This window comes from Gorilla gorilla, chromosome 14 (genome assembly GCF_029281585.2).
Source record: "Gorilla gorilla gorilla isolate KB3781 chromosome 14, NHGRI_mGorGor1-v2.1_pri, whole genome shotgun sequence".
Taxonomy (NCBI): Eukaryota; Metazoa; Chordata; class Mammalia; order Primates; family Hominidae; genus Gorilla; species Gorilla gorilla.
The window spans coordinates 45,199,236-45,343,414 of NC_073238.2; the positions used below are offsets into that span (position 1 = coordinate 45,199,236).

The following is a 144,179-nucleotide window of genomic DNA, read 5'->3' on the forward strand; positions in this document are numbered from 1 at the left end:
CAAGAAGTGCTAAGAGGACCAAAACTCCAAACTGGGTGTTAAATGCTGAGGCAAGCCAGGAAAGACTGAGATTGTGCATCCTGAGAGGTCGAGGGAAGACCTGCAGAAAGGAGCTTCCTGGAAACCAACAGAGAAATAGAAGATAATGTTTCCATCTTCGACGGCTTTACAATCTGATGAAGGGGCCAAAACAGAAACACATGCAACAACCAAAGGACTTCTTCAAGACAAAATACCAGTGAGGACCAATTAAAGCAGCCCCAAATAGTGTGGATATGCCGGAGGACTTCAGCGAGGAGGAGACACGGGACGCAGGCAAGGTGCACCACGGGCTGTGGAGAAGACGTACTTGAGCTGGGTTTGCAGGAAGGAATGCATCTGGGCTGGCCAGAGGCAGGGGAAGGGCATCCAGGTCACGGCTGGGCTGGAGACCAAGGTTCTGCAGGGTGGAGTCCACTCCTCCACTGTAGGGTGGAGCAAGCCCTGTTCAGAAATATAGATGGTTTCAGGCAGAAATGTAGAGGCATTTTGCTCTGATGGAGCAAATATTTTCTTCTAAATAGGGACTTTCTTCTCTCGTGTCAATTTTCTTTTTAAAATTTTCCTTTATTATCGGGCTCCATTCCTCAGCTCCTTCTGTCACTCTAGAAGCTCGTTTCCTCCTGCCTCTTCCCTTTGGGTGATATGCACACTCGAATGTCCCCAGTCAGAGGCAGACACTTTCCAGGCTGATTTTAATTTCTTTAGGAGCCTGAAAGGTTGGAAAGAGCATGGAATCTGAGCCTAGGGCCCTGGTTGGAGCTGCTGCCAGTTACAAGCTGTGAAACTATAAGCAAATCATGGCATTCCACTGCGGTTGCCTCTGGAATGGAGAGGATGCTACTCTGCTCCTTCAGTTTGTGACGCATGCTATGTGAGGTCATCTAAGGGAAGCCATTAGGGAAACAGTGACAGCACAGGGGTGAGGAGCTCACATAACTCCTTGGCCTACACGGGATTGAGCTTCAGGGGCCACTGTGGGGTCGACGTCAGGGGTTCTGTGGGGTGGTCAGGGGCTCTGTCGGGTGGAGTCAGGAAGCCTGTGGGTGGAGTCAGGGGCTCTTTGGGGTGGAGTCAGTGCTGTGGGGTGGAGTCAGGGCTGTGGGTAGAGTCAGGGATCTGTTGGGTGGAGTCAGGAGCTCTGTGGGGTGGAGTCAGGGCTCTGTGGGGTGGAGTCTGGAGCTCTGTGGGGTGGAGTCAGGGCTCTGTGAGGTGAAGTCACGGCTCTGTTGGGTGGAGTCAGGGCTCTGGGTGGAGTCAGAGCTTTGTGGGTGGAGTCAGGGCTCTGTTGGGTGGAGTCAGGCATTCTGTGGGTGGAGACAGGGCTCTGTGGGTGGAGTCAGGGATTCTGTTGGGTGGAGTCAGGCATTCTGTGGGTGGAGACAGGGCTCTGTGGGTGGAGTCAGGGATTCTGTTGGGTGGAGTCAGGCATTCTGTGGGTGGAGACAGGGCTCTGTGGGTGGAGTCAGGGATTCTGTTGGGTGGAGTCAGGGATTCTGTTGGGTGGAGTCACGGATTCTGTTGGGTGGAGTCAAGGTTCTGTTGGGTGGAGTCAGGGTTCTGTTAAGTGGAGTCAGGGCTCTGTGGGATGTAGTCAGGGATCTCTGGGGTGAAGTCACGGCTCTGTGGAGTGGAGTCAGAGCTTTGTGGGTGGAGTCGGGGGTTCTGTTGGTTGGAGTCAGGGCTCTGTGAGGTGGACTCAGGGGCACGGAGCTTCTTATCGGAGGCTGTCTGGAGGGAGTCCGTGGTTCTGGCACGGCGATGGTTGCGGGGTAGTGAAGCTGCACTGGGGGCTGGTGCCTGCTTGCTGACTGATGAGCATTCTGGGGACTGACGTGGGGAGCAAAGGCTTACGTCTCTCTCTACCTGTTTAAGGCCCACGACATGGCTACAGAGTGGAGAAGGTGCGGAGGCCAACCTCCCTTCTGAGAGGACAGCGGGGGCCTGGGCATGTCGGCCCGGTGCTCCTTGAATCTCAGGAGAAAAGGCCTAGGACGCAGAGGGATGGTGGATGCTGGGTCCTGGCAGGTGGATAGAGGGAACCGAGACGGGTAGAAATTCCTGGAAAATGAAGAGAGCGCTATTTCAGAGGGGGAACATCCCTGCATCAGAGGAGGCAGCTGCTGACTTTTGCTGAAAGGGAAAGGAACCTGCAGGACAGCGGTGGTGGGATCAGCTGGGCCGCCTAGGGCAGGCGAGTGTGTGCTCCGCGGCCCTAAGCCTGCAACGGCCCTGTCCTTCCCTTGGGGCGACGGGACCTCCCCGCAGGGCCCTGCGCATGGGGACTGGGGCACGGGACAGGGCTCCGCAGAGAAGACCTGCCTGAGCCGGGCAGCTGGGCCCACCAAGGCCGCCAGACAGCCCAAACCCTTCCCAGGCTGCAGGGAGGCCCCAGCTGGTGTGGCCTCAAACCGGCATCTGTTTCTTCACTCCTGGGGCTCCCTTTGAACATGAACCTTGCAAAGCCCAAGTAACAATAAAAAAGCCAAGGAACAGGTGCTGCTGCAGAGGACGGAGGACAGGCCGGCTGGGAGCCTCAGGGGGTGTCGCCTTTGTTTCAGCGCCTTCAGTCTACCCGCTTCCGCATGAAACTGCTCGGGACCCACGTCAGCGCCAAGTTCCAACAAGGAAAATATAGCAGCGCACAATATGTTGTTTTGGCAGAAAGCTATGAATTTTAGTATGGAATGTCTGTCACAGGGCCCATCCAATTAACTCACTTGTCGAGAAATCAGAATAAATAGTTGAGAGGCGGCGACTGCAGCTTTGCTCAGACCTTTATTTCTCATTTGTTTTCATGGTTAAGCAGGTCTGCAGTCACCAGGATGTATATTTAGGGCAGGGAAGAAGAGAATACGCATCTTCACGGTGGTTCTCCCTTTGGAGGGAAAGAAGGGTATTTTCTATGCATTTTGGAGGAGGGAATTCTGGTGAGCTTCTGTTTTAGAAAAGTGTTATGGAGGCAACCCTGGCAAACTCCCTCGAGTTTTGGACTCAGTGCTGTTGAGTCTGAGACAAGGACTGGGCCCTACCAGAGAAGTTTCTCTTCCTCCTTAGGTTTTCCACGGTGGCTGGTGAGCATGGCTGTGCCGGGTGAGTGGGTGGGCAGCCCAACCTGACCCCACATCTGAGCCTGCGCCGAGCTTCCTGACGGGGAGGACACCGGGTGCTCTGGGTTAGCAATGGCAGCTGGCACTTGGGGGTGCTGGCATCCCTCCCAGGGTGCCTGCCATGCCCAGAAACTTAAACATTTGTGTGGACTCCCTGTAAGAAGCCCTGCTGCATAGTTGAGGCCCTTGGGAAAGAAGCACCTCAGCTATTCAGCAACGGGGCTTCTTTACAAGGGCACCGGCCATGCTTGTGCTTGTCCTGTGTGAATTCCCAGGGGCAGGAGCTCATTGCAGCCCCGGGCAGGGTGCTCTCCCTGTTCCACAAATTGCCAATTATGATTTACAGACATTCAGCGGATAAAACTCTGGGCAGAGAGTGACTCTTTTCTTTGAGGAGTCTTCTTGTGGCTCTCTGAATTTAGAGCCTTGCTACAGCAGAGATGAAACCCAAAGCCGGTTTATAACACCCTGCATTCCTGAGTTTTGAAGGAACCTAATGTGAGCCAGTTTTATGTAGCCAGAGGGACAGCCAGGGGAATACATTTCAGCTGCCCAAGAAAAAACTTGGCCTGTAGCTCCCCCACACCTTTTTCCAGCCCAGTGCTTCTGAAAACCACCCTCTCTCTAATCCCAAGGGCCCCAGCCTCCCCTTTTAAGTATTCACACTCTGGGGGTGGGGTGCAGGGGTTTATTTACATCAATATTTCTCCAATAGTGGGGCAAGAACCCAATCCAAGGCAAAAACATTTTTTGACCTTTGCTCTCATGAGCAAAGTGCCCCCAAGTAATGAGGATTTGGAAGAAGGGAAGGGCACGTTCTCTGTAGCCTGCCATCCACATCCCAGGCTGTCAGTCAGGAGGCAAAGGCATAGTCTTTAAGGGCTGCAGACTAAGTTCATCTTTGTGCTCCCATGCTGCTTCCATTTCAAAGGCTTCGCCAGCGAATCCCGTGAGTCATTCCTGGAACCTTCAGGAGTCTCCATGGTGATGGGGTTGAGTGGGCCTGGGGGAAGCCAGCATTCACTCCACTTCCTAACAAGTTCCTCTTTTCTGATTTTTTTTTCTTTTTTTTCAATAGAGACTGGGGCTGAGTCTTGAGCTTTTTTGTTTTTTTAAACAAATCACAAAATAAGAACTCCCTAAGCCTTCTTTCCCCATTTTTTTGGAAACCCATTCTAGATAAATATATAATCTATTCTTACTTGCCTCTGTTGAGACCACATAAAACAACAAAGCACAACAAAAACTGTGCATTTGCTTTCTTTTTTTTTTTTTTCTTTTCCTGCAAGTGTTTTCAGAAGGGATCTGGTTTTCTTGTTTTCCTCAGTGAAAAGATGAAAAGGCTCTGGGTAACTGATTGTAGTCTGAAGCAGAGATGCCTGCAGCATCAAGCCCAGAGGAAGGCAGGCCTGTCTAGCCTACTACTGCCCCTGTGGAGGTCTACCAGGAGCCTGAAAATGATGCCCAGTCATGGTTGGCAGAACTGTGCATATTCTTATAATCCCCACCTCTCCTTCATTCTGTAATGCTCTGGAAAAGCATAGTATCTGGGGTTTGTTAGGGAACGAGCATTAACGTTACCATTTTAGGTACAGGAAAACATAGCTAAATCTACAGGCATCTATGGGATTTTCCACATGGTACCAAAAATTAAAATTTGAAACCAATTTAATGTGAATTGATGAACATAAATAATCTTTGGGGGTATAAATTCTGTGTCAAATTCCATAATGGTGTGTGGCCCCAAAGTTCCCACACCTGAGGGTGAAAATGAGTTTTCAGTAACATTGAAAACTTGAATTCTGCTGACTTCGTTATCCCCTCAGGCTGAAGCAGGACGTGCAGCTTCCTGAGGTTCTGCCCCCAGATTTCTGGGGGTCTTGGGGGCATCTCGCGTGTGCTCCACTCTGGAGAGTGCAGCCAATCTCTGCTGGTAGCTTAGAGTGCCAAAGCCTTGCCCGGGGCTGGGGAGGAGGTGGGGAACGGCTTTCTCTGCTGTGTTAGTCACTGTGTGGGGCCCCACAGCAAGGCTGCTTGAGCCTTCATTGACCAGCTATCTAGTTTTTGCTTCCAGTCTGCTCTATCCTCCCTCAGCCCCAGCCTTGCCCCTCCAGGAGCACGCCAGGTAAAAGCCACGTCTTTGTATTTGGAATCCTACTTTGCTCTGACAACTGAGGCTTTTCTAACAGGTCAAGCTCACCGAATCTCATTCTGGGTTCTTACAGCGTGGTTTCTTAAGCTGTGAAACCTCTTCAAAAGATGATAAAAGCCCCAGAAATTCTCTCAGAAAAGTGAACATATAGGTAACATTTCACGGACAAGCTCAGGAGTTTCTGGGCCTTCGGGAGAGAATCCTTCCTCACAGGAATTTTCTCTCGAGCACTTTCTCAGCCCTTGCTCTGGATGTCAGTCCAGCCTGGCTCGCTACTGAGCCTGATACACTCAGTCACAGCAGAAGCCTCACGATGGGTGTGTCCCAGGCCACGCTGAGGCTGTCACAACACACACAGTGGTTTTCAAAGCCCATATTCCACATGTGCTGTCAACAAATAAGTGTGCAAAAAATGTGGCTTTCTACTCAAGCCTGTTCTTCCAGACCTCTCAAAAAGCTCTGCTTGGAAAAATGGAGTATCAAGGCCTGATTTCAAATCCCAGGAAGCCCAGGAGTCCAGTACGTGGAGTTGGAGGATCCAAAACGGAGTGGCCTGGGAAAAGATATGTGTGGGAGTCCTAATCTAACTTGGATTTTCGAAAATTCACACAAGTAAATTTTTCTGCCTATTGTTTTGCTGGTAGTGAAGTAGTTTTTGCTCTGTTGCCTAGGCTGGAGTGCAGTGGTGCCATCAGAAGTCACTGCAGACTCAAACTCCTGGGCTCAAGTGATCCTCCCACCTCAGCCTCCTGAGTATCTGAGACTACAGGCTCATGCCACCTTACCAGGCTAATTTTTTTGTTTTTATTTTTTTGTAGAGACAAGGTCTTGCTATGTTGCCCAGGCTGGTCTTGAACTCCTGGATGCAAGCAATCCCCCTGTCTTGGCCTCCCAAGGTGCTGGGATTACAGGTATGAGTTTCAGATAAGTAACTTACCTCTAACTTGTTGTCCTCTGCAACATGCCCTCTGCATGTTGTCCTTCAGCAACTAGATATCGGGATGCTATTTGTATTAGTTTCTCAGGACTGCTGTAACAAATTACCCCAAACTTGGTGACTTAAAACAACCAAAATTTATTCTCCCATAGTTCCGGAGGCCAGATGTTTGAAATAAATTTGTTGGCTGGGCTGTGTTCCTCTGAAGGTTCTAGCAGGGACCTTTACTGGCCTCGTCCAACTTCTGGTGGCTCCAGTTATTTGGTGGCTACGGCTGCATCACCCAGCCTCTGCCTCCATCTTCTCACAGCCTTCTCCTCCTCCCTGTGTGTGGCTCTTCCATTTGTCCCATAGAATGCTTGTCACTGGATTTAGGGTTCACCTGGCTAATCTAGGATGATTTCATCTAAAAATCCTTAGCTTACTTATATCCACAAAGACTTTTTTTTCCAAAGAAGGTTACATTCACAGCTTCCAGGGATTAGGGTGTGGGTATATATTTCAGGGGCCACCATTTAACCCACCACAGTATTGCTCATTTACATCTCTAGCATCTAATAGTGCCTGGCATGCAGAGTTTAACAGTCACTCATGTATTTGTTTTTGATGGTTTAGATTTAAACTTGGACCCAGGCACTCTATCTGCTCCATTCCCAGATCTGAATAAAGGATGGTATGTGTTTGCAATAAAATCAATATCTTTGACACTCCTTGACTATGAAATAAACCACTAGGCTAATTAGGGTAAATAGTTTCTTGCTTTCCTTAGGGATTTCTGTTAGAGTATTTTATGCTATGGTTTCAACTTATCACATGCTAAGTATGCAGGAATCACATAAGCATAAGGCAAATATGTTTGAAGGTCTTTTTTCTCCCTGAGACCCTCAATGTCTGATAATAAATCGGATTTTATTTATGAGATAAACTTTCACGTATGTATTTCATAATATTTATGAGGATACAAAGATAAGTATTTACAGGAGCACAACCATATATGTAGATGATTTTATTTCCATCATGTGGCATTTCATTGACACCTAATACTGACTTCCAAGTGTCCATTTAGACGATATGCATACAAAGGAAATGACATGCTGTTTCTTCCTTTAAAAATATAGCTGATGTGATGCCCCTAATAGAGAGTAAATGAATATAATCAAGTTTTCCCTACTTTGGAGTACAAATTTTAAGCTTTTATATTAAAACCTATTTATGCCTAGTGTTCCATTATTGGAACACTAAGCATGTGGGAGTTATTTATGTCCTACTGCTCAAGGTCATCACCAGGGTCTGATTTTTCACACTCAAAAAATTGCAACCTCAGACATAAATGGGTTAAAATGTACTATGACATATCTCCAACTTCATCCTGGAATGGTTTTATCTGACAGGGTTAAAAGTGGCCATGAGAATAAGTCTGGCTGGGCGCAGTGGCTCACGCCTGTAATCCCAGCGCTTTGGGAGGCCGAGGCGGGTGGATCACGAGGTCAGGAGATCGAGACCATCCTGGCTAAGATGGTGAAACCCCGTCTCTACTAAAAATACAAAAAATTAGCCGGGTGTGGTGGTGGGCACCTGTAGTCCCAGCTACTCGGGAGGCTGAGGCAGGAGAATGGCGTGAGCCCGGGAGGTGGAGCTTGCAGTGAGCAGAGATCATGCCACTGCCCTCCAGCCTGGGCGACAGAGTGAGACTCCGTCTCAAAAAAAAAAAAAAAAAAGGATAAGTCTGACTTTGCCAGCAGGAAATTTTAAAAACAACCTCTCCGTGTGTATGTAACTCACATGGTATATACCTTATAATTCATGCGGCTGGTCGTATTTTATTTATGAAATATTTGGAATCTGGAATCCAAAATCAGGGAAGGTGCAGATTCTTTGTTCCCTATTCGTAGTGGAAATTAGTTCAAATTGCTTTATTTTTAGCATTGCCATTCCACATTATTTTAAAGATAAGACTTTTGGGGTGACACTTTATTATTATTTTTATCAGTGTTTATTCATTTTTCCAGTAATCAAGAAACAGAAAAATCAGAATAAAGCCAGAGAAAAAGTGAGTTTCCTGTCTGCAGTGCTCAAAGCATACCACACACATTAGGAAATGATAGAAATACACAAGCTAGACATCCAGCCAATCAAAACACATTGCCCAGAACAGTCAAGTTTAAATGGGAGCATGCATTCCAAGTCTTGAAGTTTAAGACACATTAACATTAAGCCTTTCAACTTCACATAGTAATACAATCCAGCAACAACACAGCATCAATCAACAAAATCAGACTAAAAGAAAGAGCTTGTGCTTCCCCCAAGGGAGCCCTGTAGACAGATCGCACCTCAAAGTTGAAAGGACAGTTAAGCCTTCTCCTTGTTGCTTTCTCTGTTCTGGGACCACTTTGCAATTTTCCTTCTTTCTGAATATGTTTTATCTCAGGTACAAATAGGTTGGCTCTTCTGCAAAAGACTAGCCAACTAGTCTACCACAGAGTTAGTTAAGTCTCATTGTTTCAAATAAATTTGTGTTTTATTTTTAAACTCATTGACAGCTCTACGTGTTTTTAATTAACTTCTTTGACTTCAGTTGTTTGAAATCCAAAAGTGGGCTTGGATAAAAATTAGCTTTATCAGTTTATGCCAGTGTGTGTTTAACCAGGTTTTTTCTTTACTATACATTAACTCCAAACAGATGGGGACTATCTGTTCATCAAAGGCTGGCTTTTCCTGCATCTCTGTGGCAGACACTAGTTGGGTTACCTTTTGCAAAACGGTTCACACCAAATAGGGTTGGGGGAAGAACTGACACTTCCAAAACCAACTATGGTTGCAATTGTATACAAGTGTCAAAGAGCCCGCATTCTTTATAAAGCTTAGCTAGGCACTGAGATGTAGGCTTTTAAAATATGACTTATTTGTGGGTTTGTTTTGGCTTTTTGTTTGTTGGTTTTGAGACAGGTTCTCACTCTGTTGCCTGGGCTGGAGTGAAGTGGCACTATCACGGCTCACTCTAGCCTCAACCTGTTGGGCTGAAGTAATCCTCCCACTTCAGTCTCCTGAGTAGCTAGGAATTACAGTTGTGTGCCACCACACCCAGCTAATTATGTTTTGTTTTTTGTTTTTGTAGAGATGGGGTTTCTCCATGTTGCCCAGACTGTTCTGGAATTCCTGGGCTCAGGTGCTCCTCCTGCCTCAGCCTCCCAAAGTGTTGGGATTACAGGCGTCAGCCACCATGCCTGGCCACAATATGACTTCTTAAGCACCTTTAATACACCTAAGTGTTGGGCCCTGTCTTTCAATTTGCCAGATACAGGGTGGTCATATAATTTATTGTCCATGCAAGGATCTTGAGAATGGTTGGGGTTGCTAACCCGATGGGTTGCCAGGACATCTGGTGTAAACCTGGACATCCATATATATGGGACTCTTCTGCCCCATGTGCCACTACCAAGTGTTTTTGAAGGCCACGTGTGTGTTGGAAATATTGCTAAATTTCACCTGCTAATTGTTCTGATGAATCTATGATTTTTTTTTCATCCTGGAATCATCCATGACTTCCTACTTGATCCATCAGATATCAGTATCTCACTATTTCTGGACCCCAGGACATTTTTCCACCACGAAGTTCTTTTCCTGCTTACAGTGCTACTGTCTGTGTTTCCCATCTCTGTTCGTGGAGATCCTAGTGATTCTTTGGGACCTAACTCAGCAGGATCTCTTCCATCACTTTAGCTTCCACAGGGCTGTATTTGTATCCTCCTTAGGGCACTCACCTCTTTCGGTTTTGTTATATTTTTATGTGTTGTATCATTTTCCATTACTTAATTGAAAGAAGGAACCAACCACAAAGCTGCACCTCTACATTACACATTGAATGTGAGCCCCTTGTTTTAGCTACTTCTTATGTGTTTGGTGAATTGTTTTTAAAAGTGTGGTAGGAAATAAACATCCAAGAAGGTAGAAAGCCTTGTTGTATTTGGCAAGGAACAGGCCGATGCTACTGCTGGATTTGAATGCCAGCTTCTCCAATTAAGAGCTGTGCAATCTTGTGCAAGTTACTTAACCTCTTGGCGGCCTGTAAAATGGGGATGATAATAGTACCTACCTCCTAAGATACTGAGTATTTAATGTTGCCAGGCACTGTCCTCACAGAACAGTGCTTGGCAAACAGTGCCTGGCAGCACTAAATACTCAATATCTCAGCTATTTTTATTGTTCAGACTTCATTTCCCTATTTTTCAAGGTTTTAGTCACATTTTTGAATTGTATTGCAAATAAAAGAAAACCAAGAGCTATCGGCATGTGTAATGGAGGGAGGCCTAATGGCCACCTCCGTCAGGCACACCAGCAATATCCACTGAGAACTAATGCCTTGGTGACCCAAAGAGCACTTGATGGGACAGAATAAAAAGTCCTCTTGACTTGAAGAGCCAACCAGGCCAACCCCAACCTCTCAACTTGAAATCAGAGAGTTGAGGTGCTGGTTCTCTGCACATCTGTAGAATAGGGACCATAAGAGTACCTACCTCATGGGGTTACAGTAAAGATGTAATGAGATCATCTATGTAAAGCACTGAGCATAGTTTCTAGTACCTGCTCTACATTTGCTGTTGTTCACAGCATCTGTCCTGGAACACGAGTTGATTGTTGAGAGAGGTGTGGTGGGTGTTTCGGGGAAGATATCCTCATATTTCCTCCAGCCATCAGGAACCTCATGGCTAGCTCCATCAGGAGAAGCTCAGCAAGAGAGTGAGAATGCAAGCCTCTTGTTTTTTTTATTAGAAATGGTGATTAGGAGACCGCCTTCCCCTCTCTGTGAGCATCCAGTGCAGGAGGGCCAATATCTACAGCTGCAAGAATGATCAGCTTGATGCTGAGGCAAGAGTTATGATTAGCAACAGAAGTGGCAAATTAAGTTCACTGACTAGCAGGCTGGGAAGAGCCAAGAAATCTGTATTAATCACCAAGGACAGAACATGAGCTCTTTGAGACTCTGCAGGGAGAAAAGAGGCTGAAAGTACCCACAGTACTTCTGGAAGGGGGCTCAGAACCAATGAGTTTTCATTAGCATGGCTATTGCATCCTATAACCCTGGAGTCACTCACCCAGACTATAGTGACCTAAAGAACTCAGGGTTACACACAGCACAGAGCCACTGTCCCAGGGAAAGAAGTTTATTTGCTTCCAGGCGCCTCTGTACCTAACTGTTACTGTTCTTTTCCCAGGGTCCCCAAAGAAGAGAATTCCACCAACTTTTCTTGGCATTCTCTGCCAATAATTAGCAATTTTTTCTTTATGTTTGTCCTTATTAATGCCTATTCCTGTTCAGCTGTGCTCATGGAAAGATAGCCAGCGTGTTTTGCACTCTCCCAGGCAAGCACATCTCAGAGTCCAAATGGCACAGTTGCCTTCAGTTAATTTTCACTTAGATCTTAACCTTCTGAGTTTATTTCCACTTGAACTCTGGGTATTAAAGTAGAAATAATGCTTTGTGACCTTTAAGCGGGACACCAGCTGCTTCTCCACCCTTTCCCCTGTGGTTTAGTGACCCACACAGTCCAGTTCTGCAATAGCCTTGTTTCTGGAGTTCTAACCTCCTTCCCAGCAGGGAATGACTAATGCTTAAAGCCACGCATTACACCAAGGTTTACCAGGCAGAGCAAATAAATGGTCATCTGAGACATGCTTTCAAACAGAGATCTCTGTTCTTGGCATGAAGGTTAAGGTTAGTGAAAAAAGTCCCACCTCTGCCCCTTTCTGTTCAGTTCCACCCCTTTATCTTCCCAAGGACATGATGAGAAAGATTTTAAAAGTGATCACAGTGGTTTATCTTCACGACATGGGCAGAGTTCCATGAGTCCTGTGACTCAGTGACACTCTGAGGAACCCATGACTGTGGGGTGGGCTTGGAACAAACTCACTGTTGGCAGAAGCTGTCCACTTCCCCCATTTTTTGCTCTGGCAAAAATAGATTTCAATGGCAGCTTAGGAAGGGGCCGCGGTGGGGAAGAGGTTGTGGTAAAAGAACATTCTTTCCCATTCTCCAAATCTTCCAAACCAAGCTTTGCTCCATGGGACCACTTCACCCAGAAGTCTGGGCAGGAGCTCAGGCCCTGACACTGTAATGGCTCCCAGCCTGATGGATGGGAGGAGGCGGGGAGCTGGGTTTCCAGCCAGGAACTAAGGGAACTCTACGCTCCTACAGTCCCTTTACTTACTGGGATGGTGTTCACGGCCTCTGCCCACTGAGCCTGCCAAAACAATCTGTCACAGCCAAGCCCAATCACTCCCCATTCCCTGCTCCAAAAAAGAAGAAACCTTGCTGCAGCTTCATAGACATTTGGTCAATCTGCAATAATAAAAAATGGAGGCAGTGGGGCATGGGGAGAGGGAAAGAAGAGAGGCTGGGGGCTGGTGATGGGACAAGTTGAGTTTGGAGCTGCAGAGTGGGAAACTATGGGATGGGCTGGGAATATGCAGGGGAGGATGCCTCCTTAAAGTAAGCTTCGGACTATGTATATGGATCCCCTTTGGGCTTTGGGATAATTAGTGAAAGATCAGAGTTATCTTGAAATTCCTTTTGTTTGCAGGACTGCATGTTTGGCTGCTCTATGGGGGTCCTGGCTGTGTAAAGGTCACACGTGTAAGTGGATTATGGGCTCATTCATCTCCACAGGGCAAGCTGGAGAAGTTTTTCTTGACTCACTGGAAACAGAAGTAAAAGGCTGAGGAAGGCATTGCGGGGTGGGTGTATCACACAGGCGATGGTGAAAAGTGGAGGTGATGTGGTAGGGAGGAAGACATCCGTGTTTGCTATTGACTTTCTATTTCTTCTGCCAGGGAGCCTGGCATCCGGGTCGCCTGTTGCCCAGCAGTGGAGCAGTCACTTCATTTCACTGTGTCTCACAGTTGTCTCTGCTGTTGGCAACTGGATGTGGGAGGGAACAGTGAAGAGACTACTAAAGTTTAATGTCCTTTTTATGACCAACTTTTGTTGCTGGCACCTTCCTCTTGGAAAAAAGACACTGATTTATGACTGAACCATCCCTACACACGGAAATCAAATCATTCTTTCTGTCTCTTAGCTTATTTTTGTTTAGAGGAGCGGATGGCTTCCATAGGCTGTTCAGAAAATGGCTGGGACAAATCGGAGTAAAAAAACTTAAAAGTTTTTATTTCTGTCTCTTTCTCCCTACAGAGGAGTTTGAAATTCTTGCTTCAGGCCATATGGAGTGGATATTCCTTCCAGAAGGAAATTACAGACCACTCTCTGTTTCTACTCAACTGCTTTTCACTCCGTAAGTGGACTCTTTGAAGCAGCCTTTTATTTACCTCAGATTCTGACATGAATAATTGTTTAATTGCCTTTCGGCCTACACAAGATAAGGAACCATGTCTCAAAAATTGTATAATTCTCTTAACTAAACAATAGCCAAGCCATCTGGAGTAGTTTTCAAAGGAAAAAAGAATTCCTCACATATGTTAAGCATTTTATTCTTTTCAAAATGCATTGCTCTGTATTATTTCGCTAAATTGGATAACGTATACGAAAGCACTGTGTAAATTACATCACATAACAAAAAAGTGAAATGTTATAACAATGATTGATTTGATTTTCCATGTGGGAAACTGAGGCTTTATGGGGGTAAGTTACAATCCCAAATCACAGCAGTTAAACGGAGCCCATACAGTGGTCTGTCTTCTACCTCCGGATGTGCTCTCTCCTCTGCAGAGGATGCTTCACCTCTTGGGGCCTTCCCCAACAGAGGCCCAGGATCACCTGCAAAAGGCTTCCCCAAGGGTGGGGCCAGAAGCAGGGCTGCAGATATGTGTCCTGAACCTCCCATGGACCCTGCTGGCTCCCTTCAAAGGCTTCGGGCATAGCGACTTGCCTTTCCGTCTTGTTCAGTCGTCACCAGTCAGCCGTCTGCAGACTTCTCTCCCTCACGTTGTGGCAGAGGAGTTGTACATTCTCTAGATTTTAAAAATATATAAGTTACTTTTTCTTTAAAAAAAAAATTGTCTCTGAAATAAGCTCCCAATACATTTGCATATTTTTAAAACGTGTTAGCAAATTCTCATAATAGGATTTGCGTTTGTTAGAAGAGGACTGGGGCAGAAATCACAGAGGAATGAAGCACCTGCCACTCCCTGACCCCTCAGTGGGTGCAGCCCACCCAGGGAGGCGGCAGGATACAAGGTGGAGGAGTACCCCAATACCCAAGAACCCCATGCAAAGGGCAGAGCAGCCTGAGAGCAGGGGCAGGATACCAGAGGGAAGGGCTCAGGAGGGTTTCAAATGCATCAAAGGACACAATCAACAGAGTGAAGGGGCAACCCAAGGAGAATCAAAGAAAATATTTGCAAATCATATAGCTGATAAGGGATTGATATCCAGAATATATGAAGAACTCCTGGCCAAGCACAGTGGCTCATGCTTGTAATTCCAACACTTTGGGAGGCAGAGATGGGAGGATTGCTTGAAGCAAGGAGTTCAAGACCAGCCTGGGAAACAAAGTAGGACTCCATCTCTACAAAAAGAAAAAAAAAAATTAGCTGGATGTGGTAGTGCACACCTGTAGTCCCCACTACTTGGGAGGCTGAGGTCCGGATTGCTTGAGACCAGGAGTTCAGAGGCTGCGGTGAGCTCTGATCTCACCACTGTACTCCAGCTGAGCTGATACAGTGAGAGCCCGTCTCTAAAAAAAAAAATTAAATATTTAAAAATAAGAACTCCTGCAACTCAACAACAACAAAGTCAGTCCAAATAAAAAATGGGCAAAGTACTTGAATAGACATTTATCCAAAGATGATATGTATACAAATGGTCAATAAGCATATGAAAAGATGCTCAGCATCACTAATCAATCATCAGGAAAATGCAAATCAAAATCACAATGAGATACCACTTCACACTCATTAGGAAGGCTACTAATGAAAAAAAAAAATAGAAAATATCAAGTGTTGGATACTGAGAAACTGGAAGCCGGATGCATTGGGAATGGGCAGGAATGTAAAATGGTGCAGCCACTATGGAAAACAATATGGTGGTGCCTCAACAAATTAAACACAGAATTACCATATGTTTCAGCAATTCCGAAGAAACATCATTCTCTGGGGTAAATACCTGAGGTTCGCCATCTCATGCCAAGGATATCGAGTATGCAGACACACAGGAAGTGTGTTTAGGAGCAGAGGTTTAATAGAAAGAGAAAAGAAAACAGCTCTCTCTTCTGCGAGAGAGAGAAGGGCACCTGAGTGGGAGTTCCGGCTGGTCGTGGAGTGCACAGGGTTTTATAGAAAGGCTTGAGGAGGCGGTGTCTGATTTACATAGGGCCCAAAGATTGGTTGGACCTAGTGTGATGTTTACATAGCTTGAGGGAAGCTGGCTGCCCCACCCTAATCTTATGCAAATGGGCTATTTGCCTGACGAGCTCCATGTTGTCTGCCCCCTGCTGCACATGTGGTTGGCAAGGAAAAGGGAAGATGAAGCTGCCATTTTGAACATGCCTATTTCCCAGGTAACCCCTTTCCTATTGGCACAACTGCCAGCATTCACCTGTGCAAACTTCTAGCCTGCCTTTCTATGTCTGCAGCTTGATTTTACTGGCCACCCTTTGTTAGAAAAGAAAATGATTTGGGGGCTGCTTTTCATTAAAAGGAAAACCTTACTGAGGACTTCCTTACCCTCACTATCTGCCTAAATAATGTCTTTTTAACTCCTACATCATTTCCACTTCTGGGTATATACCCAGAAAAGTGAAAGCAATGACTCAGACAGATAGTTATACATCCATGTTCATAGCAACATTATTCACAGTAGTCAAAGGGTGGAAGCAACCCAAATGTCCATTAGCAGATAAATAGATAAGTAAAATGGGGTCCATATAATGGAAAATATTCAGCCTTAAAAAGGAAGGAAGATCTGACACATGCTGTCACATGGATTAACCTTGAAGACATTATGCTAAGTGAAATAAGCCAGACACAAAGGAACAAATATTGTATTGTAGACCAAAAATAAAATTATAAGGCCCCCCAGTCATCTGAAAGAACCCCTCCTCTCAGCCAAGGGCACTCCAGAGTTAACCTGAAGAACTTGTTCAGGTCATCACGGGAAGGTGGGGTGAGACATTCCTCATTATACCCTCCTCCCATTTGGAATTCAGAAACAGCCAGCCAGCATTAACATCAACACAGACCTTAAGTCTGATAAGAAACATTTACAACCTATTCTCTTTGGAGCCTGCTACTTGGAGGCTTCATCTGCATGATAAAACCCTGGTCTCCACAAGGACATTTACCCAGACGTTCCTCTTTTTTTTTTTTTTTTTGAGATGAAGTCTTGCTCTATTGCCCAGGCTGGAGTGCAGTGGCATTATCTTAGCCCACTGCAGCTTCTGCCTCCTGTGTTCAAGCGATCCTCCCACCTCAGCCTCCCAGGTAGCTGGGATTACAAGCATACGCCACCATGCCTGGCTAATTTTTGAATTTTTAGTAGAGATGGGGTTTCACCATTTGTCCAGGCTGGTCTCAAATTCCTGGTCTCAAGTGATCCACCCCTCTCCACCACCCAAAGTGCTGGGTTTACAGGCGTGAGCCACCGCACCCCACCAGACATTCCTTTTTATGATAATAACTCTTTCAACCAATTGCCAATCAAAAAATCTTTAAATCTACCTATGACTTAGAAGCTCCCCCACCAACCCCAACCTTCCACCCTCACCTTGCTTTGACTTGTCCTGCCCTTCTAGATGGAACCAAAGTAAATTTTACATATACTGATTGATGTATTATGTCTCCCAAAAATGTATAAAAACAAGCTGTATCTCGACCACCTAGGATGCAAGCCATCAGGATCTCCTGAGGCTGTGTCATGGGCATGTCTTCAAATACTTTTTTTTTTTTTGAGACAGAGTCTTGCTTGCTCTGTCACTCAGGCTGGATGCAGTGATGTGATCTCGGCTCACTGCAACCTCTACCTCCTGGGTTCAAGCGATTCTTCTGCCTCAGCTTCCCGAGTAGCTGGGATTACAGGCACGCACGACCACACTTGGCTAGTTTTTTGTATTTTTTTGTAGAGATGGGGTTTCACCATGTTGGCCAGGCTGGTCTTGAACTCCTGGTCTCAGGTGATCTGCCCACCTCGGCTTCCCAAACTGCTGGGATTACAGGCGTGAGAGAACTTCCCAGAAAAATGTGAAGGTCTGAGGAGAGAGGGAGGCATTGAAGTCCATCGAAGCCCTCTCCAGGGAGGACACCTTCTGGAGGCTGCTCCACTGGGGCTGATGCTACTTAGAAGAGGAACCCATGCCCCTCCTCACCTCTGCAGTGTGTGATGATCCCGCAAAGGCCCTTTCCCAGTGGGTACATGGCCTGGGAAGGATGCAGGACGAGGTGTCCAGCTCCTCCCTTAGGGTCATCTATCTGAGAGTTCATCTCTCCTGTCCCATCCAGATGGCAGAGAAGACAGACTGTGCCCATCAGGGAGCATAAAGGAAACTCCCCTGATTCACTTGGCTCCTCCAGAGGGTAAGAGAAGAAACACCCTGTGTATACAGAATTAATCCAGAGGGTGATATGAGACAGAAGTTTGACCTCATCCCTTTTTCCATTGGTTTTTAAGCTTTTATTTAAGCCAAAACAAGGGGTTCCAAATCGTCACACTCACACACACACACACATATATGTTTTATACTCAATAGTTATTAAGACCAACTATACATTTTGCTAATTTCTTTGCTTCTTCCTGGACTCCACCTTCCAGCAATTCTTTCAGGACAGTTGATGGGTGGGACACTTTCTCAGGTCTTGTATGTCCAAAAACATCAAATTTTACCCCTCACACTTGAATGATAATTTGATTAGGTAGATAATTCTATAACAAGGTCACTTTTCCTCAGCATTTCAGAAAGTGACTACTCCACTGTCTTCTTCCACTGGGTGCTGCTAGTGAAGTGTGCTGTTAGACTGATTTACATGCCGTAGTGGGTGACCTGCTTTTTCTGTCTCAAATATTTTAGTTTTTCTTTATCCTTGATATTCTGACAGCTTACTCTAATCTATAGGGGGTGATTTGTTTCATTTAAAAAAAATGTATCTTGCTTTGTCCTCCAGGGAACTTTCAATTTGCGGACTACAGTTTTAGGAAATTCTTCTCTGTAATTTCTTTGTTAGCTCTGCTCCTTCTTCTCAATTTTTTTCCTACTGGAACCCTTAAAAGAGGGCTTTTTAACCTACTGTGTCTGAAGTCCATATTTCTTACTTTTCGTTCTTCCATTCTATTTCTTTATCCCTGCATCCTGTTGGGAGATTCCCCCGTGCACTTGGACTTATTTGAATATTTGGCCATCCTGCTTAGGTGTCTTTCTTTCTTTCTTTGAGACAGAGACTTGCTCTTGTCGCCCAGGCTGGAGCACAGTGGCACAATCTTGGCTCACTGCAATCTCTGCCTCCCGGATTCAAGGGATTCTCCTGCCTCAGCCTCCCAAATAGCTGGGATTATAGGTGCCCATCACCACACTCAGCTAATTTTTTTGGATTTTTAGTAGAGATGGGGTTTCACCATGTTGGCCAGGCTGGTCTTGAACTCCTGATCTCAGGTGATCCACCTGCCTCAGCCTCCCAAAGTGCTGGGATTACAGGCGTGAGCCACCGCGCCCAGCCAGGTTTCTTTATTAACAGTGACATAGACTAATTCAATTTGCACTGACTGCTGATAGGAGAGGTGGATGCAGCTGTCTTCTTCTGTGCTCCACTCTATTCACAGTGACACCAGGGGGAATGAGTCTACCAGGGTGACTCTGTTCTTCCCTTCCCAAATAAGCACCCTGCCTCTCGTACCTCAGCCACCCAGCTCCTCGATTCCAACCACCAGGTGGGGCAAATGTTTGGTGGCACCTGTCCCTTCTGCAGCAGGACTGTGTTGCACACACCTTAGACTATTTTTTTTTTCTTCCTCTGATCCTTTTGGTCTTTTAGGGATTTTCAGTTTCTGAAAACCCCCTTCTCTAAAAGTCTCCCTTTTCTGAGTATTGTTACTTTTTAAAATTTATTATTATTATTATTATTATTATTTGACTCACTCTGTTGCCCAGGCTGGAGTACAGTGGTGCAGTCTCGGCTCACAGCAACCTCTGTCTCCTGGGTTCAGCGATTCTCCTGTCTCAGCCTCTCCAGTAGCTGGGATTACAGATGAGTGCCAACATGGCTGGCTAACTTCTGTATTTTCAGTAGTGATGGGGTTTCACCATGTTAGCTAGGCTGGTCTCCAACTCCTAACCTCAAATGATCCCCTCATCTCGACCACCCCAAAGTGCTTGGATTACAGGCGTGAGCCACCACGCCCGGCCTGTTACATATTTTTTCTGTTGTGTCTGAAAACCTAGTGCTGAAGGGAAGGCAGCAGTATGTGTTTGGGCCACCATTTTGAAAACGGAAATCTTCAAATAAAATCTTGGAAGTTCAAGATGTAAGAGATACAGTGCAGCACTTTAGTTGAAGCAGAGGTGGAGGCCCCAGAGGTCTGCTTCCCTTCTCCCTCACAATGGCCTGTGAGGAGACTGCAAGGAACACCCAAGGCTCTGTGGAGCCTGGCATGAAAACCACCCACCCATGTTATTATTGTGGCTTTATGTCAGCATCACAATCGATTTGATAGTTGGCACCACGATCCTGGTTGCCTGATCCCTCCAATAGTGACAGACTACTTTTTTAAATTTAGAAACTTGGGACCCTTTTAGGACTTCCGTTGAAATTTCCATTTTTTGATCTGACAGTTCACTTGCAAAGAACTGTAATAAGTAGGAGGCCATTGGCTTGAGGCTGTGCAGGTACTTTGAGTTCCTACACAATGAACTGCAACTTAACTTGGTATATAAATAAACGAGAACCTAACTTAGGAGTGTACTTTTTTGTAACAGCCAGTCTCAGCCAATCACAAGCAGCCAAGCTTCAGCCATTCACAGGTGGTCAGCTGATCAGACCATGTCCAAATAAGGCAAATTCCTAGCCATAACCAATCAAGTTATGTCTGCACTTTACCTCTGCATTCAGCCTATAAAAGCCACAGCTCATGCTGCTAACTTGGAGTTCTATGAACCTCTTGTGCTTCTGAGTGCTGCCTGATTCATGAATCACGTTTTGTTCAAGTCAATTCTGTTGAATTTACTTTCTATAAAGTTTTTCTTTTAACAGAACTAACATTGTTTGAGCTCCATAAATTATCATGCCATTGCAGTCTCTACTTCCTCAAGTGCTCTCTGATGACTTAGTAAGGTGGATCTTCATACCACCCCAAACCATAATCTTTCAATATGTAGTGAATATACTGGCTATGAGTTCCACCTATGTAAGAGGTGTTTTTAAATTACTTTATATGGAACTCTCCAGCTGTGGATATGAGGTAACAAGCCCATTTGTCTCATGCACACGGTGGGGGATGGTTGAGTGCAAAGATTGTTGATGTTTTGCTGTGTGTTCCTCTGTGTAAGGCCTTCCTCGGGGCCATTGAGATAACTTCAGTGATTTATATCACCTCAAAACTTTTAAGGATTTAGACTTTCTTCTGTCTTGGTTGTATTCCTGTCTAAGGCTGGCCTATGTATGACCCAACATTATTCAGGTAACTTATTCAGAGGTAGAAGACATTTTATTTATTTAGAGAAATAAGAAATCATCATACCAGACTAGTGACTTGAGTAAGAGACTTAAACAGAAATTTTTTTTTTAATGCTTGAAAGTATCTGTTATTGGACAGGCAAAATTTTAATGTGTCAAAAATTTATTTAAACTATGTGGTCATTATCTGGAGTAGAATAGTGAATTATGTCAATTATTTTGTTAATTATCTTATATTTCAGAGTCCTATTTACATACATAATTTCCATATACACCATAGAAAGTCTACTCAAGCCTCCATTTTTTCCAAATATTTAGTTGTCCTTAGTTACCTGTGATCATAAAATGGATTTTAGGCAGTATTATTTGGTTGACTTTTGCTTCAACTCCAGCAAATCAAGCAGTTTGTTGGTTTGTCACATATTCATCATCTATTCTCTTATCTGTGTTCTTTTCTAAGCAGCCTACCACTTTCCACTGGGGGGGGATCCATGAGATTCCAGGGAAGCTGACTTTATTGACAGGAGTGAGGCATGAGGTCTAGGCTAAGCCAATCCATGCCTTCCATTTCTTGGAACACAGATATGGGCTGCAGAGGGGGCATGTGTCTTAAGGGGGTCCAATCAGAATGAATTTTCAGATTTTCCTTGGAAACATTAGGCAGGAATGCTCTCCTGCTTCCCTGCTACCCTTCTGGATTAGAATGAGGAAGCAACAGCCCTAAGAGCTCCTGGAAGCCATAGGGGATCTCAAAGAGAGTCAGCCTTAGAATTTGGCCCCAAAAAGGGCAATGTGAAGAGCTAGGAAGAAATAAGGTTCTTGGTGACATTGTTGAGCTCCTGGATCAAGCCTTATCTGGAGCCAATATTACCTCTGGCATTTTCAGTTGCTTGAGCCAACAAATTCCCTCAATTGTTTAAGCTATTTTGAATGAAGCTGTTTGTTGGTTGCATTCTAACTTGTATACTTTGTAGATGACCTATTAGTATACAACTTCACAGTTTAGAAATTGTATTATCTTACTTCATTGTCACAACATCTCCATAGAGGTATTTAGAAAAGCTGTTACTCCTCTTGTTTTATATGAAGAAAGGGACTGTGAAAGCATTGCCCTAGGTTAAACAGATGGTTAAGTAGAAGAGGAAAGTTATATGAGGACAGGAAGAATGTATTCATTTTTAAAGTTGTATTCTCAGCATCTTTTATGGTGTTTGCCAATTCAATGTAATAAAAAATTTGTTGAACAAATAAATAAATCAAATAATAGAGCTGTAATAGTAAAAAGAATAATGGGCTTAGCTGTAATTGATCACTCATTTCTTCCAACAAATATTTACCAAATGCCTATGTAGAGGTATGAGGCTCAGTTGTGCCAGTATGTCTAGTGAAAAAGACAAAGAAAATTGATATTTCTAATGTTCTGATACTCTTTTAAAGTTTCACAGAGTTAAACGATTATAGTATTTACATGTCAAGTCCTGCCATGACTTGTTAGGGAGGGTCCTTGTGTTTCAAATCTCTCTCTCTCTCTCTCTCTTTTTTTTTTTTTTTGAGATGGAGTCTCACTCTTGTCACCCAGGCTGGAGAACAGTGGCGCAATCTTGGCTCACTGCAACCTCTGCCTCCCGGGTTCAAGTGATTCTCCTGCCTCAGCTTCCTGAGTAGCTGGGATTACAGGCGCCGGCCACCACACCTGGCTAATTTTTGTATTTTTAGTAGAGACGGGGTTTCACCATGTTGGCCAGGCTGGTCTTGAACTCCTGGACCTCAGGTTATCCACCTGCCTCAGCCTCCCAAACTGCTGGGATTACAGGCATAAGTCACTACACCTGGCTGTTTCAAATCCCTTTTCTATTGCATATATCCACAGTTTCTGCTGTATTCGCCTTGAGAATGGGGACTTCTGAGGTAGAAAGTCATGCCAATTGTTTCATGTTGTGATAAGTACTCAGTACCATCTGAATACCTCACAAATACTGAATTATATTCTTCTCAATGTCTAAGTCTCTCTCTGGCCATATGTTAGAATGTCCTTTCATTCAAATCTTTTGGGGACCATTAAGAGTTGAATTTTACTATTTTAGCATGTATTATAGTAGATCAAAAATCTATACTTCATGAGTGAGGCAATATATAGATTTGAGATTCTATCAGATTGCAAAGTAACAAGAAAGTAGAAGGAGGATCACCCTGTGGGAATGAGGGACCAGCTAACCAAGCAGTCAGAGAAAGAGCCTGAATTGTAGTTCCCCAGGGATGGAATGAAAGAAGACACAACCAAGAAATTTAGCTCTTTAGATCTAATAGAAACCTCAAAGAATTAGATTCCAAGAATTGATGGATGAAAATTGTTTCAGGATTTAAAAAACTCGGCAAGGTTCCATTTCCTCTTTTCATCCTTGAGTACTGGAAAGAGCAAAAGCTTTTGAGTGAGACAGAGCAGGGTTCAAATCCTAACTCCAACAATTTAGGCAAGTAACCTGCTCTCTCTAAGAGTCATTTTTCTTATCTAGAAAATGGATAGTATTTACCTTAATAGGGCCAGGCATATAGGAAATGATAGCTGTTATTCCGTACTTTTTATATAAGTAGGACAAACTTAGAGTCATGAAAAAAAGTGTTGTCACACTTATATTTTTTTTTGCTTTTCTTAGAAGAAAAAAAGGCTATATCTTCAAAGTGTTCAATAGCACAGAAAGAAAAAAGAAAATGAAGGGCACATTTTGTAGAATCAAGATTTTTTCCTCAAATTCAATCATAGCCCCATAATGAGCTAATGAGGGTGGAACATTGCTCTCTTGTATCTCTCATTGCTACATTTACTAGCTTTCATCTGAGAGAATGAGGGAAGCTTTAGTTCACATACTTGAATACTGTTCCAAATGTCTCACGTTTCTGATAATGTCCTTCAGGACCCTGAGCAAACTAACTATAAAAAAGATGAATGACTGTGGATTATTCAGTAGATTCTTGGTATCCTTTCAGAAACGTTAAGAACAGCTCCTTAACTCTTCACTCATAAACTTGGTGTTGTTTCCCCTTGGGTAATTTCTCTCATCTTTGAAGGTGAGTCCCATCAGTTGTCAATGGCATGATTTATTCACGTCCAGGGCCAATAGAAGCAGCACAAGGGTGGGAGGCTGTTAGCTCTCGCCAGCGCCCCCTCTGGCCACTCCGGCAAAGGCCGCCAAGCGACAGCACACTGAATTCCTGTGCAAGGCTCTGGTGTGGGTGGAGGCGGCTCTGAGCAGAGCCCAGAATGTTGGAACAAGAGTGGGGTGGCCTGGCTTGCTGCTTCTGAACCTATCTCATCCTCACTACTCTGATTAGAGAGAAAAAAAAAGGGAGAAGGCTTGCAAGTACTGTGCAATAGAGGTGGTAGTTTTACATAAATCTAAAAAATTTGGCCTGAGGTTTATGGAGAATCAAAACAACTTGAGGAATGCAATTTTTTTCATATAAAATACCTGATAATTAACCTCTTCTTACTTTTTAAGTTATTAAACTTGAATCTTGGTCGGTCTTTTTTTTTTGACAGTATTAAGTCAAATCTGTGATATGTGTAAAGTATCACTGACATGCTCAGAAAATACCTTTATCCTACACCACCCCCAATGGCTCCCAAGTGTGTGACTTAGTGAGTTCATCAGTTCAAATCAAGGAAACTTATTGCCGAGTATTCTCCCTTCTTGGAAGAACTCAAATGTTTCACTCCTGTGTCTCACTTCTTTCTCATCCTGAAGCTGAATTTAGTCATAATTGTTATACTGCTATAGCATTTGACACTTTTTGAAACATGTTTATTCACAATATTACAAGCAGAGGAGATTTCACTGTTTTTTGCTTTTTAGAGGAGAACATTGGTATTCAAAGAAATAGACAAATTTTGGGGGCCGGGTGCGGTGGCTCACGCCTGTAATCCCAGCACTTTGGGAGGCCAAGACGGGCGGATCACGAGGTCAGGAGATCGAGACCATCGTGGCTAACACGGTGAAACCCCGTCTCTACTAAAAATACAAAAAATTAGCTGGGTGTGGTGGCAGGCGCCTGTAATCCCAGCTACTTAGGAGGCTGAGGCAGGACAATGACCTGAACCCAGTAGGCGGAGCTTGCAGTGAGCTGAGATCGCACCACTGCACTCCAGCCTGGGCAACAGAGCAAGACTCTGTCTCAAAAAAAAAAAAAAAGAAATAGGCAAATTTTTGTTTAATCTATCTATTACAGTCTTGGATACTGATCAATTTATAGAATCACTGAGTCTAGAGAAGAAACCACACATATCAGCTTTTAGTTGCAAGTTAAGTTTGAGATAAGTTCAATCTTAAAAAATCAAATTATAAATGCATTGGAAGAAAATTTTTAAAAATATTGTTATGATTTGGGGGAAAGTAGAGAAAAACTTTATAACTGGGGATCCCAGGACAAAGTCATAGTGAAAAATATTGCTAGACTTAAGGGCTTAAAACACACACACACATACACACAGATTCAAAATTTCTGAATGGTAAAAAATATATTCTGATATATTTTGGAATTGATCAAGCAGAAAGGCAAATGATAAAAATTTTAAAAGGTAACATGTTTAATATATAAAGAGTTCTTGCAAACAAATAAGGAAAAGATGTCTCCATATGTTAACAATGGATCTAAATTGCAAATTCACAGTAGAAAAAATAAAAATGGCCAGTAAACATAAAAAGTTTTAACCTTCCTGGTAACAAATTTAAAAAATTAAAACAATAAAATTCTCCAACATGGTGGGGAAAAATAAAATAGAATAATAATACACAGTTTTGGCTGGGACTTTGGGAAATAGGTAACTTCCTGCTATGGTTTTGGAAATTTCAGTTTGGAGAGCAGTTTGACATTATGTATCAAAATCCTTGAAAAAGAGCATAATATCTGATCCAGGTTAGGGATGAATTATCAGCCAGTAATTGGACAAGTTGCCAAAGATACAAGTGCAAAAATGTAAATGGCGGTATTTTTATTTTAATCATGAAAAATGAGAAACAACTTAAATTATTGGTAATATGGGGTCATAGATGTCATAATTAAGCCATAAAAAGAAAGGCTACCAAATACAGTACCATGAATAGTTTGATGTAATTTTATTTAGGAAAAATGCACACATATTAGTAAATGCACACATATTAATAAATACACACATATATAAATATATGTCATAGAGTACATACAAATTATATATATTTCTATGTGTGCATGCATATGTGTGTATATATATGGAGAGAGAGAGACAGTGCCAGTCTTGGTTCTCAGTGCTTTACATATAACAATTCATTTAATCCTCTCTACAACCCCAAGAGGTGAGTGCTGTAATAAACTCCATTTCACAAATGAGGAAACTGAGGCAGAAAGAGGGAAGCACTTGCCTAAAGTCACACAGCTAATGAATGGCAAAGCCAGGATTCGAATCCAGATATTGAGGCTCCTAAGTCTTCCGTCCTAAGCACCAACCCAGCTGCCCTGGGTGACATAGGGAGCTCTATGCCCTCTGCTCTAAACAGATAGACAAAGGCTTGGGGGACGCACAGTAACTGGCATTCAGTGCTTACCTCTGGGTGGTGGGATGACAGAGGGGACTTCTGTTTATTATTTGAAAAAATTAAATCAATACTTTCTGATTTTTCTGCACTTACAAATCACTTAGTGGTGAAGCAAAACAAGTGTTTTTGTTTTGTTTAGTTTTTGAACTACAAAGTTTAGAAAACATGGATTTCTGCCCTTGTCCTGGTAACTTACAGGCCAAAATAGGATTAAGGGAGGGCTGTCCTAGCTTTCCCCACTCCATCTCTCTGCTAAGCCCTTGATTGTGAAGCCTCACAAAGACACAAAATGTGTGTGTGGGGTTTGCTTTTTTGTTTTCATTTTATTTCTTTCTGAACATTCTATGTCTGTCAATTTTTTTTAGTAAAGGGACTATTGGCGTTAGGCCCAGCATTCCAAAGACCTGACATGCAGGCCGGGAGTTCAGGCTGCTCATGTGAGGGGGCCTCTCCCTCTGGCTGTTGTCAGCCAGGCATTGCCAGGTTTCTTGTTATTTCTGCTCAGTGTTTTGTTTTTTTTTTTTCCAAAATCACAGAGGATTTTAATGTGAGGAAAATTCTCTCTCTATTTTTTTTTTTTTGGTGACTCAAAAAGTTTTGGCTTTTATGATTGTGACAAATACCTAGGGGACTAGAAATAGTACAGTGTTTCCTGGTATTAAATAAATAGAAGTTTTTAAAAGAGAACACAGATTTCTGAAATCTGTGTCAACTTGATCGACTCTGAGGTGGACGTGTTTAGACTCTTCAGGACCATGGTGGTGGTGACGGTCATAATGACGGTCACAATTTTCTGGGGGCTGGCCCTGTGCTCTGCCTTGTGCAAAGTGCTGTCCGCACATTCTTTTTATTGACCGCTCCTAGCATACATGGGAAGGAGTTAAGGGTATCCCCCCTTTTTGCAGGGCCCAGTGGTTTCCTGGCTGCCATGGAGTCACAGACCTCCGAAGTGGAAGTGCTGGGATCTTAACTCAGGTCTGTCCAAGTTCGAAGTGTGTGCCTGACCATGCAGTTCGGGTCTAAGACCAGAGGTAACTAATGACTTTGTGGAGAGTGAGTGCCCACTTCCTATTCTCTCATCCACCCTGGAAAGCACCGAGACAAAGGGGCTCAATCAACGTTTATGGAATGAATGAATGACTGGGTGAATGAATGCATGAACACAGCCCCCACCAACATGCCAAAGGATGTGAACAATAGAAAAAAGGCCACTGTGTAAAGTTCCTTTTAAAGCTTTAAGACAAGGACTTGAGGGATGAGGAGTCTGGGTTTTGGGTGGCTTTATTCTCTTTTGGTCTGGATTCTTTTAAATGTGGAGGGGGAATACTTTAAGTTCTGGAGACAGAGAAGGGTGCTGAGGGTTGCCTAGAGAAGACAGAATAACTTACTCTAAATTCCAGTTTGGTCTCTAGAGCAGGGAGTGGCAAACCTTCTTTGGAAAAGGGTAAGCAGTAAACATTTTAGGCTTTAAGGACCAGAGAGTCTCTGTTGCAACTGTTTAGCTCTGCTTATGTAGCATGGAAGCAGCCATATGTAAACAAATGGATGTGGCTGTGTTTCAATAAAACTTTATTTAAAGACTTTGAAATGTGAGCTTACTTTGTATTATTTTTGCATGTCACAAAATTATTACTCTTCTTTTGTTTTTTTTTCAACTGTTTAACAATACTACCCAAAATGAGCTACAGATTCAGTGCAATCTCTATACAAATGAAAAAACATTCTTAATCATGGTCATACAAAAATAAGCAGCAGGCTGGACTTGGCTGGTGGACCATACTTTTCCCACTCCTGTTCTATAGTCCAGACAGATGTGAAGAGTGAAGCTTTTCATCTTTTCCATCTTGTCAGCTCAGCTGCCTTGGGTAGGAAGGGGTTTATAAAAAGTGCTTCTTCACTGCATCAGCTGTATGGCTGGGCAAGTTACAAGTTACTGGCACTCTGTGTGCCTCTTTTTCCCCTTCTATAAAATGGGAATATAAATATTTCATAGTTTGGAGGAGTAGATAAAATCATCCATTGAAGGCACTTAGAACAGTGTCTGACGTGGGGAAATCTTCACTAAATATCAGCCGTTCTCATTATGGTTGTTGTGGTTGATGCTGTTTGTCAATGGGGTGGAGAAAGACATGAAATCCAAGGAACAATTTGGCCCTTTGTTCCAGGAGCAGCAATAATTTTGACAATACTATGGGATTCCCTGGGTTCATCCCTTGACTTTCCGAATCTGCCCATTTTAGGGTATGAATCTTTAGAGTTGGATGGGTCTTCTAGTGAAACCCCCTTTCTAAAGCCAATCTTATCTGTAGACACCATTACTAAGAGCCATCCCTCGGTTTTTTATTCTTTTATAAGATAGTCAGGTGCAACCACAAGAGGAGATGCAGGAGAGGCTCCGGGAAAAAAGAAGCTGATTATACTCACAGGTCCCAGGGACAAGGGGCACACACACTGTGTTGGTCCATATGAGAAAGACACCAGGGTGGAGCTCGCAGAAGATAGGATGAGGGGGAGATTTAAGCCATAAACTTTGTTGGGGTTTCCGGGGAGAGGCAAGGCAGGGCGGGGTGAATGCTTTTGGATGGGCTAGACTGAATAATTCTGGGAGGCTTTGGGTTACAAAGAGGGGTCTCTGTTGCTGGCACCTGGTCCTGGGATGATGTAGGCAGAGGAATACTGCCTCCTGGGATGCACTGGCCAGATACAGGAGGTCTGGCACTGCACTGGTTAGTTTGCATATCGAAGGCATGCTTCAGTCTGAGTCCTTTCTCTAAGAATTGGCCAGATCCAGGAGGGGCCATCTCTCACCATCCAGAAAGGTTTTTTAAAATGCCAAAACATCACAGTATACAGAAAATTTTAAAGTCTTTGCAACATACCCTCTCAAATGTGATTTCAACTGCATCCAACCCCATTAAAAGTTCTAGGTGAGCCCTCAGTTGTGTCCTGTACCTAACCAACACTCCTGTTCTTAGGCTTAGAGACCCTCCATCCTTACTTTTTCCTACATAACTGGCTGTGCTCGTGTCCCCCTCCTAGGTCCTCCATCTCCTCCTCCAACACTTATTGACCACTAGTAGTTGGCTTGACTTGAGGCCCCTGGAGACAGGGAACAGGTCTTAGGCATCTTGGAGTCCCACACTCCTAGCCCATGCCAGCATTCCATCAGTGTTTGTAGAATTGAGTGGTACCCTGGTTCCCACACATGGTTCACATCAACAGACTCACTCTTCTCCAAAGTCACTTGCGCCTCCTCCAGACGCTCCATGTACCGGATGGTCCCAGCTGCTGCAATGTCCTAACCTACATTTGCCCCAGTGCCCCACAGCACTGAGCACCCTACCAGCAATTAAAGAGGTTTAACCAAAGTGCAAAAGCACATATGTAACCAGGATCAACTGACTGGCCTGGGAAAGCTTCTGTGTGAACTCTGCCACCAGAAGTGAGTGTTTGTTTGGGCAGACAGGAAGCAGTGAACTCAGAGAATAACACAGGCAGAGCCCAATGAGGTAAGCAGAGGGAAGGAAGTAAAATTTTCCGTTCTAGTTTAGCCATGACTAAAGTTGTCAGGAATCAATGCAATAACTTCGAATTTGAACGTATTTGCATGAGTGGATCTCTGCAAATCTGGGCTTTTATTTTCCCATATGTTCCTACTTTAGCTTTCACAAGACTTTTTACAGTTACAATTGTGGAAGAAATGATCTGAGACATGTTCAGATATATTTTGTTCATTTATTTAACAAACACTCAATAGTGCTTATTTATGCCAGGCACTGTTCTCAGAACTTTATATATAACCATGACTCAATGCTGCTTTCCATTCATTTATTCATTCATTCAATAAAAATAAATATGATATCTTCTGTGAAACCACATTGTACCAGGAATAAAAAGGCATAAGATGCTGTTTTCTTTTCTCTTGGGCTTAGAGGGTGAGACAGACAAGTAAATCAATAACACAATGCTTATAGTACAGGATGTGGTAAGGGGACACACAACATGTATCATTTGTCCTATGGGACAAGGAGGAAGGACACCAAAATTAGCCTTGAGTAGGTGATGTTGAAACTGGGTCTTAAAAGATGAGTGAGGCGCTGTGAAGACAGTAGGAAGCTGTGTGGCAGGAACAGCTTGTCCACAGCATCAAGGGAAAGCCAGCTTCACCCTCAGGGAGCTGCAAGCCGTCTTCCACAGCCTTAAGCAAAGGCTGTGTATCTGAGCATGAGGAAGGGGCTTAGACAGCTTGGGCGGCCATCACAAAGTGCCACCAACTTTGTATCTTAGTCTGTTTATGCTGTGATAACAGAATACCACCAACTGGGTAACTTATAAAGAACAGAAATGTATTTGCCTCACAGTTCCAGAGGCTGAGAAGTCCAAGATCAAGGTGCCAGCATCTGGGAGAGGCTTCTTGCTATGTCCTCCCATGGCAAAAGGTGAAAGGATCAGAGAGAACCAGACTCACTTTTATAACCCACTGTCCATAACAAACCAGCTCCTGAGATAATGACATTAATCCCTGCATGAGGCAGTGCCCTCAGGACCTAATCACCTCTTATTAGACCTCACCTCCCAACACTGTTGCCTTGGGGATTAAGTCTCCAATCCATGGACTTTGCTTTGAATTGGTTTGACACATTCAAACCAGACCAAGATGCAAGTTCAGTTTCTGATGAGGGCTCTCTCCCTGGTTTGTAGATGGCTGCCACCTGCTGTATCCTCATGTGGTCTTTCCTCTGTATGCCCACAAACTCTGGAGCCGTTCTCTTCTTACATGGGTGCCAGTCCTATGGGATTACAGTCCCACCCTTATGACCTCATTTGACCTGAATGACTTTTCTAAACTATCTCCAAATACAGTCACATCCTATGGTGCTGGGTGTTAGGACTTCAGTATATGAATTGCTAGGGGGACGTGGGGAGGAGGGATTGGGAGAGAGGAGACTGGTATGAAGGCTACTGAGATAGTCCTGAGAAAAAGTGGCAGAAGGCTAAGCAAAATCAATGGCAGTAGGGGTGAGAAGGAACCAAGAGATTCCTGAGATTTGTAGAAGGCAGAGTCAGTGGGTGGAGGCACCCAGTTGGCTAGGAGGACTGGGGTGGAGGAACAGCAGAAGAGCGTAGGGGTGGAGGGAGGAAGTGAGAGGGTGCAGTCTAGGATGCCCTCACAGCGCTGGATGGAGGGATGGTGATGCCTCCCTGGGATGAGAAACACAGGAGAAACAGCACATCGGGCAGGAGGAAGACGATGAGTTGCAGGTGCCAGGGGGAAATCACGTGGAGAGGTTAGCAGGAAGTTGTGTGGATTGGTCTGAGAGCCTGACAAGAGATCTGGCCTGGAGCTAGAGATTCAGACATCATCAGCTTGTAAGTGGTCATCAGAGCCAAAGATTTGGACAAAGTCATCCAAGAAAGGTGGACAAGGACAGAACTCTGTAGTTCAGGAAAATGAGTGGCCTGAAATGAGGGACAAAGAGTGGGAGAAGACAGGGAGATGACACTGTTACTCGAGAACCAGGCACTGAGCTAGATGCTGTGAGTGGGCGGTCACCTCATTGTACTCTTACAGAAGTCCCCTGATGTAGGCATCAAGCAACCACTTACATTGCACTTACTATGTGCCAGACAATTCTTTGCCATAACACATCAAATCCTTACAAACCTCACTCTTCACATATGAGGAAACTGAAACACATAGGAGTAATGTGTTCAAGACTGCAGGCTAGACTCAAGATTCCAACCCAGGTGACAAGGTACCAAAGTCTGAGCTCTTAACGGTGTTGCTATCCTGCCTCTCCCTCTATTACCCTAATTGTAAAAATGAGAAAATGAAGGACAGGAGAGTTTAGGAAACTTGCTCAAGATGACATGGTTAGCAAATGTTAGAGTTAGATTTTTCAACTCTAAACACTTTGCACCTTTCACTACATTGTGCAAGTTCTTCACAAGCTAAGGGAAGAGAGAACTGCAGGGACAAGTGTAGTCTAGTGAGATCAAAACAGAAAGTGTTTATGAGGTTTAGTAACAACGAGGTCATTGGAGACTTGGTCAGTTTCAGGAGGTGTGATGGGCAGAAGTCAAGGTATAAAGTCTTGAGGAGTAAATGTCAGGCAAGGAATTTACAGAATTTTTTCAGGGAGTTTGACCATAGAGTGAAGAAGAGAGATGGAAATGTACTAAAAGGGAAAGTGAGATGTTAAAATGTTTAAAAAGTTATTTTTTTTAAGACAAAAGAAACCTGTAGATGTTTGTATGCTGACAGAAAATCCAAAAATGGTGGCAGTGGTGGTGCCTAATTGATTTTTAATCTTTTGCGAATTTGGTAAGGTTGAATCAAAGTTTCTGAATATGAACTTTGGACCCCCAAAGCTGAGAAACTGAGCCTGTGAGCTGCTGATGACCCCATAGCACAGTTACCTTAATGGGGACACATAAGGATGGCAAAATCTTTATCTTGTCTTTTACCTGTGAGCATAGCCACAGACTCACCAATGGGTGATTGCCTTGCTATAAAGTCTCTAAATTTGAGTGGTAACATTATAGCTAAACTGTTAATCTCACCTGTAGCGTAAATAGCTATGAGGTACCCTACCCCAACTGCAAAGATTTAAAACCATGAGAAATCACTGCTGGTGAGAAGACAAATTGGTGCCAGCCTTTAGGAGAATAATGACACACGTTTCCAGAGCAATACACATTCTCATATCACTTGTCCCAGTAATTCCATCTCTGAGAGCTTGGATACAGAAAAACGAAATCAAAGTCTGAAGATGTTTATTGCAGCATTGTTTATAAGGAAAAACAAGAAACAATCTGAGTGTTCAAGAGTAAAGAAATGTCTAGACAAACGATAGAATATACACTTGATGGAAAATAGCATAGTGATTTAAAATACTATTCACAAAGAAAATGAAATTTTCACAACATAGTATACATATAATGTTAAATGCACAAAGCCAAATAAAAATTCTACGATAGGAACACAACTATGTAAGCAAACCGAAAAAAGATTGAAAAGGTCGTCACCAGGAGTGATTGTTTGCCTGGCTGGTACTTGGGTAATGAAAAAGACATTAAACGTGAAAAGATCTCTCTAGCTCTCTACTTATTAGCAATGGCTTACATTACATTGAATACTATTTTTTTTCTGTTCACTTTTTCATATCTTTCTCTGGCATTTTGGTAATGCATAAATTACCCATAAAGAAATGCAGGTGTTTTGCTGAAAACGCATCAAATGAAACCTCTAGACAACATACCAAGAAAGCATCTTTAAAATATTTTTATTATGCTCAACATCATTTTTCTGTATAAAACAATACACATTTATTTGGAAAATACATGAAAATTGTAAAATCACACAACTGTGGTGAGGTAAAGAAAAATTTCGTTTAATTCTACTCAGATCTAAGTGTTGATACCTTACTATGAAGGAAACGGATTTTTTTTTTTTTTTTTTTTGAGATGGAGTTTGACTCTTGTCACCCAGGCTGGAGTGCAATGGCGCGATCTTGGCTCATTGCAACCTCTGCCTCCCAGGTTCAAGCGATTCTCCTGCCTCAGCCTCCCAAATAGCTAGGATTACAGGCATTCAACACCATACCCAGCTAATTTTTGTATTTTTAGTAGAGATGGGATTTCACCATGTTGGCCAGGCTGGTCTGGAACTCCTGACCTCAGGCGATCCACATGCCTTGGCCTCCCAGAATACTGGAATTATAGGTGTGAGCCACCGTGCCTGGCCAGGAAATGGTTTTTTGATGGGAAGGACTAGTATATTTATCTTAAACAAATGCATATAATTCTGATATAAAACCCCGATGTAACATTTTACCCTTTAAGAAAGCCAAATCATTCGTAGACAGTGTGGTGTAGGTTTAAGGGCAATCAAGAGTTGTTGAGCTTGATCTATGTGAAGCTCATAGGGTGAGTTGTTGAGTTCGATTTATGTGGAATGGGGAGGGTAGGGGCTGGTGAGGGCTCTGTAGTGGACCTGCCCTCCTTGACTTACTAATTGAAAGCAACTTTTGCAGCTGTTATTGTTGTTGAGGTTGTATTCCACCAGCAGGTTGGAGACACAGGCAAAATATAACTAGATTTCAGCCACATGTTTGGACATGGTGCCAGAAGACTAGTTCATGCTGATTCCTGCATTTCTCCCTGTTATTTGAGGACAGGGGCCACCCTCTATTCAACTGTGTATCTCCAGCAAAGCACTGAACATAGCAGATGCTCAATTAACATATGTTGAAGTAAACTAAAGGCCTGGGTTCAAATTCCTATCCTATCATGTATTAGCTAGATGCTCCCATCCACTTCTTTGGCTTCAACCCCGTCTTTGATCTAGAGACTTTCAAATCTCAATCATTGACCTTGTCTCTCCAAAACGCCAGACCCAACTAACTCCTTGCCTCCTGGACTTTTCTACCTTGATGTTCCATAAGTAGCTCAAAATCAGTATGTCCCCCCTGAACTCATCACTATCTCTCCTCAAACTCCTACTCTTCCTCCTGTGAACCCTAGCTTCATTAATGGTGTCACCATCTCTCTGGGTGCCCAAGCAAGAGACTAAGTGTGTCTCTCTGCTCTTTTTCATTTATTTACTCATAAGATCCTTCCTGCTGACTCTGACTCAAAAATGTTGAAACCTCATCTCCATTCCCACAGCTGCTTTTGTTCAGACCTCCATCATATGTTATCTGGATTATTACATCAATCTCCTAACTAGTTTCTCTGCCTCTGATCTTCCTGTTTCAAAACATCTTCTTTGGTCATAACCAAAGGTGTCTATCTGAACTGAGTCATAATTATATCACTTCCTTTCTTTAAAACATCCCAAGCCTCCTCATTGTCTTAAGAATCCAAATTCCTGACAACTCAGAGGGTCTGTCACAATCTGGCTCCAACAGCCCTTTCTGGTCTCATCTCATATAAAACTGACCCCTCTTATCCCAAATAGGATGGTCTGCCCTAGCTATTTAAAAATTTCCCCCCTCCCCCAGATGGAACCATAGCATCTCTCTTTGCATAGAATGGTACAGAGTCTTCTCTCCCATCTCCTTATTGCTGCTGCTCCTTCCCCTGGGAGCTTCCCCTGTGTATTGGAAGTCTAGCCATGTGTCACCTCCTTTGAGCACCCTTCTTGGGGCAGAACCACTTATTTCTCATAGTGCTTAGTCCATACATCTATGGTAGCACTTATTGGATCCTTGTGTGTGTGTGTGTGTGTGTGTGTGACCTCAGAGCTTAAGATGGTCCCTGGTGCATAGTGATGACTCTGTCAATGTTTGGGACAAGAGTGAAGTTCTAAATAGGGCACAATGGATTTAACTGCTGGCACCAAATCCCACCCCTGTGAAAACAGCCCCAGCCTCTGAGTCCTATCTACAATCTCAGCCCACCCCAGACCCATTCTCTATGCAGGGATCCTCAAACCTCCCTTTGCAAGAAGATCTTCTGGATGCTTTTTTCACAGGTAGAGCATCCTTCCTGCTCCACAAAAGGTTGAGTGGGTAGTGATCAGTTCATGCTCAGTGAATTAGATTTGTTCAGAGAGGCCCAGAGATGGGGTAATGATCCCATGGGTAAAAGATCCATGTCTGGAGAAAGGATAGGTGTGCACCTAGAAGAAGAGAAGAGAGTGGGGCTCATTTATATTCTGAGATTTAAATGAGATATGGCGGGAGGACTCTTCATCCCATCTGATTAAACCTACGCAAGAGTTCATGTGGGGGCACACAAAGACTAACTAAGGATATTCTCTACGTTCTACTCAACTTTTGGGATGTAGCTTAGAATCCTAAATCACAGTACTACAGAAAGCCTCGAAACTAGGCTAGATTCTCCTCCCATCCCATCCAGGCTTCTCCGCAGCAGAAATAGGTGTTTAATTAAATGGAATAATATAGTTCTCCTTTCATACCTCAGGAGATCAATGAGCCCATAGCTAGCACTCACATATTTATGTACTGAAGAAATGAACATATTCTGGGGCTCAAGGAGATCACCACCTACTGGGGAGGCAGGGGAGAAGGGAGGATGCTAGGACCCTGCTATCCCCACTACACTGCACATTGCAGTCTAGGGTTCACCGTGCAGTAGAAAGAAGCAAAGCGATGAAACCCTCGTGGGATTCGTGAAGGCTTTATGGAAAAGCGATGTGATGATCAGTGGGATTTCTAGGGGGAAGGGATCCAGGGCCAGGAACCAGCTGAAGGAAAGGCTGAAAGGAGGGAAATGCAGGGTACGATCTGGATGGAGTTAAAATGGCAGAAAACTGAGGCTGAGTGAGAGGTCTGGTACTGAGGTGGGGATCGGAGTTCCAGCACTGGCCTTTGACAACCTCTGGGTCCCAGGTGGAATGGGTGGGGCGAGAGCCCTTGCCTTCTTCTCCAATCAACACAAGGGGTGTGGTGTCTTAGGCAAGGGTGGGTGCTGTGCGCCCTGCCGCCCACCATAGGCACGGCCTGGGAACCCGGGGAGGACTCTCCCCACCTCCAGCCTCCGGCAGTGTCCGCCAGGCAGGGCGGGGGCCAGCGCTGGTGTTGAGTAGCGGACCCCAGGGGGATGACTAAGCCTTGGCTGCGAGCAGACTCGAGCATGCCAAGTTATGAGACGATGATAACTCTGCCCCGAGCCTCTGGGGTCGTGGCCGTGGGCCGGCAGGGGCGAGGCGGGCGTCCGGAGGGCGGATAAAAGGGGCCGCGCTGCGCCGGGGCCGCTTTCTCCGCGCGGTGCCTGCAGGGCTCCCAGCGAGTGGCAGCTTGGGAGGGGCCGCCCGGGCGGTCAGACTGGCACCTGAGCGGCCACCGCGTCCCGGCCAGGCAGGCAGACCGACCCCCTCCTCACCTTGCGCGCGTCTGACGCAGGCAGGGCGCCCGGCCCCTCCTGGGGACCATCAGGTGCCGGCTGGGGGCTGTAGGCACCGGACGGAAGCAGGCGGTGTGAGGACCGACGACGCGGGCATGGCGGGGGCGGCCTGCGAGCCGGTGGCCAGGCCGAGCCTGACCTCCATCTCGTCTGGGGAGCTTCGCAGCCTGTGGACCTGCGACTGCGAGCTGGCCCTGCTGCCGTTGGCTCAGCTGCTGCGCCTGCAGCCCGGTGCCTTCCAGCTGCGCGGCGACCAGCTCGTGGTGGCCGGGCCCGGGGAGCCGGCGGCGGCGCGGGGGGGCTTCAACGTCTTCGGTGACGGCCTCGTGCGCCTCGACGGGCAGCTCTACCGCCTCAGCAGCTACATCAAGAGGTGGGTGGCCTCGCCGTGCGCCCCGGCCCGTCCCCTGGTACCCGCAGACTCCTCCACCCGGCTGCGGTCTCTGGGAGCCTGGGCTGTCCTCGCTGCCTTCGACACCGCGTGGCCCCTTGCTCCGTGCGCTTCTAAACTTTCCTTCTGCTTCTATCACCCGGAGCCTGCACGCACGCCCTGGTTCTTCTGCCTCTTGCACTGACATTTTGCAGCTGCTGCTTGAAACCGCCCAGAAGGGCATCAGGACTGGGCGCGAGGGGGAGGGCAGGGGCCCCCAGCCAGAGCTCATGACTGGCGGATGCTTCTCCCATTCTGGCTCCTTAACTGGGTCAGATGAGCTCAAATTGGGAGCACACCCTTTAGGGGCTGTCTGCAGCTCTGCAAGACTCACATCGTGGCTTTGGAGCATGGGTGGCGGTGAGGAGCAGGGGGCATGCACCATTCTGATCACTGCCAGCCCTTTCCAGTGAGGAGACCGAGTGGAGAAGCATGCAAAAGCTCAAAGTTTCCCATCTCTGGCCTCCCTTCGTGTTTCAAAAGTAAACAAATAAACCTCAGCTGAGAAGGGAACAAAGCCCCTGGAAGTCCAGCCCGGGGCCACGTGGGCTGTGGAAGGCACAGATAAGTTCTGGGGAAATAAGTGCGAAACCTGAGGGCCTTAATGGGAAGGAGGCCCCCAGGATGCTTGGCTGTTGTGGCCAGAGTGCCCCCAAGCTCTTCTTGGCAGACCGGCAGGATGTGGCCCAGCCATCTGAAGCAGGCTTTGGTGCCACGGGGTAAAGGAGGACACTTCAGGCCTGATTCCACATGGCCTCAGGCCTCCAGAGTTCACTCTTGGCAAGGGCCTGGAGTGCAAAGCCCTGTTATATTTGTGCTGAGAGGGCCAAGTGCCTGAAGAGGCAAGCATGGTCTAGAGTTTGACTCAGAAATGAATAAGATAGCCAGCTTTTGAGACACAGCGCCTTTGCTACTGGGAAAGACAGCGTGCTGTGGCACCCTGTGGGTAGGAGGGAGCCAAGAGAGGCAAGCAAACAAAATGAGATATTGAACGTGCAGTCTTCAAAACTCCTGGAGAAAAAACCTTGCTTTTCCAAAGATAGTGAGGGCTCTGAATGCCTGAAGAACCATTCCCCAGCAAGAATTTCTCCCTTTCTTAGTGAAATGAAAATTCCAATTCCAAACCATAAGCGGAGGACTGTGGGAGGAACTGAGTCAGATGTGTGCAGATTTAAAAAGAAGATACCCATTGTATTTGAGAGCAGGGTATGAAAAATAAAAATGTCCAGAATGAACTGAAGCCTTAAGTTAGGCTTTTGACAGAACCAGTTCTCCTAATTGTAGCAAACAGTGCTGCAGAATCTGAATGATTTTGAAGTCTGTCATCTAACTTTTGCTTTGAACACCTCCTACACAAAAGAAAATTAAACAACAGTGATTCCCCTGACAGCTTTGAATCTAGAATAAACAACTGGGCCACATTGACCAGGTAACACAGACCAGGGTGCAAATACAAACCAACAAATAATAGGCTATCATTGTATAAGCAATACTGTGAGGGCTTTTGTACCTGGGAAATAGCAAGGAGCCTCCGAAAATAATTTGGGTGATGGAAGGAGCTATCTATTGTCCTCAGGCAGGGAAGGAGGCTTTTATAACTGAGTGTGCAGTCCTGAAGGATGGCCAGGAGGGAATCTGGTCTAAATGGAGACAGCCTTCCAGGCAGAGGGGGAGGACTGGATCGTGGGCAGCAGTGAGAGGTTCTGCCCTCGTGAATCAGGAGGTGGGAGGTATGCCGAAGCCAGAACTCAGATATCTAAAGCTTCGCTCCTCTGAGCTGCCAAATTTGCCCAGTTGTTTTTGGCTTTAGAGATAGCATACAACCTCCCTCCCTCCCCTCCCTCCCTCCCCACTTCCTTCCCTCTCTCCCTCCCTCCCTCCCTTCCTTCCTTCCTTCTTTTTGAAAAATAAGCTCTGGCCAGTTTTATTAAAGATTTGCATGATTTACTTTCACCAGTCTGTTCTGGCATGCTTCCAAAGATCTCAGGGCTGGGTGCAGTGCCTCATGCCTGTAATCCCAGCACTTTGGGAGGCTGAGGTGGGCGGATTGCTTGAGTCCAGGACTTTGAGGCCATCTTGGGCAACATAGTGAGACCTCCTGTCTACAAAAATTAGCTGGGCATAGTGACATGCACCTGTGGTCCCAGCTGCTCAGGAGGCCGAGGTGGGAGGTGGATGGCTTGAATCTTGGAGGTGGAGCTCGCAGTGAGCTGAGATGGTGCCACTGCACGCCAGCCTAGGCAACAGAGTGAGACCCTGTCTCAAAAAAAAAAAAAAAAAAAAAAACACCAAAAAAAAACCTCAGCATTCCCTGGATCAGTGACACCAGGGCGCACTTGCTATGGTATTTTCCACATGCTGTGCCCAATTTAATGTTATTACTGCTGGAGTGGTAGATGGCAGTTTTGAGAGTATGCGGCTTAGTTCTGTATTTCAGATTTCCTCGAGGCCAGGCAGTTGGTGGGGATGACCAGTTTCACTTTGCCTTGTCTATCATCTTCAGAGCCAGATTGCCCCAGCTTGTATTTTCCACCCTTCTTAATGGGTTGGAGCCTAGAGTGGATGGACTCCAGTGACTTTTCATCTTCTTTGCGGCCACCATATTCCGGCCTTGGATGTGGGATGGCCTCTAACCGAAAGCAGCCACCAAGATGGCTAGGGATCCCAAAAGGCACAATGGTTCTTAATCATTTTGGACCATAGAACTTTTGAGAATTCTATGTAGATTCCCCAGAAATGTAAATATATACCCAATTTTTGCTGACCATCCAGGATGTTCATGAGATACTTGGACCCAGGTTAAGAATCCTTGCTCTATTAATTAATTAGTTCTTTTTAACTCAACAAATATTTTTGGCATATGGGATAAGCCCCTGGTGTAATTAGAATTTCTTTCTGGGACCTCATAAGTATGTACTGTGGCTTTCATGAGGCCCTTTTCCAAGGAACCCCGAAAGGCTAAGAGCCACCGACCTTGACTTTCAGGTTATTCACTCGCTAAGAGAGCAACAGGAAGATTTTAGCAGCCCTACTTAGGTTCATTTTCTAATTCTTTAACATTGTTTCTAAGTACATACCTACTAAGTAAACTAAAGAAATCCAGCGTAGTGGGAAGGTTTAGTGATGACCACCAGCTCTAAAGCTCCTTCAAAAACCTACTTTAAAAATATTTGTCCTATTTTGTAGGATTTATGGCAAGATCTTTATTTTTATTTTTTTCTTTCAAGATCAGGATTTTCGCCCATGTTGTAAACACAATGTGCTCAGGACACGAGATGTGGGTAATGGTCATTCAGGGAGCCATTCATTCAATACTTAAAAGTCAAAATTACCATTAACTATGACACACACACACACACACACACACACACACACACACACACACACACACACGTTTTTTCCTATAAAGCAGACTCTTGGTGAAGTATAATGGCAAACGTTTGGCAAAGAAGACCTGGAGTCCCTTCTTTTTGGTGCTCCCCTAGCATGAAAGAGGCTGCCTGGGGAATAAAAATAAATACAATAGAAATGGTGGCTACTAACATTTACTCGAATGATGCAAAGTATTTCACAGCTACTATCACATAAAAGTTTACAAAGTTCGCATTACTGCTGTTTCTCCTTTTTACAGATGTAAGCATTAGGACTCAGAGCTTAAGTAATTTACCTAGGTAAGATGCTGCTAAGTGGGAGAACCAGGAGAATCTATGCTTTCAGCAAATTACTTTGAACCTGAAATAATCTTGCTTTCTCACTCATTTCCTGAATCTACAAATAAATAACTGGAATTATGTCAGCTAGTGCACATTTTGTACAATCAGCCTACGAAAGGAAGTAAGTGCAGTGATTTTAAAGAAGCCACTAAAAGCAGAGCTGTGACCTGCTCCTGGATGGGTGACAGTCACACCTACTCAGGGCGGAGAATGCAGGTGAGGTGAAGTGGCACTCATAGGGGTAAAATGAGGACAGTCTGGCTGGAACACACTTGGAAGTTTACTGGGGGAAGCCTCACCTCCATCCCGCAGTGGGAAGTGCTGGACTCTGTCTGCTGGCCCAGGCCCAGTTCTCAGAAGAGTTTCCAACTTGAGGCTGGGAGGTTGGAAGATGTGGTCTTAGATGTAGCAACCTGCTTAGGACAGCAGCCCCTTAGCAGGACACATAGTGATGTTGGTGGAATAATAACCATCCATGCATTGAGCTGTGAGATTTTTAGGAGAGTCAGTCTAGAGGAAGGGCTCTGCTCTTTGCGAGCTGAATGACCTTGGGAAATTTACTTACTGTCCATGGGACTCCATTTCCTCAACTATAAAGTGGGAATAGTAATAATACCATTAAGCAGCACCAGAAGCCAAGAGCTTTACACACATTATTTAATCTCTTAGCCACTCATGGGGTGCCTTTTTTTAGCCAGATTCTACAGGTGAGGAAAATGAATGTCTGCAAGGTTAAAACACTAGCTGAGGTCACAGAGACAGAAATCACACTCAGATCTGATGAGTCTACAGCAATGTGCCACCTGGCCATCTTTCCTGCTTGCCTTCTTCAGAGCCAGGCTCTGGACTTGCAGCCACACTTGGGTCTCCTTTCTACTCTCAGCCCCCCTGGTCCTTGCCACCTACCTGCCTGCCTGCCTGCGTGCAGCCACCCCATAGTCCCCATGGATGGGCTAGGCTGTGACTCTTCCTGGGGTGCTCCCTGCCCCTGCTCTTGTCCAACCCTTGTGGGCTGTTTGGCGTGACAGGACAATATCTCTCCTACTACCCATCTCACCCCAGTACGTGGCTCTAACCCCAGGCCCCTCCTGACTTGCTCCCCTTGGCTTAACTGACTAGGAGAGAACCTAGTGGAGCCTGGACACATGAATACAGAGAACTATGCATTTCTCTGGCATTGGTATGTTTGAATGATTTACCAGTTTGCAAGCCTATGAATAGCAGGGACCATGTCTTAGACCAGTGCTTCTCAAACTTTAAATAAGCATGCAAGTCTCCTGGAGACCTTGTTAAAACACATTCTGATTTATTATGGGGGGAGCCCCGGATTTTTCATCATGCCAGGTGATTCCAGTGCTGTTAGTCCAAGGATCACACTTTGAGCAAGAAGGTTACACATTCATCATTTCATACCAAAATGGTGTATTTTCTCATCTGTCTCCCTAGGAGACTATATGCTTCTTAAAAGCAAGGCTGTTTCCTTTCTCATCTCTGTGTCCCCAGTGCCCAGCACACAGTAGGTACTCAGTAATCGTTCCTTTCATGCATAAATGAATGAATCATTCTCTGCCCCATCAGAGTTTCACACACACTAAGTGTCAATAATTCCTTAAGGAATGAATGCATGAACATGTGTACCCTTGAATAATGTCTGTGTGAGCCACACACATTAGAGTGAGAAGTGTAAAAATTTTGCTTTATTTCAGTAGAACTAGGGCAGAAGGCAGAGGGAAGAAGGGAAAAGAGATTAGGGCGAGACTCTGTGTAAGGCGATCAAGCTAACACTGGAAAGTCATGGCAGGGGCAGCCTGCTTCCCCCAAGAGTAAAATGGCTCTGCAAGCTTTTGCTTAGTGTCACAGCAAAGAATTATGATGGTGGCAAGCAGTTCCTGGGCCTCCTACACAGACTATTGCACTGTGTGTTCTTTTTCTCTGCTCAACTGTCCATATTTTTTTTAATGAACACACACACACACACACACACACACACACACACACACACACCCCACCCTTTGATGGAGGCCATGGAGGATTTGAATTCCTATTTGTCATTGAGCAGAAATTGTTAGAGCCAAGGGAAATTTGGGGCAGCTTTGAAAGTTGGGTGTCTTAGAGGTGGGCCATCTTTCAGTGGCTCCTGATTTGCTAGAAGCAAAACACAATGCTCTTTTTTGGTCCTCCTTTTCAGATGTTGCTGTCATTAAGCTGTTCCCTTTAGCCTCCTAAACTGAAAAAATGAGGAAAGAAATTGGAACAAGGAAGGAGCAACTCTTGCTCATTTATCAGATGCTGATATTTTCCTCATTTCCTGGAAACTCAAATGAACACAGCCCTGGTTGGGAGTCAGAAGTTTACAGAACTCCATCCTATGGGTTTGCCAAGTTGGCCGGGATTAGAGATACTCATGATGTTTATCAAGCATCTACTATGGGTTCAAATTCATATGTTTACATTGCACGTACTGCATTTACTCATCATGAGGGAAAAAATACTGTTATGCCCTTTCCACAGATGAGCGAACAGGTGCAGACAGGTTAAAGAAGTCCCTCAAGGTCATAGTGAGTTGTGGCTCTGGAATTGAGTTCACATAGCCAGCAAATCAGGACATGAATTAGATCTTATTTTGAAATACTGTGTTTCCCATTACATTGTCCTGCTGGGGTTTTTTGTTTGGCTGGTTGCTTTGGGTTGTTTGTTGAGATAGGGTCTTGCTCTGTCGCCCAGGCTGGAGTGCAGTGGTGCAGTCATAACTCACTGCAGCCTGGAATTCCTGGACTCCAGCAATCCTCCCGCCTCAGCCTCCTGAGTTGCTAGGAGTATAGGCATGCACCACCACACCTGGCTAATTTTAAAAATTTGTTGTAGAGGCAAGGTTTTCCTAGGCTGGTCTGGAACTGTGTTGCCCAGGCTGGTCTACAACTCCTTGCCTCAAGCAGTCCTCCTGTCTTGACCTCCCAAAGTGCTGGGATTACAGATGTGAGTCACCACGCCCGGCCTTGTCCTGCCTTTTAATCTTTGGATTGAAGCCAAGCTTAGAAACTTTCACCCCAGAAGCATTTTGGGGCCAGGGTAAAGCAATGAAGAAATGAGATTTTAAAGAAACTGTCTATCTTAAAGTGTTTGCTTTTCATTCCTAATGATAATAATTTCATCAACTATGATAAATATTCAATATGTAGAAGCAATATTTGCATTAGTAATTCTGAAATATCTATGATTAAAGGCCGGGTGTGATGGCTCACACCTGTAATCCCAGCACTTTGGGAGGCTGAGGCAGGCAGATCATTTGAGGTCAGGAGTTCGAGACCAGCCTGGCCAATGTGGTGAAACCCTTGTCTCTACTAAAAATACAAAAATTAGCTGGGCATGGTGGTGCAAGCATGTAATCCCAGCTACTTGGGAAGCTAAGGCAGTAGAATTGCTTGAACATGGGAGACAGAGGTTGCAGTGAGCCAAGACTGTGCCAGTGCATTACAGCCTGGATGAAAGAGTGAGACTCCATCTCAAAAAACAAACAAACGAACACACAAACAAAGAAGATCAAATAACTAGTCCGTAATATAATCTAGTAAGGATAGTCTTAAACTAAAACCAGTGATTACATGTCAGAAACTTAAATATCTGTGTACCTTAACAACTAAATTCTCCGATCTTATCGTGTTTTAGTGAATGCTCACATTTATTTATTTCAATGGAATTTCAAGGTGTTTAACAATTGGACCATAACTGGGAGGCTGGGGATGGAGGAATTAATGAGGTATTTCTTATCTGTGGCCTGGTTAGAGATAGGGAGCTTATTAAGTAGGGATCTCGGCACAATCTCTTTTCTGTAAGTTCTGGCATCAGAGGTCTTCTATAAGCAGTGTTTTTACACATCTGTGGTACAGTGATAACTGGCATGCACTGTGATGAGGTTTACAGCCTGTTAAGGAGCTGAAATTCAAGTACCCCTGAATCATCAAAGGCAGATTAAATTATGTTGCATGTAGTTTTATTATCCAAGGTGTTTTATGAAATTCAGGCTCGAAAATGGATAGCTTATGTGTAGGTCATACATTACGCTCAACATGTGGCTATCCAGCAGGCTTCCTTCTGTGACCATGCCAAATACCTGCTCTTTGAGCCCAGTAGCATTCAAAAAAGCCTTCCACCAAATTCCAGGGAAAACTGATTATTCTCTGAACCAGAGATCATTTGTAAGTTGAGATTTTTATCTGTGGGATCACTGACCCATTGGATGTCAATCAATTTTGTACACAGAGGGACATACTGCACTAGCATTTGTGTCATCAGAAAAGGCATCAAAACTTTAGATTTCTGGGTGCATTGTACACAAATGCCATGCGCTTTCCATTAAGAATGACAATCAGACTCCAGATATTGAAAGAATAGAGGAATCTCCCCGAGGAATATAGTAAAGGAGCTGAAATGACCATGACTGAACTCCATGTAAACAGGGTGGTAGGATAACGGGAAACCTGCCTCGAATGGGTCATAGGTGGAGCCTGCCCCCCGACTCCCCCCACATCACTCATCTATTTTTTTATGTTTATGTTAACCAGACTTGCCGTTTCCTTCCTCTTTTGCTACAGGAGGTTTCTTTCTCTTTTCTCCCTCTGTATCCTCACCCCCCATGTAACCACAGACTTCACCTTCTCTTCACCCCCTTCCCAAGCCACTCTTACCTGCCTAATGATGATTTCAGCAACTATGATAAATATTCAATATGTAGAAGCAATATTTGCATAGTAATTCTGAAATATCTATGATATTTGTGCTGGGTGTTTGGCCGCTGAATAGATGGATGGCAAGAGGGATGGGCGAGCACAGGGGCACCCTGCACTGCCTCCGTCCACTGTCCCCTTTCTAGACTCTGAGCCCCTCCAGCACAAGAAGGCAATGAGACACATGTAAATGCTCACCTGGTGCCCGGCTCATCAGCAGGACTCAATGAAGTTACTGAGTGAATGAATGAATGAGCCCAGCAAATGGTGGTTTTCTTTTTCCTGCCTTCTCCTTTGCTTTCTTTCTCTAGTAACTTTTGGCAGTTGGTCAACTGGGATAAAAAAGGGCAGGAAAATTCTCTCCCAGCTGATGTGCAACACCAGCACCACTCCCCTCAGTCTCCTGAGGTTCCCCCATCTCACCCCCTTTCTCCTGTTCTGCCCAGGTGAGGATGAGGGCAGGGGAGGGGTGAAGGAAGAACCATACCAAAGCCACGTGTGGGTCTGCATTCTCTTACCTGGCCATCCATTCCCTTGTAACACCCCAGCGCCCCACCCCAGCGCCCCTCCTCCATTCCCATCGTCCTCTCCTCTACTCCTGCCATCCTCACCCACTCCATGAGCATCAACATCCACACCCACCTTTTTCTTCTCTGGAACACTGCAGCCCCATGTTCCCCTCCCTACCCCAGGAACAGCTCCCAAGCAGCCCCCACTACAGATGTGGTGGGAGGTGGAGACTGCTTTAAAAGCTTGGTGAAATAGAAGACAGGAAGCATTTTAGAGGCTCCATCAGGGGTCAGGTTTTAAATGCTCTCAAAATCAGGTCTGACAATCCCAGCAGAAAGATAATGACATAGATTTCTAAGAAACCAAGCTGGGAGACAGCCGAGCAGAAGCCGTGTTTTCCTGCCTCAGGGTAGATATTCTCTCGCAGGCTCTTGACACATGCCCCGGTCACTGTCTTGTGTGCTGGCCCCTCCGAGGGGTGGTGGGAAGTGGACGCAGGCGAGGGATGCCTAGAGTACTGTGGCCACCACTCCCTGCAGCGGCTGTTTTCTCGCCAAGGCTGTGATTTTCATGTCAGGCACTGGAAGGACAATCAGCCAGAAAGAATTGCTTGGAGCTGTCTCTGCTGATGACTAGATATAAGAAACAAACATGCTGTGGTGTAGCAAAAGGCAGCCCGCGCGCTCAGCTCAGCCAGCCATTCGCTCCGTGCAGATGCTCGCAGCTGTGTCAATGGGGAACCAGCTCTGTGTTTCAGAGAGACTGCGGCAGACGCATCCTTCAGTCTGCTGGGGGCCATTCAGCCTGCCTATGTCCACATGGCATCTGAGCTTGGGTTTAGTTAGAAAATTAACTAGCTTCTTGAAGGAAGCTAATCTGCACTTGGACCTTTTTATGAACAATGCAGACAGGGATGTAGCTAGGCTGCTTGGAAGATGTGAAGGGCAGGGAAGAAAGCTAACATGCTGGATGACAGAGTCAGGATTCAGAAAGATCTTCCTAAATGAGAATAATGAAAACCAAAAAGGCTAAATTTAACAAGGATGTAGCGAAAAGTCCAACATCAGTTGTTTTAGTTTTTTAATTACACAAGTTCAGCGTAGGGGAGATGTGAACTAGTAATAGTTCATATGAATATTGGTTGATTCTGTAATCTATGGAGGGGGCTGGTTTATCTTGGGATTAGTGGGGAAGTGGGGAGAAGGAAAGGAAAATTCAAGACCCACAAGTTAAACAGGATGACTCCACTGGAGAAAATTCAGCTAATTCTACTATTATGTTGAATTCATTATCAGTTCAGAGGGACTTAGAACTCTTATAGCTTCAAATGAACGCTTTTAGCCCAAATGACAGATGATACTGGTGATCATCTGGTAAAGTCTGAGAGCCAAGTGTTGATGCCAGGACACCCCCAGGGCCAAGGCTGCCTGTGGGCTGCACGCTAATCCTTCAGCCAATCAGCCATGACCAGAAAGATTCATTTATATGGTGACCTCTGTAAGGATGCATTTCAAGGAACTTCCCTCCAAGGTCTGTGGCTGTGGCAGATACCTGTCCAGTACATCCCCTTCCTAATTTAGATGAAAGGGTATGTTACATTTGCAATGATCTCTGCTTTTTCATAGGTATGTGGAACTGACCAACTACTGTGATTATAAAGACTACAGGGAAACTATATTGAGCAAACCAATGTTGTTCTTTATTAATATACAGACCAAAAAAGACACCTCAAAAGGTAAGTATCTATATTAGTCCATTCTCACACTGCTATAAAGAAATACCTAAAGCTGGGTAATTTATAAAGAAAAGAGGTTTAATTGGCTCGCGGTTCTGCAGGCTATACAGGCTTCTGCTTCTGGGGAGGCCTCAGGAAACTTAAACTTACAATCATGGTGAAAGGCGAAGGGAAAGCAGGCACGTCTTACATGGAGCAGGAGGAAGAGAGTGGAAGGGGAGGTGCTACACACTCTTAAACAATCAGATCCAGCAAGAACTCACCCACTATCATGAGAACAGCAAGGGGAAAATTCACCCCCATGATCCAGTCATCTCTCACCAGGCCCCTCCTCCAACATTGGGTATTACAGTTTGACATGAGATTTGGGCAGGGACACAAATCCAAACCATATCAGTATCTAAACAGTTTTGGTTTGGTCCTTGCTGGGACCAAACTGGGCTGAGGTGTGGACTGATGAGCAGGGCAGAAATCAGCTTGTGACAAGGTAGACAGCAAGGAGCCTGGTGTGTGAGGCCACCTGAAACACAGCACAGGCCTGCAGAACAAACCCCTCAATGATCCTAGGGCAGAAGCCACCTGTCTGGGAGCTTCTTTTCTACTTCCTGCCTAGGCGGGAAGTGATCTGACATTCTGAGCCTTTGGAGGTTGCAGAAATGACTAGAGTGATGAGGATGATATGTAACATGCTCTACCACGTATCAAACACCTACTACGTCTAAGAAGTGCTCTAATGTAATGGATCACCACAACAACTTTGTAGGGCTTATCAATTCAGGACGTTGTGAACGTGAACATCATTACTATCAATAATTATTCTGGGAAGAAGGTATAAACTGACCCAGGCAAACTAGGATGCGTAATTATCCCACTTAGGAGGTGCTTACACTATTCCCATTTTATAGATGAGGAAACTAAGAAAATAAATAGCAGTTGTGGATGCTTTTCTGTTTCATGCCATGATGTAGGAATGTCATGTTTAGACACATCTCTTTGTTGTTTCTTCCAAGAAATCAGATTAGCTGGTAGCAACTATATTAAACCAAATTTCAGTATGAAAATGTCTCCATTTTGCCTTCCTCCTCCTGCTCAGAATGATATGTGGGGGAAGTCATGGGCATAACGTTCTGTAATAGAAGTAGAATTTCTTAAACTTGCTTCTAACTAACATTCTTAAAATGAGTCCAAGGAAATAAGAAATGATCTACGAATTTCAAATAGATTTCCCCAAACATTCACTCTCATTCAGATTTGTGGAGCTCTCTCTGCTCATTTGACAATAAAAAGTCATGATGTTCTTTCTGCAGGAGAGGCCAGGAACAGAATGCCCAGTAACAAGAAGTGCTCGTTAGAACATCTGAAGCCCATGTGTTCTTTGGCTTGATTATAACCAGAAAGCCAGATAGTTCTTTAGGAATGTAATTCACAGCTGTATCAAGTACACCTCCTGCGTCGATCACTCAGGAGGAATCTAAAAAAAGAGTAAGAGTCCTCTTCATTTTAACATTTAAATGAAAGTATAGGTAGTGGTACGAGGAGGAATTTGTAGGTAGCCTACAGAGTGTATGAAGTTGTCGAACAACTATTATGGAAGGAGGCACGTGTCTGAGGCATGCTATAATGTGATGAATTGCCACAACAGAAATCCAGAAACCCAGTACTAGTTAATTGTGATAAAAGCCATAAAATGAAGAGGCTGTATGACACAAAGCTTAAGATGGTCAATTTTAAATTGCAAAATTATGATTAAGGCAATATGTCTAGTCTTGCTGTTATTCTAAACTGCACTTTTGTGCAAATCAGAAAAAGCCACCATTTCCTCAAGACGATTACTAATGCTTCCCACAAGTTTGTCATAATATAAAAATAATGTCTGTAAATGTGAATGACAGCCTCTAGAGTTAGGCAGTGTACAACCTGCCCCATCAGCACAACTGTGGAGTGTGGTGGCCATGAGTATATAATGAGCCCAGAGGTGTTGGTTTGGTTTACATGAGATTTAATTGAAGGTATCAAGGAGTTTGCTTGCTTTGTTTATCTATTGTCTTAAAGAGGATATAAGGCAGCTTATATCTAAAGTGCCCAAAAAATAATTTTGGAGAAAGAAAAACATGGGTAAGAAAAACAAGATGAATAAGGTTAGTTTAAAATGCCTTCCTCGAGGACGTAAACACTTGCTGTTGGTGGACCGAAGGTTTGTCTCTGAGATATCTCAAAGTCAGTGTAAAACACTGAGTTCTAAAAATCACACAGTGGCTGGTCCCTGGCTGTTAAATGGAGGAGAACACAGGTATCTATGTGTCTCCTTAGACCAAGGACTGAGTAATTAGGGCCGTGGAGCTTGATGCTGGGGACTGGAAAAGTTAAGAGGTTGCTGGTTAATACCATTTTTTATTTCCTAATGAGTAAACAACCTTCTTTTGGCTTAAATCATGCAGAATTGGACATGAGGGGTTACCAAACCAAACTAATCAATCAACACCAAAAAAATCTGTCTGCCAGGACAGACACGTGGTATTATTTAAACAATGAGAAGGAGATGTTTTCCCACTTGGGATTGTGTTAGAGGTAGCGGCAGGGAGAAGAATCAACCTCTGGTTGCCTTGGTCCATAGAACCCTAGACTAGCCATGTGTCAGAAGCATGTCTGGTCCCTGGAGAAGCTGGGGAGAGCTGGGCATGGGGTAGGGGTAGGGGTGGAGGTGGAAAGCATGGAGCAGCCCTGTTTCCTGATCTTTGCAGATTTTCTTTTGCAAATAAGAAAGTTTCTGTAAGATACAAGTTGTGATTTGAATACCCAGCAAGTCATGGTGGCTTATGCCTATAATCCCAGCACTTTGGGAGGCCGTGGCTGGCAGATTGCGTGAGTTCAGGAGTTCAAGACCACCCTGGGCAACATAATGAAACCCTGTCTCTGCAAAAAAAAAAAACAACAAAAATTAGCCAGGCATGGTGGCGAATGCCTGTGGTCCCAGCAACTTTGAAGGCTGAGGCAGGAGGATCACTTGAGCCCAGGAGGTTGAGGCTGCAGTGAGCTTTGATTACACCACTGTACTCCAGCCTGGGTGACAGAAACTCTGTCTTAAAAAAATAAAAAAAAAAAAAAGAAGAAAAAATCCAGCACTGCAGGAACATGAAAACCGGCTATCTTGATCTTCCACTTTCCTTCCCCATACTAGATACATGCTGTGGAGGCACAGTTCTCATCTGTGATAATTATAGAGTGGAATTTTTGATTTCTGAGACTCCAGTTACAAACTGCAGCCTTGTGGGAGCCGATTGTCTAGCCTGCCTTTACAGCGACCCAGAACCTCCTTCAAATCTGCAAAATTCTCAGAAACACTTCTAGAAATCTGGCGAGGCTTTGTAGTGAGGTTGTGAGGGAGCAGAGAGGAAGGTTATAAATGAATAAAATCTTCAAAGGAGGTGGGAACCACTGCTATAGCAAATTATAAGAAGCATGCTTATGTCACATGGACACACTCGTTTCTGAATTCTGCTTGCTAATTTCTAGAAAGGACGTATGCGTTTCTTGTAAACACAAGGCACCCCAAGATAAGAAGACAGATAGAGCAAGGGATGGACATGGTCATCTCCTCAGTGATTGGAGAAAGTTACCGGCTTCAGGTAAGCCTAGCCTGTCTGAATCCGGGGCTGTCAACCACATGGAAGGAGCTTGTGCGTTTCATGCAGGAACTGAGGCCCTATTGCCCTGGCTTAGGCCAAGAGAATGGCCCTTAGAAAACAAAGTGCATTCAGACACTTTGTTCTCAAAGGTGGCATTATTGCTACCAATAAAATGAGTTTAGTTCTTAGCAACCTATTAGAAATGGGTAAGAATAAATGTAATTTTGGCCAAGCAGTTCAGAATTTTTAGATGGAATATGATGCAAATGCAAAGTTTTGTTAGAAAAAATAAAGACAACAGTTTAAAAATATGTGTGAGAGTGAAAGGGAAATAAGAGGTGTGATGTTTTGGATATTTAGGCGGTTGTTAGTTCTACAATGTCAACAGGATACTTATGTCCATTAAGTCAATGCAATGTTCCTCTCTCTTTCAGTTTGATTTTCAAGAGGCAGTGAAGAATTTCTTCCCCCCAGGAAATGAAGTGGTTAATGGAGAAAATTTAAGCTTTGCATATGAATTCAAAGCTGATGCATTATTTGATTTCTTCTATTGGTTTGGGCTCAGTAATTCCGTTGTAAAAGTAAATGGAAAAGTTCTGAATTTGTCAAGTACAAGTCCAGAAAAGAAGGAGACGATTAAGTTATTTCTGGAAAAAATGAGTGAGCCTTTAATCCGAAGGAGCAGTTTCTCTGACCGAAAGTTCAGTGTAACTTCCAGAGGTATGTTAAAAATTCCGAAGGATATGTGGAAGGTAGTTAAATAAAAGGGTAGAGTAAAATAATGGAAGAGAGTCAATTGATTCAAAAGGCAAGACCTATTAATGAAAGGGAAATAGATCACAAAATTCAGAAAGTAAGAAGTGGGGCATGTTTATTACCAAAAACAAATGCAGTGACTTTTCCTTTTGAGCCCCTTTAAGTCTTCTGACATGAGGATTACATTATGCAGTACACCCCAAAATAACTTTAAATATTATTATTAATTTAAATGAGTATTAATGATCATTTAAATATTATTGGCAATCATTTAAATCTTAGGAAAGACTGCTGCCTTCCAAATGTTCATATTCTGTACAACAGAATGTGAACAAAAATGATCAGTTGGGAGGAGTCTCTATATGGTCAAGATATCAGTCTTTTTTTTTTTTTTTTGAAACGGAGTTTCACTCCTGTTGCCCAGGCTGGAGTTCAGTGGTGTGATCTTGGCTCACTGCAACCTCAGCCTTTCGGGTTCAAGTGATTCTCCTGCCTCAGCCTCCCAAGTAGCTGGAATTCCAGGCGCACACCACCACGCCTGGCTAATTTTTGTAGTTTTAGTAGAGATGGGGTTTCACCATGTTGGCCAGGCTGGTCTGGAACTCCTGACCTTGTGATCTGCCTGCCTCAGCCTCCCAAAGTGCTGGGATTACAGGTGTGAGCCACCGGGCCCGGCCAAGATATCAATCTTTATAGTATTTGGAAGGGTTCTCCAGATTTGGACAGAGCACAAAAGAATAACTCTTGAGAAGGTTTCACTTAACACACTCTTGATGACATATGGCAAGTTCTTGATATTGACACCCGTGTGGCTGCAGGTGGCATGAATCATGCATGGCTTGTCTGGATCTGTCTTCTGCAGAGCCCATTGTCTCCGTCTTTTGCTAGTCTGGACTGGAGAGCAACTTCCCTGAGTCAGGACTCTTGCTGCTAATTGCAGAAAACCAGCAGTCTCTGTGAAGTTGTGGTGTTCTCAGAGTTCAGCTGTAAAATATAGAATCCTCATTAATTGTATTTACAGCCTGTGTTTTTTGCTTTGTTTTTTGTGTTTTTCATTTTTTGAGACGGACTCTCGCTCTGTCTCTCAGGCTGGAGTGCAATGGTGCCATCTCGGCTCACTGCAACCTCCTCCTCCTGGGCATAAACAATTCTCGTGTCTCAGCCTCCCAAGTAGCTGGGACTACAGGTGTGTGCCACCATACCCAGCTAATTTTTGTGTTTTTAGTAGAGACGGGTTTTCACCCTGTTGGCCAGGCTGGTCTCGAACTCCTGACCTCAAGTGATCCAACTGCCTCAGCCTCCCAAAATGCTGGAATTATGGGTGTGAGCCACCACGCCTGGCCACAGCCTGTGTTTCTTTCTTCAAATGTTTACAACAAAAATGCTTGCTACTAGCTATTTCTTATCCTAGAAGTGGTCTCTTTCTCTCTTCCTCCCTCCTTCCCTCCTTCCTCCTCTCTCTCTCTATCTCTTTCTCTTTCTCTCTGTGTGTTTTTCTCTCCTGTTCTTTCTCCATCTCTGTCTTCATTTCAGTCTCCATCTCTTCCATCTCCATTTCTGTCTCTGTCTGTTTCTCTCTCTTTCCCCTCTCTTTCTCTGTCTCTCTGTCTTTCTGTTCATCTCTTCCCATGTTATTTCAGCTTTCTCTGCCTGGGAGTTCCTCACAAAGATGTGTTTGTGCTCTGCTCTGTTGCAATCATGTGGAGGATTATACTCTGATCCTTTTGGAGGGGATGATTAACTGGCCCCTTTGCTGCAGTGCCATATGTGCCTGGGCCTTTCTCTGACACCCCTGAGTTCACCTATCAGCCCCAGCAGCCTGGGCAGGATTTTCCGGTTTCACCATGGCTCACCCTCTGTCCTGTGGGCTGCCCAGAGTGTCCACCCCATCTTTGGGACACTGAGGAACATTTGAAGTTAGGCAGTGCTTCCTTGAAAGTTTACTCTAAGCCGGCTCTGGGGCCACTTCAACTTCAGAGGAGTGTGGCAGGGTCCTTCCTGGAAGCTGTCATCATGCACTGCAGGACAGCACAGCCAAGATGCACCTCCTGCTTGTCACGCAGTCCAAACCTGGCACCCACGACAGGCAGAGCACGGGGCCACTAGGGTGCTAACCTGGGCCCATTCCCTGCAAAAACTGTTCTCTGTCCTCAGTAACTATTCCCAAAATGTAAGCCTTTTGCCCTCAAGTGTGAAAGAGTATATTAAGCTCATTGCAAGTTTACTCCAGCCTGCAAAAAAGCAAGTGACAATCTTGTCCCACTAATAAAGAAAAAGCAACACATTATTTCTGTTTAGCCTTTTGAATTTTTCTGAGGAAGCCAGGATTCTCTATTAATTATTAAAATAGTTAGGTTGCATGAATTTGAAAGGCACTGTTGGGTTTTTTTTCTTTCAGTGATGGTAATAATGCATGCTTTGTTTACTGTTTTTTAGGTTCAATAGATGATGTTTTTAACTGCAATCTGTCACCCAGATCATCTCTGACAGAGCCTCTTTTGGCAGAATTACCATTTCCGAGTGTTCTGGAATCTGAAGAGACACCCAACCAATTTATCTGATTGGACTGAACATTGTAGCAGTTGCTCCCGCACTCCAGGCCTGTGCTAGACTATAGGCTGGGGGGAGGGTAGGAGGTGGGAGGCAGATACTTCCACCTGCGTGTCAATCTCCGGCTCCTCCATGGCTTCTATGGAGGACTCCTCTCTTCTGCTTCTGTGGATGTGATGCCCTGGCAGGCCCAGGGCAGCTGATTCCCCTAAAGGTTATGATTACCAGGATGGAAAGGCCTTGGTCCCATGGCACTGGGTGGGGCTGGGGGATATTCTCTACTTTGAACACTTCTCCAAAGAGGCAGAAGGGCCACAGAGTTCTGCCACCCTGAACATTTTTCTCAGTTCCCTGGGAGTTTTTGTGGCAGCCTTTGTGGGAGTGGTCTGACTGGCTATTGACCCAGCATGCTTCATAAATCAGGGTTTGGCCCTCTGCTTGGAGCATCCAACCCCTTGAACTCAAACCTATCGAGCAAGGGGTTAAGAGTTCTGTTCTCTTTCCAACCTGGCTGGGCAAAAGCCTGTGCCATCTTTCACTGGGAGGCAAATATGTTTTTCATCCTGCCATATGACACCTATGAGAAACGTCCACAGTGAGGAGTAGCCAGGTTGCTAGGACAGTAACCCTGCCACACACTGCCCAAAATCGGAACTCCCTTGGCCTCCCTCTTAACTAAGTGACCCATGTAGAAGGAAGCCAGGAGATATGGTACCGAACAATGACAGGGGAAGGGTATTGGACACGGCAGTGTCCTCCTTATTGAAAACACATTATGTCAGTGGGAATTTTAAATAAGCTTTTAGCAAACCTAACACTAAAAGCAAAATAGAAGAAAGCTATACCATTACCATAATACATTTTTCATCTCATGGCTACAATGGAATTCTTGAAAAGGAAAAAAAAATCCTATCTACATATAAAAACCTGCATGAATGAATCACTACATATGCTTATAATGAGGAAGAGTTATGGGTCCTGAGTGTAATTTTTTATCCTTTCTTAAAAGGTTTCTGTATTATGCATTTTGATAACACTACTGATGATCCTTCCACTTATATTTGAAATGTTATGTACCACATTTGCACAATTAAAACTTTTCTTAGCATTCAACCTAGAATTGATTAAATTTATGACTGAGGCTTCATGTGAGCTTTCCATTGTGGTTTGTGGGTGTTGTATTTGCCTTGTAACTTACTGAATTACAATAAGAATTGTGGGTTTTCATAGCCACTTTCTCAAGAAGCGCCTTTTGAAGAACAAGGCTATGAAGTATTTGAAGAAAGGAAATAAAATTTGATACTGATCTTTCAGAAAAGAGAAGGGGAATGCTACTTAATAACAGAAGATGTTAAGCATTTATTATTACACTCAGTAAAAAATGAAGAGTATTAACAATAAGTTTTACACCAGTGCAAACAAACCTTAGGTGGATATCAAATATGAAATGCTTCCCAAAGGAAACAGAAAATCTATTCATAAAACTGACAAAGAAGATTTTTTTTTTTAAGTAGCGGAATTGAGAAAAACCATCAGTATCACCCCAGGAATGGACTAAAGATCTGGAAGGGTTCTTTCACCATTAAAACTTCTTTTCAGTCAACTCTGAATGAAACGCATTCACCCATTCCATATTTACTCAGCAAAGTTTTATTGATTGCCTATAAGAAATATACACTGTGCTAGTGTATTTTATTAGTAAATATCACAAAGAAGTTATATTGGGCAATCTTTAAAATTGATGAAAAGCCTAGGAACAGATCTTCCTGGGTAAAAGAGGCCTCACACTGAGTATAAATGTGCCCCAATGCTGATATTTTAACAGTTTAAGATCAATACAATCGTAGGACAACAATGACCTAAGCAAGTCATTCATTCATTAATTCATTTCGTCTTCATTCATTCAACACACATGCTTGAGTGTCTACTAGGTGCCATAGGCACATACCAGGTAGATGCTGGCATACAAAGGTGCCTAAACATGGCCCTTGCCTTCAAGGAGCTTCCACTCTTGTAAAAGAAGACCCTTGTATAAGCTAATAAGACTAAAACAAGTGCTCTGAGAGAAATTCAAAAAGGAAAACATCTAAGATGCTTGTAATCCAGTTCTAGAGATAGAAACCAATGACATGTAATGTAAAATTTAGTTTTTATTTTATTTTATTTTATTTTGTTTTATTTTTGAGACAGAGTTTTGCTTTTGTTGCCCAGGTTGGAGTGCAGTGGCATGATCTCAGCTCACTGCAACCTCCGCCTCCTGGGTTCAAGTGATTCTCCTGCCTCAGCCTCCCAAGAAGCTGGGATTACAGGTGTGTACCACTATGCCCAGCTAATTTTTGTATTTTTAGTAGAAACAGAGTTTCACTATGTTGGCCAGGCTGGTCTCAAACTCCTGACCTCAGGTGATTCACCTGCCTCGGCCTCCCAAAGTGCTAGGATTACAGGCATGAGCCACCATGCCTGGCAAAATTTAGTTTTAAAACAAATATTTAAGGATTGATTGATCCAAGTGATTGATTTACCCAAACTCTCAGTGATCTTGGAGGCTAGTCACTTATTCCAACAAGAATGCAAGTCCAGAAATGATTTACAGAATGAGGGAGTTTTTTTTGTTTTGTTTTGTTTTGTTTTTGCCTGATGGTACTAGCTTGATTTTTGGCTAAAAGATAACATTGCTCAACTTGATCGCCTACCTTAATTATCAGCTTGAATGCTGTTTTACTGTTTCAAATATCCGATCTATCCTGAAAAAGCAAAGTTATGCCCCCATTGAAGAAATTCAAAAGAATGCGTGTGTCAGTTTTCAAAGGGAGTATCTAAAGAATTTCAAAAATGCTTCAAGTGATAGCAGCAGTAATATGGTTTGGCTATGTCCCCGCCAAAATCTCATCTTGAATTGTAGTTCCAATAATCCCCATGTATCATGGGAGGGACCAGGTGGAGATAACTGAATCATGAGGGTGGTTCCCTCATCCTGTTCTTGTGATCGTGAGTCAGTTCTCACGAGATCTGATGGTTTTATAAGGGGCTTCCCCATTCACTGGGCACTCATTCTCTCTCCTGCTGCCCTGTGGAAGAGGTGCTTTTCTCCATGATTGTAAGTTTCCTGAGGCCTCCCCAGCCATGTGGAACTGAGTCAATTAAACCTCTTTTCTTTATAAATTACCCAGTCTCGGGTATTTCTTCATAGCAGTGTGAGAACAAACTAATACAAGCAGCATTCAAATAAGTGATTACTTTGAAAAAGAGAACATTCATTTGGATGGATAAGTGCTGGTATAACAGATTTAAAATGACTGTTCACTTTTGCTGTTTGCTACTTGCATAAACCTGAGAGAAGAACTAACAATGGAAGGCATTGGTAATTACCCAATGGCTGCCACAGCCTGTGTGTTTCTTAAGTGTTCAGAGAAGAGGCTGGGTGCGGTGACTCACACCTATAATCCCAACACTTTGGTAGGCTGAGGTGGGTGGATTGATTGAGCCCAGAAGTTTGAGACCAGCCTGGGCAAAACGGTGCAACCCCATCTCTACAAAAAATACAAAAAAAAAAAAAAAAAAAAAAAGAGTTTAGAGAAGAATTAGGGAGAGAAGGGCTGGCCGAAGAGGGAGGTCACATATAAAAGGGATTGATGAGGTTTTGATAGAATCAATAGTCTAAACTTGCTGTTATGGTTTTATTTAGATGAAATGTAAGTAAATTTGGTAAGTACCAAGTTAGAAGCAGAGCTTAGAATTTACCCCACTAACTTAGACTATCCTAATAGAAAGTAACTATATAATTTTTTTCTGGAATTTCCGATAAGAGGACCAAAATCATTCTTGGACTACTTACCTACAACCCCTCTTAGTGGCAACTATGACCTAGATGACTCAACAAGATCTGAGTCTGTGATGGCTAATTTTACGTGTCAACTTGACTGGGCCACAGTGCCCAGATCTTTGGTCAACAGTCATTCTGAATATTTCTGTGAGGGTGTTTTTGGATGGGGTTAACATTTAGATCATGGACTTTGAATAAAGCAGATTGTCCTCTCTGATGTGGGTGGACCTCATGTAATCAGTTGAAGGATGAACTAGAACAACACATGGGCTTCCCCCAGCAAGAGTGAATTCTGCCAACACTCAGTCTTCAGACTCAAGCTGCAACATCAACTCTTCCCTGTGTCTCCAGCCTGCTGTCCTACCCCACAGATTTTGGACTTGTCACAATTGTGTGAGACAATTCCTTAAAAGAAATCTCTATTTTATTTTTTAAATAAGGATGCTTGAATCAAAGCATTGCATACTGCATAGTAATAGAAAGTCTTTTGTCCAAATGTAAGAGTGAAGGCAGAGAAGCTTCACTTCGTTATCTTTGTATCCAAAGTAATTGGCAACGTGGCAGATTGTCTGTGACCTCTTCTGGGCTTTTGGCAGTGGCCACATGTCAATTCTTTTACCCATTCTTCATTAGCTTGCTCTTTGAATTTTTGCCTTCAACTCTTTCCTCTCTCCCTCTCATTCGGGAGATGACCTTGCCTGTCATATGACCTGGAGCAGTGCTTCTCAAACTGGAATGTTCCTAGGAATCCTCTGGAGATCTTGATAGAGTACAGATCCTGATTTAGCAGCTTTGGGTGGGGCCTGAACTTCTGCATTTCTAACAAGGTGCTGCTGAGGTTACCGGAGCACAGCAAGGTTCTAGAGCTGTCCATCTCAAACTCTGTGAATCACCTGGGATCTTGTTAGAAATGCAGCAGCTCAGGCTCCGCCTGACTTCCTGAGTCTGAATCCATGTGCTCACACAAGCCCAGGGGCAGATATGCACACTCAGATTGGGGAGCGGCTCTCCAGCACACTCATCTTCTCAAGGCCTGGACCCCATCTGCTCTCTCCTGTAGCTTCAAGCTCTATCTTTCTGCTCCTGACCCTTGGCCTAGGAATTTGGTTACTCCTCCCCTGTTTTAAGTAATAACTCTCTCTACCTGAGCCCCTCCTCCTCCCCTGGCTAGAGGTTTTCTTCTCTGTTATAGTTCAAACTTGAGTGTTCTATATTTGCTGTCTCTTCACCCTTACCACCCATCCCAGTCTTTACTACTTCACATCATGTTCTCTATGTGTGTGTTTGTGTGTGTGTGCACGCACATGCATGGACATGCATGCACAGGTGCGTGTGTGCATGCAAAAAGAAATTGTCACAAATTTTTTTTTTTTTTTTTTTTGGAGATGGGGTTTTTCTCTTGTCACCCAGGCTGGAGTGCAGTGGCACCACTACAGCTCACTGCAGCCTCAAACTCATGGGCTTAATTGATCCTCCCACCTCAGCTTCCCAAGTAGCTGGGACTACACATATGCATCACCATGCCTAATTTTTTCATTTTTTGTAGAAACGGGGTCTCCCTGTGTTATCCAGACTTGTCTCAAACTTCTAGGCTCAAAGGATCCTCTTGCCTTGGACTCCCAAAGTATTGGGATTACAAGCATGAGCCACCAGGCTCGGCTGTAATCACTTCAACGGAAAACAACCAATTAACATTTAACCCATTCAATACAACTATTCTCAATTGTTTTGGATCAATTTGAAACTCTGCTAAAGACATATCAGTAACCTAAATTAGTAACCTAGATGCTTTAATTTCTGAATGATTAACTTACTCTGGCAGAATGATGTGGAATTTTGCCTCTCCTCCTTCTGGAATGAGAGGCCAGGATTTACTTAAACTTCCAACCTGGCCTCTTCACTGCATTGTTTAACCCAAGCATGCTCAGGTGAAGTCCAAGCTTCTCAGGATGGCCTGCAGGGCCTTCCACCCCAGCCGGCTCTCAGTTTCCCCTGACACACTTTACAATATGGCAATATTAAACTACTAAATGTCTTGGGACTACACACAGTGTTCCATGCCTCTGGGCCCTTGTGTTACTTTGTGTCACCTGTCACCTCCCCCCATTCACCTGGTTGACTCCAAGCATCCTTGAGGACCCAGCTCAGGCAACTCCTTTTTTAGGAAGTTGTTCACTATAACAATCAGGGTGTTGCCCCGATGCCATCATACAGCTCATATTCAGTGCACGGTCAGTATTTGTTGAGGGAGAGAAGAAAGCAGGGGGGAAATACTCTACTTAATCATTTAGAAGGGTTGCCTCAGGCAACCAGAATTCAAAGGCAGGAATAGTGCCATACCGCTAGCCATAAAATGGACCCACGCAAAAATACACTTTGAAGTAGAAAGACTATAAAAGGAATGAAGATCAGAATAGCAACAAGAGCAATATCTTAGATTTGTGTGATTTTACAATTTATAAACTATTGTTGGAACTCATCATGTTTACAGCACAGTGAGGTGGGTGCTGGTATTCTTACTTACAGATAAGGAGACCAGGGATCAGGGAAGGATTTGCTTACCCCTAAGGGCCTGCAGTGACGGAGAGATCCTTTGGCTCTCTATTTGGTTCCTACAGCACCATTTCACAGCTTGCCTAAAATGAGACAAATTGTAAGATATTAATAAGAATTCACTTTCAAAATTCTATATACTTGCTGCTCTATTTTAAAAATATATTTCTCTTAAATTATGCTATGCTAATTAGCTCTACCATTTCCAGACAGTAATCTGTTATTGGGTGCTACTTTTTAAATTTAGATGCCACTACTAAATCCTAATTTAGACTCATTCCTTTTAATAACATCTATGCCTTCTAATGTGTTCCACCCTCCATTGCTTCAAAACATGAGAATTTATAATGTGTTATATTCATTCCATTATATGGATAGAACTCTACCTTCAGAAAATTCTAGTTTAGCTCTTCATTTTAAAGACATTCCTTGCACATATATTTGGGATCCTTACCTTGATGCTTTTTCTGTCTCCTTTGATAAATTCCTCCTTTGTCACACTGCACTGTTTCTCTGAGGTCTTATATTAGAATAGCCCCTTAAGAATAAGGAACTGTTGTAAATCGCTTTGTAAACAGGTTGCCAGCCAACTCCAAAATGTATTTCCTGTCTTCTCTTTTCACCCAAGTAGGTAATAACTGTGTTGTAACCTGGAGACAGTCAGTAGTTACTAACCACCTAGTATGTCAAATTACCAGGTAGTGTTATCCAGCAAAAGGGGCTCACTGCACTAGAAGCCAACACTATGACACCAAGTGTATGAGAAAAGAAAAACTTCACATTGCAAGTTAACTTCTGAGGAAACAGAAGTCCAGTTCAATTCTGTCTTGTACTGGCTTTAGGGCAGTAATTTTATTACAAAAGGTTTAGGGTTGGATCCTGGGGTTAGCAGGTGATTGGTGGAAGCAAAGGGAACATCTGGGAAGTCTTCAGGCATGCATGGCTCTCTCTTCATGCTTCCTGGTAGGTCCCATGTGCAAATTTGGAGGGAGTTCGTATGAAACATGCAGTAGAAATTCGGCTGTGACATCAGCAAGCTTGCTGTGCGCAAACTGCATTTGGCCATATTGATTCCGGCTGATTTCAGTCAGTTTTGTTATAAGCAGAGGGAGTTTCAGCAAATTGTTTCTTTTCTTATCTGCCCCTGAAAACAAGAATTTCTGTTAGTTATTGGTGTCTTTGACTCTTTGAAACAGTTTCAGTAGTTCCCAAGATATGAAGATAAAAGACCCCCTTCATCAGTGAAAACTTACAAGGGGATGAAAGACACAGCTTCCTCTATCAGAGCACAAGAACAATTAAATTGACCCTCACAAACACTATGGTTGGTGCCAGGAACGTGGCCTGGTGAGGAGGACAGTGTCACATCCTCCCTGCCCACTCCTGTTTCCACGCGTGCATTTCCCCTTCTGCCCCTCTCCTAAGCCAGGATGACCCTTCTGACCGGGTGGAACTATCACAGAAACTGCTTCCATTTATACCAGATGACTTGGGATTCAGTCTTCTTGCTTGGTTTTTATTGACTGCAAAAATCCATGACAACTTTGCGCACATTTGCTTAAGCTGAAAGCTAATGGATGAAAGTTTGTAGCTGAAAATCTACTTTCTCTTCAACCTCTTCCCTTTTTGCTTTTCTTAGGAAACATACAAGACAGTGGTCCGGAAAGCTCACTGCAAGAACTGTACAAATAATGTAAAAGTAAGGCATCCATAAGATCAAAGCCACATTTCTTTGCTCTCTGCACCCCATTCCCGCGCCGGCCAGGTTAAGCCTCCTGCGTGGCCAGCACCCCTTGGCAGGGGCAGAACTCCCTGGAACCCGACCCTTGTCTCCATGGCGACGCGTCACAAAGCAGCCCGCGGCTCCCGCAAGCGCTGAGATAGCTGGAGCCAGGGCCCCGCGGCCGCCTCCTCGGGCAGAATGGAACAGCCTGGGCCCAGGGCTCCGGATGCCTCTCTCTGCCACCACAACCTCCAGCCAAGTAAGACAGCAGACTCTGCCGGTCTGCGGGGCGGGGCTGGGGTCTTTCCCGGGGAAAGGGTCCTGTTGAGAAAAAGGGGCCTTAGTATTTAAGGGTGTGGCATCGCTCTTAGGAGTATGCTCAACTGAGGAAAAGACGGGGAGTCAGGGAGAACGACAGGGCATTCATGACGCTGCCCCTTTTCAGGCCTTCGCATAACCTTTGCCAAATCCCCGCTCCCTAAAACGCGCAGGGTTTTTAAACACTCGAGGAAGTGCCTGGCTAAGAGGGGACAGGAAAAAAGGAAGAACTGGTGATTTTCCAAGGAAAACAGGGCCAAAGGCAAAGAAGAAAGAGAAGTCCTGGAAGCTGTGAAGAGAACAGGTCCTGCATGAGTCCCGATCCCCATATAGGATCTTGGAAACAGCAAGGAAAGTGGGGGAGGGGTTGGCTGCTGAATGCAGTCCCAGCTGTGTCTGCAGAGGCAGGGGCCCTCCCTGGGCTGTCGCACCAGGCTGGGAGCCATGGCCTTCAGCTGCCGCCTCTAACCCGAATTGATTTTTCTTCCACAGAGATTTTGTATTTCACAGAGGTAGTGCTTTTCATCCTAATTCTGCCCACAGATGCAGCAGGTTCACCAGTTCAGCATTTTGGGTCTGTGGAGGGAGAACCACTCTAGCTGTGACGCCAGTGGCATGATTACCGTGTAGTCAGCTCCATCATGGTCTCTTGTGGCAATAATTGGCCATTGCTGCTGTATAGTTGGGTAACTGTGATTCCACCGTGGCTATGGAGCAGCGAAGGATTGTTCAAGTACAAATTCCCTAGAATTGTGCTCCCAAAAGAGTGAATGAAATGCATATTTTCATTCCAATTCATTCCGTTGTAAATTAAGAATGGAAAATGAAAATACTTAATTAGTGCAGAAAATATCTAATACACTCAGTTTCTATATGATGGGAAGGCAAACAGGAAAGACAGAGGAGGGAGGATCCCCTCCTAGCATCCCGACAGCACCCCTTTGGACGCTTCTCTTCCCTTTCTAACCACCCTGTTTTCCCACTATCTCCCCATTTCATCCCCTTCTTGTCTGGGAACTGTTGGAGTCCCCCAGGATCGATCCTTCTAGGCTTACCTTCTCTTTGTGACCATATCCTGCACAGGGCTTCAAGTGCTGCATAAAGGTGCCAACAACTCTCTAACCTTTATCTCTGACTTGGACTTTCTTCCTACTTTTTCAGACCAGAATATCTAACTGTCTACCAGACAGTTCCATGTGGGTGTCACAGCAGGGCCTCCAACTTGACATGCGCAAAATCACACTCCTTGTCCTCCTCAAACCTTCCAGACTTTGAGAGTTCAGTTAAGAGGGTCCTAGCTGCTCAATTTAGAAGGGAAGGCAGCTTCCTTGAGACTGCAGTTTGATCACCAGGTCTCTTTGATTCTGCCTCCAAAGCTCTTTTTCCCCCGGGTGAATTCGCCCCTTTACCTCCAGGCTTGGGCTTCTAATGGCTACTCTGTGCCACTTCATCCCCCACTGCTGGGAGAGTCACCCTCCAAATGGTAGGCTTGATGTGTCCCCATTGCCCAGCTTTGGTCCGAAATAGGATGAGGTTGATGGTGACTGATGACTAACTGTTATTGAATAATTACTACAGATGGGGCTCTTAGGTGTTGTATTAGCTTCCTGTGGCTGCTATATGTTCCCACAGACTGGTGGATTCAAACAACAAAAATGTATTTGCTCACAGCTCTGAAGGTCGAGAGCCTGAAATCAAGGTCTGGACAAGTCTGCACTCCCTCTACAGGCCCTAGGGGAGAAGTGGTCCTTGCGTCTTCCAGCTTCAGGTAGCCATCGGCACTGCTAGTGATGGCAGTGGCTGCTGCCATCATGCTGGCTGCAGCAGGGAAGCACAGCTGGGGCTGCAACACTCCATGGAGCCCGTGGGAGCTGCCCCTTCTGAGTTGGGATGGGAGCTCCCTGTGCCGCTACAGCCGCCCAAACCGCAGCTGCAGACCCAGGCCTCCTGCTCTATGGAGCAAGCAGGAGCCCTGCAGTCCTGGGTGAGGCTACAGCCACCCAAACTGCGGCTGTGGGTCTGAGCCTCCCTGTGCCTCTGAGCCTCCCTGTGGAACCCACGGCTGCAGACCTGGGCCTTTCACTCCATGAAGCAGGCAGGAGCCAGGGACAAGTGGGAGCTTTGCCTCTTCCAAGTTGGTAGGGCAGGAGCTCTCTGGTGCAGCTGCGGCTGCCCCTCAGGCACAGGACCTGGGCATCTCTGCAGCCTGCACCCTTGGACTCCCCAGGAAGGACACCCTTCACCCATCCATCCCTGCAGGTTCAGGGGTATCTGGTCCCACTGCCAGGCAATACCCCACCCCCATCCCTTCAGGCTAAAGGCTATCTGCTCCCACTGCCTGGCCTCTCTCCACTGGCTCTGATCTCAGAGTGGGGTTGGGACCAAGCCCCAGGGCTGTGAATGGCAGCAGGAGGCAGACAGAGAGTCCTGGGTGGAAGGGGCTGGGGTCCCCAGCAAGGCCCCACCCTCCGACCAGGGAGGGCCTGAAGTCTGGGGACCAGGCTGCCAGTCAGGAATGTGAGTGGGGACTCATGCTGCCTCCTCCGGCCTGCCCATGGCCACCCATGGACCAATCAGCATGCACTTCCTTCCCTCTGAAGTCCATAAAAACCCTGGGCTCAGCCAGAGCAGGGAAGAGGACAGCCAGAGAATGAAGAGGGCAGGGAGAGACAAGGGAACCCCCAGCTGTAGAGGAGTATGCTCTCTGCTGATAGCTGGAGATGATGGGGCAACTAGCTGCAGAAAGGAAGGAGTACCCTCTCAACTGCCGACAGACAGGAGCTACGCTCTCTGCTGAGAGCTTCAGAAACCTGCACAGATCTCTGAATGACTTGCCTATGGAGAGGAGCTACGCTGTCTAGGGCCTCCTCTCTACTGACAGCTGAACACGTGACCAGATGACCTGCCTACAGAGAGAAGCTACCCACTCCTCCGAGCTGTTCTAACACTAAAACTCTTCTTCACTCTTCACTTGTCTGTGTACCTCAATGTGGGACAAAAACTCTGGCAAAGGCACTGCAGCCACAGAGTTTTCCAGCCAGAAAAATCAACACCCCAGAGATCCTGTAATGCTAGCTTGTGACCTCATTACTCCAGGTCTCTGTCTCTGTCTTATAAGCACACTTGTAATTGCATTTAGGGTACTCGAGGATAATCCAGGATGATTTCCTAATCTCAAGATCTTTAATTGCATGCGCAAAGACCCCTTTTCCCAATAAGGTAAGATTCACCGGTTTTGGGGATTAGGACATGGACATATCTTTTTTGTAGTGTCACCATGTGGCACACTACAAGCAACTTATATATATCAATACCTTGAATCCTCAAAACAAAGTGAGGGAATAAAATAATATATGTGAAAATATTTTGTAAAGTATAATAGAATATACATGTTACTATTTTATAATATTTTTAAATCTTTATATTTTCCTAATGGTGAACACATCCAGTGGATTGTCAAGATTAGCAGAATGAGGCTTTAGGATGCTTTGCTGACCTGTCATTAGCCATCTTTCCCTTTGCTCCATTCACATGGGGCTATTTGTTGTGTCTCATCTCAGACTCTCATACCTCATGCTACTTCCTCTGTAAATTGTTTTACTTCATGTCCTGTGCTTCTCTTTCAAACATCTACTAAATTAAATCACAGCTCAGATGCCACCTATGCTATGATGACCCCTGGGCCTGCCCTTGCTGCCGCATCTTCTCATCCAAGCAAAAAGAATTGCACCCTCTTCATGTTCCCTGTGACACATAGGACATCAGCACCACATTAAACTTGTGCTCGTAGGATACGTAGCTCATCTCTTGGCCTGTGAGTTCTCCAAGGCCAGGTCAAGACTCTGTGTCCCAGTGCTCCACAGGGCTGGGTCCACGGGAGGGCTTGGGGACTTGTTTGAAGGAGGAACAGAAAATGAGAGAAGAAAGAATTAGGAAGACATAATCACAGGAAAGATGGATATGAGCTACACAAAAGGACATTGAGATACTGAGAAGAAAGTAGTGACATGCAGAGAACATACTAGGAACAGATTTTCAGAATATTGTGATTACAGATTTCTCAATGAACATTTCTGTTAATGAAGAAAATTAATTCCAATGGCATACTGTATTTCAGAAGCTTTGTCAATGGAGGTAAAAAGCATAGAAATACAGCCCTTACAAAAAGAGTTGTAGTAAGGGAAATCATTAACATGAAATTAAAGGAAGACGTACCAAAGATCAAGTGTGCGTCCAAGCAGGTTAGGATTAGGGAGTGGAGGGAGTGCCTGATCTGTACAAAGGTAACAATGGAAGAGGGAGGCTCTCATGGCCTCAGTTCTTGGAAACAGTAAGGCATGCTGCTCTTGTCCGTCAGACTCCTGATCCAGGCACCTGGCAATTGGTGACCCCAGCTGCCAAACTATCTTCAGAAGGGATAGGACCCTAGACGGGCGGGAACACAGAGGGGCGTGTCGTGCTTGCCCACATGATTGATTGGGAGGTGCTGCCTGGAGTGCTGTTCTGCCAGGCTTTTTGAGGCATATCTGAGCCTAACAGAAATGTGATCTGGACTGTTAGAGTTGTCTGCCTTAGAAAAAAGAGGGAAAATTCATGTGTGGCTTTTGTGCAGAATATCCTTCCTGATCGTTCCGAAAGTCCAATGCCGAAGTTCAAATCAGGTTAGAGAAGGCTTCTTTTACGAGTGGCATGCCTCACAATTTCTTCCCTTTTACTTGTTCATACTTGTAATTCTTTTAACAAAGAACATTGAATTCTGCTATTGGGATAAAATGCTTTCAAGCATAAAGCGATGCCCACTAAAGAAGGAGTATTGGAGAATGATGTCATTTCTTGTAGAGCAGGATTAGAGAGCAGACACTAGGAGTGCATAGAAGCACAGTTACAGAATGGGGAATACAAGGGGCTAAGGCTTCAGTTAACTGACTAAGGGGCTCTTAAGTGGAGGTAGAACTTCAGCCAGGGTTAAGGGCACAGGTAATAGTTGCAGATGATCAGATCCTGATTGGAAATGAGAGTCTGTTAAATTATAAACAAGACTTGATTGGGATAGATGTGGAGATGAACATTAAGAGGTTCACAGATAACAGGAACCATAAATATTTGGCCAGAGCTCCCTATGCTAAGCAGTAGCATATAGCTTTTTAAAATATTGGGAAATTGAAGAAAAATACTTAATAGCAATTGTAATAGGACACATGAAGGGGAGCAAATACAGGCAATGAGGTGGCTACAGTATTCTAGGGATGAAGGGATACATCCTAGAGAATACTGTGTATTCAAAAAGTAGAGATGTTCAACCAAGGTTCTCATGACATATATAAAGCAGCAGGTAACCACCTAGATATGAAGAGTGAGAGAATGACTGAATTTTAAATTTAAAATGTATATTCCTGAGAAATTTGGTGGTACTTCATTGACAATGGGAGGTTGGGGCAAATAAACAGTGTTGTTGCTGGTATCTACCCGTCTTAGTCCATTTTCTGTTGCTGTAACAGAATACTACATACTGGGTAATTTATAAGGAAAAGAAAACTACTTTAGCTGATGGTTCTAGAGGATAGAAAGTCCAAGAGCATGGCACTGGCATTGGGTGAGGGCCTATTAGCTGCATTGTAACATGGTGGAGGGCATTGCATGGTGATAGGGCAAGAATGTGCTAGCCCAGGTCTCTCATCCTATTTTTATAAAGCCACCAGTCCCATCATGGGGACCCCTCTCTGATTACCTTATCTAATCTTAATTACCCCTCAAAGGCCCCACCTGCAAATGCTATCAACATATACACTTGGGGATTAAGTTCCCAATGCACAACATTTGGGGGACACATTCAAACAATAGCACTACCAGTGGTAAATTCTCAGCTGGCATCCTCCTGGAACCATCAGCAGTATTTGACTCCCTTCTCTGGGACACTTTTTTTGACTTTCAGGATGCCACTGGCTCCTGGTTTCTTCATCACCTCTCTAACAGTTCTTTTCAGCCCCTTCACTGGCTCCTCCTTCTCTCTCCAAATTCTTGATATTGGAGTGTTCCAGGTCTCAGCCTTGGAACTTCTGCTCCAAGTTTACTCCCTCCTTCATTGATCTCCCCACTCTCATAGCTTTAAATGGCATCTACACCACAGAATTTTGCACAACCATTACGAGACATAAATTAGAACTACGCCAGATGACTTGGGGGAGTTTTCTATCACACACTGTTAGTGACAGATATAAGAAAAAGACACTCTGTGTCATATGAGCCCACTTTTGTGAAACAAAATGTTGATAACTGAAACCCGATATGTCTATGTATAAATCAGCATGTGATTACCTCCACATGTATGCAAAGAAACAGGCGAAATTGTTAACATGTGCTGCCTGGGAGGAGGGATAGGAAGGAGAGTGGCAATGGCAGGGAAAGGAAGAAGTAAGGAGGTGTCCATTATAAAACTTGATGTGTGTGATATGATCCTGCGTGTGTAAAGTCATTCCGTGTGTCTATAGGTACATCTAATATGATGCATGTAAAGTTGGTGACTAAAACATAATAGTAGGTCTCTTAAAATGATAGAGTTTCAGATGAATTACTTTCCTCTTTATATTTTTATGACTGTCTTTAATTCTTTAAAATAGCATGCATGAATGCTCAGGAGAAACAGTAGAACTATCTTTTATTTTGGTGTGAAACACAGATAAGTCGAACTTCCTCATTCCTATTAGAGGCTGTATTTTGGCCTTTATTCCTTAGACTCTAAAGATAAACCATCCAAAATGTTTTTTTCTCTTGCAAAATTATCTTAATTGTTAAAACAACATTTCTTCAAAATATTCTGGTTTGCCATATTTAAAACTGCTTTATTGTACTTTTAGCAGGTGACCCCAACTGGGATTCCTATGCTACCACTATGAGGACTGCATTCATGCCTAAAACAGGAGCAGTGCCTGCCTTAATTCGGTAGATCATTATTTGAGTTGGATTGATATACATGTTTTAATTTGTTGACTTGTCTTTTATGACTCAGAATCCAAACACATAGACAGTAATTAGAGAAGCTTCGTAAAAATGCTCTTGGGTACGGGCTACTGTGTGCACACCTCTGCTCCAAGCATCCGTGATACCCCTTCCCCTCAAACAGTATCCAAACCTCCTATAGGGAAACCGAGAAAATGGCTACCAATTTTTCATAAAGTTCCTGTGTATTGTGGTTTACAGCAGACCCAACATATAGGTTAATAAGGTTGTGCTACCTAAACATTCACGTGACTTGAATCCATTCCCTAATATAGAGTAGTCAGGCAATGACAATTGAGTGAATAGATGAATGGATGAATAAATACTTGTTATCATAGCATCACCAAGACTAGTCTTGGAAGCTGGAAGAAGGCCGCTGTCCCCCTCTTCTTACCTCCACTCCTCCAGATACTGCAATATTGGCTTCAGCTTCTCCTCCAATTCAACCTGAGCTGAGGGTAGTGGGAGTTTCTGAACATCAGCTGCCTTTTTTTTTTTTTTTTTTTTTTTGAGACAGAGTCTCGCTCTGTTGCCCAGGCTGGAGTGCAGTGGTACGATCTCGGCTCACTGCAAGCTCCGCCCCGTGGGTTCACGCCATTCTCCTGCCTCAGCCTCCCGAGTAGCTGGGACTACAGGCGCCCGCCACCACGCTGGGCTAATTTTTTGTGTATTTAGTAGAGACGGGGTTTCACCCTGTTAGACAGGATGGTCTCGATCTCCTGACCTCGTGATCCACCCACCTCGGCCCCTCAAAGTGCTGGGATTACAGGCGTCAGCTGCCTTTCTAAGCTTCTAAGCTCATCAGTAGGTGCGTGAGAGCGGGATTAGGGGAGCTCCATCATCTTTTTTTTTTTTTTTTTTTTTTTTTTTTTGTGAAGGAGTCTCGCTGTCACCCAGGCTGGAGTGCAGTGGCGCCATCTCGGCTCATTGCAAGCCCTGCCTTCTGGGTTCACGCCATTCTCCTGCCTCAGCCTCCCGAGTAGCTGGGACTACAGGCGCCCACCACCACACCTGGCTAATTTTTTGTATTTTTAGTAGAGAGAGGGTTTCACTGTGTTAGCCAGGACGGTCTTGATCTCCTGACCTTGTGATCCACCTGCCTCGGCCTCCCCAAGTGTTGGGATTACAGGTGTGAGCCACCGCACCCGGCTGCCCCACCATCTTTTACTGTGTCACTGGTAGGTATGAAATCACCATAGAGAGCCTTCAATTATCATCTTCATTCTGTGAATTGTATCCAGTGAGAATCTTTTCACCCTAAGCCTGGCCAACATGGTGAAACCCCGTCTCTACCTAAAATACAAAAATTAGCTGGGTGTGGTGGCAGGCACTTGTAATCCCAGCTACTCGGGAGGCGGAGGCACGAGAATTGCTTGACCTCCGGAGGTGGAGGTTGCAGTGAGCCGAGATCACACCACTGCACTCCAGCCTGTGTGACACAGTGAGACTCTGTCTCAAAACAAACAAACAAACAAAAATTTCATCTTAAAAGTTCAAGATATTGAAAAGTGGAGTATTGGTAAGACCATGGCTATGGAGTTAGGCAGAAATGGCTTCTATTCTTAGCCCCCTGCTCTTACCCGTATTATCTCTGCTACCTTGCGCAAGTAACAAGCCATCTGGGGCTCAGTTTTGTCATTAGTGAAATGGTGACAATGATACCTGCCTAAAGTGGCTGTTCTGAGGACACAAAGCACTAGGACAGTGACTAACACAAATAAGTTAGTCATTTTCATTCATTTTTCCCACCATAGTATGTGATAGATTTCCAAAAAGTACAAGGCTACAAGATTCCAGATTTCTGAGTTACTAGCTATCCCAGTGAGTCCGTAACTGGGAAATTTTATCATCTGACTGTAATGAAAGTGCCAGCTATATAATTGTAACAGTAGCCTGAAGAAGAAATGTTTAGGATGAAAGCCAAAAACAAATAGATAACTTAGGGAATCTAGGTCAGTGATGTTTGAATTTATATATTTATAAACTTCTCACAAAAGTTTTCAGTATAAAAATTTTAACTTTTTATTTCAATAGCTTTTGTGGTACAAGTGGTTTTTGGTTACATGGGTGCATTGCATAACGGTGAGGTCTGAGATTTTAGGGTACCCATAACTAAAGTAGTGTACATTGTACCCAACATGTAATTTTTTATTCCTCACCCACTGCCACCTCCCTCTCTGCTTCTGAGTCTCCATAGTCCATTATGTCATTCTGTATGCCTTCGGGTACCCATAGCTTAGTTCCCACTTATCAGTGAGAACGTATGGTATTTGGTTTTCCATTCCTGAGTTACTTCACTTAGAATAATGGCCTCCAGCTCCATCCAAGTTGCTGCAAAAGACATTATTTCATCTTTCTTATGGCTGTGTAATATTCCATGGTATATATATATATATATATATATACCACTTTTTTTTAACCCACTCACTAATCAATGGGCCCTTAGGTTGGTTTTATATCTTTAAAATTGTGAATTGTGCTGTGGTAAACATACATGTACAGTTGTCTTTTTAATAAAATGACTCCTTTTCCTTTGGGTAGATACCTAGTGGTGGCATTGCTGGATCAAACGATAGATCTACTCTTAGTTCCTTAAGAAATATTCATACTGTTTTCCATAGAGGTTGTACTAATTTACATTCCCACCATCAGGGTATAAGTGTTCTGTTTTCACCACATCGTTGCCAGCATCTATTGGTTTTTTGACTTTTTAATAATTAAATTCAATAATACTTTTTGCAGGAGTGGGGTGGTATCTCACTGCAGTTTTCATTTGTATTTCCCTGATGATTAGCAACGTTGAGCATTGTTTTTCATATGTTTTTGGCCATTTGTATACCTTCTTTTGAGACATGGCTGTTCATGTCATTTACCAACATTTTGATAGGATTTTTTTCTTGGTGATTTCTTTGAGTTCCTTGTAGATTTGGGATGTAAGTCCTTTGTTAGCTGCACAGTTTGCAAATATTTTTCTCCCATTCTGTGGGTTGTCTGATTATTCTAATTATTCTTTTTGCTGTATAAAAGCATTTTAGTTAAATTAGGTCCCATTTATTTATTTATTTTTGTTGCATTTGCTTTTGGGGTCTTAATCATGAATTATTTGCCTAGGCCAATGTCCAGAAGAGTTTTTCCTAAGTTATCTCCTAGAATTTTTTTGGTTTCCGGTCTTATATTTAAGTCTTTTATCTGTCTTGAGTTGATTTTTATAAGGTGAGAGATGCTAGCCAATTTTCCCAGCACCATTTATTAAATATGGTGTCCTTTCCCAAATTTATGTTTTTGTATGCTTTGTCAAAGATCACTTCATTGTAAGTATTTGGCTTTATTTCTGGGTTCTCTATTCTGTTCCATTGGTCAATGTGCCTACTTTATTCTTTAAACCAGTACCATGCTCTTTTGGTAACTATAGCCTTGTAGTATAATTTAAAGTCTAGTAATGTGATGCCTTCAGATTTATTCTTTTTACTTAGGATTGTTTTGGCTATTTGGGCTCTCTTTTGCTTCCATATGAATTTTAGAATTGTTTTTTCTAATTCTGTGAAAAATGATGTTGGTATTTTGATAAGAATTGCATTGACTCTGTAGATTGCTTTGAGCAGTGTAGTCATTTTCATGATATTGATTCTTCTGATCCATGAAACACATCCATGGGATGTGTTTCCATTTGTTAGTGTCACCTATGATTTCTTTCAGTAGTGTTTTGTAGTTCTCCTTGTAGAGATATTTCACCTCCTCCTTGGTTAAGTATATTCCTGGGTATTTTATTTTTTGCAGCTGTTGTACAATGGATTGAGTTATTGATTTGATTCTCAGCTTGGTCATTGTTGTATATAGCAGTGCTACTGATTTGTGTACATTGATTTTGCAACTTGAGACTTAACAGAATTCATTTATCCAAACTCTAGGTATATGATCATATCATCAGCAAACAGCAATATTTTGACTTTCTCCTTTCAAATGTGGATACACTTTATTTCTTTCTCTTGCTTGATTGGTCTGGCTAGGACTTCCAGTACTATGTTGAATAGAAGTGGTGAAAGTGGGCATCCTTTTCTTGTTCCAGGCCTCAGAGGAAATGCTTTCAAGTTTTCCCCATTTGGTGTAATGAAAACTGTGGTTTTGTCATAGATGGCTCTAATTTTTTTTAAGGTATATTCCTTAGATGTCTAGTTTGTTGAAGGTTTTTATCATAATGGGATGCTGGATTTTATTGAATGCTTTTTCTGCATCTATTGAAATGATCATATGATTTTTGTTTTTTGATTCCGTTTATGTGATATATCATATTTGACATGCATATGTTAGAGCATGCCTGCATCCCTGGGATGAAACTCACTTGATTATTGCGTATTAACTTTTTGATGTGCTATTGAATTCAGTTAGTATTTTGTTGAGGATTTTTGTATCAATGTTCATCAGGGATATTGGTCTGTAGTTTTCTACAGACCAGTATTCCTGGTTTTGGGTATCAGAGTGATACCGGCTTCATAAAATGAGTCGGAGAGGATTCCCTCTTTCTCAATCTTTTGGAATAGTTTCAGTAGGATTGGCACCAATTCTTCTTTGAATGTCTGGTAGAATTCAGCTGTGAATCCATCTGGCCCTGGCTTTTTTTGAAGTCGACAGTTTTTTTTATTACTGACTCAATCTTACTGCGTGTTATTGGTCTGCTCAGGATTTCTATTTCTTCCTGATTTAATCTAGGAGGCTTGTATGTTTCCAAGAATTTATTCATTTCCTCTGGATTTTCTAGTTTGAGTGCATTGAGGTGCTCATAGTTGTCTTGAATGATCTTTCATAATTCTGTGGTGTCAGTTGAAGTGTCTCTAGTTCCATTTCAAATTGAGTTTATTTGAATATTCTCTCTTCTTTTCTTGGTTAATCTAGTTTATGGTCTATCAATTTTACCCTTTCAAAGAACAAGCTTTTTGTTTCATTGATCTTTTTTTTGCTGTTTAACTTCATTTTGTTCTTCTCTGATTGTATTTCTTTTCTTGTACTAGCTTTGGGTTTAGTTTGTTTTTGTTTCTCTAGTTCCTTGAAGTATGAAATTAGGTTGTCAGTTTGTGATCTTTCAGACTTTTTGCTGTAGGCATTTAGTGCTATAAACTTTCCTCTTAGCACTGCTTTTACTGTATCCCAGAAGTTTTGATAACTTGTGTTACTATTATCATTTATTTCAAAGGGTTTTTTAATTTCCATCTTGATTTCACTGTTAACCCAAAAATCATGCAGGAGCAGATTGTTTAATTTCTATGTATTTGTATCGTTTTGAGAGTTCCTTTCGGAGTTGATTTTTAGTTTCATTCCACTGCGATCTGAGAAGATACCTGATATGACTTTGATTGTTTAAAATTTATTGAGACTTGTTTTGTGGCCTATTGTATGGTCTATATTGAAGAATGTCCCATGTGCTGATGAGAAAAATGTATATTCTGCAATTCTTGGGTAGAACTTTTTGTAAATATTTGTTAGGTCCATTTGTTCTAGAGTGTAGTTTAAGTCGATTATTTCTTTGTTGACTTTCTGTCTCAATGATCTGTCTAGTGCTGTCAATGGAGTGTTGGAGTCCCCGACTATTATTGTGTTGCTGTCTATCTCATTTCTTGGGTCTAGTAGTAAATATTTTATGAATCTGGGAGCTCCAGTGTTAGATGCATACAAATTTAGGACTGTAATATCTTCTTGTTGGATTAATCCTTTTATCATTATATAATGACTTTCTTTGTCTTTTTTTTACTGTTGTTGCTTTAAAGTCTGTTTTATCTGATATAAGAATAGCTACTCCAGCTCGCTTTAGGTTTCTGTTTGCATGCAATATCTTTTTCCACCCTTTTTCCTTGGGTTTATATGAATCCTTATGTTTTAGATCAGTCTCCTGAAGACAGCAGATATTTTGTGGTTTGTGGATTTTTTTAATCCATTCTGCCAATCTATTAAGTGGAGTATTTAGGCCATTTATGTTCAATGTTCATAGTGAGATGTGAGGTACTGTTCTAATCATCATGTTAATTGCTACCTAGATACTTTGCTTTTTTCATTGTGTTATTGTTTTATAGGTCCTTTCAAGAGGTTCTATTCTGGTGTATATTGACCCTTTGTTTCAGGACTTAGAACTCCTTTTAGCATTTCTTGTAGGGCTGGTCTGGTAGTGACAAATTCCCTCAGCATTTGTTTGTCTGAAAATGACTTTATTTCTTCTTTGTTTATAAAACTTAGTTTTTCTGGATAATAAATTCTAGGTTGAGAGTTATTCCCTTTAAGGCGGCTAAAGATAGGACCCCAATCCCTTCTGGTTTGTAAGGTTTCTGCTGAAAAGGCTGCTGTTAGTCTGATAAGGTTTTTTGTTTTGTTTTGCTTTTTAATAGGTTACCTGATGCTTTTGTCTCACTTCTCTCAGAATTATTTCCTTCACATTGACTTTAGATAGCCTGATGACTATAGGTGTTGGTGAAGTCCTTTTTGTGATGAATCTCCCAGGAGTTCTTTGAGCTTCTTGTATTTGGATATCTAAATTTCTAGCAAGCTCAGGAAAGTTTTCCTCAATTATTCCCTCAAATAATTTTTCCAAACTTTTTACTTACTCTTCTCCCTCAGAACACCAATTATTCTTAGATTTGGCCATTCTACATAATCCCATATTTCTTGGAGACTTTACTCATTTCTTTTTATTCTTTCTTCTTTATTTTTGTCTGGATTAATTCAAAAGCCTTGTCTTCTAGCTCTAAAATTCTTTCTTCTACTTGTTCTAGTCTGTTAAAACTTTCCACTGCATTTCATCATTCCCTAAATGTGTCTTTCATTTCTAGAAGTTCTGATTTTTTTTTAAATCTATTTCTTTAGAAAATTTTTTATTCATATCCTGAGTTGTTTCTTAATTTCTTTATGTTGGTTTTCACCTTCTTCTGGTATCTCTCTAAGTAGCTTAATAATCAACCTTTTGAATTCTTTATCTGATACTTCAAAGATTTCATTTTAGTTTAGATCCATTGCTGGAGAGCTAGTGTGATCTTTTGGGGATGTTATAGAACCTTGTTTTGTCATATTGCCAGAATTATTTTTCTGGTTCCTTCTCATTAGGGTAGACTATTTATTCTAATTATTCTTGAATTTATTTTTTATTTGATTTTTTAAAATTTCTTTTTTCCCCCTTAAGGATGTGACCTTAATGTTTACAGTTTATTACAGCCTTATTTGGCTCTTGGTGCTTTCAGGGGTGAAGACTGTATAAGTTCTTTGGTTATGGAGAGTCTTTGTATGATGGCTTTGTCAAATGTCAACATAAATTTAAATAGCTGCAAAAGATTAAACTTCCTCCCCATCCTGCATATTGACATTTTAAAATAAAACTTTTCAATAAAACCAATGAATACTCTGAATGCTTTAGCAAATTAATATCTGCCATGATCTTTTAAATAAACACACAAATAAGCTCTTTTTGATCATTTATTTCATTTCTTTCTCTTCTTGAACTCTCATTCCCACTCCACTTCCTCCATAGACTTTTTCCCTGCTGTAATATATTTTATGTTTGGAAGCAATTTATTGATCATGCTATTATACTTCTTTGCAACTATTTTAGTATATTAATTGAAATTAATTTTTAAACATGTTATATGACCCTAAGTACTGAGTTATCAGAATTATTTTAGTACACAATCGCTCAAAGCAATAAATACATTATAAATGTTCATAATTATGAAATACAAAAAGAAAATTTTTTTGCAACTGCATCTTAATGAGATAAATGTGGCTGTTTAGTTTTCAATTAGCTCATATATCTAGTTTTGAGTGTTGTTATTTTCAGAATGAAACTGCACTCAGCATCAATTTTTTCTGCTTCTCTCTTTTTTCAATTTATAGATTTTAATGTTAAGAGACTTTGTTCATATATATATATAGAAATAAGTAAGTGCAAATGAAAGGAGTTTTAGTATAGCAGTGTCACTCAGCACTCTGAACTGTTTCTGAATTATGTCCCAGAAATCACAATGTGATTTTTAATGACTGATCAGCTGACAACTTGGTTTGGTACTCCTTAAATTTTATTGAAAGCTATTAATAAGATGATTTGTCCTCCAGTCATTGAGTTATTCCCTGTCTCAGTTTCTGAGAATATATTTAAAAGGCACGTCTTGACAAATGACTATTAAATTGCACCTGTTACTCTTTCACTTGGAAGCAACTTGTTTAATTTTCTATATTCAAAAAGGATTTGGAAAACGGAAACACTAATTTTAATAAATTTCTATAATACAAACTTTTTTTATTATTATACTTTAAGTTTTAGGGTACATGTGCACACCGTGCAGGTTTGCTACATATGTATACATGTGCCATGTTGGTGTGCTGCACCCATTAACTCGTCATTTAGCATTAGGTATATCTCCTAATACTATCCCTCCCCTCTCCCCCCACCCCACAACAGTCCCCGGTGTGTGATGTTCCTCTTCCTGTGTCCGTGTGTTCTCATTGTTCAATTCGCACCCACGAGTGAGAACATGCGGTGTTTGGTTTTTTGTCCCTGTGATAGTTTGCTGAGAATGATGGTTTCCAGCTTCATCCATGTCCCTACAAATGACATGAACTCATCATTTTTTATGGCTGCATAGTATTCCATGGTGTATATGTGCCACATGTTCTTAATCCAGTCTATCATTGTGGGACATTTGGGTTGGTTCCTAGTCTTTGCTATTGTGAATAGTGCCACAATAAACATACGTGTGCATGTGTCTTTATAGCAGCATGATTTATAATCCTTTGGGTATATACCTAGTAATGGGATGGCTGGATCAAATGGTATTTCTAGTTCTAGATCCCTGAGGAATCGCCACACCAACTTCCACAATGGTTGAACTAGTTTATAGTCCCACCAACAGTGTAAAATTGTTCCTATTTCTCCACATCCTCTCCAGCACCTGTTGTTTGCTGACTTTTTAATGATTGCCATTCTAACTGGTATGAGATGGTTTTTCATTGTGGTTTTGATTTGCATTTCTCTGATGGCCAGTGAAGGTGAGCATTTTTTCTTGTGTTTTTTGGTCGCATAAATCTCTTCTTTTGAGAAGAGTCTGTTCATATCCTTTGCCCACTTGTTGATAGGGTTGTTTGTTTTTTTCTTGTAAATTTGTTTGAGTTCATTGTAGATTCTGGATATTAGCCCTTTGTCAGATGAGTAGGTTGCAAAAATTTTCTCCTATTCTGTAGGTTGCCTGTTCACTCTGATGGTGGTTTCTTTTGCTGTACAGAAGCTCTTCAGTTTAATTAGATCCCATTTGTCAATTTTGGCTTTTGTTGCCATTGCTTTTGGTGTTTTAGACATGAAGTCCTTGGCCATGTCTATGTCCTGAATGGTATTGCGTAGGTTTTCTTCTAGGGTTTTTATGGTTTTAGGTCTAATATGTAAGTCTTTAATCCATCTTGAATTAATTTTTGTATAAGGTGTAAGGAAGGGATCCAGTTTCAGCTTTCTACATGTGGCTAGCCAGTTTTCCCAGCACCAATTTATTAAATAGGGAATCCTTTCCCCATTGCTTGTTTTTGTCAGGTTTGTCAAAGATCAGATAGCTGTAGATATGCAGCATTATTTCTGACGGCTCTGTTCTGTTCCATTGGTCTATATCTCTGTTTTGGTACCAGTACCATGCTGTTTTGGTTACTGTAGCCTTGTAGTATAGTTTGAAGTCAGGTAGCATGATGCCTCCAGCTTTGACTTTCTTCACAGAATTGGAAAAAACTACTTTAAAGTTCATATGGAACCAAAAAAGAGCCCACATTGCCAAGTCAATCCTAAGCCAAAATACAGACTTTTTTGATAAAGGCTTTTATCATATTTTGAATATATTTTTATCAAAATCTTGGAGCTGAACATTTAGCTTATACGGTTTATGCCATCTTTACCTAGTTGGTAAAATCAGTCCTTGTTGTTCTAATCAATAAGTAAAATCAGGTTTATTTCATGTCAAAATAAAATCTAGCTATACTTTCAATCCAAATAAATGTTAATATATGTTTTGAGAATATTATAAAAACCACTGAAAAATAAATTATGGAATGCATATTATAGAGAAGACTATTAAAAGTAGACAAGGAAGTGTTAAAAGATTTGGGTCTGATATGATTAATTATATCCAAGTAACTTATACATTTAGCTGCACATTTTATTGCATTATATCCAAAAATAATGCAATAAAATGTGTAGCTAAATGTATAAGTTGTTTGTGAAGTGAAGAGTATAATAAAAAGCATAATGTTTCCTAAATATATTCTCATGTATATAGAATTCTGCTGCTTTCCTTTTGGGAATGATTAAATACCAATCACATATAAAAACAGAAACAATTTTATTAATTTCATCAGCCATCAAATCAAATATTTACTAGTATTCAATGAAAGAAAGTTACATATAGTGAAAATTAATATTGGTCTGGCAGGTCAGCCTATACTTTCACTTATTGTTAAATATTTTACAACATAAAATAAAATGAAAATTGGCTGCATTGGAGTAAATATTTTGTAAAATGATTGGATTCAGAATAAAATTTAAATACTTTATTGAATGATTAATACAAAATCTGAAAAAAATACAAGATTCCTATTTCTCAGTTTTATCCAGTGAATCTTTAAAAATTTGCTGTCTCGGAAAAGATTCTGGGCATGGTGGCTCATGCCTGTAATCCCAACACTTTGGGAGGCCAAGGTGGGTAGGTCACCTGAGGTCAGGAGTTCAAGACCAGCCTGACCAATATGGTGAAACCCCGTCTCTACTAAAAATACAAAAATTAGACCAGTGTGGTGGCATGTGCCTGTTGTCCCAGCTACTCGGGAGGCTGAGACAGGAGAATTGCTTGAACCCAGGAAGTGGAGGTTGCTCCACCCTGGGTGACAGAGTCAGACTCTGTCAAATAAAAAAAAAAAAGGCAAGATTCTGGTTATATTTAAAGTAGTCAGCATGACCAATCTGTGCTGCTTCACCACCTCAGAGCTGCTTTTCTTTCCAGCTAATGGTATGTCCTAGAGATAAGATGATAAATGCCTATCTTTAAATGTGGGAGGAAAGGAGTCACTTTCAGCATTCTACATCCTCTCTTCTCTCAGAGGCCTCTCCCTAAAAAGAGGTGAACATTTTGTAATTGTTAGGAGATAGAAAACCCGACATTACTCTCAGCCATGCTCTATGACTTACCTAAATTCAGAGCCTCCCCACACATACCTAGTACCCTGGGTATAGCACAACCCTTCACTCTATAGAAATACACATGACAGGCCGGGCGCGGTGGCTCACGCCTGTAATCCCAGCACTTTGGGAGGCCGAGGCGGGCGGATCATGAGGTCAGGAGATCGAGACCATCCTGGCTAACATGGTGAAACCCCGTCTCTACTAAAAATACAAAAAAAAAATTAGCCGGGCGTGGTGGCGGGCGCCTGTAATCCCAGCTACTCGGGAGGCTGAGGCAGGAGAATGGCGTGAACCCAGGAGGCGGAGCTTGCAGTGAGCGGAGATCGCGCCACTGCACTCCAGGCTGGGTGACAGAGCGAGACTCCGTCTCAAAAAAAAAAAAAAAAAAAAAAAGGAAATACACATGACATTGAGAACCACAAGCCCAGACAAGTGGTTCCAAGTGGAACTTGGATTACAAGGAGGTGTCTGTGAAATCACTCCGACCATGTTTCCCTTCACTGGGGGACCCCCTCAGGATTGGAGGCTTATTCCTCGAGACAATGCACCATAGAAAAAGCCTGTGGTGAAATGGGGAAGGGAGAATCAGGCAAGGGGTATAGGAAGAAAGAACCCACATACATTTGCAGGTTTGTTCTCAGGTGGATATGTTCTAGGAAAGAGTATATTGAGAAATTGAGATCTGAAAATTGATTCTTTTAAAGATTTTTGTGACTAAGTGTGGTGGTTCACGCCTGTAATCCCAGCCTGTAGCATGCGCCTGTGGTCCCAGCTACTTGGGAGGTTGAGGTAGGAGGATCGCTTGAGGCTAGAGGTTCAAGACCAGCCTGGGCAACATAGTGAGACCTCATCTCAAAAAATAAAAATAAGAAATAAATCAGCTGGGCATGGTGGTACATGCCTGTAAGTCCTAACTACTTGGGAGGCTGAGGTGGGAGGATAGATTGAGCCCAGCAATTTGAGGCTGCAGTGAGCTATGATGGTACCACTGCACTCCAGCCTAGGCAACAGAGCAAGACTCTGTCTCAAAAAAAAAAAAAAGCTATTTGTGCTGTGTTCCGTCCCTTTGGAAACTCTCCAGTTTATATCTGAATGACAATAGAATGATCATACGGATGGATGTTTGTTTCTAACTTCCTAGGTATTTGCTTCTTACAGAGATAATCTGAATCTATTCAGCCCTTTTTAAAAAAATAAGTCAAAATGAAATATTTTAAACATACACAGAGGAACACACAACAAATCCCCCACTATGACCCAGCAACAGCAATCATCACTCGTTAGATACTGTTATCTGTACCCTCCACTAATCCTTCCCACTAGAGTATGTGGAAGCAAATCCCAGGCATTGTATCACTTCAATTCTAAAGATTTTGTATGTATCTCTAAAAGATAAGGATGTTTTAAAAAATATGTAACAATTCTATTATCTCACCTTTAAGAAAACCAATTCCTTAATATCAAATAGCCAATCAGCAATCAAATCTCTCCAATTGTCTCATAACTTTTTTTTAAAAGGCAGTGGTTTGAATCTAAAAAAGGTCCACACATTTCATTTGGTTATTGTCTCTTACCTCATTTAATCTTTAAAAAAAAAGAGAGAAAGAGAACCTTTTTTTTTCTGACAAATTCTTTGTTGAAGAAACAGAATCATTGTTCTGGGATTTTTTTTTTTTTTTTTTGGTCTCCATGATGCCATTTAAATGATTTCTCTTTTCATGTGTTTCCTGTAATCCAACATTGTGAAGACTTCATCTGATTCAAGTTTTGCACTTTGGCAAAGATATTTAATAAGTGATGATGCATGTATTCACTCAGAAGCTCATAGTGTCTGGTGGTCCTCTTTTGGAGCTATGAGTGGACATTGCTGGCCATTGCCTCGATTCATTATTTCATTACGGGCTTGAAACTAGTGATATTTCAATTCTTGTATTTCTTCCCTTTATCAAATGGGAGATTTCTATAGAGAGAAGCTTTTCTTCACCAGCTATTTGGTTACACTGAAGTGCCATTTGTATTGGAGAGTGTTCAGCTCTTTAAAAAAATTAATGAAATAAATTTCATATTGTTATGTTTTTAAATTTTATTTTAGGCATCTGTACTTTTGTTAAAAGCCATCCTAAAATACAGGGCTGTTTTCCTTCAAGGAAAACCTGAAATTAAATTATTTCTGGCACCAACTCTTATGCCAATCAACCTTTTTAAAAAATGTAATGAGTAAAATGATTTGACATGTGTACTTTTGTGAGATTTGGTATTTAACCTCTAACTCTAATTTCTGCTGGGTTTTTTTATAGCCAAAACGGTATCAGAAGATTAGGATATACATATTCACTTAGTGATCCTATTCTCAATCAGACACAATATAGTGATGAGTACACTTGGAAATCACACTCTAAAGAAGATTTGATCAAAACTGAGACTTCAAGAGGAATCAAGAGCCACAAATCTCATCTCAATGAAGTAAGATAATATCTACATATGTGTTGAATTTAATACTGTACTGTATCAACAACCCATAAGAATGAGAGTTTAAATATGTCACAAAGATCTTTCAGCTTCTACAGTCACAGGATACATGGTTCTTTTTAGACTATTTCCTGTCTACCTTCTCATATTTATTTCTAACCACTTATGTTCTATCCCCTGGAGTTTTTTTTAAAAAAGGACTTTTTAAAAATTGAAGTGAAATTTACATAATATAAAATTAACCTTTTAAAGTGAACAATTCACTGGCATTTAGTACATACATGCTGTTGGACAGCCATCACCTTTATTTTTGTTCCAAACCATTTTCATCATCCTAGAAGGAGACCTCATACCCATTAAGCAATTACCCCTGACTCCACTCCCCACCGTCCGCTTTCTACATCTGTGGATTACCTTTTGTGGATATTTTACATGTGGAATCAATAATAGGTGACCTTTTGTGTCTGGCTTCTTTTCACTTAGCATAATGTTTTCAAGGTTCATCATCTAAGAAATTATCTGACTAGAAAGATGACAGGAAAAGCACTATTATGAAGACTACCCATGTAGCATCCGTGTAGCAAATATCAGTACTTCCAGTCTTTGTCACAGTTGAATAATATTCTCTTCCGTGGGTAAACCACAATTTGTCTGTCCATGCATCCATTAATGCATCTTTGGATTGTTTCCACCTTTTGGCTATTGTGAATTGTGCAGCTATGAACAGCCATGTACAAGTACTTGTGCTTAGCCTTGTGTTTCATACGGTCTCAAACCTCCATTTTTTAAATCATTCTGTTGCCTCTATCTAGAATGCTCTTATCCTGTGCACGAAGGGAACTCCTATATTTCTTCAAGACTCACATTAAAGAAAGCCATCTCTAAGTCCCTTCTCCCCTGGATGGAAATAACTGATTCTCCCTGTGTGTTTTCTTGTCTTTCTATTCCCTTCTCCCATCACAAAAGGTAATGCTTTGTTGTAGTAAAGGGTTTCATTTGCTTGACTGCCACATGGGATGGGACAACCTGGGATGGAGCCATCTTGATGCATTCAATAGATGATAAGGTGGTAGAATGAACAGGATTTGATGACTAAAAGGATGCAAAGGATAAGGAAGAGGAAAGTATAATGTTCAACTTCTGACTTGGACAGCTGGCGTATGCAGATTCTGTTTACTCAGCTGGAACATGGTGGAGGACCAGGTTGGGTGGAGAAGGGCATTGGGGGAACATGTAGTTTCAGGTGAAGACATGTTGGTTGAAGATGTGTCCAATAGGCAGTTTAACAGACAGGTCTGGAGCTCTTAGGGGAGAGATGAGCTGGACATATGGACTTGGAAGTCATCAGAATGTATACATATAGCCGATTCAATTTGGTTCCTTGTGATATCCATTCATTGTAATGTATTCAACCCTGAAAAAATATATATATATTTACAGACCTATACACACACACACACACACACACACACACACACACACATATGTATGTATATATCTCTTGGAGATATATACATAAAACTCCTGTCTCTAAAAAATATATATATCTAAATTATATATTTAATATATAATTTATATATAATATAAAAATATGTCTCTAACATATGTATTATTATGTATAATTAGATATATTACAGACAAGATCTTGCTTTGTGGCCCAGGGTGAAGTGCAGTGGCACAATCAATCAGAGGTCACTACAGCCTCGAACTCTTGAACTCAAGTGATCCTCCCACCTCACCCTCCAGAGTAGCTTAAAGTACAGGTGCATATCACCATGCCCGGCTAATTTTTTATTTTTTGTAGAGATAGAATCTCACTCTGTTTCCCAGGCTGGTCTCAAACTCCTGGGTTCAAGCAATGCTTTCATCCTGGCCTTCCAAAGCCCTGGGATTACAGCCGTGAGACACTATGCTTGGTCATCCTTTATATTTTAAAATTAATGTAGAAGAGTTGATTACAATATTATACTGTATGTATACAGTATTATACTGTATTTACACATTCACAAACACACGACCATATAATTTTCCCTTCCTCTAAGTACTATTGAAGGCTCTCAACCAATGAGAGCTAGTGTGGCTGACTGTCCTGTGTGTTCTCAGCCAATGAGTGTTCACATGCCAGATGGCAGCTCCTATTAATCTAGGCATTGAATATCAACAACTGCTAACGTTACACAAGAAAAACAACCATGTATTATCTGCCTCCTACAGCCTTGTGAAACACCATTTATTCAGGGGTGTCTAATCTTTTGGCTTCCCTGGGCCACAGTGGAAGAAGAAGAATTGCTTTGGGCCACACATAAAAATACACTAACACTAATGATAGCTGATGAGCTTTAAAAAATGAAATTGCAAAAATATCTCATAATGTTTTAAGTAAGTTTATGAATTTGTGTTGGGCCACATTCAAAGCCATCCTGGGTGGGGCCACAGGTTGGACAAGCTTGACTTCTAGTTTAGTGAATTTGAGTCTCTGGATACACCTGCCAATTTGCAGGAAATACAGGGGACAGAGGAACTTGTTAAACAACAAATGCAGACGCAATCAACAAAATCCAGACTGTGGGGACCTCTGCACAGCAAATGGCTTCTTCAATAGATAAATCATAATTTTATGTATTGGTTTTTCCAGTTGATAGATTGTGAGGGAAAGAAGGGAATCGAGAGAACTTGAAAATTAAAAGAGGTTTAAAAGGCAAGTTTGGGACAGTGAGTATACCTAACTATTTTGCAGAATTTTGGTGCAAAGGGAAACTGAGGAATAGCTTAGTAACTAGAAGGGGAAGTACAGTGAAGAGAGTGCTTTCTTTTCAAGATAGGAGAAATAAACGCATGCTTGGATACTGATGGCAATGACCCAGCAGAGAGGAAGAGATTCAAGTTGCAAGAGAGAAGTGAGGACTGTTGGAGCGATTTGCTGGAGTAGACTCAGTAGAGAGGGATCTAGTGCTGCAGGCGGGGCTGGGCCTTGCTGAGGGCACCTGCGCGGCTCCCCTCCTGTCACAGCATGTGTGAGTGCAGGTGCGGTGGCTGGGACACGGTTGGTGGGCTGTGGAGGTTATTTTCTGGTGGCTTCAATTTTCTCAGGGAAATAGGAAGCAAGATCATGGGAAAGAGGGACGATGGCAAGACGGGGTGAAGATTTCAAGTTTTATCATCCTAAAATCTCTCTTTTTAAATTTTATTATTATTATACTTTAAGTTTTAGGGTACATGTGCACAACGTGCAAGTTTGTTACATATGTATACATGTGCCATGTTGGTGTGCTGCACCCATTAACTCATCATTTAGCATTAGGTATATATCCTAATGCTATCCCTCCCCCTTCCCCCCACCCCAAAACAGGCCCCAGTGTGTGATGTTCCACTTCCTGTGTTCATGTGTTCTCATTGTTCAATTCCCACCTATGAGTGAGAACGTGCGGTGTTTGGTTTTTTGTCCTTGCAATAGTTTGCTGAGAATGATGGTTTCCAGCTTCATCCATGTCCCTACAAAGGACATGAACTCATCATTTTCTATGGCTGCATAGTATTCCATGGTGTATATGTGCCACATTTTCTTAATCCAGTCTATCATTGTTGGACATTTGGAGGTGAGAAGAGAGTGCTGGCCATTCCTGTCCTTCAGGAAGTTGCTGAGGCCTCTGCATGTGAGGCAGAGTTTTCCTCCGGGGCTCCCAAGGGGAAAGCAGCCACTGCCTGTGCTCCTTGGGAATGGCCAGAACTAGAATTAACATGGGTTATTTCTTCCCTTAGTCTTATCTGTAGGAGACTTCTGGTTGGAAGCACAACTCTTCGAAGTTTTCAATCTCATTTTCTCATTTTCAATGTGAAAAGTCAAAGAAATGTACAGAGCCTGCGTTTCGGCTGGGTCAACCAATGGCTCCTGTTGACGGGCTCCCTGCATCCATGCACCTGCAGTGGCAGCTGGTTGTAAAGGATTCTGAAGAATATGTGCACACAGACACTCAGATTATTGATCCTATTGGGTGAACCCATATGGATTTTCTTGAAAATTATGTTTGCTTTGATAGGACATTTTCCTGTGGACACTACCTCACTGTCAACAAACGGGGACACTAAAGAACTGCCTCCGTTGGAAAATCCCTGCTTCAATGAAAGAAGTTAACAAGGCACTATCAAATCAGTTTATTTCCCTTACTAAGAGAGACTTTGTGGACGGATCAAAAGGTAAACACGTTTGTTTTTCTTTTTTTCCCGGGTCATGTGGTAGGCCCTGGAGTTGCAGTGGTCGGCAGCATGCGTGTGCTCTTCTCCTTCAAGGAACTCAAAGTCTAGGCATGGAAACAGGCAACTTTGCAAATAAAAACCATCAAGTATAAAAAGGTGCATCTTGTGGGAAATGCAGGTTGCTGTGGGCATACAGGAAGACATCCAGCCTAGTGTGGGATGGGGGGTCAGGAAAGGCTTCCCTGCCTGGCCCAAAGGATGAAGAGGAATTAGCCAGGCAAAGAGGTAGGGGAGAGTGTTGTTACAGGATTGAAGACCTGGAGGAACATTTCAGGAACTAAAAGAACTTCAGCAAGAGTAGAGCATCAAGGTCAAAGGGAGGGCTGAGGGAGGAGATCAACGTGGGCAGAGAGCACCCAGTCTGGAAGGGCCTTACAGGGCATACAAGAGTTTGGAGTTCATCCCAGAAGCAATTAAGAGGTTTTTATTAAGGTAGTGACACAATTCAGATGTCGACTTTTAGAAGCCTCACACTGGCTGCAGAGTGAAGAATGGAGATGGCCCTTCAGGAAGAAGGTGGACAGGAGGAGGCTGTTAGAGGAGCGCAGAGAGGAGTGAGGTGGCTTGACACAGGGCTGTGGCAGTGCGGATGGAGGCAGGATCTGCAAGGTGGTGGCATGGGCACTTCAGTCAGCAATAAGCCCCTTCCAAGGTAGGGGCTGTGGCTTTTGGCTCACATTGTCTCACCAGCACCCACCCCAGTGCCTGGCTTATCACAGGTGATGAAAATAAATATCGGTTGAACAAATAAATGAATGATAGGGATGAGTGACTGACAGATGTCAGTGATAAGGGAGTAATAGGAGTCTGCCTTGGAGTTCCTTGTGGGTGGGATGCTGGTGTCTTCTGTAGGTAAGTAGGAAACCATGAGAGGATGAAGTGAGGGCCATTTTATTCTCTCCCTTATTAGAGGTGAAAAGTCCAGCACGCTATTCATCCTGCTTCCTGGAAGAGCACATGTGTCCTGGGATGGGAACTCTGCTATGCAGATTCCCCTGTGAGAATCTAGATTCTCTCATGCTTCACCTGGCTCTGCCCTTAGGGCTCTGTGGCTGGGAACACCTTTGACTGGTTTTTTGTAGGGTAAGTAGAGATGACATCATAGCTTCCATGTCTCAGGGGGTCAAAAATGAGTTCCATCTATACCAACACATTTTCCAGAAATGACATATTTGGTGATTCAATGCAATTTTGTTCTTGCTTATCAGCAGGAAATTTACTTTATTGAGAATTCATGAAAATTGATTATATTTTTAAACGCACAGACAGAAATCTTTTCCTAAGTTACTGAGAAAGCCACACACGCTGGTGCATGGCTCTAAGCCCTGTGACACAATGGCAGTTGGAGTATTGGTGTTCTCCTGCTTTTTGGTGACAAAATAATGACACCCAGTGACTGCTGAGGAAGGCTGGCTGCCCTGTGGGCCCTGAACACAAGCCAGGGAGTACTAACGGCCCCTGTTCACCCGAGGACAGGAGAATGACACATCTCTCAAGGTCTGGGTGTCTCCGCCTTCATCCTACATCCCTTTTCCTGCCCCAACAGAACCATCAATCCCTGTGAGCTGTGGATCTGTCTCCCTGTCCCCTGAACAAGAACTTTATCTTTCCAGTTCTCTGGCCTTTTCTCCAACATCATCCCTCCATCTCTAAAGTATTAATCCCACCCCACCGGCATGCACATTGACTATAGTATATCCCATCTAGCATGTTCCAGATGAAAACAAAAACAGAGCTTTCCCTCAACCCCATCTCTTCTTTTAGCTACTGTTCATTTCTCTGCTTCCCTTCATAAACAGCCAACGTTTACTAAGCCCTTAGCTTTTCATAAATTAACACAGTTAATTTTCACAACCTGTGAAGTTATTACTGCCAATCAAAGAGGGGGATCTAAAACTCAGTGTGGTTAAGCAACATGCCCAGGGTTGCCCAGCTCGGGACTGGTGGAGTCTAGGATTTGAACCCAGGCAGTCTGGCTTCTCTTATTAGAACTACCTCCTTCCCAGCTAAAATTCCTTCAAGAGTCAGTTTATACATGGTATTCTGAATCCTAACTTCTTGTTTACAGTTTTTAAAAATTAAAATTTACTTTTATTAAACAAACGTATGCATATACTTAAATGATTACTTACAGGCATATAAAGAAACAACAGTAGTTCTTTGACCTACCCTGCCCCATCCCTACTCTTATTCCTCATTGGCAGTCAATTTCAATCTGGTTAACTATTTCTTCTTATGTGATTTTTAAATAATTTGCTTCTACTGCTCTTCTTCATTCATGAATTTTAGACATTATTGACTTCTGTTTTGGAAGCTGAGGATTTGGCTATCCTATAACTCGGTCTCACTGGCCCTCCATCCATCATGTCAATATACTTATATTACAGATTTCTTGTTAAATTCAATTGCTAGTGTATATATTATGATATGACATACTGTGATTACATGAGTACGTAAACGTTTGCTGCTGAGCCAAGTTGTATTTCATTATTTCCTTTGCTTGTTGTTTTCTCTTATTTTTACCAGAATTAATTGTTTTTCTCTATGTGTTTACTTTTCTACATGCCTGTCACTATTTTTTCCCATGCTTTGTTGTACACTTACCAAAATTTTTTTCAAACATAATGACAGAATAGAACAGAGAAAAGAGAGGAGAGAAAAATATTAAAGGAGTAATGCAGGAAAAAGTTCTCAGAGTTTCTAGATTGAAAGGGCCCCTGAATGCCTGACATAACGAATGACAAAAGACTGCCACTAATGCATGTAAGTGTGGAATTTCAGAATGTCAGGAATAAAGAGATCTTAAATGTTTCCAGGGGGTTGACATAAAAAAGATCAGAAATTAAAATGGCATCTGTCTTCTACATAGAAATCCTGGATGCTAGAAGACATTTGGAAAAATGTGTTGAAGGGAAGTGATTTCCAACCTAAAATTCTATATCCGGCCAAACTATCAAGTAAGTCTAATGAAGAAAAAAAGACATTTCCAGATTGACAAGAATATACTTTCGAAAGTTCCTCCAACACACCCTTTCTTAGGAAGCTACTGGATAGTTGGATCGAACCTTAAATTATCTTACCTTTTCTCTCCTAGCTTCTTTCTCTTTGTATTTTTGTTCTGTTTATTTGAAAACTTCTATACCTTTTTTGTTTTGTCTGTTTGTTTGTTTTTCATGGAGACAGAATCTCTACCAGGCTGGAGTGCAGTTGTGTGATCTTGGCTCACTGCAGCCTCTGCCTCCCAGATTCAAGCAATTCTCATGCCTTAGCCTCCTGAGTAGCTGAGACTGCAGGCATGCACCACCACGTCCGGCTAATTTGTCTGTATTTTTAGTAGAGTCGGGATTTCACCATGCTGCCCAGGCTGGTCTTGAACTCCTGAGGTCAGGCAATCCACCCACCTCGGCCTCCCAAAGTGCTAGGATTACAGATATGAGCCACCATGCCTGGCTGAAAACTTCTTTACTTTTTAATCTAGCTCTTCATTAAATTTTATTACAGGTCTCATATTTTTAATTTCTAAGCTCTCTTTCTTCCTCCCTCCAATTATTTTTTAAAAACAGCATTCTGTTCTTATTTTATAATGCAGTAATTCTCATGAATTTTAAGATATTTATGATATAATTAACTTTCAGCATTTTCATCTGTTTCTTGCATTGTTTCCATTTTTCTCTGAGTGTCTTAACGGTCTAATGAAAATTTGATTGTCCATATTTGCAAGGGAGCAGAGGCAGATTCATTATAAAGCTAATAAAACTCAAGTTTCACTTTTGTGGACTCTTCTTTTTCTTAAAGTGGGTGCACACAAAATATTAAACTCCAAGGCTCAAAAACCTACAAAGGAGGTATCAAATATAATTAAAAACTGTGTACAAAGAAGGGACTTGTTAGCTGGTACTTGACTTAGGTGATTAGAGGATGAGCTATCTTTCTTGGGGGAAATCCCTAAATGCCATTATTTGTGGATCAGTCTCTCCATAGAGGTAATTCTGACTACTGGCATTCTGAGAGCAGGAGTAGAGAAGCAAGGGGTTGGGATCTTCCTGGCTGGTATGCAGACTTTCACTGACCCCTCTTTTTTTCAATCAAGCATCTCACTCCACTCACCTTTTACCATGCCTGGTGTCCCTCAGTTCAGAGCTTCTTTGGTTCAGTTTTGCAGAGAATAAACTTCTAGTTAGGAAGGAATAGTCATATGACTATGCAGGGTTATGAAGGTGATCCGGGAAGCCACTTGGTATTCAAGCTTTCAGCCAAGCCTCTGTGTTCAGCCCTGAGCCTCGCTCCCTGCCTTCCACTGTACCTGTTACCTTTGAACCTGCAAGTGTTCTGTAGTGTGGGTTACCTAGTTCACTTCTTCGCTATTATTCCCCGCTGCAGTCATCTAGGCTTCAGCTTTCTCTACTTTGCTCAATCAGTTGCTACATCTACATTTGCTTTCCATTTTCTAAAAAATGTGTTAACATTTCTAATCTACGATCATTTTGCTGGAGTTTGGGGACAGAGGAGTCCTAACTGCAGGGATACAATCCACTGAGTTTAATGGGAAGCTTACCCTTTGACTTTTCAACCCCTTCCAACCTGGTGTCTGCCCCCACCGTTCACTGAACTGCTCCTTTCAAGGTCTGCAATGACCTTTAATGGAGATTTTTCCATTTGCGTCTTACCCAACTTTTGAGCATCATTTAACTGTGGATTCTGCTCTCTCTCTCAGACCACTGATCTTGCATTTCTGCGTTGCCACACACTCCCAGTTTCCCCTTACTTTTTTGACTTCTTCTCTCTGGTCGTTTTTCTGTTTGGCCTCTAACTATTAGAGTTTCTGATTCCTTTAAAGAACAACTATCCTGAGAACCTCCACATTTGTATCTCTTCCCAAACCTCTCCTTAGACCATCAGTTTCCTATATTGGGTGCTGAGTAAAAGCCTCATGAGCATTCCAACTCATCTCCTTCCCCCGGCAGCCGATCTTCCTGCATTATCCATAGGTTCCCTCCAATTGTTTCACCACCTGGCAGCTAGAGGAGCTTTCCCAGTGAGCTTTTCCAGTTTTGTGTCCTCTAACCCACTGTCCATAAGACAGCCATCATGAGTCTCCAGATGTGCAAACTGATGTCACTTTATGGATTAAAACCCTTCAGTGAATTTTCATTGTCCTCAGGATAAAAACTAAATGCCTTACATGAGTCCTGTACAATCTGGTCCTGGCCGCCATGCTGCCTCCTCTCTTGTCAGCCCCCACCCTCATGACCTTGCCAGCCGTCCCGACTCACAGCCTCCGCATACCTCCATGCCTCGTGGCCTTGTGCTGGTGGCACACATTGCTTCCTCCCTGTGGAGCAGGTCTCCCTTCCTTCTCAGCCTCTGTCTACCCATAATTTAAGTCTGGTTGTACGCCTCGCCTCTCTTCTGGAAGCCTTCTTTGATCCTCCACCTTTGGGCTGTTGGCCCTCCCATGTGTTTTAACAGCCCTGGTTCTTACTTCTTTTGTAGGACTTATGATATTGTAATAATCTAAGCTGCTGAAGCACAAGGGCCATGTCTTAACTTTTTATCCTCATTATGGAATTAAGGTAAACGACTGAGGAGCACTGAAAGGTGCCGCTTTTCACAGTCAGGCTTAGAGAACGTGGCTTTGATGAATCAGAGCAGCTGATAGACAGCGGAGCTAGTTCCCACTTGGCTATAGGTTATGTATCAATGGTCCTAATGGGTTGTTTTTTTTTTTGAGACGGAGTCTCACTCTGTCGCCCAGGCTGGAGTGCAGTGGCCTGATCTTGGCTCACTGGAAGCTCTGCCTCCCGGGTTCATGCCATTCTCCTGCCTGAGCCTCCCGAGTAGCTGGGACTACAGGCACCTGCCACCATGCCCAGCTAATTTTTTTTTTTTTTTTTTTTTTTGTATTTTTAGTAGAGACGGGGTTTCTCAGTGTTAGCCAGGATGGTCTCAATCTCCCGACCTTGTGATCCACCCGCCTCGGCCTCTCAAAGTGCTGTCATTGCAGGCATGAGCCACCGTGCCCAGCTGGTCCTAATAGTTTTGAATGGTCCTTGCTGAAGACTTACTTTTGGTTTGGGCCTTTCTGCAGATGCCATACCTAATCTTAAATGGGCCAGTTTCTCTCTTTGGGCTAAACCATTCCAGTTTTACTCCAGTGGAAAAGAAACCCAGGGGAGCTGAGCTCCTGAGGAACAGGAACCCTGGGGGGAGGCGTCATTGGGTCAGGTTAGCTCTAACTCATGGTTATTATTTTTGTCCATACTTCAGCACAAATATGGGGGTTTTAGGTGTCGCTTAGGTCCCTTTTTATCAGGAACCTGTCTTCCAAATAACGTGTGAAGCTCATTAACACAACATTTTATAAAGACAACAAAAGCCTCAATTTTAAAGAACTAAGCCCATGCTATGGAATGAACAATATATAGTTTACTAGGAGTTACCTTAAGCATAGCTTGATCACATAGGCAGTCACTAGAGTGTACTTCAGATATTAATTGCTAATCCATAGCAATTATGTTTCCAGGTTTTTTGGTGTGTGCGTTCACTCATTAACTTAGTAAATACTTAATGAGTTCTATCATTGTGATAAGTACTGAGGATCAATGAAGAGTGAGACTCTTTGTATTCTGCAAAACTCTTCCCAGGTGATTCTGATGTCTTATTTCCATGTGAGATCTACAGTCCCAAGTGTTATGGTTGTAAGGCTCACCACATTCCCTGTTCATTCTATAGATATTTAAGTCTAGGTCCTGGCTTTTGCCTTTTCTGGGTCTTCATCTCCCATGATTCCACCTCTATGCCGGTCCATCATTGTTCATGTGGAACGGACGTTCCAGACTCTTCACAGCCTGGCCCCAGCTTGCCTCTCCTATTTCACCCTCAGCTCCTCCTCCCTGCCCTGCATGCCTCACCCTTCTGTGAGCCAGGCCAAGTTTCACAAACACACTATGCAGTTTTTGCTTCTGTACTGACCCGTTGTCAAAGCTCCTTACTGTGACTGCCTTTTCGTCCCTGTCATCCTCCTCTTCCTCCAACACAGCCCCTCATACTCTCTCTGGGCTCCTGTAGCACCCTATTCAAAGCTCTGAGTCAGTAATTCTTAAGCACATGGGCGGTTTGTTTTCACAATCTAAGTGCCTGGGGCTCACTTCTGGAGGTTCTCAATGTCTGGAATGAGGGTCAGCAGATGTATTCTGAGAGACCCTTCCCAGGTGATTCTGATGTCATATTTCCACGTGAGATCCACAGTTCCAAATGTTATGGTTGCAAGACTTACCACACTCCCTACCTGTTTGTTCTGTAGATATCTTTGTATTCACACCAATTGTCTTAAGGTAGAACGATGACTTAATTATGTATAACCTTGGCAAATAGCACAGAACTGATATAGGAACTGAAAACATTTACTATTGAATGGTAGCTCTCGGGAAGAGATATAGATAAAAACATCAAGTATTTCAGTAGAAATTTGTTTTTGCTTATAAAGCTCCTAGGAAAAAGCCAAGTGTCTTAGTCTGTTTTGTACAGCTTTGACAAAATATGTGAGACTGGGTAATCTATAATGAAATAAATTTATTTGTTTGATGATTCTGGAGGCTGGGAAGCCAAGAGCATAGTGCTGGCACCTTGCAAGAGCCTTCTTGCAGCATCATCCCCTGGTGGAAAATGGAAGGACAAGAGCGTGAAAGTGAGAGAGAGAAAGGAAGCCAACCTCACCCTTTTGTCAGGAACCCACTCTTGCAATAATTAGCCCACTCCCACAATAACAGCATTAATCCACTCATGAGGGCAGAGTGCCCATGACCCAAACACCTCCCATTAGGCCCCACCTCCCAACACTGTTGCATTAGGGATTAAGTTTGCTTTTGCGGGGACACATTCAAATCATAGCACTAAGTTATAGATGGAAGTTACAGGAACAGTACCAGATGGTTTTCCAAAATATCTTAAGGGGTGCCCTGATTTTGAGCCCCACAAGTTCCTCCCCTCTATAACCTGTCTTCTGTATGGGCAGTTTATGAGGTCATTATGAGGGCTATTGAATACCCATGCCCTCTCCTCCTGAGTTATCTAAAGTAAGAGGCAACATGTACTGGAATCCTCTCCTCCTCTGCTGGTCTAGACAGAAATCATTTTTAAAAAATCAATATAAAAATGCTCTCAGGTGCCAGTAGATGCAATTATGTATCCTTTGATATAAAACGTATACCAGTAGGTACCATTATAAATCGTTTGATATACAATATATATTAGGATTTATTTTGAAAAGATCTACTGGAAAACTAATTTGGAAGAGAGTTGAGTTCAGTGTCAATAGTAATTTGCACTGTTTGGACATTGCTCATGAAACTCTTATTTTTGACATCTTTGTCTTTCTGAATAAAAATGGTGTTACATGATATGCCTCTGAACTAAGGCTTTGTAGCAAGAATCAGGAATGAACTAATTCTAAGTGAGATGGATTGTGACTCTTGCCTCTGTAATATGATAATGTTTGTAACACTGGCTTCAGTGCTTCATAGATATTGAATGAATATGTTTCAGCAGAGATATTTCAAAGAAATAACAGTGGTGCTATCCACTAGTGGAGTGATGCCTAACCCTCCATCAGTAAGGGATAAGCTTCGAGTGTTTTTTTTTCCAGGTAATAGGGATGATATACAGCACCCCATCTAAGCCTGCCAGATTACGCAAATAAAACTATGGGATGCCCAGTTAAATTTTAATAATGATATGCAGTAGATAGCAAGTATTTACACTAAAAAAGTCATTATTTATCTGAAATTCAAATTTCACTGGGCATCCCATGTTTTATATGGCGACCCTGGCCCTATCCAAAATCTCCCTGACACCCACCTCTGCCCCAGGGACCAGACAGACCCAGTGGAGTGATCAGTGTCTTCTGTGCCCACTGAGCAGACTCGTGACATAAAAATATATTCACTAGAGACCACTTCTGATCATTTGAGTATATACTTCCTGTGACTGACAAAGCAGAAAATTATTTCTCCATTGAAGTGTTCATACAGGGCACGTTGACCGTACCTCTAAACACAACAAGAGTGGGTTTAGCTACTTTGTTCACAAGGAGTAAGTATTGCCTTCCATTTCCATTCCACCCCAGCTCAGAAGATTAAGAAAAGTTCTCACTTGTCTCTGGAATGGAAAAAGTTACTTCCCCAACCTCCAGACACTGAATTCCGAAGGAATTACCAAATTCCAGCTAAAATTCCTGAGCTTCAAGATTTCAGTTTCAAATATGGATGCTACTCAAGCTTGCCTGTTGCTTCTCAGGGTCTAGGTGAGTACAGCTGCAGTTTCTTTTTCTTTTTCTCTTTTTTTTTTTTTTTTTTTGAAACGGAGTTTCCCTCTTGTTGCCCAGGCTGGAGTGTAGTGGCACAATCTTGGCCCACTGCGATCTCCGCCTCCTGGGTTCAAGCGATTCTCCTGCCTCAGCCTCCTGAGTAGCTAGGATTACAGGTGCACACCACCACGCCCAGCTAATTCTTTGTATTTTTAGTAGAGATGGGATTTTGCCATGTTGGCCAGGCTGGTCTCAAACTCCTGATGTCAGGTGATCCACCTGCCTCGGCCTCCCAAAGTGCTGGGGTTACAGGCTGGAGTTACAGGCATGAGCCCAGCCCAGCTGCGGTTTCTAAAACAACCTCATAGATCTTAACCCCTGGCTCCAAAACTTCTCAACACAGAGGGCGCTGGCAGCCCATTTTGGTAATAGTCATGAAGAAAGCCAGAGATCCTGGCATGAAATCAGAACCTTGTCGCTGAAGCTCCCAACCTGTAACCCAGGGAGCCAGTACATTTCAGAAGATGACTGACTGCTTAGGCCAAGAAATGAGTATCATCCCTGCTGGGGAGGGGCAATGGTTGGGATTAGGGGATACTTCCTTCTCCTAAAAAATGAGAGGGAAGGATGCAGTTGCTGTCAAGTGACAGAAAGCAATGAGGCGGGAATCCAGGTTAGTCTCAATTTTCTACTGGAAGTGTATCCACATGTGCATCCCTTGAAAGTTTTTAAAAATTCCGTGACCAAGCCACCTCCAAGCTACTAGTTAAGCAGAAAACTTGGTGTCAGTCTGAGACATGATTCATTCCTGGCATGGGTTTGGGATCAAGTAGCACTTGAGACAATAATCACAGAATTGATGCTTAGCACCTTGGGTTAGAAGGTGGCCTAGAAATTACCTCATCCAGAGCCTCATGTGTGTGACTCTTCCTGACTCCATCCTTGCCAAGGGGTGACAGTGCCCCTGCATATCCACTTCAGGGTAGCCCCATCCCCCTTCGTTGTCCGATGCTTCAACTGTTTAGAAGTTGTAGCAGCTGTAATATTCCTTGCTAAACTTCTAGCCACTGGTTCCACTTCTTCCCATGGATGTTAGTTAGTATAAATCTATTACTCTACAAAAACCTTGTCATATGCCTTCTAAGTCTTCTCTTTTCCAGTTAAAGCATTTCCAGGCCCTACAAACACTCTTCTCAGGGTGCAGTGTCAAATCCTGTCACCAGTTTGGTTCCTCCATTTGGCCAATGACCCCTTAAAGGGGATCCCTGGAGCTGGAAGGTGTTCTTAAGGTTTAAAAGGATTGGGTAGGTTGTGAAAATTTGGTTTTTACATCGTGATTCTATTTTTTTTTTCATGATAGTTTCTGGAATATCAGAACTCACATTAAATGAGCAATATTCATAATCAAATATAAGTGATTTGGGTGTTGCCTGCACCTCAGACCCCCATTAGTCCAAATGGACAATGAGCGATGACTGTAAACACCATCATTCTTCTAAAATCCTCATCCGAAGATGCCTAGGTCCCTGGAAGGAGGTCCCTTACTGTGCCATCCCAAATGTGCACAGGAGATGTCCTGAAAGAAGAAGCTTCTATGAGGACCTTTGTTTATTAAGCAGGCAGTGAATGTCACCATCATAGTGGCCAAGGGCAAACTTCCTCTTTACCCTCTGAAGGTTTGCTGAAAAATCGACTGACAAAAAGCAGATTAAAAGGAGAAAAGGCATATAAATTTATTAACATGCATGGGAGTCAAGCAAAATATAAGAACTCAAAGAAATGACGGGAGGGTTGATGCTTTTATATCATCTTGAGGTTATAGAAAGAGCTGGCTAAACAGGTTATGGGAGGGGGAGAAGAGGAGACCTGGCTAGCAAAGTTGGTCTTGTTCAGTGGTAGCAGCCCCCAGAGAGAATGATGGTAAAGGTTTCTTTTAGACCTATGAAGTCCGATCTTAGTTAATCTTTCTTAGATCCAGACAAGGGAAGGCCTTGGAAAGCCAGGCTTCATCAGTGCAGATTCCCTGTGGATGCGGGTCACCCCACTCTCAAAGACAACTTTGCAGGACTACTTCTGTCCGCAGGCCTTCTCAACAGCCATCTCAACGTATATCAAAGACGTGTAATTTGGGGTGAAATATTTCAGTTTCCTTCACTATCATAACACACTGACCTGCATAAGAGTCAAATTCAGGGAAAACTTCTCTTCTGAAAGTGATGGTCAAACTCACCCTTCAGGTCATTCTCCGATCACTGCCACTTCCAGCAGCAACAGGCTGGAAGTCCCTGTAGCTCTGCTCAGCCCTGGTCATTGGAAGAATTTGTCTAATACAGAGCCTTAGTGTCCAGCATCATGAAGGATGCTGCCTAAGCTCAAAGCTGGGCTGGGGGCTGTCAGGGTCATTTTCAAACAATAAGGGCAAGACTGGTGTGCTTGGGTGCCAGCCTCCCGACCTCTCCTTCCCTGTGTTTTTCTGTAGTGCCTTCTGTGCTGCACAGCTACCTGAGGAACCAAGAGCACACAAAGAAACAGACCACATACCAAAGTGACTACGACAAAACCTACCCAGATTTCTTAATGCTTTTAAACTCATTTACTTCCTCTCAAGTCAAAGAGTACCTTCAGAGTCTTTCCTACAAAGGTAAGATGAGGTCTTATTTCACACACTTACAGATCACAATACATTGCTTTTGCCAAATAGAAACTGTTCCAAGTTCTAGCCACTGGAGTTGAATGCCCACAAAAATGAAAACATTGCCTCAAAAAAAAAAACAAAAAACTCATAGTGTTGTGCAAACCTCAATCCACTGAAAAGACATTTTCCTTTAAGGAGGCCCAGTGACTATATCCCCACTTATTAAAAAAGAGACATACAGCTTTTCACTCATTTCTGTTCTCATTTTGCCTGTGGCTGAATTGCTCCAGGATGATTCCTCTTTTTCTTAAAGCTAATTGATTTCTCCTTTGGGTGTTTGTACAGTCACGTTGTTTTGCTGTATTTTGTCTAATCTTTATTTTCTGTTTGCTGGTACATTTTTGTGATAAGCTTTTTAAGGTACAGGAAAATCTCTATATATCACTCTCTGAAGGAGAGCAAATGCCATTGATGTGGCTTCACTCCACATGACAAAAGACTTATTCTAGTTTGCAGCCAAGTGACTGGAATTGATTTGGGGGCATCTTAAGGGCAACAGGTCAGTCTGAGAGTGTATAAAATGTGAACTCCCAGAATAAGAGCGCTTGAGGAGAGGAAACTGAGCTCTTCCTGCAGCTGCCTGTCAGCATCCTACGTGAGGGATCACACACCCCCTATTCCTCCTCATTTTTGAGTACATCACCCAATGCAGATGTAAAAATTTATATAAAATATATTCATATGCCAACTAAACTAATGTATCACATACATTGTATAAAACATACAAACTGTTACAGAAGGAAGTAAAAAACATCAATAAAAGTCTAATATTTATTCCTATACCCAGCTGATCATTTTCTGTACCCCATTTTGTGCTCTAGGCTATTTGGGGGCTACTAACTTACTGTGTGCCCTGTGATGAGGTTGGGACTTCCACTGGCCATGTGGGATCCCTCCAAGGGCTCTCTGTCTCTTGTCTGACTCTCTTGGGCCTCCAGGTGCTGTCCCCAGCCACAATCAGAAGAGCTTGCACCTCTGAAATCCTCGCTGAAACCCTCGTTTTGGGGATCTCCTGCCCTAAGAAAGACTGAAAACCTACTGTAGTCAAGGCTGACAGGGAAGGGTGTGTGTGTGTGAGTGTGTGTGTGTGTGTGTGTGTGTGCTGGGAGAAAGGAAGTATTTTCCACTCTCACACATTGAGGACTGAGAGCCTAAAGACCCTTCTAAGAACTTGAATGCTGGGTTTCAGGGAGGTACAAGAAGCAGGTGTTTCCCTCCTATTGAGACAGGAGTATACATTTTCTGTTGAGAGAAAGGAACGTGGAGTGAATATGATGCCTCCCTGCTCTCCACAGATGCCTCTGGGCCAGTCTGGCACTTCAGAAGAAAACCAAGAGTCTCCTAAGTGTCCGCTGGCTCAATCTTCCCAGAGTTCCCAGCCAAAGCTCTGCAGCAAGCTCAAGTCAGCCTGCCTGTTCTTGCTCTCAATTTTGTATATAAAATTATCCTCTGCATTTTACAAGGAGCTCTTTTTACCTTTAGGATCCACATCTGTTGAACCCTGTAGAAAGAGGATTTTTGTCTTCCCTAAGCAGATGCTCCCATCTGCCCAGGGACTTGCAATGCAGATTCAGCTGTCATTTCTCTGCCCCCATGGAAACCATGGTGTCTGCAGGCACCGCTGTCTCTTACTGTGTGTCAGGTGCAATCCAACCTTAGTGGCGCCCCTGAGGGTGAACTAGGGACTCCTCAAAGTGCTCTGGCAGCCTCGGATCTACATTCTCCAAGATACTGGGGCAAGCTGATCTTTCAGGTAAACACTCTGTCCACCTAATGGGGTTTTCCTCCCCAGACGGGTGAGGTAGACCTGTTAGCTAACAAGGTAACTTAGAATAAGCTAGGGTTTTGTTTCTTCTTAGCTCTTCTGCTTTCCTGGTTCCCTCAGGGCAGCACCAGGGGCAGGTGCCTGAAGGCTCATGCCCCAGAGCTTTCCTCTTTGGGGCTGCCTTGGGCTGATGCAGGATCTGCTTCTCATGGATTTTCACTCCTCTTTCCAAGCTCTGCTGTAGAATGGCCCACTCATCAATGCCAGCTTTATTAGAAGCTGAAAAACAAATGGAAGTTTCCCTCTGAATTCTTGTGCCCAAAACCTCTTGTCATTTTCTTGTGTCAGGGATGGCACTGATGCTTTTCAGCTGGTGAATATCACAGCAGAGCTTTTGTGGCTGAGTACATATGCAGATAATTTAAGAACCTGGCAGATGTGTTAGGCAGAATTATTATCAACTCAGCTTAAATTATTTTACAGGATTATCTCTCATAGGTTGTAGGCTCTGATGGAATAGAAGCCTAGAACAGGTACATTTTAAAAGAGAGAGAGAAAGAGATACAGAGAGAGAGAAAGGGAAAAGGCCAGGCTTGTTCTTAAGTAATGGACCAAGTTGGGCGGGAGGTGGGGGTGTGGGAGAGAGATGGTGTGTGTTGGAGGGTGAAATACAGAGAAGAGAAAACTCCAATATGACAAAAACTAAAGCTGTGAAAGCATAAAGGAGAGACAGCTGAAGGCAAACCTTTCATTTCCACTAACTCTGTATGTCACCACTATTTGGTATTCAGTTTATTTATAACTTGAGGAGGTTGAACTAGTTATCTTTAGTGACTATTCTACTTTCAAAATTGTTTTAATCTCTGAGTCTGCTTCAGACCACTCAAAAGCTTACTCATTGGGCAACTGTTTCCTATTGGTAAAGACTGTGTCATCAGTCCACTTTTCCCCCAGTTGAAAGGTAAAATGATCTGATACCCAGTTTTCTGTGAATTTGTTCAGCTATGGCTCCCTCCCCATCTCTTCCTCCAACGGAAACTCCCACAAATGGCCATGTAAAAGGCATTTTTTCCTAGCCTGTGATTCAATATTAAGAATCAATGTATTTACTCAAGAAATGCTCAGTTGATACAAAGATAAATAAGGAATCCTTCTTCTTAGGGAACTCATTATCTGGTATGGGAGATAGACACATAGTTAAAATGTCACCAGTTCTGTAATCAAAGTAATCTTCGGGTATGGTAGCAGTCTGTGAGGGGTACTCCCAACCCTGTGGATGGACAGGAGATGAGGAAAGCCTGCCTGGAGGAGGGGTCCTATAAGTCTTAAAGATGAATCTGCACAGTAAGGAGAAGCAGGACCATTCCTGGAAGAAGCAGCAGCGTAAACAAAATCACGAGGAAATGAATTTGCATTTATACATAATAAAGATTGGTATCATTTGACTTACAACTGGTAGCCTTTTTGAACACTCAAATTGACATTAAATTTTACACACTCATCCTTTTTACTAATTCATGCAAAACTTGGTGAACCATGTATGTATACCTCTGGTATCAGAAGAAAGGATTTTTTTCTTATTTTAATATAAATTCTTTGCTATAAATTCTTTGGTAATAGACAATGCTTAAAATGCTTAAAATCAGAAAGACTGACAATAGCAAATATCAATGAGAGGAAGCAGTCAGAACCCCACACAGCTTTAGTGGGAATATTAAAGAGTAAATAATACAATCACTTTGTTGTTGTTTTGTGTTTTGTTTTTTTTTTTTTTTTTGAGACAGAATCTCCCTCTGTCACCCAGGCTGGAGTGCAGTGGCGTGATTTTGGCTCACTGCAACATCTGCCTTGAGGGTTCAAGCAATTCTCATGCCTCAGCTTCCCAAGCAGCTGGGATTACAGGTGTGCACCACCACGCCCAGCTAATTTTTTTGTATTTTTAATAGAGGCAGGGTTTTGCCATGTTGGCCAGGCTGGTCTCAAACTCCTGGCCTCAAGTGATCCACCTGCCTCAGCCTTCCAAAGTGCTGGAATTACAGGCATGAGCCACTGTGCCCAGCCATCAAAGAGTACAATCACTTTGGAAACAGGTCTGGCAGCTTCTGCTAAAGATAAACATATACCTACTCCACAACCCAGAAATTCCACTTCTGGGTATTTGCCTGAGAGAAAGAAAACCATATGTCCACAAAAGGACATGTACAAGAATGTTTATAACCACTTTATTCTTAATAGCCTCAAACTGGATGCAACCCAAATCTCCATCAGTAGGAAAATAGATAAACAAACTGTGATATATTCATATAATGAAATACCACTCAATAAAAAGAAATTAGTTATTGATATATAGAGCAAAATGTATGAACCTCAAACACATGCTGAACGAAAGAAGCCAGACACAAAAGAATACCTTCTGTATGATTTCATTTATTTGAAGGTCTACAACTGGGAAAACTTATCTTTGATGAAAGAAACCAGAACAGTGGCTGTCTTGAAGTAGGGAGTGTTGACTGGGAAGGTGCATGAAGGGTCTTCTGGGATGGAAGGAATGATCTATATCATCCTGTGGTCGCGGGTTACAGTAATGCATGTGTCACTTCATCAAACTGTACACAAAAGATTAGTGAATTTCACTTTATGAAAAGTATACCCAACTAAAAAAATACTGGAGACAAGGTATGGAGTAGGGTAGGGATGCTTCAAAATTAAACATGAAATCACAAAAACAAATAAATGAAGACATAATTGGAGAGAAAACAGGAATAAACACACACACTCATGCACACACACAAACGCACACACAGACATCCCTGATCTATGGGCCTCCACTGGCATTTGTGACATTGAGCAGGATAACATGAACATTGAATATGAGCATGACATCACTTGCATTTTCACTCCTTTTTGGTTTTGGCTGCACAGGTGATAACTGCTGGGAGTGAATAAAGTTTTACAGCTCCACTCTGTACTATTAAAGATATACATGATTAGAGGCTGGGTGTGGTGGCTCCTGCCTGTAATCCCAGCACTTTAGGAGGCCGAGGCGGGTAGATCACTTGAGGTCAGGAGTCTGGGATTATACTAAAAGTACAAAAATTAGCTGGGCATGGTGGTGCATGCCTGTAATCCCAGCTACTCAGGAGGCTGAGGGAGGAGAATTGCTTGAACCTGGGAGGCAGAGGTTGCAGTGAGCCGAGATCGCACCACTGCCCTCCAGCCTGGGCAATAGAGTGAGCCTCCATCTAAAAAAAATATATAGATAGATAGATAGATAGATAGATAGATAGATAGATAGATAGATAGATAGATAGATATAATTAGGAGTAAGGAATCATAGATGTTCAGAACCAGACAAGACTCCTCAATGTTACAGATCAGGAAATGGAGGCCAGGGAGGGGGAGGGGGAGTTGAAGGGCCTTCCCAAGGTCAAACAGTTACCATTCAAGGACAGTAAACCTTACCAGTATCGGTGAGTAAAAAAACAGCCCTGGCTTCTGTGAAAATTTTGGAACAATAATTTCTATTATCATCACTGTTTATTACTATGCACCCAGTAACAAAAGGATAAGACAACCGTTTATTGTTTTTGATGGGCCAGGCACTGTCTGGGTGCTTCACACACAGTGTCCCTAATCTATTCCAACGTCTGTGCACAGCAAGTCCTGCTGCCTGTATTCAAAGATGAGGAACTGAGGAAGTGGAGAGGTTAAATCATTTGCTAACAACTGCCAGCACAGAACTAAAACTTAAGCCTGTTTCATTCTGAAATTCGTGTTCTGTCCAGTAAGTTTGCTAATCCCTTGAGTATTAAGTTTACTCTTCTTAATCAATAATTACACAACTGTGCCTGTTTAGGTATTAGGTATAATAGCCTGCTATTATTTTGGTCTTACCAAATTTGTGTATTTAGTAATATTATCAGATATTTTCTTCCTTCATAGAATTTCCCAATTTAGCATTTAAATACTTACGTGAAAATTTTCATCCTGTTTTTTTCATACTTTTCAGATAGACAAATTATTGATCGCTTTATTCGTACTCACTGTGACTCTTAACAAAAAGAAGAAATGAAAAGGGAAAATAATACAAATGAAGAAAATCTGAAAATCAATGGAAGCACGAGGACATTCCTAGTCATTTTCTCAATTATCAAGGAAAAATAAGATGCAAATAGCTTCAAGTATGTTGTGATAGTCATGAATTTGTGTCTTTTGCTTCGCTTTATTTTTAAACAATAAAATTAAGGCTACAAAATTTCCCCTGAACATAGCTTTAGCTGTATCCAATAGGTTTTGATACAATGTTTTTTTCTTTTCCCTTTTGGATACTTAATTTGTAGTTTCAATTTTGATTTGTCCTGTGAACTAGGAATTATGTGGAAGAGATTTCTTAATGTCCCATTAATCAGAGACTTAAGAAATCATTTTATTGCCTTATCTCTTCTTTGAATGAATGAAAGTTTAAAAATCTGCTTTTGGGAAATCAATTGCAGTTTTATTTAATGCCATTAATCAAATATGTGATTGATTTGTGTGTTACATGAATATTAGAGAAAAAAATTATAGTTTATTGTATTTTTTAATCCCTTATATCTTTAATTGCATACTTGAATTGTTCAATTCTGAAAGAATATTGGAACCTCCCACAATAAATATATTTTTATCAATTTTCCCTTGTATTTCTGGGATTTTTGCTTCATATATGTGGCTGCTATATTTTGTATTCTATTAGGGTTTATGAATTACACACAGCTTCTTCATTGATTAACATTGCCCATTATATATTATTCATCTTTGGCTGGTTAATGCTTTTTGGCTTTAAATTGCATTTTAATTGATATTAATGTTGCTATTGGTGCTGATTTGATTTTGGTTTTACCTTTGCATTTGCTCAGTATGTCCTTGCTTTCATTTCCAATCTGTCTTTGTAACTTTGTTTCTAGAAATAAATTATGCCTAGCTTTGATTTCATAACTAATATGTCAGTCTTTGTCTTCAAAGAACTTAGTACAGAGCAACTGTGATGCTTCACATACTGGGTTTTGTTTTCTGTATCATTTTTTTTTGCTTGCTATTTGCTGTTTGTTCTTTTTAGTTTTACTTTTGCTGATTTTCTTCATTTTCCCCTCTAATGTTAGTTTTGGAAATATACTGTTTTTCATCATACTAGTAGTTTTTAATCACACATGGTCATTACTAGATTTGGTTTTCTCTCCCAATATATAAAAATTCCATCATCTCTGTGCTCTCAGGACCTTGTACTTCCCCGTTCTTCCCATGGCTACTGACTGAGAAGACATCCTTTATTTCCTCATTTCACACTGTACTTTTCACTACATCCCCTGCATGTGCTCTTACGCGTGTGCATGCACACACACACCCACATACAAACAACTGCCAGTAGGGCTCATGTGGAGAAGGAGCTTGCCCTGTAGGTTTCCCACCAGCAGCAAGAGTTTGTTGTTGTTATTGCTGCTTTGGCCTGCTTTCTTTCTTTCTTTCTTTCTTTCTTTCTTTCTTTCTTTCTTTCTTTCTTTCTTTCTTTCTTTCTTTCTTTCTTTTTTGAGCCCTTGTTTGGGCCTGTCCTATTTCCTGCTCCCGTTTTGTATCAAGGCAGTCATATCCCAACCATCCCTGCTTTAGACAGGGGTAGTTATCTATTTATCAGCTAAGCGTCTCCCTGCCCCAACGTCCTTTGCAGATCTGGGTCAATACTTGAGCATTAAGCTGCTTTTATGCCTTTCTTAGAGTGCTTAAGACTGTTGCAGTGGCCACACAGGAGCTTTACGTGGACTCTCTCTTGGTTTAGTGTGTGCAGTGTGGGACTTCCTGACTGTCCTCACAGCATCCATTCCAAAGCAGAGGTCCATACTCCATCAGGGCCCTGAGCCAAATATTAATAAATGAGTAGCCCCTTTGGTCCACAAATATTTATTGAGCACCTACTACGTGCCAAGCAGGGCTTTAGGGGATGGGGATAATGCACTAGTGAAAGACAGTAATGGAGCTTCGATTCTAGACGGAGGCACCAAGAGGCTCCTATTTGAGATGAAACTTCAAGAGGAGAAGGAGCCAGCCACATGGAGAGATGGGACAAGACCTTTCCAGGCTTAGAGAACAGCAAGGCAAGGGCCTTAAGATAGGAATGATTTTGGTGTTCTAGGAACTGGAAGAAGGTGGAGTGGTTGACACATACATAGTGAGTTGGCCGGGGACAGGGAAAGGTCACACAAAAAGAGATCAAGGAAGCAAGAGTCGGATCATGGTGTGAGTGCCATTGTATTTCTGTTAGCGTAGACTCTTGTATTCTATGTAACTTTATTTCACAACAGTCAATAAATTTATAGAAATTTATTGAAATTGTATTTCAATAATTTATTGAAAATATAATTTCAATAAATTTCTATTGATTCAAGTTGTGGATCACCCATGAATGTTGTTTTTATACTATTCGTCTTCTTCTTCTTCAAATTTTGGTAGCAAAGTTTTGTGTAGGACTTGAGTTTTTCGCAACTGCAGACGTGTCTGTGCATGCATCTTAAGTTTTTAATGTATCTCTACACCTTGGGCATCCCAAATGGGATCCCTGACCTCCCAAATGATTTTTTAAAAATTCACATACATTGAGGTTCACTCTTTGTGCTATAAAGTTCTATGGGTTATGACAAAAGCATAGTGCCATGTATCCACAATTACAGTATCACACAGGATAGTTTCACTGCCCCAAAAATTCTCTATGCACCACCTGTTCAATGCTCTCCTCCTCCCCTCAAACCCTGATTACTTCTTTGGAGATCGTTTTGGTATTCTGGGGGTAGGGTAGCTAAGAAAAGCCAGCATCACCTACCTTGCCCTGGGGCAGACAGCATACGGATGAGTATTGGCATCTGTCTGGACACAAAAAGTCGTCTTACCTACAGGGTTCTAGAACTTGTCAGTGACATCACTCTAGAGCAAGATGTTCTACTTGTAAATACAGTATTGAGATGTCATCTTCGACAGAGTTTTACTTTAGGGACGGTGGTAAAGTGAATTATTGGCCCCAATTCTTCATCTCTCTCTGTATCCACACCCCTGGCCATGTAACCTTGCAGTGCCTCCCACTAAAGATGGAATGTATTTCCCCTGACCTTGTATGTGAGCACAGCCATGTGGCTTTCTTTGGCTAATGGGTTGTTAGAAGAAATAAACCTGGGCTGCTCACTGGTCCCAGGAGAAAAATGAGTCACCCCAGCTGACCTGCCCCAATGACTCACAAACTGTGAATGAGAAATAAATGCTCTTTGCTGCATGCCAGAGGCCAATGTAGCAATAGCTGACTGGTACAGGCACAGCATTTATTTAGATGCAACATTCCTGGGACCCTCAAAATGAGAAAAAGCTTTGTAGAATCAGCTCTTTCTCAAAAATATTAAATTCTATCACCGTCATCAAATGTGTGTTTAAAAAGCAATTGCATTTTAAAGTAAGAGTGTGGTTGAGGTTCTCTTGTATCTTAAAAATGGCAAGGGTGTTTTAAACATTGAACACTTTAAAGGTTCTCATGAGGCCAGTAGCCACTGCTTATTTTAATGTGCTAGAAGCTGTGAGTGCTTTAACCTGGCTCATTCTCAGAGAAGATCGGCAAACCCAGATCAGTCATGGACCTGGCGTGAGTTAATCATGTGGCACTAGAATCTCTGTTATTATATTTGTAAGATAGTAGTTTTTCAACGGTTACTAATCCTGCCATTTTTTTTCTTGTGGTATCCCCCGATGGCTCTTTAATTCTCTTTTTTCTTTCCTGAAAAGCTTACCCTTGTTAGGCGATTTCTGGGGTGTTGATTTTTTTCTTGCCAGGAACCTCTGTGGCCACAGCACCTTTGCCCAAATTCTTGTCCTGCATCCAGGAAGAATGAGGTACACAAGTGAAGAGTGAAGAAGAGTTTTATTTAGTGTTAGAGCAACTCAGAGGAGTGGGTAGCTCCTTTCTGCTGGCAGGTCATCTCTGAAGCTCTCAGTGGAGAGGGTACTCTTCTCTGCAGCTGGTCATCCAGTCCCATCATCTCTCTGCCCTCTGGCCATCTTCTGCCCTGCTCTGGTTGAGCCCAGGGCTTTTATGGACCTCAGAAGGAAGGAAATGTATGCCAATTGGTCCATGGGCGGCCATGGGTGGGCCTGGAAGAGGCACCATGAGTCCCTATTCCAGTTCACGGGACTGGCAGCCCAGCCCCTAGTCTTCAGGCTCTCCCTGGCCTGAGGGTGGGCCCTTACTGGGGACCCTCTTCCTTCTACCCAGGATTCTGTCAGCCTCCCGCTGGGACTTGGCCCCCAACCCCGCTGGGAGACTGGAGCGGGCCTTGGGAGAAGAGAGAGGCCAGGCACTGGGAGCAGACTCCCCTAAGCCTGCAGGGACAGGGGTCCTTCCTGGGGCACTCGAGGGTGTAGGCTACAGAGATGCCCAGGTCCTGTGCCCGGGAGGGCGGTGCAGCTGCACCCAGGAGCTCCCGCCCCACCAACTCAGAAGAGGCAGGACTCCCACTTGTCCCCAGCTCCTGCCTGCTTCCTGGAGCAGGAGGCCCAGGTCTGCAGCCGCGAATGAGGCAGCTGCAACTGCACCTGGGAAGGCAGATCCTGCCTGTTCCCGTTTCTCCCGAGAGCACAGGAAGGCTCCGATCCACAGCTGCATTTTGGGCTGCTGTAGCCTCACCCAGTAGGGGGGCTCCTTCCTGCTCCCTAGAGCAGGAGGCCTGGGTCTGCAGCTGTGGTTTGGGTGGCTGTAGCCACATGGGGAGGTCCTGTCTCAACTCAGAATGGGCAGGGTTCCCCCTGGCTCCAGGGAGTGTACAGCCCCAGCTGCGCTTCCCTGCTGCAGCTGGCATGATGGCAGCAGCCACTGCCATCACCCTTGCACACACCTTATTCAAAATAAAAGTGTATATAGTGGATTTCTATGCTTTCTAGAAATATCTGTTCTTTGTTTTGAACCTCTTGAAGAAACAGTTATGTAAATGTGTTTAAAATTGTTCCACTTTGTTTTAAAAAGCTTTTGTGAATAAGTAGAAAACAACATCCCTTTAGAATGAAGGCTGCAATAATTTGTAAGAAAGTAAGAAATAAAACACAGGTTATAGGAAGTTGTTTTCACTACGTGTTAGAATTCTCCTTTCTGTACAGGAGGTATATGAGGCTGGAGCAGGGCTTATCAGCCTTGGCTACCCAATCAAATGTCCTGGAGAGATTTTTAAAATCCTGATCCCGAGGCCACTTTCCAGACCAACTACATCAGAACTTCTGGCGACGGATCACAGGTGCTAAGGTGATCCCTGTGCACAGCAAAGAGTGAGAACCACTGAACTAGAGGGGGGATCTAATTGGTAAATTGCACCTGCGAAGGTTAAGTTGGTAGTTTAGTCAAGGTCTAAGCAGGAAGCAGAATCCACCCCATTTGTTTCAGATGATGGGGCTTAAGTAAAGGGACTACTTACTGAGGACATAAACGTGGGGTAAGGCTCCCAGAGACTTGAGAGAGAAGAAAGCTGTTAACCACCTCTCCCTGTGAGAGCCTGAGCTGTCGGGGAGCTGCTGCCCCCTGGAAGGGACAGAGCCATTTTGGGGGACATGACACAGGGAACAAGAAGGGAAAAATTCCCCAGCCTTGCTTCTCCTTCCCTCTCATATAATCTGATCTCCTGGCAATGGCTCTCACTGACAAGCCCAATGGATGCTTACCAGCAAGGTATTGATGGAGATGCAGTCGAAAGGGTTAACATCCTGTGGCACCAGCCAGGCCAGAAAAGGCGATTAAAGGGAATTTGGAAGCCAAATAAAATATAACCAACACAATTGGCCAGTGCTGAATGAAAACCACAAGCGGAGGGTATGGCCAAGTACTGAATAAATTTTTGAATGTAATTTTATAAAAAGTTTTATAAAATAAGGAAATTATTCATTTAAAGAATTATCTTAATAAAAAGATATCATAGATATATCATGAAATTGGGACTATTCCAGAAAATTCAAGGCATATGACTATGACGATTTAAACTTTATCCTTCATTTAACATTTATTTTTAAATATTTTTAAAGTCTTTCATACCAGACACCCTGCTGTACTAGATACAGAAATGAAAGACACAGTAATCTATTCTATTCCTAAAGGTCTAAGAGTCTAGCAAAAAATACAAGTTGGCAAATGTAATGAAATTTACAATTTTGCCAGCCCAGAGCAGCATGCCTCACTTTGGGGGATACTCTCCCACCCCAATCCAGCCATGTGATTCTGATGTCAGCTGAAGGCTCTCTGTGCCCTGCCCGGGCCAGGTACCATCTGAATGTGGTACCTCTCCTCTCTGGCCATGGTTGGGGTTTGGCCCAGGATTTTCTTCCATGGGGACTGAGCAGAGCACTCTTTCCTCTGTTGCTATGAGGCTGTAAGAAGATGTGTCCAGAGCTGCCCATGGTCTTCCTCCCAGTACCACAACAGCAACCAGCCCCAGAGAGGCTGAGACCTGAGAGAGGATGTATGAGGAACGGAAGAATCCTGATGAGATTGGAGTGTCTATGCTTGAAACCATCTCCATCCATGCCCCATGAACAATTCATTTCTTGATTTGACTACAGCTGGATTGAGCTAGATTTCTGCCACTCGTAATCAACAGGGTTCTAGCAAATACAGAAGGAAATCTCAGTAACATCCTAAAAGAGCCATGTGCAGAATGCTATGAGATTTCTAAGAGCTTGCCTAACCCGGCCTGAAGGGTCAGGAAAGGGTTTCTGGATCAAGGTAAAGGCCCAGGTTTTTATGGATGTACTGCCACTATAATTAGGCTATTTTCAAAAGCAAGAGTTTCAAACTGAAATGCCTACAGGGGTGCATAGGCAAGAAAGCAAGATATTTTTCTCTTTCTATACTCTCCTACTACTCTCACACAACACAGAGCACTACTGTGACCACATGTGTGGAGTTTTTTCCCCCACCGAATAGTTCTCCAGCACCAGGTAGGTGTCCTCCTAGCTCACAGTTCAATTCAACTGTGACACTACCTGGAGTTGGCGCAGACCAGGCAGGATGAGGACTCACGAAACCATCTTTGCAAAAATTATAACAGTGAGAAATCTGTAACAGTGAAAGGGATCTGACCTAACCAACTCCATCTTGTGTCTAACCTTCCAGCTGCCCTTGTTCATTGCTGGGCATAGTCTGAACTAACTTTGGTAGGAACTTAGTTTATAGTTTAACTTTGGAACAAAGATGGTAACAGCCCTTTCTCAAAACAAACCCCTTCTTGCATGGGGGCTTGACTGCCTTTGTAGGACTAACAAATTAGCCTCAAGAAATGCAACTTCCCCGTTACTCCTGCAGATAACATTTTGCAGATAACAGATTTGGGATGTCTTTTCAGGTTTTTGGATTTCTGATGACCGATGGCTCTACCCAGACTCACTGTCTGGTCCTGTGGCCCCCACCCAGGAACTGACTCATCGCAAGGGGACAGCGTCAATTCCCTATGATTTCATCTTTGACCCAACCAATCAGCACTCCCCACTCCCTGGCCCCCTACCCGCCAAACTATCCTTGAAAAAACCTAGTCTTTGAATTTTTGGATAGACTAATCTGTGTAATAATAAATCTATGGTCTCCCGTTCATCTGGTTCTGTAAGAATTAAACTCTTTCTCTATTGCAGTTTCCTTGTCTTGATAAATTGGGTCTATCTAGGCAGCAGACAAAATGAACCTGCTGGGTGATTCCACTCAGTCCCACAAGACTGCCCCCCATTGCAGATGCCAACAGGAAGTAGTAAGTCCCCAAGTTACTCACAGCTTCTGCCTGACTTGGCTACAAATTGAAAGTTCCCATGACTGCCTTCTTGAGTTTGATCATTTGCTAGAACAGCTCACAGAACTCAGAGAAACACTTCACTCACATATGCCAGTTTATTATAAAGGGTATTACAAAAGATGAACACGACAAGCCAGATGAAGAACTACATAAGGCACAGTATGGGGGAAAGTACAAGTTGCTGCCAGGCCTTCTTCAGGCACATCACCCTCCAGGCATCTCCAATGTTCAGCAACCTGAAAGCTCTCCAAAGCATGTCCTTTTGAGTTTTATGGAAACTTCATTACATGTGCATAATTGATTACATCATTGGTCATTGGTGATTAATTCAAACTTCAGTTCTTCTCCCTTATTGGGGGGTGGAGCTGAAAGTCTCAACTCTCTAATCAAGATTGGTTCCCCTGGCAACCAGCCTGCATGTGGAGTCTATCCTGAAGCCTCCCTCCTTCCCCGGAAGTCATCTCAGACATCTCATTCACATACAAAAAGACACATCACTTATCACTTCGAAACATTCTAGGAGTTGCCTGCCAGGAAACTGGACAAAGACCAAAATAGGCATTTCTTATTATAAGTCACAGTATCACACGGGGCCTGGCAGGTAACTTAAATGAGGGAAGCGGGCCAGGAGTGAGACCATAGGGAGAGTGACTGGTGAAAGGAAGAGTGCCCACTATGTTTAAAAGGACTGCTGAGTTATCGTGGCAACAACAACAAAAAAAACTACTTTACTCCATTTTTGTTTAAGGGGCCTTTACCCATTCCTGCTCATAGGCTAAGATAATTTTAGAGCACAAATATGCAAAAACAACAATCGTGTAGTTTAAAAAACACTTTAGGATTAAAGGACACATTTTAAACAACTATGTTTTGTTAAAGATTTATAGGACCATTAAGGCCTGACCAAGGACAAAGGCGTTCCCAACCTCCCCAGACCCTTGCTGGCACCCAGTTGTCTGTGGTTACTGGTTAGCTCTTGATCTCAATTCCCTCCTCTTTCCCTGCCCTTAACATGAAAAGTACCTACAATTTGTATTGGCTTAAGGTGGTGCTTTGGGACAATAGTTCAGCATCTTCTCAGTTTTCTGGCTCTCCAATAAACCTGCTTTTCCTCCCACCAATTTTTGTCCCTTGTGTTTGGCGAGCTGCTGGATGTGGGTTTGCTTACATTATCTCTGGCTAATTGTTGCCCTGTTAGAATGTGTTAGTCATATAGGATTTCAGGAAAAGCAAAAAATATGTTTTTTAAATATATTTACAATTTTTATTGTCACTCTTTCTGGCGTATAGTGTTACAGATTTTGACAAATGCATAGAGCACTGTATCTATCACCCCAATCATTATATGGGAAAGTAAAAATTCCATCTAAAATTCCTTTGGCTGTTCCCCTGTACACAGCCCCATCTCCCTAGCCACTGGCAATGACAGGTTTGGTTTTCATCCCTATCATTTTGCTTTTTCTAGAATGTCATATAAATGGAATAATATAATATATAACCTTCTGTATCTTCTTTGATTTAGCAAAATGAATTTTGTTGTTGTTGTTCTTGTTGTTGAGTAATCTGTAGTAACGTGTTGCTTTTTATGGCTGAGTATGGATTTACCAGTTTATTTATCTGTTCACTGGTTGAAGAACATCTGGGTTGTCTCCAGGTTTTGGCATTTGTGTATAAAGCTGCTATAAGCATTCAGGTTTAGGTTTTCTTTTCTTTTTCCCTTTTTTCTTTTCTGTTTTTTTGAAACAGTCTTGCTCTGTCACCCAGGCTAGAGTGCAGTGGTGCAATCTTGGCTCACTGCAACCTTCACCTCCCAGGTTCAAGTGATTCTCCTCTGTCAACTTCCCAAGTAGCTGGGATTACAGGCACCCGCCATCACGCTCAGCTAATCTATTTGTATTTTTAAGAGAGACAAGGTTTTACCATGTTGGCGAGGCTGGTCTCAAACTCCTGACCTCAGGTGATCCACCTGCCTCGGTCTCCCGAAGTGCTGGGATTACAGGATTGAGCCACTGTGCCTGGCTCAGGTTTAGGTTTTCTTGTGAATACAACTTTTCATTTCTCTTCAGTAAATAAATACCTGGGAGTGGGATTGCTGTGTCATATGCATGTTTAACTTTATAAGAAACTGCCAAACCATTTTCAGAATGACTGTACCAGTTTGCATTTCACCAGCAACATATGAGAGTTACGATGGCTCCACATCTCTTATTAGCAATTGGAACAGTTAATTTTTATATTCTGTCAACCTGTAATAATCTGTAGGATCAAAATCCAGTTTAAGAGAGTTTATTTAAGAACAAAACTGAGGATGGCCACCTTGAAAACACAGACTCCAGAGGAATGGGGTCAAGTGCTCTGAAGCTGAAAAGTTAAGGTCTTACTTATATAGGCAGAAAACAGGGAAGTTTAACAGGATTACAACATTTTCCACACAAAGCTGGTTTATGAGTTATAGAAATTTGATTAGGTGTGGATTGTTTTCTTTCTCAATTTAAAAGAGTATATTTAACATTCCGTTTTTGACAACATGATGCTATTTGTGTAAAAGAAGAGAAAGGAAAGTTAATCTATAACAAAGATCAATAGTTAAGAGGGAAGGGATTCTTCTCTGGTTCCCTTTAGTCTTTATAACATTTTATAAAACAATGCAGGTAAAGAAAAGGGTAATCTATAATCAGAGAAACAAAGGTTACAGATGCCTAGGCTGTAGCTGCCTTTTATACGACTCACGTCCCATAATCACGTTCCTTTAAGGCCCCAAATAAAAGTTCCAATAGCTTTGATTTTGAATTACTTATTTTCACATTTCTGTTTGTTTGTTACTATTCTAATATTACATCATAGTTTTACTTTGCATTTCCCTAATGAAAATGATATTGAGAAACTTTTCATGTGCTTATTTACCAGCTGTATATATATTGGGAGGAAGTGTTTATTCAAATCTTTTGCTCATTAAAAAAATGGATTGTTTGTATTCTTACTGTTGAATTTGGAGATAATATATATACATATTTGAATACAAGTTGTTGGACAGAAATATGACTGGTAATTATTTTCTCCAAATCTGTGGCTTTTCTATTTATTATCTTAACAGTGTCTTTTATCCAGTAAAAACTAAGCCAGTGTTACAAAGATTTATCAGGTGAAGGATATTCCTTTCTCTTCCTAGTTCGCCAAGAGTTTTGTTTTGTTTAATCATGAATGGATGTTGAATATTGTTAAATGCTTTTTTTGAACCTATTAAGATGATCATGTGGCTTTTCTTCCTTAGTCCATTAATATGAGGGTTCGTTGGTTGACTTTTAATTGTTGAATCAGCCTTGCATTACTGGGAAGAATCCCCTTAGTGGGAGAATTGCTTAAGGCCAAAAGCACTGGGATTACGGGCATGAGTCACCATGCTCAGTTCAATTTCTTGATAGATATTATCCAAACTATTCTTGTTACCCACTTCTCGAATGAGCTTGGTAGTTTGTTTCCTCCAAGGAATTTGCCCAGTTTATCTAAATTGTCAAATTTACGGACATAAAATTGTTCATAGCATTCCCTTTTTCTCAGTGTACGTGGGTTTCATAGTCATGGCCCCCGTTTCATTTCAAATACAGGTAATCTTTGTCTTCTTTCTTTTTTTCTTCATTAGCTTAGCTAGAGGTTTATCAATTATGTTGATCTTTTCAAAGAACCAACTTTTGGTTTCGTAGATTTTTTTCTATTGTTTTTTGTTTTTCAGTATCCTTAACTTCTGTAGTCATCTTTATTATTGCTTTCTTTCTTCTTGCTTATGGTCTAGGTGTTTTTTCCCGTCTAGCTTAGGTGACTGAGAATTTTTGTTTTTCCTACCACTTAATGCTATAGTCTAATATGTTTTCTATGCTTAATGCTATAGTCCAATATATTTCCCCCATGCACTGCTTTAGCTACATTCAATGAATTTTGCTTTATTTGTATTTTTGTTTTCATTCAATTTAATATGCTTTTAAATTTTCTTTGAGATTTACTCTTTGACCTATGGGCTACTTAGAAATTAAATTTCCAAATATTTGGGATCTCCCAGACATATTTCTATTATTAAAGCCCAGTTTAATTCTGCTGTGGTCTGAAAACATACTTGGTATGATTTCTATTCTTTTACATTTGTTAAGGTTTGTTTGACGGCCCAGAATATATTCTTCCTTGGTGAATGGTCCATGTGCACTTGAGAACAATGTGTATGTGCTTTTCGGTATTCTATTAATGTCAATTATGTCAAGTTTGTTGATGGTGTAGTTTAAATCTTCTGTATCTTTACTGATTTTCTGTGTATTTGTCAATTACTGAGAGAAGAGTGTTCAAGTCTCCAACTATAATTGTAGATTTATCTTTTTTTTTTCAGCCCTACCAGTTTTCGGTAATGTATTTTGAAGTTCTGTTATTAGCTGCAAACACACTGTTATGTCTTCTTGGTGAATTGATCCCTTTTCCATGATATACTATCCCTCTTTATCTCTGAAAATGTTCTTTATGGTTTTTTTTTTGTTTTTTTTTGTTTTTTTTTTTTTTTGAGGCAGAGTCTCATTCTGTCACAGAGGCTGAGTACAATGGCATGATCTCAGCTCACTGCAGCCTCTACCTCCTGGGTTCAAGTGATTCTCCTGCCTCAACCTCCTGAGTACCTGGGATTACAGGCACTTGCCACCACGTCCGGCTAATTTTTGTATTTTTAGTAGAGATGGGGTTTCACCAAGTTGGCCAGGCTGGTCTCAAACTCCTGACCTCAGGTGATCCGCCCACCTTGGCCTCCCAAAGTGCTGGGATTACAAGCGTGAGCCACAGTGCCTGGCCCAGGCCTCTCTCTTATTTTCCTGGGGAACAGTAGAACACTGTGTTCTACTGTTACTGATTCCTCAATGCTTGTTTGCCTTGTGGTGGGGGTGTTCTCTGTTGTTTTGGTTAAGCCTTATTCTTAAGCAGGCACTGTGTCCCTGGGTCTCAGGGCATGGCCTTCTCAGGGCTCTTTCCTTTCCCCCAGCACTTATTCCTGTCCCTCCCCCATGAATAGAGGATGTTTTCTGTTCCCTTCCCCCAGCAGCAGTGAGTTTTCCCCAATCCTCTTGCAGATGAAGGCTTTGTTCCATAGGGGAGTTAAGGGAGAGACCTGGTTAAGATTTCAAGCTTCTCCTGAATTAGCTGCTGTCCTCAAGGCTTGTACCAAGAAGGATGTTTTCTCCCAAGGTTCACCACTCCCTTTTGTGAGTCCTTGGTGGGGTACATGGAGAAAAGTCTACAAGAGGGTGTGAACTCCCCTACGTTTGCAGCCCCGTCAAGCACCACACTCTCTTGCTGGCCCATCCTCTCAGTCTATATCAAATTAGTAAGTATTCTCACGGAATTCTTCTTTCTGGTGTCCAGCCACTTCTGGCTCAGGTAAGCAAATGATAGTGTCCCATCTCTCCCTGCAGATACCTGTGTCTCCTGAGTTTTGGTTGCCCTGTGTCGTCAGCTCTCTGATGGGCATAAGAAAAGTTATGAACTTGCAGTTTGTCCGATTTTCTATTGCTGTTATCTCATTAGGGTGGGAAATACACCGTTTCTGACTTTCTAGATTCCTGAACAGAAATCAAAAGTCAGGAATAGGGTTTTTATTTGAAATTTTCTGTCTTTTAACAGTTTCCAACTAATTCAAATTTTTTAAATATGCAAGTCAAAACACATCTTGGATAGGATCCCTATGTGATCTCTGCTCCCAGGGTCTTGCCATGTACCAATCTGTGCCAGTTTGGGGTTCAGGGGATTTTCTAGACCTGTTTAGCCAAATTAAAGGTGTAAATCTTACATCACAAGTCTTTTCTTATTTGCTGTTTGTAATTAGTTTATGGATATAACTGGTCAATGAGTAATCAGCTACTAACTAATCTTTTTAAATTAGTCTAATGTTTATTATTTCATGGTAACTATAAACCCCCATAAAATACTTTGGATAACACGTAATTGGAATTGTATTGGAGTCATATGATGAAAACCCATGAAACCTACTGAAGGACATAAAGTAAGTCTTGGGTAAATGAAGAGCCAGTGCAGTCTTATAAAAGAAGATTCAGGCCAGGCACGTTGGCTCACGCCTGTAATCCCAGCACTTTGGGAGGCCAAGGCAGGCGGATTACGAGGTCAGGAGATCAAGACCATCCTGGCTAACACGGTGAAACCCCATCTCTACTAAAAATACAAAAAAATTAGCCAGGCGTGGTGGCAGGCGCCTGTAGTCCCAGATACTTGGGAGGCTGAGGCAGGAGAATGGCGTGAACCCGGGAGGTAGAGCTGGCAGTGAACCAAGATTGCGCCACTGCACTCCAGCCTGGGCAACAGAGCGAGACTCCACCTTAAAATAAATAAATAAATAGATAGATAGATAAATAAAAGAAGATTCAATATTGTAAAAATGCCACTTCTTCCTAAATTGACATAAAGTTAACACCAGTAGAATTTCGAACAGTATTTTTTTATGAGTGTTGTGTGTGCATGCAGGTAACTTGACAAAAAATTCTAAAGCGCATTTGGGAAAGAACAATATCAAGAATAACCAGGAAATTTTTGATAAGTAAGATGAGTAATTAGGAGAAAACTTCCCTAACAAATATTAAAATGTATTATAAAATTGCCATACTGTACTATGTTACAGGTAACAGGAAAGATGAGCAGATTAATAGGACAAAAATAGGATCAAGAAAAAGGCTAAAATATATATGAGAACTTAGTATGTGATAAAGGTGCCAGTGCAAAACCATGAGAAAAAAAATGGCTTATTGAATACACGTTATTTAAAAAAAAAATCCTTTGGAGAAAAAAAAAAGATGCACCTTCAAATTGCTACTCAACAAAAATAAATTCCAGAGGGAAGAAATAAACAAATGTAAACTATAAGCTATAACATAAAATTTTCCAACTACTAGAAGAATTTTTATTTTATTTTATTTATTTATTTATTTTAAGTTCTGGGATGCATGTGCAGAATATGCAGGTTTGTTACATAGGTATACGTGTGCCATGGTGGTTTGCTGCACCCATCAACCCGTCTTCTAGGTTTTATGTCCTGCATGCATTAGGTATTTGTCCTAATACTCTCCCTTCCCTTGCCCCCCACCCCCTGACAGGCCCCAGTGTGTGGTGTTCCCCTCCCTGCGTCCATGTGTTATCCTTGTTCGACTGCCCCTTATGAGTGAGAACATGCAGTGTTTAGTTTTCTGTTCCTGTGTTAGCTTGCTGAGAATGATGGCTTCCAGCTTCTTCCATGTCCCTGCAAAGGACATGAACTCATCCTTTTTTGTGGCTTATAGTATTCCATGATGTATATGTGTCACATTTTCTTTATCCAGTCTATCATTGATGGGCATTTGGGTTGGTTCCAAGTTTTTGCTATTGTAAATAGTGCTGCAATAAACATACATGTTCAACCATTGTGGAAGACAGTGTGGTCTTCCTAGATCCTCAAGGATCTAGAACCAGAGATACAATTTGACCCAGCAATCCCATTACTGGACATATACCCAAAGGATTATAAATCATTCTACTATAAAGAAAACTTTTTTAAAGAAAATCTGTGGCTAAGGAAAGCCCTTTCTAAGCATGCTGCAAAAACCAGAAACTTAAATAAACAGACTACTAAATTTGTCTACATAAAGTACAGCTAAAACAAGCTAAAAAGACCTCCCCCTCCCCAACAAAAAAATCATAACCATAAAAATGTTTAGGAGACAAATAACAGAAAAAGTATTCGCATCATATATTAAAAAGTAGCAATAGTAGTATTATCTATGCAAATATTAATCGTAGTTCATGTAAATCAATAAGAAAATAAGAAACGCCTCAATGGAAAAATGGACGATGGTTTGCCACATTGGCAAAGATGACCCAGCGTCAGCAAGGGTGGTAAAGGGCACGCTCGTGCATTCATGGGATGTGTATGAATCTCCCAGAGTTGCTGTATCAAAGCACCACAAACTAGGTGGCTTAAAATAACAGAAATTTATAATCTCATAGTTCTAGGGGCTAGAAGTCAGAAACCAGGCTGTTTGACAGGGCCATGCACCTCTGAAGCTTATAAGGAAAGATCCTTCCCTGCTTCTTCCAGCTTCTGGTAGCCTAGGCATTGCTTGGTTTGTAGATTTATCACTCTAATCTCTGCCTCTGTTGTCACATGGCATTCTCTACCTTCCTTCTGTGTCTGTCTGTGTCTAAAGTCTCCTCTTCCTATAAGAACTCCACTCATATTGGATTATGGCCCACTCTAATCCCTCATGACTTTATCTTGATTACATCTGCAAAGACCCTATTTCCAAATAAAACGGCATTCATGGGTTCTGGAGGTTGGAAATGCAACATATGTTTTTGAGGGACACAATTCAACTCATAACAGAGTGTAAGTTGGGTACAGTCTTTCCAAGGGACAGTTTGGCAATATGTTTCAGAGTTCCATTTTCGTAAATATACTCTAATGACGTCTTTGCACAAATGGGAAACTTACATACCGGTTTTTGTTGTGATTGTTCATCAAAGTGTCATGGTCAGTGATTGTCTGGGACTGGTGCGTGGGAGTAAAATAATTTACCAAGACAGGAATGAGTTTAGAAAGGCAGGTTTATTGCAGAAAGGGGAGGTATGTTGCAAGGATACAACGGGCAAGACAGCGGAAGGAAGGATGTCTGCCAAGAGGCAGGGCCTGGAGGGGAGTTGTATAAGGAGGCTAAATGCTTGTGGACAGGATGCTGGGGCATAGATGGGCTGTGAGCTGAGTGCGTGTCACAGGGTGCCTGAGTGCTAGCGCGCCTTTTGCAGTTGACCCCATTTCTAGGAATATTTGTTCCTTTTTACCCCAGCTAAGCCCGTTCTTTAACTTTTTCGGGCCCCGCGCAAAGCACTATATAAAACTCCGGAAAAAATGTCAACAACCGTTATGCTCATTAATACGGAACCTTTAAGGAAATTCAGAATGAAACATTATGCACACATTTAGGTCTGTTTTTATTGATATGGAAACACACTCAAGATATCTTGCTAAGTGAAAAAAGCAGGTTACAAAATAGTGTGATCTCATTTATATAAAATTGTACATCTTTACATAAATGTAGAGCCTGAAAAAATGTTCAGCAAATTGGCCACGCACGGAGGCTCACGCCTGTAATCCCAGCACTTTGGGAGGCCGAGGCGGGCGGATCACGAAGTCAGGAAATCGAGACCACGGTGAAACCCCGTCTCTACTAAAAAAAAAAATACAAAAAAATTAGCTGGGTGCGGTGGCGAGCGCTGAGGCAGGAGAATGGCGTGAACCGGGGAGGCGGAGCTTGCAGTGGGCCAAGATCGCCCCACTGCACTCCAGCCTAGGCAACAGAGCGAGACTCCGTCTCAAAAAAAAAAAAAAAAAAAATTCAGCACATTACCCAATTAATAGTGGTGATAGTAACTTGGCAAAGGAGCAAGGCAGAGAGAAGTCAGCTCCACCTAACTGAATGGAACGGGGTTTTGATAGGAGAGAGTTCCTGTGAGCCAAACAGAGGTAATAAAACTATTGGGGCAGAACAAACAAACCAACCCAAACAAAACTACACAGATGTCCACCCCAGGGAACTTCATCTGGAGGAACTGATATTAAAGTTCTGTATTGGATGATATCTTACATGTAGTATTTAAAACTAGAGCATCTCCACACTTTTTTTTTTAAAGGCTAGGAGAGGTCATTTTTGTGAAGTTTAAAGAACCCTGCACTTGAGGACAGAGAGCTGGGCTGGCCCGTCTCCAAACAGAAATGGCTGTATTGCTTACTGATTATGAAATCTCACATGCATCACATCTTATCTGGATTTTTTTCTTCCTATGCAGGTGAGGATTACAACTCTGCAGCAGTTATTTCAAGGATTAAGTAGATGAACTATTTGGGAGCCATTGGCAAACTGGGAAGTGCCAATTCATTCTTCAACTGTGTTAGGCAGAGTTCTAGGCTCTGTGGATTCCTGAGGAAAGGGGATAAATGTACATTCATGGAGCTAATATGCTGAAGGGAGAAAATTGACAAACTAATAAACAAATCTTTGCTATAATAACAAGTATGGAAGTATGAGGAAAAACATAAAATGCATGTAATACAAACATGTATTTCATATAAATCTGCCATGTAAATATGTATCACAATGTCGAGTTCAGAAGTATCAAGAAAAATACAACAGGCTAAGGGCATAAAGGGGCCTGAGAGTTTGCTATCTGAGGTAGGGTGGTGGGAGAAGCCCTCCCCGTAAGATGGCACTGACTTCATTCCTGGTGGAAGTGTGGGAGGAGGGGAGAATCTTGGGACCATCTCGGGGAAGAGCCTTCCAGGCAGAGGGAACAAGCACAGGAGCCCTGCATGTCCTAAGAGCGGGTCAATGTGGCTCCAGAGAAATGAGGGAGACTGGTGATAGGTGAGGTCCAACAGGTAGAAGTACAGACCAGGGTGTGCCTCTGCATTGGGACTTTACTTTGAATGAGAAAAGAAATATGGCAGGGTTTTAAGTAGAGACTTGACACTATCCAACTTCTGTTTTAAATAGATCACTCCCTACATAGAATATATTGTTGGGAGGCAGAAATGGAAAGAGGGAGACCAATTAGGAGGCTATTGCAAAGCCCAAATGAGAGTCATGGGTGGCTTGTGCTGGGAGGTATTGGGAAAGAAAGTGAGGAGTGGTGGATTCGGATGGAATCCACCTCTATGGAGGCAGAGCCAAAGGGACTTGCTAGTGGACTCATTGTGTGTTTGGGAGAGAAAGGGGAGGGAGATGACTCCAAACTTTTGCCCTAAGCAGTTGGAAAAATGCAGTTAGCGTCTGAGATAAGGAAGGTTGGGGAGGAGTGGAACTGGATAATAAGGGTTCAGTCTTGGATGGCAGGTGGCACCCAAATGTAAGTTAGAATTATTATTGATCTCACCCTGGCTGGGCAAGATGATAAGAGAGTATGCTCAATACCAAAGTTATTTTCCTCTTCGTTGACTCCCTGACATTTCCTCCCCTAACCTGAACTTCACAGGAGCACCAATTACCTTCACATGTGATGGGATTCACTTACCTGGGGAGGAGTGGAGAGAAGAGGAATCTACCCTGGTACTCCAGTAACAAACCCTGGCATGGACAGTGGAAGCTGAACCTCCACTGTGAGTAGATCTCATTAGCATCAGCTGCTCCCAGCATAAAAACAGCACAATGTTCTTCCCAAGACATCTCTCTGATCACTAGTGATTGCTCCACGAGACTGAGTGGACATGATTCTAACCAGTAAAGGAGAACTTGGGAAGTGTTGCTATCTGATACCATGAACTGGAGAGGAAGAAGTTCTGCTTTGGGAATGTTAGAAACCTCTCCTGTTAACAGGTTAGAAATATGAACACTTTTACACTGTCGGTGGGACTGTAAACTAGTTCAACCATTGTGGAAGTCAGTGTAGCGATTCCTCAGGGATCTAGAACTAGAAATACCATTTGACCCAGCCATCCCATTACTGGGTATATACCCAAAGGATTATAAAACATGCTGCTATAAAGACACATGCGCACGTATGTTTATTGCGGCACTATTCACAATAGCAAAGACTTGGAACCAACCCAAATGTCCAACAATGATAGACTGGATTAAGAAAATGTGGCACATATACACCATGGAATACTATGCAGCCATAAAAAATGATGAGTTCATGTCCTTTGTAGGGACATGGATGAAGCTGGAAACCATCATTCTCAGCAAACTATCACAAGGACAAAAAACCAGACATGGCATGTTCTCACTCATAGTTGGGAATTGAACAATGAGAACACATGGACACAGGAAGGGGAACATCACACACCGGGGCCTGTTGTGGGGTGGGGGGAGGGGGGAGGGATAGCATTAGGAGATATACCTAATGTTAAATGACGAGTTAATGGGTGCAGCACACCAACATGGCACATGTATACATGTGTAACAAACCTGCATGTTGTGCACATGTACCCTAAAACTTAAAGTATAATTTAAAAAAGAAAAGAAAAAGCTATTTTCACCAGGCACAGTGGCTCACGACTGTAATCCCAGCACTTTGGGAGGCTGAGGCGGGCGGATCACCTGAGGTCAGGAGTTCCAGACCAGCGTGATCAACATGGAGAAACCCTGTCTCTACTAAAAATACAAAAAAATTACCTGGGCATGGTGGCACATGCCTGTAATCTCAGCTACTCGGAAGGCTGAGGCAGGAGAATCACTTGAACCCGGGAGGCGGAGTTTGCAGTGAGCCAAGATTGTGCCATTGCACTCCAGCCTGGGCAATAAGAGCGAAACTCAGTCTCAAAAAAGAAAAAGAAAAAAGAAAAAGCTATTTTCAGTCCTTGCTTTTTAAAACTCTCATAGAATTTTTAAAAATTCCATTAGCTTGGATTACAGGCAGAGAGTCGTTTGCTGTAAAAATGGGTAGTATAAGGTAACTGTTTATGTTGTCAAAGAAGCAGTATTTTGCTCATCAGGAGGAAAGTAGAGGGAGGTCAGTCCCATTCACTGGGAAGCCTGACCATTTTGCCCACAGCCTGGCATGAACCATGGTGTACAGCAATGTGTCAGGCTCAGTGTGTTTAATGCGCTGTTGCTATGAAATTTTTGTCCCTATAATCAGAGCCTCTGCCTTGATAACTTAATTGCACTTTAAAAAAACTCTTGAATTTGAGTACATCCTGAGAATATCATGAGGGCTTTTGATTAATGTAAAATTAAAGCTCTTTCAGAAGCATTAATTGAATAAAGAGAACACTATTCAAAGAGCTGTAAGGACATCCCAAACCATTTGAAGACACAGACACTACAGTCATTATCTTAAAATCTGGTTAATTAAGGCTCTAAGTGTCATTTCAAACACTTTGACTTCCGGGAACTTTATATTTAAGTTTCTATCTAATTTTCTTGTTCTCTTGACCATTAGGAATCTATTTTTTCTTCTCACATTGAATCTTTTTGTTTCCATGTTAGCAGGAAAATAACTCTAGAATATTTCTGATGCAGTCTTTCAACCCATCTTTCTTACTTGCCAAGTGTTGATGAAATGTCATAATTAAAAGTGATCTGTTTCTTCTGTGGTGACTAAGCTAAAACATGCTCCTTGCTTGGCAGAATAATTTGTTTTTTGACTGTTGAAAGAAACAAATTGTAAACATAATATTAAGTTAGTGTTAAGATTGACAAACCATGTACTTAACAGATTGGGTAATTGCTATTTCCCCAAATAAGGTAAAAGAATCCATTAAGTTATGGGTTAACGGTCAAGTTAACAGGTTGACTTGAAACCACAAGTACCATTTAAGATGCTTTTAGCTGAAAGTCATAGAAGACCCATAATGCCTAAACATTTACAAAATTAATTACCTTACAACATAAACTAGGTGGTAGAGAATTCTCCAAAGCTGGCTAATTCAACATGTAATTTAAATAGAATATTCCTCACTGTGTGAGCTTTAGTCCTCACGTTCATCCTGGTTGCAAGATTCTGCAGCACCTCCATGCAGAAGCTCCCTCTGAGGCAGGGCTGGAACTCTGCTTTCTCCTTTTTTTCACTTTTTAAGAGCAGAGAAACCTTTCCCCAAAAGCCACCCAGTAGACTTCCACCTACATCTGATTGGCCAAAGTTGTGTTAAACGCTTATGACTAAGCCCAAATCAGAGAGGAGAGTGGGTTGCCATGCTTGTCTCAGGCCGCTTGATTCACCCACCGAGATGAGGGAGAAACTCCTCCTTTCATGAAGGGCATGATCCCCAACACCTACTCGAAGGCAGAGTTCTGTCAGCCAGGGAAATATGGGCAGAATGGCTGCTGGGTGGAAAAGCATGTGCTATGATTTGAATGTGTGTCTCCTCCAAACTCATGTTGAAATGTGATCCCCAGCGTTGGTGGTTGGGCCTGGTGGGAGGTGTCTGGGTCATGGGGGTGGATCCCTCATGAATGGCTTGGTGCAGTTGCCATGGTAATGAGTGAGTTCTCACTCTGCTAGTTCCAATGGGAGCTGGTTGTGTAAAGGAGCCTTGGCACCTCTTCTTCCTCTCTCTCTTGCTCCCTCTTTCACCATGTGACATGCCTGCTCCCCCTTTGCCTTCTGCTATGATTGCAAGCTTCCTGAGGCCTCACCAGAAGCAGATGCCAGTACCACACTTCTCATACAGGCTGCAGAACTGTGAGCCAAATAAACCTCTTTTCTCTATAAATTACCCAGTCTCAGGTATTTCTTTATAGCAACACAAAGTGAACTAACACAGCATGGCAAGCACCAGTGTCTGCCTGCACAGTCTTCTGGTGTTCCTCCTATCTCTCCAGCTGCTCCCCTGTCAACCCCTTTGCTTAGTCCTCCTCTGCCTCTCCTCTAAATATCCTCCTGGGCCCTCTTCTCTATGAGTGCTCTCTGCTTAGAAAATCTCACCCAGGCTCTAGTCCTGTGGTTTTAAATGGCATCCACATGCTGGCAACCCTCCAAATTGATAGCCTCAGCTCTGACCTCTCCTCTGAGCTCCATATCTGGACACTTAACTGTCCATTTGACATCTCAACTTTCATGTCTCAGAAGCATCTCAAACATGATATATTCCAAACAGAAATTTTTGTATTTCCCAAATCAGCAACTCCCCAAGTGTTTCCAGCTTAGAAAATGGCATCTCCATCTGCCCAGTTGTTCAGGACAGATGCCCAGGAGTCAGTCTTGACTCTTACCTTCCCTAATGACACATCTCTACCACTTTTTTTCTGTTCAACCTGTTATTTAGCATGGTGCTCCAATGGCCCAGCCAACATCAGGTGCTCAATAAATATTTGTTGAAAATTGATTGAACATACTTGTATAATATGAACCTTGACTGACGGGTGGAAATGTGGAAGTTAGAAGGAGCATGAGGCTGGCATTCTGTTAAAGGTGTTCATTCTAAGATTAATTGAAGGCAATGTTTACAATGCATTCTGGGAGGTATAATGCCATTATTCCTCCTCAATTCAAATGTAATCCCACCCATCTTTGAACAAGACTTTCATGGGCACTAAAGCAGTGGTGGAGATAGAGTCTTATAATTTACTTGGAGCTTCTCAGATGCATTGGCCTCCAGAATGCGCCTGGTGGCAACACCATGTTTGATGACACAGTGCACAGTGAGGACCCAACGTGAGTTGAAATTGTAATGCATGACCTGGATTTTCTCTCAATAAGGCCTGTGATCAGTGACTGCCAAAATGGGGAGCTGAGGGATGTTGTTCTTTTCTTTCCCATTGTCAGTGATACTGATTGCCATGATGTTGAAAAAATGGAAGATTCTATCAGTCAGCTACTGCTGCAAGGCAAGCACCTACAAAATCTTGGTGGCATACAGCAATAAACATTTATTTCACATGCATCTGCTGCTTGGCTGGGGTGGCTTGTCTAGGCTGGAGTAGGTCTTAGAGCTGTTGATCTGACTGGATTTGCAGGTGGTGACTCCTCCCCATGTGTATTCATTTGGGTCCCAGCTAAAGTGACAGCAGCTACCAGAGGCAGACTCTTCTCACAGTGATGACAGGAGGGCAAGTGGAAACTCCTGAAACCTTTTAAAGCCTAGACTTGCAACTGGCACCCTGCCACTTCTGCCAGTTAGTCAAAGCGAGCTGCAAGACCAAGCCTGGAGTCAAGGGCAGTGCATGATGCCTTTTGTAGGAGGATTCACAGGGTTATAGGGCAAAGAGTATGGATATAAGGAGCAGGAGGAATTGGGGCAATAATTGAGTCCACTGAGTATATACCACACATGGGAGAAGACAAAAGATAAAGCCTGGACTCAGGTTGAAGTGATGGAGTCCAGGGTGGAGCTGCCTGTCTCTCTATTCCTGGCTGCATCTCACTGTAATTCAGAGTACACCGTATGTTCCCTTTGGAATAGACTACCCGATAGAGTCTCCATCTCTCCCAAATCCATTTGCTATTTATTCAGTAATGCCTGGACTACTTTCCAGGCTGGTGCCCTGGATGTTGATTCCTCTAGTACGGTTGTTATGGGAAACATTTCATTTCACATCTGCTGACACAATTTGCTGTCTCTCTAAAAAAAAAAAAAGAAGAAGAAAAGGAGAAAGAGAGAGAGGTTCATACTCCAATGGCTGTAAAGGATAAGGAGTAATTTATTCAGAGCTATATACAAATCAGACTATCGTCTTCCAGACAGAATCAATAATATAATTTTAAGCCCACACACATTTACAAACGCCAGCACTCCCGTGCAGCTGGGTTGCCATGGGCAACCAGGGCATGCCAGCTCCTGATCTGAAGCAGGCCGATGTCTCCCAGCCTTGTAAGCACATTCTGCAGACAGAATTCACAGAATTCAAGGGAGCTGAGGATGTTAGTGTTGGCTCTGATCTGACCGCCACACAAATGCATCCCTGTGATGGTTTGGATTAGCTCTTGTCTGAACTGCTTAGCTTTATTTAAACTTCTGTTTGCACAGGACTTCTTCAGTCTCCCTTCTGTGTCTGTGTTTCAGCAGGCTGGAGATGGAGGGGGAGGTGTGTGAAGGACCTGTGGGCAGGGAGGAGAGCAGGTAATGAGAGTTCCACCCACAGCCACTGGTGGTCACAGCAGCCAAGGGTGGGGCTCAGGTCCACTGAGGGCAGGCTGGATGCTAAACCAATGGATCTTCCCAATAAGAACTGGGCCCAGTGGATCTTCCCAATAAGAGAGCCTGATGGGGTGTTGCGAGTGGATGTGTGTTGGATGTGAAAACAAGAGCCAGAAACAGGAAGGCAAGAAGGAGAGAAGAGGGTGATCTGGCAAACACAAACATTGGGAGCAGGTAGGGACAGGCAGGTCCCGGTAAAAGGGCTGGGGATGGGGAGAGTGTGCAGGAGTGACCCATGATGGTTGCATTTGGATATGTCAGTACAAACCTAAACACACTGTCAAAGGAAGCCTGAATTAGAGATTTCCTGGTGAGGAAGCCACTGACCTTCACAAAAACCATGAAAACATTTAATGAAGAATGCAGAAATTTTTTTTAAATTAAGCAGTATGATAAAATCATGTGACCTGTCCCTACCCAACTGGACCTAGTCTTGGTCAGACACAAAGAGGAACAGATGGATAGAGAGGCCTGGGCTCTATCCCACACCCACCACTGAACCAGCATAGCCTCGACCTGTAACAGAGGCTTCGACCTCCGTGTACACATCTGCTGCAATGGAGAGGTGCCTTGGGTGGGAATAACTGAGCAAAAGGTCTTAGGGGAGACTGGGCTGGTGAGGGGACCTGGAAGCCTGGGGTTTGTGTGAGTTGGGGTCGGGGGGAGACTTATCAGAAAAGTCTTTAAAGTGCAGCAGAAAAATTGTAGGAAGCACTTGGAGATCACCTGGTCCAACCACCTCATTTTACAGACAAGAAAGTTCAGATCACAGAAGTTAAATAATTTGCCCGAGGTCAGAAAACCCGAGAGAAGCAGGTGGAAGGCAGTGGGGCTGTACTGACCATGGGGCAGGGGGAAGCCCCTGGCTCCAAGCAGAGGGTGGCACAAGGAAAGGAAGGGTCAGGAAAGTAGATCTGGGATCCAGAAGGATCACGGAGAGTGGCAAAAGTTAGGGGGCCCCAGAAACCACTGCTGTTGGGGGTCACAGTGACAGCGGACAACAGGAGGACACTGGCTAATGACATGGCCCTGGGCAGATAAAGGAGATGAGGGTGAGAAAGAGTAAAATCATGGCTGGACTTCTGAGTGTCGGCGGCAGGTCAGATGGTGCTTCTGTTTCCAGGAGAGTGAGGAGCGGGAGAGTAAAAGATGACTCTGTTTGGGAGGCTGGGCAGCTGGTTGGATGGTGGGATCATTCCTAGGGAATGAGGCTGCAGCAGCTCCCAGCATGCTGAAGATGGAGGAGCCAGTCAGACAACCGAGGGAGAAATCCTGCCCCCAGGGAAGGCTGCCCTGCACCTTTAGGATCAGTGGGACTCCCACCCACCACGCCTCACTCATGTTAGGGCAAGCTCCACTGTCTCTGGCTCCAGGGCTTGTCTCTGACTCTTATCTCCCTTGTTCCTAAATCCTCTGGCTTCATATTTTCCAGTATAGACCCCCAAGTTCTGATCTTCTATTAATCTGTGGGCACAATCACCTCTGAAGTACTAATCTCGACCATGGCCATCAGATGCCTGATTCCTTGTGCACACAGACATCAATGACACCAACATTTCTGCATGAGGACAAGACACGCTTTCCCGCTGTCTGTCCTGAGGGACCCCTTTTCTGAGTAACCTCACCCCGCTGTGATGGTGCCTCCCATAGCTCTCCTGAGCTCCAGACCTTTATTGCTAATTTCCTGGTAAGCCTCTTTACCCAGATATCTCAAAAGGGGCTTTGATGACTCCAGCAGAATCAATTCTCTTAAACTGCACTTTTCTCCTTTTCTCATAGCCTCTTCCCACTGTGCCAGTCAGAACCCTGGAGCCATCCTTCCTCTCCGGAAGCCCTGCAGTCACTGCTGCTGCTTGTCTCCATCCCCACTGCCCTGCCTTGCTGCAGGTCCACTGCACTTCCATCCTGGGCTGCTGCAAAGGATCTCCTTCACTTCCAATCTCTCCATGCTACAGGGAAAATGGTCTTTCTCCGAAGCCTTGCTGAGATGATTCTTCATTTTCTTAGGAATAATGAAATCCAACCTCCTTAATATGACCTGCACTTTCTTTCAGGATCCCACCCCTACACATTTTTTGGCCTTATCTCTTTCCTTTTCCTGGCTGATGCCAGAATTTCCTCATGCTTAATCACTAGCGGCGCCATGACTACATCCAGCATCCAGCTCATTGTTGCTTCTGCACTGTTGTACTTGTTCTGTCTGTTCCTGGAAGAACAGCGCCTCTTGTCTGCCTGAAAAACTAATACTTACCCTTCCAATGGCTTCTCCTTTGGGAAGCACCTCCCCACCCAACCTTGGCAGCCAGAGTTAAGGGCTTCCTCTCCGTGTTGTTGAAGAGCGCCAAGGACACCCTCTGACATGGCACTTACTGTGGTATAAAATTGTTGGCTCACCTCTCTGTCCTTGGTTTTGTCTTCACTGTCTCAGCAGCTAGCATGTTGTCTGGTGTAGGGTACGTTTTTAACAAATGCTGGTCAAAGTAAGATGATGGAGGAAGAAATGAGTGAAGAGTTCCAGCAGTGCTCCCTCACTGTGCCCGCTCCCATTCTGAAGGAGCTGCTTTCAGTGTTGAATAGAGGCTGACTCCCAAGTAAACCACCCCCTGCAGACTAGCTGCAGCTTTGCGGGTACAGATTCTGCTAAGCTGGGATAGCAACAGTATTTAGAACCAGAACGAAACCTAGGGATTCCTTAGCACACCTTCTAATTTTAGGAGCAAGGCTCAGAGAGTGAGGCAGCACGGCCAAGGTCACATGACTGGATAGTTAGAAAGCCACTTCAGCCAGGTACAATGACTCACACCTCTAATCCTAGCACTTTGAGAGGCTGAAGCCAAGTGGATCGCTGGAGCCCAGGAGTTCAAGGCTAGCCTGAGCAATATAGTGAGACCTTATCTCTACAGAAGATTTAAAAACTAGCCAGGCATGGTGGTGCATGCCTGTGGCCCTAGCTACTTGGTGGAGCTGAGCTTGAGCCCAGGAGGTCAAGGCTGCAAGGAGCTGGAATCACGTCACTCCACTCCAGTCTGGGAACACAGTGAGATCATATCTCAAAAAAAAAAAAAAAAGAAAGAAAGAAAGCCACTTGAACACAGAGCTGACCTAAAGTTCCTTGGTCTTTTTCCTGCAAACATTCTGCTTGCTACAAATGGATGGGCTAATTCTTTCATTTAAACAACACTTTTTTTTTTCTGGCTACAAAATAAGTGTTCATTATAGAAAATTATAAATTGATTGTTTAGGCTCACTGTAGAAAATAAAGAGAAAAGCAAAGAGAAGAAGACAGGAATCATGTGTGGACATTCCACCAGAAAGACAATTAGTTCCTTCTATTTTGGCTTTTTGGATTGCAAGGAACAGAATCCCCTGGAGTTGACTCAAGCCAAAGGGCTTCGTGGTAGGGACACAGGTGGAATAACAAAAAATCTCACAGAAATCTTAGAGCAAGAAGCTGTCTCAGGGCTGGTCCTTATTAAGCTGGAGGGAGAGTGGCTTTGGATTCAAAGGATATTCAGGGACCCAAGAACAAATAGCTCAAAATTTTTACCCTGGAACCCCACTGTTTATACAACTCAGCTCACTCCACATGCCTGCTTCTTTCGGTCCCGCCAGGATACTTTGCAAATGTGCTAGTTTAAACACCGAGAGAGACTCGCACTGGTCCAGCCCATCTTTTCAACAGTCCTCGGATTGATGGACATCCTTTATACTGTGCCCAATCAGCTGTGAGCTAGAGCGTCAAGGGCTTGTGGCCAGCCTCTTGTAGGATAGTAAGAGGCTGTCCTGGCCTCAATGATAATAATGATAATAGTCAACATGCATGGAGCACCTGCTACATGCCTTGCACTACTCTAAACACTGCCCACAAGTTATAACATTAGCTTTACTTTTCGCTCTATGAGGCAGGCACTGTGATGATCACCACTTGACAGTTGGGGAAATTAAATATCGTAACCTGTACAGCTGTAGCTCTATACTTGACTGCCCTAGCTAAAACGGTGATGCATCTATAACGCTCCCATCTCCTATCCTTCTCTCCCCCATCAGTCCCCTTCCTGCCAAGTCCCAGTGCTCTCACTTTGGTTGCCCCAAGTACTTCGTTTAAGTGCTCCATGCTCCAGAATCATCTCTACTCCCTCTCCCCTCTCCCATCCACCCAAATCCTGCTTCACTCAGTTCACCCCGTCTCTCCACCTTCCCTTTACCTGACCCCAGAGAAGCTTGGTTTGGCCTTTTGGAGTGTAGGGCCTGCCGTTAGTAGAGGATTCTTTCCTCTAGGGTAGACTCTGTGTTCTTTGGACACAGTGAAATAAAATACCAGGGCACCGGGCCGGGCATGGTGGCTCACTCCTGTAATCCCAGTACTTTGGGAGGCTGAGGCGGGCGGATCATGAGGTCAAAAGATCAACACCATCCTGGCCAACATGGTGAAACCCCATCTCTACTAAAAATACAAAAATTAGCTGGGCACAGTGGCGCATGCCTGTAGCCCCAGCTACTTGGGAGGCTGAAGCAGGAGAATCGCTTGAACCCGGGAGGCGGAGCTTGCAGTTAGCTGAGATGGCGCCACTGCACTCCAGCCTGGTGACAGAGCGAGACTCCATTTCAAAAAAAAAAAAAAAAAATCAGGGCACCAAGAGTGAGAGTGTCCTTTTTTTCTTTTTTGAGACGGAGTCTCGCTCTGTCGCCCAGGCTGGAGTGCAGTGGCGCGATCCAGGCTCACTGCAAGCTCCGCCTCCCGGGTTCACGCCATCCTCCTGCCTCAGCCTCCCGAGTAGCTGGGACTACAGGCGCCTGCCACCACGCCCGGCTAATTTTTTGTATTTTTTAGTAGAGACAGGATTTCACTGTTTTAGCCAGGATGGTCTCGAACTCCTGACCTTGTGATCCTCCCACCTGGGCCTCCCAAAGTGCTGGGATTACAGGCGTGAGCCACCGCGCCCGGCCGAGAGCGTCCTTAAAGGGTTTCACAGACTCTGTAGTATGGATTCCTACATGCAGAATCCAAGCCACATCCAGGTTTTACCACGATGCTCCCAGCCTCCTGCCTAAAGGGGCACTGTTAATCACCCACAAATCCTGAGCCCTGAAGATGGCAGTCCTCTGATGACAGGGGACAGAAGACCTGCAGTCCAGCTTATAACCTACAGCTGGGCCCTAAATAAGACAACTTCCTTTCCCCTGAGTCAAATTAGGGGCAAGATGAAATGAGCTTGCAAACTTCTGCAGCCCTATTTGGCAACCAGAAAGATGAGTTTTCCCCTAATCTCTCTATTTCAAGAAGATCCAGCAAGCAAGATCTTTAAACGGAGGAAGTTTAAGCAAGGGACTAGTAGGCATTATGTTCTCCTAAGCACAGACACGAAAGGGCACAGTACTTGGGCATAGAAGCCTAGAATCTATTGTTGCCTCTGTTTCCTCAAGACGGAAACACTCATATGGAAGAACCGCGATCTCAGGCACCTTTGGGAATTTTCCTGAGCAGCCCCCAAAGTGCTGTTGTAAAATTAACCGTAATTAGGATTATTGCTTGAACAAACTGTCACTTATATCTAATTACCATGTAATACAATCAAAATTATCATGAAATACATGTCAGATTCACTTTGTTGTAGACTTTATGTGATTACAATCTTTACCTTCTGTGGATTTTTTTCCTTAGTAGTTTACTACTTGCTTGTTATATTACATGTGCAGAACTAAAAGCATTTAAGAAATGAGTGGCTGGGATAGAGACCCCTTTCTTGTCCTGTTTTTCATTCATTATTTATGAATAAATAAGAAAGAAGTATTATTTTTATGGTTATCTTTTGTGACAGGGTCTTGCTATGTTGTCCAGGCTGGTCTTGACCTCTCCTGGGTTCAAGTGATCCTCCTGCCTCCCCCTCCTGAGCAGGTGGGAATACAGGCATGTGCCACCTTGCCAGGCTCCTGCTTTTCTTTCTTTTCTTCCTAAAGAGGGTGAGAAGGTCTTTCAGCCTGATGTCTTCCATCTTGATCAATAAAGGCAGAGAGCCTATCCCCCTACCCTCTAGAGTCATTTTCGTGGGAAGGTGGCTGTTGTGGCTGCACAGAAGGGAGTCGCATGCGGGCTGGGTGGGCCCAGTCTCACCGAGACCCTGATGGGCCAGTGTCTTGGGTGGGGTCTGTGCAGCATACTGAACACAGCGGCGATCCTGAGGGACCCGTGATGTTTCTAGCCCAAACCTGCCCCGCTGGGTCTTGGCCGGCGGACCAGCAGGGGCCGCCGAGTGCCGACCCCCGGGCTGGCTGCTGTGGGCCTGCCTCACCCGGCGGAGAACGCACAGCCACTCTGTGGGAACCGAGGAGCTTCGGCACCGCTCAGGCCTGGCTGGGAGCCCAAGCGCAGAAAAGGTAGGGGCTCAGCCACATCGGTGGGCCAGGGCAGTCTGCCAGGCGGGACCTTGGGACTGGGCTGGAATCCCCTAGGCACGGCCAGGAGGTTAGCCTTCTGCCAATGACCCCGTTTAAAGCCCAGGTCCAGAACAGGTGCTTGGTGGCCTGCTGCGGAAGGTGGCATCCAGCCTTTGCTGCCTATAACTCCCCTCCCCAAACTCGCACACCTCCCAGCCACCCCCGTACACACGTGGCCAGCTTCTGCGAGTTTCTTCCTCTCATTTTCCCATGCCCACCAATACTTCCCTTTCTATGCCCACTTCCTTTCCAGTCCAATCCCATTCTTTACTTTCCAGAGTGACAATCACCTCTTTGGATAAATCAGATTCATGCTAACAATGTTAGTGTATAAATAATTTCCAGTAATCCCCTGCACTTAATTTCAATTCAGCAAACATTTATGGAGCAATTCCATAGACTGGGCCCTAGAGAAAAATCAAACTTAAACAAAATCCAGCCCCTCAAGGCTTTACACAGCTAGTGCATTTTTTCCTCAAAAGAGATGTTTTTAGGTGGTACCATAATGAGATTTTTAAAATTTTAATAATGTCATTTACATGTTAACATGCTGTAAGAGTATAACAAGTACATGAAATCCATTATTTCAAGATTACTTTTGTTTAGAATGAGGCTAAAGAAGGTAGTATGTAAAATAAGTGAGGCTACTTAAAGAAAAATATTCAGTAAATGACACCGAAATGGCAAAATCTGTGCAGATGATGGACTCATAGCTAATTTCTAGGAAGCAGGAACTCAATGGGAGAGGAAGACTGTATCCAAATGACATGTAATCCTAACAGGGAAACTGAGAGGGGGAAATTACTTGCGGCTTTGGGAACAAGGAAGGCTTTTTGGAGGAGGTAGCATTTGAGATGGGCCTTGATGGACAGCAGAAATAAAACTAATGTTGAACAGTAAGGTGGAAATGGATCATAAGGAGTTAAGAATTGGGTTTTTTTCCTTTTCCCTTAGTGACCTGTGCAAATAATATAACAAAAGAGGCTTTCCTGAAGGCAGGGATCTTCATACTGTGGGTGAGATCAATGGGTCAGAAAATTGATTTACTGGAATATGACTGGCATCTAAAATACTGACCAACAGTTACTGTCAAAGTGCAGCTTCCAGCATAAGCATAAGCAGTGTGAAACTTTTGTTTCCAAGTGAAGATGGAGTCATTTGAGTCCTGTGAAATGGTCACAGTCAAGGAAGTCTGAAACCCGTTACCCTGTGTGTGACGCACTTTCAAGCATGGTGGAGCCTCAGGAGGAATCTATTGCTGGTCCCCTCTCAAGTTGGGGCACACAGAAGTCATCTGTGTTGCCTCCACTTCAACCTTCCCATTCCCAGCAAGTCTTTTTTCAGTCTGCTGGGATAAAGTAGGAAGTTTTGGCAGCTGTCAGAGGATGACGGAGCTTTATGGGGCATACTTCATGGCTGAGAGTGAGTTTTTAACTGAGGCCAACCTGGTTTTTTTGTTTTTTTGGGGTTTTTTTTTTGCGCTTTATTTATCAACTAGACACAATACAATATTGAGCCTTTTTATTGCTATTTATTTATCAATTAGCCTTATTTATCAACTAGATATATAATAAACTGTGCATATTGAATGTATACAATTTGATGAATTTGGACATATGCATACACCCATGAAACCATCATCACAAAAAAAGTAATAAACATATCCACTACCTCCAAAACTTTCCCTATGCCGTGTGTGTGTGTGTGTGTGTGTGTGTGTGTGTGTGTGTGTGTTAAGAGCACTTACTATGAGATATACCCTATTAACAAAATTGTAAGTGCATTCAGTATTGATGACTTTGGTAGTATCGTTGGCTACAGGTGCAATGCTATACAGAAGATACCTAGAACTAATTCATCTTGCATAACTGAAACTTTATAGAGGTTCCTCAAACAATTAAAAATAGAACTACCATATGATCCAGCAATCTGACTTCTGAATGTATACCCAAAAGAACTGAAATCAGGATCTCAAAGAGATGTCTGCACACCCATGTTCGTAGCAGCACTGTTGACAATAGCCAAGATATGGAAATAACTCCACCTGGTTTCCATCCTTTGCTAATTGGGTTAGCCAGTTTGGAGACTGAAGTTACCCAAGCCATATTGCTTGTGACTGGACTATGTTTGGTGGGGTGTCTCTGAGGCCCGAGGCTCCTCATTGCCAGCTTGGAATAGTGACAGGATCTGAAGCTCCCAGCGTGAGGTGTATGTGGGCTGGTGCAGGATCCAGTCTGTGTGGGAGGACGTGGGATGATGCCACTTCAAAGTAAAAAGTGATGGCCTCAGTGGCACACATTTAAATTCACTGCAGGAAAATAAGCACACAGCAGCTATTTTTAATTTGCCTTAGAACATGCAAGAGCCAGCATTGCTCATAGAGCAAAATATTGGCTTTGGATAGAGGAGATGAAGAGGTTCTGAGTTTCACCTCTCACTTCTTTGCTGAGAGACACTGGGAAAGAGCCCAGGGAAGACAGCAAGTGGCTGAACTGGGCCATTTGTGAGTCTGTACGAGTTCACCTTCAGTGTCGCCACACTCCTTTCATCTCTGAGGACCCCAAGCTTGTTCCCCTAGCACCGCAGGTCAACTTCTTCATATAGTACTGTTCCCTCTCTCACGGTCTGCTCCCAGGCAAAGTTCTGGAAGTTGTTTTCTCAATCTGGTGTAAAAGACTGATAATACCTTGCACGTACCTTTGCAGACGTTTTTGTATTTCGACAAGGCTGAACACCTTAATGCCAAGCTGTGCCGCTCCAGTTGGCCTGCCCGGCACATCAGTGGGGAGCGTGTCTGTAAGGGGAGGGGCCTTTCCTGACACAGCTGGAGCACAGCATGTAGTAGCTGTTTATTCCACCTCTGCAGACAGTCAGATTTAGTTGACACTACCTAGAATTAGATTTTTAAAGCGGAAAGAACCTGGTCGAATTTCCTTCCATTAAAGATAAAGAAACAGACCTGGAGGCCTGATGTCACTTCAGTTCAATTCAACAGGTGTTTTGTGAGCACCTACTGTGTGCCAGACACCAGCCTGACATAAGAGAAGCAATGAGTGATATGATACAGCACTTGGCCTCCGTCTTCCCACCCTCACACGGTCAGGCAGGGCAGACGCAGGACTGCATTCTTGCTTCTGCGGGCAGGTGCACTAAGAGTGGGCAGACAGACCACCAGTAGGGCCAGTGTTGGAAATGATTCTTCAATTTGCTAGAACTGTGAAGAATGACTCATACAGCACTCCCAGAAGGGTACCGTCATTGTCATATCTCTGAAATCTTGGGAAATAAAGTTAGATCTCGAATGTAGGGATTAGGGACACAAACCCAGGAAGTTCATAACTGTAAACTTCTCTCAATTCAGTTGAATTCAACAAACATTTGTTGAGTGCTTATTTGTGCCCATTACTGAGAAGGGTACCAAGAGCACAGAAAATACCTGTTGAATTGCTAACATAAGAAAGTCTTGTGGCAAAGCATGATGTGGTTTTCAAACTGCAGCTCTCTGCCCCCTAGTGAGTCATGACATCAGCTTAGTGTATAGTAGACACAACTTAGGTGTAGAGAAAAGGAAATAGAATAGAAAAAAGTAAGAGCACTTTACACAAATTAAAGGTCAATAGTGTTTCACAAAATATGGTGTATATGTGAGTGTGTGTATATAATCAATAGCATGTGTGCATATATATGTTTAACAGATTCTTACTGAGGATTATGATATAAGAGAAAATTTGTAAGTCATGATTTACAACACATACCATAGGAAGAGGTGATGCTTCAGGCTATGTGCCTGTGGTAGAACCAACTAGAATGTAAGTTAATAGACAGTGTATCAGTTATGGATTGCCAGAGTCATGCTGCATAACACATTACCACAAAACCTCAGTGGCACACAAGAGTACTCACTGGTTTTCTCAGGTGCCTGCTCATCAGCTAGAGAATTCTGTTGGCCATAGTTGGCTGGATCACACATCTGAAACCCGGCAGGCCATTGGCTGACCTAAGATGAGCTTGGCTGGGAACCGGGGCACCTTGGCTTCTTCCGTATATCTCCCCTCTTCCAGCAGACGAGCGTGGGCATGTTCTCACGGAGATCAAATGAGCAAGAGGACACACACATTGTGCATACCTTTTAAAGCCTCTTCGGCATCATGTTTTCTAATTTTCCACTGACCAAAGTCACAAGCCAAGCTCCAAATTATATGGCAAAGAGTGTGGGCCATTTTTACAGTTTACCACAACAATGAGCAGTAAGGTTGGATTTGCTCTGATTCATCCTGTCCCCAGACTCTTGGCTTTCCCTTTTTTTATCTTGATTTGAGCATCTGGTGCCTAGAACTCCAGAGGGTGTGGCTAGAGCCTTTGTTCCCTTTGCAACCTAATAGGTGGAAAAGTTACAGATGGACAGCAAGGAGGGGCCCTCGGGAGACCCACTAGAAAGAAGATACAATACAGGACCTGGCAGGGACCTGGCATCTCCTGGCAGGGCAGGGCTGGGTGGAGGGCAGTCAGGAGAGAGGGTGTGAGGGCATCTACAGGAGGGAATTTGACAACTTGGGACCTCCTTGTTCTTCCCAATTTTGTATTCAATTCAATCAACTTGTTTCAGGAAGAGGATAAATTAATCCCATTTATAATGTAGAAAAAAACAAGCCTTCTATTCCTGCCACTAATCCGTGATGTGACCTTCGACAAGATACTTCTCTGGGTCTCAGTTTCCCCACTGTAAAGGAAGGGGGATGACTCTATGGGTTGGATGGTGCCTTCCAGCTTCGTCTTCTCTGCCTTCCTCCAATGCCTTGCTCATGGTACAGATGCATTGCTTAAGGCCCACTCCACTCTCCAGTGCTCAGGACACAGAGCTAATCCATCCTAACCTTCCCTATTAGGGAGGCCATTGCCCTAATAGCCTTCTCAACATCCCCCTCCACTGCTATAGCTAACCAGTGTACACGGGCAAGATGAGCTCTGCCATGCTTATTTGGTAAAGCTGGAGGAAGCAACTCTCTTTATTTCTAAGCCACTAAGAGGCCATGGAATATACCCAAGCAGCTGGAAAAGCAGCAATGTACTCATTTCAGATTAATTTAGAGAAGCGAGCTGGAAAATGCTTGGGCCGTGCCTTGCAACAAATTTGGATCCTCTTAAAAGCTCACATAAGCTGTGATATCCTGATGGTAGGAAGTCTTTAATACTCACTGGGGGAAGGGGAAGGATCTGACTCTTTAAAGGTCACCGTTACTTTTAACTATTTTAAAAGAATAATAAAGGAAGAACACCTTCAAGTAAAGGCATTTAAGGTTCATTTCTAAGGGACCAGCAACTTGGGTTAGAACAATTTACACTAATTTTACACTGGATGAGAAGAGAGGTGATAGGGGACATTAGAGGCTGGCAAGTCCACACTGCTCCCCCTCTGCTCATCCATCTGTGCTGTCCCTGGAGGTAGCTGGGGACCTCAAGCAGAGTCTGGAGAAGGGGGCTTGAGTGACCAGTGAGCAGCGTGGCTCTCCTGTGCTGGGATCCTGGTTCCAGCACTTACTAGCTGTGGGAAGCCTGGCAAGTTCATCAACCTTTCTGTGCCTCAGTTTCCTGATCTATAAAATGGAGACAATAATTGTATCTCTCCTACAGAGTTGTTGAGAGGATTAACAGAAACGTGCATGTAAAAGACTCAGTGCTTGGCACATAACAACCTCAACAGAGGCTAGATATTAGTGACAGTGCTGTCAAGCCTGCATTCATTATTTTAAAATTCAAGTACTTTTCTAATTTTTGGCTCCTAACATGGCTAAAAAGACAACCATCTTTCAAGTTTCAGCTTGTGTCGGGTTTGAAAGTTCCCAGCACAATCACCCCCACCATTTTTTCCCTCCTTCCCTTGCTTAAGCAATATCTGGTCTCCATTTTTACACAAGTGGCTTAACAATCTAGATTCACTGACGCGCTCCCCTTAGCCTTCCCTCCTTTCCTCTTCATCTGGACAAGCTGCTGGGGAATCCTCTGAATTTCAACCCCGGGGAAGCCCCAAACCTTCTGGAGTCACTTTCTCTTTTAGAATCTTAAGACCATTCATTATATCTGTCTATTTTCTGAAGCTGTAGAGACAACCACTCAAGAAACAGAATTTCAAAAGGATACTATATTCGATGAATTAGTCAATTCCCTTGTGGTAGACGTGAAATTATCCCTAAACCACCCCAACAGAGGAGACTCTTACAGTGAGAGGCAAGGAGATGCTGGGTTTTAACAATAGGAGAGCTCATTTGCAATGCAAATGAGCAACCAGCAGGCAAGTGAACCCTTATGGGAAAACCACTCTAATCATAAAACCTACTTGCTTTGGGGAAACTGCAATGTAAGGACAAGCAGAATCATAGCTCCGTGAATTCCCTCTAATATAGGATATTAGGGAATTATCCAGGTAGTTTTCTATGAAATTGTGCTTGAATGAAACAAAATGCATTGCTGGGCAGTAGATAATATCTTTAAAAATTGAATCCACAATTGCAGACTAAATTATTTATGGTTGTCACTATAGCTGTGATAGTTTGGATATGAAATAGTCAGGCTTTTCCCTCTGTTTTTATTTGTAGGAAAACAAGTCATTCAAGCTTTTTAGTGATACAATGTGACTTGCTGTCGATGGCAGTTACGAATTTCCAAGCCCTGCCAAGCACAGGAGTACCCAGAAGGGACATATGTTTTCTCTGCTTTGTGTTCCAAATTTGCCTTAAAAACATGCAATTATGTGAAGGCCTGATTTATATTTTCAAGGAAAAGCACAATAATGGCCCTGTTTTCTAGCTGTGTTTCTCCAAAACGTATTTATATTGCTGCCTTTAAAAAAGAAGTTGGCTAATGATCACTGGATTTTTG

The 144,179-nt window shown here is 43.1% G+C and overlaps 2 protein-coding genes and 1 long non-coding RNA gene across 11 annotated transcripts; 2 read left to right on the plus strand and 1 right to left on the minus strand.

The window, feature by feature from the left end:
• Positions 1-13,700: 13,700 nt before the first annotated feature.
• On the minus strand, positions 13,701-63,521 carry LOC109029491 (uncharacterized). Of its 5 annotated transcripts, XR_008670757.2 has the most exons (4): positions 62,958-63,517; positions 62,159-62,848; positions 61,714-61,787; positions 46,936-47,293 (listed from the first exon to the last, which is right to left on the minus strand). It is a non-coding gene; the product is annotated as an uncharacterized lncRNA (long non-coding RNA). The 5 variants fall into 5 exon arrangements; XR_002008595.4 differs by lacking the exon at positions 46,936-47,293 and adding an exon at positions 13,701-14,200 and having other exon boundaries at positions 62,159-63,519; XR_010130517.1 differs by having other exon boundaries at positions 46,936-47,241; positions 62,159-63,521.
• MEDAG (mesenteric estrogen dependent adipogenesis) lies at positions 36,845-56,475 on the plus strand. The gene is made up of 5 exons (XM_004054337.5): positions 36,845-37,657; positions 48,287-48,396; positions 51,910-52,022; positions 52,457-52,742; positions 55,215-56,475. Exons 1-5 carry the CDS (start codon positions 37,380-37,382, stop codon positions 55,337-55,339), a joined length of 912 nt encoding a protein of 303 aa, XP_004054385.1. The 5' UTR covers positions 36,845-37,379; the 3' UTR covers positions 55,340-56,475.
• Positions 63,522-63,527: 6 nt separating the features above from the next.
• TEX26 (testis expressed 26) lies at positions 63,528-107,079 on the plus strand. 5 transcript variants are annotated; one of them, XM_055359580.2, is made up of 8 exons: positions 63,629-63,686; positions 66,885-66,964; positions 70,600-70,684; positions 84,221-84,386; positions 88,430-88,586; positions 97,771-97,947; positions 100,430-100,591; positions 101,941-102,005. In XM_055359580.2, the coding sequence occupies exons 3-8, from the start codon at positions 70,635-70,637 to the stop codon at positions 101,988-101,990; spliced, it is 762 nt and encodes a 253-aa protein (XP_055215555.1). In that variant the 5' UTR covers positions 63,629-63,686; positions 66,885-66,964; positions 70,600-70,634; the 3' UTR covers positions 101,991-102,005. The 5 variants fall into 5 exon arrangements, with proteins under 5 accessions (XP_055215554.1, XP_055215553.1, XP_030857303.2 ...); XM_055359579.2 differs by lacking the exons at positions 66,885-66,964; positions 88,430-88,586 and adding an exon at positions 91,516-91,603 and having other exon boundaries at positions 63,528-63,686; positions 101,941-102,027; XM_055359578.2 differs by lacking the exon at positions 66,885-66,964 and having other exon boundaries at positions 63,545-63,686; positions 101,941-102,011.
• Positions 107,080-144,179: the final 37,100 nt, after the last annotated feature.

Bases quoted from the DNA above. Each gene is read 5' to 3' on its own strand.
- MEDAG (XM_004054337.5), top strand. From the start codon at position 37,380: ATGGCGGGGGCGGCCTGCGAGCCGGTGGCCAGGCCGAGCCTGACCTCC. The intron at 52,023-52,456 runs GTAAGCCTAGCC...TCTCTCTTTCAG, and splicing joins GAGAAAGTTACCGGCTTCAG to TTTGATTTTCAAGAGGCAGT. The intron at 52,743-55,214 runs GTATGTTAAAAA...ACTGTTTTTTAG, and splicing joins GTTCAGTGTAACTTCCAGAG to GTTCAATAGATGATGTTTTT.
- TEX26 (XM_055359578.2), top strand. From the start codon at position 63,626: ATGGAACAGCCTGGGCCCAGGGCTCCGGATGCCTCTCTCTGCCACCAC. The intron at 88,587-97,770 runs GTAAACACGTTT...ATTCCACCCCAG, and splicing joins CTTTGTGGACGGATCAAAAG to CTCAGAAGATTAAGAAAAGT. The intron at 100,592-101,940 runs GTAAGATGAGGT...TGCTCTCCACAG, and splicing joins TCAGAGTCTTTCCTACAAAG to ATGCCTCTGGGCCAGTCTGG.